Source organism: Culex quinquefasciatus, chromosome 3 (assembly GCF_015732765.1).
Source record: "Culex quinquefasciatus strain JHB chromosome 3, VPISU_Cqui_1.0_pri_paternal, whole genome shotgun sequence".
NCBI lineage: Eukaryota > Metazoa > Arthropoda > Insecta > Diptera > Culicidae > Culex > Culex quinquefasciatus.
Window position 1 is genome coordinate 31,337,554 of NC_051863.1, and position 122,221 is coordinate 31,459,774.

Genomic DNA, 122,221 nt, shown 5'->3' on the forward strand with positions numbered 1-122,221 from the left:
AATACTTCAAAAAATGGAAGCTCATTATTTTGATTCAGACTAGAAACATAAACAATTATCTTTGAAAAAAAAATCAAAGTCTCATCAATAAGTAGTTTCAGTGTTTATTTTTTTATATTCGCAGAAGTATGATTTTTGATACTTCGTTTCCACTGAAAATGCCAAAAAGCTTAAGAAAACTTATTCCAAATTTCATTCATGATTGCTTTTATAATTCCTTCAAAGAAATTAAGAAAAATATCTGAGATTTAAAAAAAAATGTTTTCCACAGTTTCCTTTTTAAATTTGTATCAATGTTGATTTATCTAGTTGCCAGTATTTAACTTATATATATATATATTTTTTTTTTTTTTCAATAAACAATTCTGTTTGATAAGGTCCCACATATTTTAATAGAATTGTTTGAAGTTACAAATTCTTTAAACAATTTTGCAGTAACCCAAAACTTCTTGTAATTATTCTATTGTGATTTAAATATTTTTTTTTTTAGTTTTCAAAACGTAAAAAAGTTTTTTTTCAATAAAATCGAACAGTGATTAGTTTTTATTCGATCTTTAGTTTTCCGATAACTGAAAATAATGTTTTATCAATAGTTAATTTATACATTCTCACAAAAAAAGTTCAAGGGCAACATTTTGATTTTGTGTTTGGAAATTACGTTATGAATTTACCTGAAAAATCAAAAATATTTGCAAAAAAAACCAGTGCCAATCTCAAGTTGGAATCATTTTCAAATATTAAATTATTGTGACAAAATGAAACAGTTTTCAATAATTTGATAAACAATGATAAACAAAAATTAAAAAAAGATCATTTGATTTATGGATAATTCTCCGCCAACTCACACAGCAGTTGCCCCGACCCCTCTTCGATTTGCGTGAAGCTTTGTCCTAAGGGGTAACTTTTGTCCCTGATCACGAATCCAAGGTCCGTTTTTTGATATCTTGAGACGGAGGGGTGGTACGACCCCTTCCATTTTTGAACATGCGAAAAAAGAGGTGTTTTTCAATAATTTGCAGCCTGAAACGGTGATGAGATAGAAATTTTGTATCAAAGGGACTTTTATGTAAAATTAGACGCCCGATTTTATGGCGTACTCAGAATTCCGAAAAAACGTATTTTTCATCGAAAAAACACTAAAAAAGTTTTAAAAATTCTCGATCATGGCCGTTCATGGTCACCCGCGACAGACACGGACGACGAAACATAGAGAAACGCAAAAAGTAACTTTTTCAAAACTTTTTTTCGTAAGATCGCGATAACTCGTGATGTTTATGAGCAAACCCCTTATGTCCATATTTCAAAATTGTTGTGATTGTCTGCTCTACAACTTTCTACAACATTGTTACACTCTAAAAAATAACCCTGCAAAATTAGAAAAAAAACACGAAATTTTAAAATGAAAAATTTTGTTCTAAATGAAAAAATGACCCTTCTGGGTCAATGTAGATGAGTCGAGTAACGGAAAATGGGAGAATTTTTAAAACTTTTTTAGTGTTTTTTTCGATGAAAAATACGTTTTTTTCGGAATTCTGAGTACGCCATAAAATCGGGCGTCTAATTTTACATAAAAGTCCCTTTGACACCAAATTTCTATCTCATCACCGTTTCAGGCTGCAAATTATTGAAAAACACCTCTTTTTTCGCATGTTCAAAAATGGAAGGGGTCGTACCGCCTCTCCGTCACGAGATATCAAAAAACGGACCTTGGATTCGTGATCAGGGACAAAAGTTACCCCTTAGGACAAAGTTTCACACAAATCTAAGAGGGGTCGGGGCAACTTTTCCCGATTTCGTGTGAGTTGGTAAAGAATTACCCTTATATCCAGGTTTTTAAGCGAAGATGGCGTTCGAATGGTGAGTTCAAAAATGCTTGAACATGTATGCTTGGAAATCCCGACTTTTTCCTGATTTTTGGCGGATTTTGCTGAAATCCCGACTTTTTCCCGACTTTCCTTATTTCCCGACTTGAGTGGCCACCCTGCGTTCCAGATATATGATTTTTTAGAATAAAGTGATTTTAGCGAAAATCGTAGAAACACACAATTTTTGGACCACCCTTTTTCGGTTAGAGCCACCCTAATCACCAAAACAAAAACAATTGGTGTTATAAAAAAACAGTAATGTTCGAAATAGATTTGTCTATAAAATCCGATTTCAAAACTGAATTTTGCAATGAAAGCATATTTGTTTAATTTTGCTAATAATGTAATATTTCTAGATTTTTTTAAAGGTCTAATAGAGTCCAAAAGCCCTACGTAAATTTTTATGTACAACGTTAAAGAAACACGATTAAGAACCATTTCTGATAACTTTATCCATTTAAATGCAAAAAAAATTGGGTCCTAAAAGTATGCAAAGATTGCTGATATTATTGTTTACAGCGATAAAGCTTATTTTTCTGAGTATAATACCCTTTGTACGACCACAACGAGTTTAAAATGGATTTTTAAATAAATTTTGAAAAATTAGAACCATAGTTGATCCATCGAAAAAATGTTGCCTTGTCTCTTTTTTTGCATTTAAATGAAAAAAAAGTGATCAGAAATGGTTTTTAAACGTGTTTTTACCGTTGTACATAAAAATTGACATAGGGCTTTAGTACCCAATTGACAAGTCAACATTTTTCCGATGGATCAACTACCCAGTCAAATCAATCCGAATTCTGAAACGGAATTTAATTAGAATCGTACACAAATTCCGTTTAAAACGCAACAACCGGTTGTTGCGTTTGAAACGGAATTTGTATACGATTCTAATTAGATTCCGTTTCAAAATTCGGATTGAGTTAACTGGGTAAGAGGTCCCCTTGGAACGAGCTGTCAAGTAAACCCTTTTCTGTCAAGAAGGGTAGCGGCGAGGGCAGCGGATTTTTTTTAAATTGATTTAGGGGAAAGTGGGGCAAGTGTAACAAGCTAAGGAAATGCTCGTTATAACCCATTAAAAAGTTAAAAAATCTGTCGGATTTTATTATAATCATCTTATTCTAGGTCTTGACTAAGACTTTGTTTAAACAAGTTTTTTAAAAATCCTGTTTTTTAATGTGAAAAATTGATTTTAAATTTTTTGATTTTCCGTACGTTCTACTCAACTAGTGGGGCAAGACGAGCAACCCGTTGGGGCAAGAGGAACAATGCATGAAAAAATATGGTAATTTGCTAACAATTGAACTGTTATCACTTAGATACATCAGATTAGAATGTATTTGAATGGTTTCTTCCATTTTTAGATTAAATAATAATATTTTACTAATAATTTTATCGTTTTTACGAAAAAAATACTACTTCGATGATAAATAGTAAATTTTCATAATATCACTATACTTTGTATGTACAATTTTTTTTAACGATTGTTTATCAGTTTTTAAGTACTTTCATGCATTTATTTCCCAATAAAATATGTTGTTGCAGCAATTCGTAATTTTGTCCATACTAAAAATCCATATGGTACACTTGCCCCACCTGAACAAGATTTTTTAAAAGCTCTCAACAAAAATAACCAAAAGTTAAATCATACTTTGTAATAGGTGCATGTCATTTGTAGGGACACTACTGATCTAGGAAAAATAGCATTTTGATAAAATGAGCCTTAAAACGAACCCTAAGCCTTATTTTGTACTTTCCAATTATTATAAGAAAACAAAGGTTTCGAAAAAAACTTCATTAAATCTTATGCCCCGTGGCGTTTACGTCATTTTGGCGGTTATGTGGTAGTAGAATCAGCTAATTGCATTGCTAGCAACAATTCCTCATACTGGAAATAATCAAAATTGTACAAATTACGGCCGTAGGAGCGATTGTTCCTCTTGCCCCATATGGTCGTCTTGCCCCACCTTCCCCTATAAATTCATTTTAAATCCTTTGCGGTCGTACAAAGGGTCATTGAAATAAAAAAAAAGCTTTATTGTTGTGTACAATAATATCACAAATTTAATCTTAATTTTAGAACCCAATTAACAAAATTTTATTTTTTTTTTGCGGTTTAGATGGTTTACCCCTGACTCAAGGTGGTTTCGGAAACATAAAAAAAATGTTAAATATTAGATCAGGGGCAAAAGTTACCCCTTAGGACAAAGTTTCATGCAAATCGAAGAAGGGTCGGAGCAGCTTTTCCCGATTGCATGTGAGTTGGTGGAGAATTACCCTTTTTATAGTTTCCTTCAAAGCCGGGAACCGTGGTGTAGGGGTAAGCGTGGTTGCCTCTCACCCAGTCGGCTTGGGTTCGATCCCCAGATGGTCTCGGTGGCATTTTTCGAGACGAGATTTGTCTGATCACGCCTTCCGTCTGACGGGGAAGTACATGTTGGCCCCTGTCTAGCCAAGAGGGTTAGGCCGTTAGCTCAATCCAGGTGTCGTCTCTCTGGGTCCTGCCTCGGTGGAGTCGCTGGTAGGCAGTTGGACTAACAATCCTTAGGTGTAAAAAGAAGTTTGCAATTGTCTCAACAATCAAGCCTTCGGACACCTAGTTTCGAGTAGAAATCTCGCAATCGAGAACGCCAAGGCAATGCTGTACTCACTCACAATCCAGAGGTAGCCGATTCGAATCTCGAGGCGGACGCAATGATTCTAAGTGTAAATATATTTATTCGGTGCCCTCTCCCTCTGCCATACCGTCACACTTAGGATATCCGGGAGGCATCTGTGGATTCGTTGACGGAAACCGCAAGGTTTAAGAGGACCATCGATTCCATTTATTTCTGATTTCGAGATATGATTTTTTGGAAATCAAAACTGGGGTTGTCGACGCGCCGGGAAAATTCCTCAGGAATTAAAAAAAATAGTTTCATTTTTGTAAAATACACCAGTTTATTGCGTTATTGTAATATAGAAAATTTCTATAAAAATATTAGTATGAAAACTACCGACTCGATATTAGATATCTCATATTCTATTACGTGCTTACTTCTAAATTTCCTTCTGGCTAAGCGATTCAAGTTCAATTATGGTAGTACCTATAGTTGAAGGTAAGGAATACATTTTCTTTTCGACACTCGACCTGTTTCAAAACCGCATCGATATATTGAGGTGTATCGACATTTTTAACAAACACAATTTTTTGAAAAACTGCAAACCGAAAGTAACGTATTAAAACAAAAACATTAAACCGAGAAAAGAATTTCACACCAACTGGGCTGGGCTATCGTTCAACAACTTTAACCGTTATTATTTCATAAATCATTTCGCTTGCATATCACATTAGGCTTTACTTGTTTTTTTTTTTTCTGCTGCCTTCTGCACTAGTCACTATTCTACTCTCTGATTCTCTCTCTGTCTTTGTGTTACATTCGTAAATTATTTACAGCTAAACGGCGTAAATGAGGCAAACTTTCCCGAGTTTGAGATCCGTAAGGTTATTTGATCTGCGATTTTTCTTCTTCTTCTTTATAATTGTTTGAGGTAAAAAGGAACAAAGCTGTGCGAGCGCGTTGCGCGCCACCACCGCCCCTTCGGGCTTAGTCCGAGTCGTCCGATTTGAAGAAAAGTTTCTTCTTCGTCAGGAACGAAGAATCGCCGGACAGGCCGGTGCCGCCGCCACCTCCAGGGCTCTGCAGCATCGAGCTCGAGTGCCGGGACAGATCGCCGTGAACCCGCCGGCTCGCGTTGTTCGCATCGAGCGGAAACATAAAGTCCTCCTCGCCGGAGTCGTAGCTGGAAGTTTTGGGGTTTCGATTAGCGGGTTTTGTGGGTTGAAGTTGTTGGTTTTTGGCTTACCTGATGTTTCGAGTGGGTGTTTCCACGCAGTTGTTGCGGAAGCTGAGTCGCAGTCCAATGTGGTTGTGATTCAGCGGCGTTGAGTTCATCATGCGGAGCGAGGGTGTGTGGGACGGAACGGTGTTGTTGAGCGTGGGTGTGATTTGGACGCTGCCGCTTTCTCGGCTTCCGCCCGACACATCTAGATCTCCGCTGCTACTGGACTGCTGCAGCATTTCTTCCTCGTCGTCTTCAAAGTCCTTCATCAGACAGGTTCGAACGCTGTTGTTTGGTGAAGTAGCACCGGATGTTCCATTGCAGTAACTGCGGTTGGTCGGTCGATGATTCTTTGTCTTGTGCCCAGCAGCTGGCACCGAAGGCTTGGCGTGGTTCAACCGCAGACTGCTGCCAATGGACAGCACCAGACTGGCGAGGAAGCATCTAAGATTGCACAATTTCCGGAACAGGTATGATTTCACACCGCGAACCAGTCGCCAGCGTCTCCGTTCGCGGTACAGGTCCGCTATTCGCGGGAATCGCAGCAGCGTGTCCACCGAGGGACGTGACTCCGGCACCGGGCTCATCATCCACCGGATCACGTCCTGAAGTTCTTGCGATAGCCGGCACAGCAGCTCCGGTGGAAGCGACCCGCTGCGCAACCGTTGCCAAAGTGGTCCATTGGAGGGAAGTTCCAAATTGCAGGACAGTTCCAGTACGGCGATTCCCAAACTAAAGATATCAACAGCCTTCGTGTAGCGACCTTCCATCAGTTCCGGAGCGATGTACCGCGAATCACCCTCGGTCGCCTGATGAAGGTTGCGATTCGTCAGATCAAACACCAACCCAAAATCCGCCAGCTTGCACACTTCATCGTCCGTAATCAGAATGTTGTCCAACTTTATATCCAGATGGATCAACTGGCGATCGTGCAGACTCTTCAAGCCCTGGAAAAGAAAAAAAGATACAAACATCAAGAAATTGCCCCAACTAACAAACATCTCCAGCTCAACTCACCAGCAGCAAATCCAGCAAAATCGACCAGATCCGGTCCTCCGGAATAAACCGCTGCTCGCGCACGTAATCCTCCAAACTGCCCTTGCACAGCTCCATCTGCATGTACAGCCGATCCTCCTGCTCCCACGCTTGTATCAACTTGACGCAGTTCTCGTGCTCGCTAAACTGCTCGTACCGCCGCACCTCCTCCAGCCGTTCCTGGCGGTAGTGCTCCCCGCGGAAAAACTCCTTCGATTTCTTGACCGCGTACAAACACCCGTCCACTTTGCTCTTTACCTTGAATACCTCCCCGAACGAACCTTCCCCCACTTTGGCGATCTGCTCGAAGCACTGCTCGTAGTACGACTCTCGCTTGTCCCGCTGGTACAGCGTACTCAGCTCGGCCCGCGCGCCCCCATTCCGGAACGAAATCGCACTGGCGCCGCACGACCCGTTCAAGCTCCGGCTAAAGCTGGCATCGAACTTGGGGTACAGCTTGGGCGGCTTCGGTGGCCGCTGGTTCACCTGGTTCCGCCGGTGGGGCTGCTTGAACGAAAGCGACAGGTTGTTCTCCTCCAAAAACTCCGGCACCGGCAGCGGAGACTTCATTGTGTGCGTCCTCGTCCTCCTCCTCCGCTGCAAACCATGAATGAACGTGACGATGAAAACAAAGCGCCGAGATTTTTACGCAAATTTCGAATTTGAGGTTATGTTTACACCTACCTGTTCGGTTGGCGAAAATTCGATTCTCGATTCAACGTCACTCCACGGTCACAAGTTCTCGTAAAGCCAACGCGCGATCCTGCCAAAGTGGCCCCCCAATCACCATCTACTGATGAAATTTTAAATTTCGCTGAATATCTGTACAATTTACGAAACTAACACTAGATCGAAACGACAGCGGTTCTGTTTTCACTTTTTAAACTTTTTTGAATGACACAACCAGAGAGTGCGTTACGTCGAGGCGTTACGATTTCTGGGTTGCGTCAAAAGCGAATAGGGGGTTTACCCTCCCGGGAAAATTCAGAAAATAAATGTTCGGGAAAATTTATGCACTAAAATCTCAACTTCGTAGCGGCGTATTCTAAGTATATCGCAAAACACGCCATGAACACGATTATCCTCGCCTATAAGTTATTGTCTTTAATATGTTTATAGGACTTTTAAGAAAACTCAAAAATTTAAGAATTTCTGCATATACTCTAAAATATTTAGTAATTTTTATTTTTTTTGTGGTTTTTAAATGTTTGAATACGAAAACTTTAATTTTAAAAGTCTGAATTTTGATTTATTTTTGATAATTTCCATTTTTGAATTTCTTAATTTAAGATTTTTTTAAATGTTTAAATATCTTAATTTTTAATTATTATCTAGTACAGGCCTGCCCAACGTCCGACCCGTAAAGCCATTTCATCCGGCCCGCGACGGCTTTTCAAAATAGTTCTATGGCCCTCAACTCAAGGCTGTTCATGAAATATTCAACTAATAAAATGAGTGTATAAATTAAAAAAAAAGTGTTTTAACTGAAATTAAATAAGAAACATTATGTTTGTTTTTTTTTGTTTATGCAATAAAATGTTGCTGTTCCAACATTTATTTGAATTTTGTTTTTTGTTTTTCAAAATCTAACATTCTTTATAATTGAAATTAATTCTTATCATTTTTATATTAAGTATTAAATTAATTCTTATCATTTTGCCTTCCTCACTGAGGTAAGGCTATAATCCTGCTCTAAAAATGAACTTTTTATTAAAAGCTCGAAGACCCACCTTCATATATACATATCGACTCAGAATCGAAAACTGAACAAATGTCTGTGTGTGTGTATGTGTGTGTGTGTGTGTATGTATGTATGTGTTCAAAAATCTTGCCAAGTTTTCTCAGCACTGGCTGAACCGATTTTGATCGAACCAGTTGCATTCGACTTGGTTTAGGGTCCCAAACATCGCTATTGAATTGTTTGAAGTTTCGATAAGTAGTTCAAAAGTTATGTATAAAAATGTGTTTTCACATATATCCGGATCTCAATTATATGCATGTAAACGATGTCCAGATCCATCATCCAACCCATCGTTGGTTAGGTAATCAAAAGACTTTTCCAACAAGTCCACAACATCGAAGATCTGGCAACCCTGTCTCGAGTTATGACCACTTAAGTGATATTTAAGTACTTTTTTGAAGCCGGATCTCACTTAAATGCATGTAAACGATGTCCGGATCAATCATCCGACCCATCGTTGGTTAGGTAATCGAGAGACCTTTTCAACGAGTCCACAACATCGAAGATCTGGCAACCCTGTCTCGAGTTATGACCACTTAAGTGATATGTATGTACTTTTTTGAAGCCGGATCTCACTTAAATGTATGTAAACGATGTCCGGAACCATCATCCGACTCATCGTTGGTTAGTTAATCAAAAGACCTTTCCAACGAGTCCACAACATCGAAGATCTGGCAACCATGTCTCGAGTTATGACCACTTAAGTGATATGTATGTACTTTTTTGAAGCCGGATCTCACTTAAATGCATGTAAACGATGTCCGGATCAATCATCCGACACATCATTGGTTAGGTAATCGAGAGACCTTTCCAACGAGTCCACATAATTGAAGATCTGGCAACCATGTCTCGAGTTATGACCACTTAAGTGATATTGATGTACTTTTTTGAAGCCGGATCTCACTTAAATGTATGTAAACGATATCCGGATCCATCATCCGACCCATCGTTGGTTAGGTAATCGAAAGAACTTTCCAACGAATCCACATAATTGAAGATCTGGCAACCCTGTCTCGAGTTATGACAACTTAAGTTATATCTGTGTACTTATTTTTCTGGACCTAAAAAAAATAGCTGAAATATGTGTCCAAACTGTTATCAAAAGACGTGGTTTGGTGTTAACTGTCTGAAGTGTACTGTTTATTGACATAAGGTATAGGGTGGTTCATATGTAACTGTTACGATAGAGTGGTTCAAATACAACATCTCCCCTCTTCCAAAAGCTATGCACTCCCTGTGCTCAAACTACAAAATCAGAAAACCTTGCTGGTTTTTTAATCTCCCTTTTTGGACGCCCTTCGTTCTGTTTAGAACGCTCCTGCCCACCCCTGCTCTGCTCTGCTCTGTTGGTTGTTTCCGTTGTCGATGTCTCGTTGTCTCGCTCCCTGCTCTCTGGTGTATTGTCGACGATACCGCTGTCCCCGCCTTTCTTGTTGTAGTCACGTCTCTCGAAGATCGTCTGCTTTGGTTCGTCCTGGTGCTGCTCGACTGGACTTGTTGGTGTCGGTGGTCGCATTATCCTTGGTTCTCGGATCTGGTTGGCAAACTGTTGACCTCCCGGTTTAATATGCACTGCGCTGCGTCGGTACACGCCACCATCTTCTAGCCGTACATCGCACGATTGGTCCGGAAATTGGTGCACAACTGTTGCTCGTTCCCACTGCTTGTCTAGGTCAGGTCGTCGTTGTACCATAACGTTTTCCCCGATCTTCAGCTCCGGAAGCTCCTTTGCATGTTTGTCATAACTCGCCTTGACCACTTTTCTCTTCTGCTCGATCCGGTCTTCCACGTGTGATGCTCGAGGCGGCTGCAACTTGTTTGTTATGACGGGAATCGTGCTTCGTGTGTTTCTCGAGAAGATTCTCTGGTTGGGGCTTGTTCCTACGGCGTTTGGCGTGTTCCGATGTTGTTGCAGTGCTTGCCAGAAATCAGTACCACTTTTGGCGCACTTCTTGAACAGCTGCTTCATTGACTTGACCGCTGATTCAGCTTTTCCGTTTCCTTGCGCGTGGTATGGAGCAGACGTCACGTGCTTGAAACTCCATTCGTTCGCAAATTTGGTCCACGCTTCGTTGCTGAACTGCGGTCCATTGTCTGTGACAACAACTTGTGGCGTTCCGTGACGGGCAAAATTGCGCTTGCACGCCGCAACAATAGTTTTGGTCTTCGTGTCGGCTAGCAGGTCAACCTCAACGAAGTCAGAAAAACTGTCCGCTGTGACCATCATGAGAATTCTCTTGCCCTCTTGCTTGATCTCTGCCAAATCAATGTTCACACGCTGGAAGGGATATTCCGGTATCTGGTGTGACGTCATGGGTGGCTTGCATTGACTGGCGCTGAACTCCATACACACCTCGCAGTTTCGTACGTAGTTGGTGATCTGGTCAGCCATCCCTGGCCAGAAGAACGACTCCTAGCTGCTCGTAACGTGTAGTCAATTCCCAGGTGCGCTACGTGCAACTTCTCGATCAGCTTCTTGCGGAGGCATTTCGGCACCAACACTCGGTCTCCTTTGAAGATCACTCCTCGGTGCGTTGTGAGCTCGTTTTGCAACGTCCTGTACACCAACAACTCATCGCTCACGTCTTCTTTCCGCTCAGGCCAGCCATCGATCAGCACACTCATCAGCTTGCACAGGGTTGTATCCTTCTTGGTCTCAGTTGCGATTTCACCGAACCGATCGTCCGACAAATTGATGAGTTCCACAACGTTAGTGGCCGCTATCTCGTCGAACGCAGCATCCACCTTCTCTATCAGCATCACTTCCGCGTCCAGGTTGTGGGCAGGTTTCTCTGTTGCAGTTCGTGACAGCAAGTCTGCTATGTACATCTCGCTTCCCTTCTTGTACCGAACGTGGATATTGTATCTTTGCAGCGTCATCCTCATTTTCTGCAGTCGGAGAGGTGCTTCCGTGATCGGCTTCCGGAAGATGTCTTCTAGCGGTTTGTGGTCGGTCTCTACAACCACTTGGTGCCGTCCTGCCACGTACTGGTCGTGGCGCTTGCACGCAAACACAATTGCTAAGCACTCACGTTCGATGGACGCGTAGTTCCTCTCGGTCTTCGTTAACGTCCTCGATGCGTAGGCTACTGGTCTTTCATCCTGCAACAGCACGCATCCCACGCCCTGTTGACTTGCGTCGCACTGAATCAGCAAAGGTTCTGTTGGATCGTAGTACCGGAGAATGGGGTTCTGTGTCACTAGCTGCTTGATCAGGTTGAACGCACCGGCAGCTTCCTGATCCCAAACGTACTCCACGGTGTCCCGGGTCAGCTTTCTTAGCGGCGCACTCACATCCGCTAATCTTGGCATAAATCTGCCCAGGTACGTTATCAATCCTAGGAACGTCATCAGCTGCTTCTTGTCCGAGGGTTCTGGAATGTTTAGGACTGCCGAAATCTTGCTTGGATCGGGTTTCACTCCTTTGTCTGTCAGAACATGACCAAAAAACGGAACCGATGACAGCGCCACTTTTGCTTTCGAGCGGTTCAGCTTCAGACCTCGCTCGCGGAATCTCTTCAAGGCAGCTTCCAAGTTCCGATTATGGTCCAACATCGCTTGTTCCATGGTATCGCCACATCCGTAGATCACGACGTCGTCTGCGATGCATCGCGTTCCGCGCAGGCCGACGATTACTTGCTGCTGCTCCTTCTGGTACATCTCGGACGCACACGCGACTCCAAATGGCATCCGCTTCCAGCGATACACACCCATGGGTGTCCAGAATGCAGTTAGATCGGCACTCTCCTCATCCAGCTCCATGTGCCAGAATCCGTTCTTGGCATCCAGAACTGTGAACACCTTCGCCTTCGCAAATTCCGGCAGCATCTCCTCAATTGTAGGGATTTGATGGTTCGCACGCCGCACCGCCTGATTCAGCTCCGCTGGATCCAAACAAAGCCTTAATTTGGTTCCCTTCTTCACCAGCACCAAGTTGCACAACCAGTCCATGTGCTTGTTTACCGGCTCCACTATTCCTTTCTTCTCCAAATCGCTGATTTTGGACTGTAGTTCCGGTAGATACGCGAGGGGAATGCGCCGGGGCTTCTGCTGGACAGCTGCAACGGAATTGTCGATTTCAATCTTGAACCTTCCGTCAAACTTGCCGTCTCCTTCGAATACGTCCTTGTACTTACTCAAGATGTGGTGGCACTCTTGCTGGAGCGTGTCGATACTGTACAAGTCGTGGACTTTGATAATTCCCAAATCCATTGCCGATTGCGACGACAACAGTGGTGGCCGTGTTTTCTTGACCACGATGAATGTCAACAGCTTGGTTCCGTTCTTGAGCTTAATCTCCAAGTCCACCTGGCCTTTGGGCGCAATCACCTTCCCGAATAGCACCTCAGCTTCACCTTCGTGGGGCTCAACTGTTGGTCCGGGAGTAGCTGCTTCAAGTCTTTGTAGCACATAACGTTAACCCGTGCGCCAGTGTCGACCTGGATCTCCAGCGGCGAAGTTTTTCCCGCGCCTACGGCCACCTTGAGTTCGACCATAATCTTCCCAGCCTCTTTCAGATTTTTCCCATCAACTTTGGCAATGTCGACAAACTCGCACTCTTCCTCGGTATCTGAACTCGCAGAGCTCTCGGAACTGTCCTCCACGCGCCGGACGTGCTTCTTGTGATGCTTCTTGTTCCGATTTTGGTTCCGTCCCTTCTTCCAGCAAACGTTCTTGAAATGGTTTCTTCCTCCACATCCGATGCACGTTTTCCCGTACGCTGGACATTTCGCTTTGTCTCGGTCGTGCTCGTTTCCACAGTAACGGCACGGCTTCTGCAGCTTCCGCGTGGCCGTCACCTTGAACGTTTCTCCTGCATCCCGGCTTGTGCTTTGTTTTGCTGCCATCTTCTCATACTTGCTGGCCAGGTCCTCGATGTCCTGGCTCTCCTTGACCTTCATCACCATCTGGTCAACCGTCAGATTTCCGGCTTTCAACAGCTTTTTCCGCATCTGGTGATCCGATATGCCAACAATCAAACGATCTTTGACCATCTCTTCTTGTTGTGCTGGGGTGTGGCCGCATTTCTTCACCTTCTTCCGCATCCGCTTCACGAAATCTTCGATTTTTCTCCGTCTTGCTGGACCATCGTGTTGAAATCCGCTCTTTCCAGTCGAACGTCCCTTGCCGGCACCAGGTGCTCTTCCACTGCCTGCAGAATGTCTGTTGGCGTTGCCTGCTGCGCTTCCGTCAAGGCCAAATCGTCGATCATCATAACCGCTTCCGCCCCGACGACGGCCATGAACGTCGCTATCTGCAGATCATTTCCCTTTTTCGACAGCTCTGTGGCCAGCGCGTAGTACTTCCACTGCAGCTTGAACTGTTTCACCGCCTCTTCTACATTTCCGCCCAGTTTCAGGGGCTCAGGAACCGGAATGTTCGACATTTTGAGGTTATGTAAACAACGCGACGTTTACGATCGAAAACTCGCGAAATCCCGTAGCCGACTACTTCCAACTTTTCGGCAAAACTTCAAAGAACAGTTTTTTTTTACGTTTTCATCGCTAAACAACGTTTAAATCGTGAGATTTTTCGCAAAATATCCCACTTCTGACACCATGTTATCAAAAGACGTGGTTTGGTGTTAACTGTCTGAAGTGTACTGTTTATTGACATAAGGTATAGGGTGGTTCATATGTAACTGTTACGATAGAGTGGTTCAAATACAACACAAACCACTCATATTACCCATTGTTGGTAACAAGTGAGGAAGGCATCAACCACATAGGTGGATCAAGTTAGTTTTTATATTAAATATTAAACTGAAAAATGGCACAGGAAAACTAAATTATCCAATTGGGTACTAAAGTCCTATGTCAATTTTTATGTACAACGGTAAAAAACACGATTAAAAACCATTTCTGATCACTTTTTTTCATTTTAATGCAATTTTTTTTTTTGACAAGACAACATTTTTTCGATGGATCAACTATGGTCCCCTTGGAACGAGCTGTCAAGTAGGAGCTTTTCTGTCAAGAAGGACCGCGAGGTTAATTTTTCAAAATTGATTTAAAAATCCATTTTAAACTCTTTGTGGTCGTACAAAGGGTAATTGTACTCAGAAAAATAAGCTTTATCGCTGTAAACAATAATATCAGCAATCCAAGCTTCATTTTAGGACCCAATTCGTTGAAATATAGATTTATTGTCAAAAAATGTATAAAAAGACACTAAATTAAAACTTCTTTCAGTTTTTACTCTCTTCACTAAAAATTGATGCTTTTCTGTTTTGAAGAACATGATTAAAATTTATTTTTTAATAAATGAGTAAGCAAAAATTATTGGAATTTTTGAGAACAACCGTTAAAAAGCAAATAATTCATACTGAAAAGAAAGATAACTGCAAATATTTTTTTCATTTATGAACAAAAACATATCAAAATGAGTCAATAAATCAGGGAACAAAACTTTATTTTTTTCATAAATTTCAATAGTTTACTGAAATTTGAGAAGTAACGAATTTTAAACTATTCAATATAAATTTTTCAACATTTTTAAAACCATTTTGAAATATTTTGTTATAAATGTGAACAACAACGTAAAAAGTGTTTTTGTTTGTAAGGTGATTAATCCAAATTTAGTTTTAATAAATTTTATCATGCCTCATTGATTTTTGAAATACACTCGACCCCCGGTGGTTGGTCACTTTTTCGTTTGACACTTTTTTAGTTTGCACCCCGTTGGTTGGTCAAAGTCAAACTAAAAAGTGACGAACTGTCACTTTTTACATGGCGCTCACGCACAGTATCAAAACAAACGTTTGGTAGTGTGAGTGAGCTCCGTGTAAAAGGGGTGTCAAACTAAAAAGTGACCCCGTTCGTTTGACATTAGTTGGTGTCAAACCATCGGGATTTGAGTGTATCATGTTGTGTTGGAGAAATTAAGCTTTTGAAAAATTTGCAACGACCAATGAATTTTTGATATTTTTTTATAATCAATGATGATAATACACATTTTTTACAGTTATTTTTTTCCCCTAAAACAAAGAATCTTATTTGCAATACTAGTTTATTGATTTGACTTTAAAAGAACCTTTTCAAAATTATATTATGAAAAAATATTGTCTTCTTTTTCAACTTTTGTCAAACATTAGTTCCGGCCCGCCATTTCATCAGAAAAATCAGATCTGGCCCGCAGGGCCAAAAGGTTGGGCACCCCTGATCTAGTATAATGTTATACATTTTCAGAAAGGTATTAAAAAGGCCTTTCTAATAAGCCCAAAACATTAAAGATCTGCCCATCCTGTCAAAAGTTATTAGCACTTATGTGTTATTTATACACTTTTTGGAGGCCGGATCTCAGATAATTCAATGAAAATGATGTCCGGGCACGGGGTTGGGCACAAGGTTGATCCGTAGCGCATTGGATTCACTACCGTAAATATTGGTAAATATTGGTAAATACAGGTAAATATGGTTGATCGAATACATGCACGACAACTGGAACGAAATTTTGTTCAGTGTGGATAATGACAGTTCAGAAATGTCACTTTTTGGTTCTCTTCATTTACAAACTGTCAGTGCTCCACATTTATTTTTCTGGCTCGAGGGAAATTTCCGGTGATCTTCGAAGATTGGACCAGAATCGACAGCACCTGAGGCAAGAATCAAACGCGGTTAGTGTCGTAATTGATACAACCGCCGAGTACGTCAAGGATTTTGGTGCCACCGAATCGAGTCTGAACTGCTAACTCCCGTGGCCCGGCCTCAGCTCGGCTTTCACGTTTGCCGGGATACGACCGCAGCGGGCGAAAGAATTTCAGTTACAAGAGTTCAGTGGAGCGTCACAGGAACATCAGAAAACCTAAAGGCTGTAACGGGCGGGGGTTGTCTAGTGGTTTTGCCAAGAACCAAGTCCACTTATATGCGCCAGGCCGATGACGGCCGCGGACCGGCAAGATCTAAATTCATTAAAGCCCGACCCGGCTGCTCAACTCAGGGCAGGTGGAAAAGGTAACGGTGCCACCGAGTCAACGTCAGCAACCAACACGTGGTATGAACCGAGATGGTAAAAGATTTCCCGACCCTTTCGATCACCAGTTAATGTTTCGGGAAATCTTTTACCATTTAGATCTTGCCGGTCCGCGGCCGTCATCGGCCTGGCGCATATAAGTGGACTTGGTTCTTGGCAAAACCTCTAGACAATCCCCACCAGTTACATTTGGCGCCCAACGCGGCTTCCGTTTTGGGCCCGATTAAGGGTGTTTACAACAATAAACTGCAGGAGAAACCCGTGCAATTTGTCGTTACCATTGCAACATTAACAAAAACTCGGCCTGCGACGTCCGATGCCCCGACGCAACTTCCCGTTGTTTTGAGCAAAAGGAGATTCTGGTACGACGGATCTCGGTTGAATGTTTGTATCAAAAAATATAAATTTAACAACCTTAATGTATACCCTTTTTTCAATGATTTCAACAATCTTCCTGCCCTGGCCATCGTAGCCGTATACACATTTCAAAACGCATGACCCCGTCAAAACTCACTAGTGCCGTTTGCGGTGGAACCGTACCTTACGTTTAAGGCGCAGCCGCAGGAGGGGGATGCTGAGGGGGGTTTTATTTTTTGTTTTTCATTAAAAATAACAATCCAAAAAAAACTGAAAATACAAATATTAAAAAAAAAAACTGCGTGACACGTCCTGTTACAGCTGACGAAGATCGCGTTCCGGTCGGTCGTGTTGCACGTGTGGCACCGGTAAAAGTCGTGCATCGGAAAGGACGTGTGCAAACTGATCTTGTACAGAAATAACCTCCCGGATACGGCCTTCTCCACCTCGTCCTGTAAAATCGAAACAATGATGAGTTGGGTTTCTCTGATCGGTTTTGCACTGAACTTACTTGGTTGTTGCCACGGGTGATCGGCTGGACACCACTGGCCAGACACAGGCCACCGAATTTGTTGTTAAAGATCTGGTTGAATTAGGTTTTGGTCACCCCAAATCTTGTTCCCGTGGATCACCGGTACGGATTTGAACGTCCGAGTACAGGTGACTGACGATTGTCACAAAAGTACGAGCCAACTTGTTTACCAGAGTTGATGAAGATTGGTTATGTTATGAACTTTGTTTGTAAACAAACCGCAGCGCGCGCTTCTGCATTGACAACCACGGCTCGTGACCACACTGAAATAAATTTTATGAAGGAATCGCGTATCGCCGTAAATATGGATGCACATACGGATTAACATATGCGATATAAGCAATATATGTAAAGTGACCACCTCGTGTGTCCGGGTCCCTTATGCAACCCGTCGTTAGTTAGATAATTGAAATACCTTTCAAATGAGTTTAAAACATCGAAGATCTGACAACCCTATCAAAAGTTATCAGCACTTAAGTGTTATTTATACACTTTTTGGAGGCCGGATTTCAGATATTGTGATAGAAATATTGTCTGAATCTTCCATGCGAACTATCGGTTGAATAGGTTTTTTATCATACCTTGCCGATGAGCCAGAAATATTGGAGGTCTGCGAACCCTATCAAAAGAAATGAGTAATAAAGTTGATTTGTTAAACATGTTACCCAGTCACGACGTTCTAGCAAGATTCTAGCATAATTCTTAGAGAGCTGGATATTCTTAGAGCATTCTAGCAGAAATGTTTCACCGTTCTAGCAGGATTCTGACAGAACCAGCTCTGCTAGAATATTTCGTGACTGGGTAAGGGGGAATGTTGCTATTTTTACTGAATGACATAGACGTATCCAGTTTGAAATGGCCGCTAGGTGGCCAATGGTGTTAAAAATGACAGCTTCCATGTATTTGAATATGGGAGCTCAGAAAAACTTAACTTTTTAGCAATAAAATGATTATATATGATAAAAGTATTGATTGATTAGGTGCACAAAATGTGTCTAGAATATTATTAAAATAAAAACTGTTCAAAAAATTTGCAATTGAGATAAGTACACCATTCGATTCAGCAGGAATTTTGAGCACCAAAAATATATAGTTTTCATATGTTAAATGTTTTATTTTAGAAGAAAATTAACAAAAAGTATGAAAATCGAGACATTTAGTATGAGAGCTGTCAAATCTCTCACCATCAAAAAGCAGCGTGGAGCTTTCGCTGGATTTGTCTATTGTATTGACTTTATGATTGTGAGGATGGCACCAACCACCTAAAGGTGGATTAAGTAACGTTTTTATATTTATTTTAGATGCAAGTAATAAGAGTTTTTAGAAAAAAATAAATCTGTTCAAAAAGAATTCACCGAAATCACAAAATCCCGGAGGCTAACCCCCTCTCAAAAAAAAAACGTAACGCCTCCGCCTGACAGCTGCTCGCCCGCACTGTCAAAAACCGTTATCAAAAAGCATCCCCCTCCGACGCAGCCCTTTAAAAATGCAAACGAAAAGTCATTCGAGTGGAGTTCGCCAGTGTTGAGTTTTTTTGTTGCTCCCCTCCCGAATTCCTTATCAATTTTTTCGCGTTCAAATTTCAATGCATGTTATGCCAGCTCGCAACTTCGCGAACTTACCTGTAATCATGTAATCGTGCTGCGTTTTTTGTTTTGTCTTTCGGCGAGTTTGAGGAATAATTCCAAGAAAGGATCCCCCTCATTCATAAGTGTGTGATTAAGGGAGGGTGGGGTGGTTCAGTTCCCTCATCACGATGATAATGGACGCACTCAAGCATTACGGGTTGAGCCAGCGCACGGATCTTAGTCAGGCCATCAACCTGCCGCTGCGGAACACAAGGAGGATTAAGGTGAGGACACTTTTATTCATTTTTGGGGGACGATTTGCATGGGGTGTTTTTCCCCACCGCCGCTGTCGCCGAGTGGATTAAATCGATATCAATGGCTTCCGCAATTATGGGTTCGCTTGAATGATTCATGAACTTCCCTCCCTTTTTTGTTGTTGTTGCAGTTTACTTGCTGCGATGCCTCGTCCAAGTACATCATCTTCGGGGCCAATTCGGGCAGTTTGTACGTGTACGACCGGTTGACGGTGAACTTCCTGAGCATAATCCCGAGCCAGCTGGGGGCCATCAGCCAGATCTGCATCGCGCGCAACGGGAAGCAGATTGCGGTGGCGAACCAGCGCGGTGCAATCGGAGTGGTGCTCGAGCTGGACGGTTCGGCCACGAAGGAGGTTCTGCTGACGGAGCTGGGCGATGGCAGCGGGAGCAAGGGCGCCGTTGTCACGTGCATCTGCTGGGGGGACGAGGACCGGGAGCTGTACGTGGGCGACTCGAAGGGGACCGTTTCGCTGCTGCAGCTGTCCATGTTTATGGTGGGTTTGGGAGTTGGTTGAGTTTGAGGGCGTTGATGGTAAATTTGGTGTTTGTTTTCAGGGACGCAACATTCTGAACATCACGCTGAATCCAGTGCTGCTGCTGGATCAACAAATCGTACAAATTGATCGCTTCATGCAGCTGCTGCTTGTTTCAACGCACTCGAAGTGCGTGCTGTGCAACACGGAACGGGAGGAATTCAAACAGGTAACATGTCGAAACTGCTCCACCTCACTTTAAATACAATCTCAACAACATTGTAGATCGGGAATCGCCCACGTGACGGTCCGTACGGTGCAGCATTCATTCTGGCCACCCCACCAACACCCTCCGAGGAAACAATCTCGAACGGCACCAGTGACGATGGGGGCGCCACCGCCACAACCGACGAAGACAACGACAATCGGAGCAGCGGCCAGTCGTCGCAGCCATCGCCGACGCACAGTCTCGGCGACGTGCGGATATTCTGCGCCCGGCCGGGCTCGCGTCTTTGGGAGGCGGACCTGGACGGGAACGTGCTGCGGACGCACCAGCTGAGGGCTGGGAATCCGAACGTGATTGGGTTCAAGCGGCTCCAGACGGTGTCGGGGCGGCGGTTGCTGTTGGTGCACGACGACCGGGAGGTGTTTTTGATTGATCCGATCGCATCGCGGATCGTGCTCGGGTTTGGCGATGTGGGGGAGATTGAGCGGGTGGCGGTTGTGGGCGAGGAGTTGTATGTGTTTGCTGGGGAGCAGAAGCTGTTTGCGGTGAAGCTGGAGATGGAGCAGAGGGAGGTGCGGACGACAGTGGCGGTGGAGAAGCAGGTCAACGGGAAGAAGAGCTCGCCGTTGAGGGAGAATGGGGTGTACATCTTGGATCATCTGTTCAACAACAATAATGGGGGGAAGGATGCCGCGGATGTAACGTTGAAGGAAGCGCTGGCGTCGGTTGTGCGGGGCAAGTACGGCCGCAACATTCGGCAGATGTTCCTCGGGTACGATCAGATCGGTCCCGAGCGACCCAAGACGTTGAACGTAAGCAAGATGTACAATAACGAGGAGAATTACAACAACATGGCGCGAGTGTTGCCCACCGATGAGGCAAGTCCTGCCGAGGAAGATGAAGACGGGGAGGAGGAAGTCGTTCCGAAGCGGAATCCACCGCCGCGGAAAATGTTCTCGATGTCACTGCTGAGTGACTACCAGGTCAGCGAAGACGACAAGACGGTTCGGAATCTGTACCTGGTGTACCGATCGTCGACGATTAGCAACTTGAACTTTGCCGATCGCTACGCCAAGATCTTCGACACGTACGACACGAACACTATCGTGGGATTGCTGCAAAAGTTGGAGGCCGTCATGGAGGAGAACAACGAAGATCAGTCCCGGTTGAAGGTCATTCGGATATACTTTGACTATCTGAAGGTGGAGCTCATCTGGGAAATCGACCACGACTCGCGGAGTTACATCAAGCAAAGCTTCATCGAGTACAACCAGACGCTGCTGGACGGGGAATTGAACGCCCTGAGCAAGTGCGAAGCCTGCGGTCACTATCTCAGGCCAAACGCGACCTGTCATTTCACGGAAATCGGCACCACCCTGGTTCAATACTTCTGGTCCCGCCAGGAGTACAGCCAGTGCTTCGAGCTCGTTCAGCAAATTCCCTACCTCTGGCTCACGATCGCCCGGTTCTACGTTCAAGATCGCCGCGAGGACAAGGCCATCCAGTGTCTGTGGAACGCCGGCGACTGCGAGCTGCTCGAGCGGGCCGCCACCGAAATGTTCACGCCCGCCCACTGGCGCCAGCTGCTCGATTTGATGCTGACCTGCTACAACAGCAACAGCCTGATGTGTTTGAACTGTGATAAACTGTGCACACTCGACGGTGGCAATCCCATGTGGCAACTACAGCCACGGTCAACCGACAATAATCCAAGCAAAAACAGCAACAATAACTGCGCGATGACGCAGCCTGGCAGCACCAAAGGTAGTGTTAGTGTTAGCAAAGTTGGCAACTTTTACAGCTGGAACTACGTGCTGAACGTGGCCGTCGAGAGCGGCACCATCAGCGGGAAGGCACTGCTGGCGTTGCTGCGCGGCTACGACGAGTACATCCCGAAAGGAGCCATCGAACCGGGCTTCTATCTCAAATGTCTGCTCGACGGGCAGGCGGTACAATCGATGTAAATAGAAATCTACTAATCATTTTCCGGTAGCAGAGGTTCAACTTTCTTCCGTTTAGAATTGCGTGTTTGGTGACGCAGGCGTTACCGTTCGCCGACGTAAAAATCATAACAAGAAACAACAAATCAATCGCATAATAATCGAGTTCATATTGAGTAGAAGAATGCTTTCAATGTTCGTACAACCACAAATCAAGAGGCTAGTAGCAATACATCGCGAAGCGCAATAGGCTTTCGTCGTTACACACAACATATTGGGCATAATCAAAGACAAAAACAAAACAATTTGTATTGTTCGCGAGCGCGCACTGCTAATATATACAACAAGTAGAGTAGAATTCACTTATTTTGCTGGAAAATAAATGAACGCATGCCTAAACCGCCAACACGCTTGAAACGTAAAAGAAACTCCCCCCCTCGCTAATGACCGGCCGGCTTCGCGCCCACCGGCGCCAGCGTTTCGTCCTCCCACGGGCGCGGTCCCCGCACCGGCTGCCAGTTGTCGATGTCGATGGTCTTGATTTTCTCGAACTCCGTCTCCAGCGTGACGTCCTCGGGCTTTTTCATGTCCAGCCCGAACCGTTGCGCCTCCTCCGGCGTGAGCGTGCCCTTTTTCGAGAAGGTGTACCTGCAAGCACGGTTATCTTTTACTCGGGGTGACAATTTGGATGTAAACAAAACATTGCCCGAACCACCCAACCTTATCGGTGGCGCATGATGTAACCGTGCTGAAAGCATTTCTTTTGGAACTTTTTGTCCTACCTGAGCTGGGCAAACTGCTTCAAACCGAAGGAACCGCCGACCATCAGCAGCAGGAAGGGCACTCCGTACCGGAAGAATTTCCTGTTTGTGTAACGTTGCAGTCTGCTTTGAAAGCTGTTCATTTTGTTGTTTTGTGAATAGTGATAGACTAGAAACCAAACTATCTAAAAATTAAGCAAATATTACAGGAAAACAGTTACAATTTCATGTATCTCACCTGCCCGATTGTTTAAAAACTTTACAAAAATCGTGGAAAATAATGCATGATTTTTTACGACACCGGACTTTTTATGCTGTTGTCATATCGCAAGGGGATAATGAAGTGACAAAAAAGGAGAAACAAAAAAAAATTTAGTGACAATTTAATTTCACGCGAACAAGGTTTATAAAAAGGTGGGACGATGCCAGCACACACTGAGAAATGCTGTCTCGCAAAAAAAAAAAGTTTTATTTCGCAAAAAATGTTTCTTCAAAATATTGTTCAAAAATTAAAACCGTTAAACCAGGTTCAGCCCTCTGTCACGACGGCCATGTTTATAAAACCTAAATGTTCGACGCGAACATGAAGACAACAAAGAAGATGAATAACGCATTTGCTGTCAAAATTTGAAAATAAACAAACCGCGTGGTAAACAAAGGTATAATTTCATAATGTTGAAATGATTTCCATGAAAAAATAACGACACGGGACGGATTTCCAAACACAAGTTCCCGAAGGACCCTATCCGCCTGAGACTATGGATAAATGCCCCGCGATGTGGCGATGAAGACGGTTTTGCAAGTTCAAAGTTCAGATTTATTCGAACCACTTCGCGATGAACTTCTTGTGAGTCCACAAAAGGTCGGATTCTACACAAGCACGCGATTCCTTCGATTCCCTGTGCGAGTCGACAGCGGGAGTGGGCACGTCCTCGGAGAAGGTTATCGAATGATGCTCGGAAAGACCAGCTCCGCCACAATCACCGGAATCACGGATGTTTCTGCACTTGGTCGGTTACTTCCTGCCGGAGATTGCAGCGAGTTGTTCGGAAGGATCAACAGCGGGACTTGGCCAGTCCCCGGTCCAGTACTACCCAGCAAATCTTACCGGTCAATCGGAAGCAACAGTTTTCATCTTTTTTCGTAACAGATTTGCACACACAAACAGTGATCTTTCTTGAAGATTTGGTGTAAACAAACAGACAACACCAATACTGCTACACTCACAGAGCCTACGCAGTAGTATTAGTGAAGAGCCCACGATAAACAACGTGGGCTCTTCACTAATACTACTACGTGGGCTCTTCGAGATTTTGGTGACTGTCAAACGTTCTAGCCATTTACAGTGGTGCCAGAGGGTTGACCAGGTTACATTGTCTTATTATTTTCATCAATTTTTTTTAAAACACTCAACCCCCAACCGCTGAGAACTTTAACGCCCCGATCAGACCTTGTAGGCATGATATTGTTCTACCATCAGACTGATCGGAGCTTGGATCGGAGCGTTACATTTCTCAGCACACACAAAAAATATTACTGTAATGACAAAAGTAACTTACTCTTGACTAAAATTTGCGAAAATTAAGTTTTTTTTCTTGTTCTGAAAACGAAAACTTTTACTGCTGAAGTTTTTGAAAATCTCACTACCAACTGGTTTAAAAGTGTTAATGTAAGGTATGCACTTCGGAAGAAACCGGTCAAGAAAAAAATCAAATGAGCAGCAGCGGTAGCGAAAGCAAGCCAGAGAGGGTGAAGAAAAGCCCCAAGAAAACGTTACCTCTCTTTTGTCCTACCGTTCGTAAAGCTGTTTCTTGACCCCTTTCCTTCCGATCTGCAGATTAGCCTTAACTTTTAACACGACTGGATAATTTCTTTCATTTCGACGTCGTCGTGCTATCTTGTCGCACCCACCGGTTTTTGTTGAATATCTCAGGATTGAAATCGAATTTTGGGGATCTGTGAAGGTCAAAAGGTGAGGCATTGTGAGCTGCACAAAATGGGCGTTCTTAACTCAATTTGGCCCAAAATGCACGTACGACAAGTTAGCACGATGGCGACGATTTGTGGTTCTCGCATAACCGTGTTCCTAGAGGGCGGTTGTTGATCACTTTTTCGTTTGACACTTTTTAGTTTGTAATTCGTTTAATCGAACTTTGGATAATCGAAACTCCGGATAATCGAGGCTTTGGATAATCGAGTGTGGACTACACCCTTTTCTTTTCAAAAAATCATAATTTACCAGATTTTTGTTTTTTTTTCATTTACCTGCTTTTTTTTTGTTTTTATTTCTAAAAAGTCCAAATCAACCTACAACTTTGTTGGAGGTATTAAATCAATCTTATTATAAATACAGATTTTCGAATATTCACTTCTAGAGTTTTTTTCTCGGTTTTTTTCTTTCTATAAACATATGAAAGATGAACCCCGAGTAGGTCGCGGCTAATTGGCACACAAGATCCTCTGTAATTACTCTTAGCTTTAAGAAAAATGTAATTACAAAAGCCGACTCGGTCCTAACCAGGTCCCAGTACCGAAAAGGACCTAAAAAAATAATTTTATGAAATAAAACATGTGAAAGACAATATCTTATAGGTCCTTTTCAAAAACAATCTCCAGACTTGTCCACACGTGCTTGTCCATTTTGCAATAGTGTATAAATGTAGAGTTTTTTTTTAAAAGGTCATATATGGAGTTTTTTTAGCAGGTCAAAAAAACCATTTTTTTAGTTTTGGCTTTTTGGGTGTTTTAAATACCCCTGACTCAAGGCGGATTCAAAAGCACCCAAAAAGCAAAAACTGGAAATTTGGTTTATTGGACCGTTAAAAAAAACTCCAGAGGTTTTTCTTATGTTTATATGACTCATTAAAAAACGTTACTTAATCCACCTTTAGGTGGTTGGTGCCTTCCTCTCATTTATAGAGTGATTCCAACCCCCTAAGGTGTCCACATGGTTTATGGATCTCCCCTATCGTGATCGCAGCACCTAAGAGGTCCTGATAAAAAAAAGTGATGAGTAAAAAAAAACAGACTACCTATATACTTTTGCCCAGATTAAACAGACACCGGCTTTGAGGAAAATAGCATCCCTCTACACGGAAATTTGTGGCGATCAGACCCGACCATTTGAGGTAATGTAAATTCAGACCAATTTTTAAACTGCTTGTAATTTTAGATAGATAAGTCAGATCTTGAAAATTCTTAATCCACAAGAAAGGTCATTTCATAACTTTTACAAAAATTAGAGGTGGGCAAAAAAAGAGCGAACCGCTCAAAGAGCCGATTCACTAAAAAGAGCGAACGAACCACGGCTCACAAAAAAAGAACCGCGGTTCTTTTTAAACTCCGGTCTTTTGAAAGAACCGTTTCAATATGACATGATTTTTGTTTTATATATAATTTATAGAATTAAAAAAAATAGTATTAAATTTGTTTTTGAGAATTGAAAATGCAATTTAAAAAATTTCAATGCTTATAAAAGTTAATCCCAAAAGTAAATGATTTTCTAAACAAAATGAAATAAATTTTTCATTGTACAAGTAATACCGGAAAACAAGTTTGAGCATTTCAAATTGCATAATTTGTCAAATATTACCAAAAATCTACTGAATATTAAAGAGATTTTGGAAAATAATAAATCATTTTGTCCGATTAAACATTAGCGTTTATAGACTTTATCGATTTAATCCGAATGTAGAGAAGAGTTCACGGAATATTTTCTCCAAATAAAATATCAGCATTACTTCAATTCTTGCAGAACTTTTTCTCGCAGGAAATTCACTAATGCTTTTACTGGCATCAACTTCAAAAATGTTTAATTCTTGCAAAAAAAAAACGCAATTTCAAAATTAATAGCAATTGTTCCAATTCCATTTTTTTTTTCAGCCTTAAAAAAGCTTATTAATACTTATTTTGAAAACTAATGATTGCAATACAACTGGAGATGTGTAAAATGCAAATTGTGAAATTTATATGCAGCAGTTTTTCAAGCATAACTTTCGATGTGCTTTACTAAATCTTATAAATTTCAATAGGAACTTATGGGACCCCAAGACGAATCGAATGAGGCCAATACGGTCAAAATCAACTCAACCAGTGACGAGATATTCCAGTGAGATTGATTCGGTACACATGTCTACATACAGCCAAACACACAGACATTTGCTCAGATATTCTTTTTTGTTTTGAAAATATTTTTAGATTCCAATTCCATTCAGTCACCCTACATTCCCACCATCGACTAACAACCTTGTCAACACCCTCTGTCGGTACGGCAACACTGCCACTGGGCCATCCAGAAAGGGAGGGGAAAAATGATCCCAAAATCCGCGTATCGGTTCGTGTCGTAAAAAATGTAGCTCCTCGATTCGCTTCCAGATTCGGTCAATGAAAAGTGGAAAATCTCACGAAAATCGCCCGCAAAGTGTCGTCGCGTGCTCGCCAAGTGTTATTCTGGTGGAATTCAGCGCCTACCGGTCGGATTTGTTACGGTAAATTGGGTGGAAAAGTCGCGAGACAGTTTTTCATTTTGCTCGACTCCTCTTTGGGCTGCTCTGCTCGCTGCTCACCTTCTTTTTTTGGGGAGAAGAGCACCACCGATTGCACCAATACACACGCAGCAGCGGGAACAGCGCAGTGTTGATAGGATTAGGTGGAGGAGGAGGGTGGGTGGTGTATGCGAATGAGAGAGTTTGTGGCGATGCGTTTGTTTTTCATTTTTTTTTGTGGTTTTCTCATCTCGAGTGGTTTTCGATAAGGTTTTGTTAATATTTTGAAAGATGACCATTGTACGCTAGTTTTATGTTTCATTCAGCAAAAGACTCGTTTTCATTGAGTGAAAGTAGAGCAGTATGCTGACTTTCCAATATCAATAAAGGTTATTTTGTTTAAAAAAGTTAACACGGTGTTTGCTAAAACAATTTAAAACTTTATTTTTATTAGAAATACATTCAGTAAACCATTCAACCTTCAAACTGTCAAGCTCATCGGCAGAGTCTAATAAAAATCTATTTAACGATAATGTACAGAACCGGATGGGTCCGGATCACTCTGGCTAGTTCCGGAGAGAATTGAAACCGCGGAGCGTAGAGTTGAAAACACAAACTTTTATTCGCCAACTCGAACACAACGAACTTCTCCAACGGACACTTTATTGGGATCTGACTCTAATTACTCTAAACTACATGGAACATACATGGAGCATCGGTGCATTTCGCGCCACCGATCGCAGTTAGCTGAGAGGGTTAATATTGATAGTGGGACCACAGAGAGACATAAATAATGCGAGAGAAAGAGCGGCTTCAGAACTGCCACCATAACAAATATGGTTTAGTACCGCGCGGGGTAGCACCAACCGCGCGTACCACAGTACATCATGAGCCTTCCTTACCCAATTCTTTACAGATAAAAAAAAGTGTATTAGCAACACCTAAGTGCCATCTGTTGATATTATCATCAGTACCGTACCATGTAAGTACCGTCATCAGGGGTGACATTAGGTCTGGGGGTGAGATTGAGTCATACAAAAATGCTGATTTTGTACGACCCAATCTCACCCCCCAGACCCAATGCCACCCCTGATGATGGTATGTAAAAACTGAAGCACGATTTTACGATAGAAAAACCTGTTTGTTTTTCGAAAATGTGAAAAAATATCATAAAAATTACAAAATAAATTCAAAATTCCCTGATTTGGCATAAAAAGAATAGAAAATCATGCATTTTTAAGCTGGCGTTGACATTGACATTCCAATACTGACAACGTGATAAATGAACATTGTTTTTTTTTTATTATTTGAACGTCAAAATTTACAACATTTAAGGCAAATTTTGATAAAAACATATTTTTACTCCAATTCCTAGATATTTGGTGTGTTTTACTTTTAATTGATATTTGTATTACTTTTTTCGCATTTTTTTTCGCCGCATTCGATTGTGATAACCCCCGAGTTTGCTTCACCAGCATGCCAAAGGCCGGCCGTGGTCGTGGCAGTTCGAGTGCGACCTCGAAAAACCCGCGAAGTTCGTCTACCTGCCGTGGCCAAAAAGGTAAACAAACCAACGCCGTGTCGACCGCCATCGCGCAGGGGAGCGGCATCGACAAAAAGTTACTACATCCCGGATATGTTCCAAGATCACCCGTGCGAACGCGTTCCGGTACTTCCGGTGCCACAACCAGTGGCACATCAACATCCCCACGACGACGAAGAAAACAACAACAACAACACCGACGGTAGCACTACCGACGACGACGATGATGGTCGTGCACGAAAAAAAGTGTCGACGTCAAAAAAGAACAATTCTCCTACGGAACGAAGACCACCTCCAATTTTTGTTTTGGACACGTTAGCGGACGATGTTGACGAGTTGCTGGAAGGCCTCGGATATTGTCTGAAAATCGGCAGGTCATCAGTGCAAGTGATCACACTAACAAAAAAGAATTTCGACCTAGTGCTTGCAGAATTGAAGCGTAGCAACTTCAACTTCTACACATTCAACCCTGAGAAGCCACCTGTCAAGGTCGTCTTGCAGGGCTACCAAGACCGTTCGGTTTCCGTCCTGAAGAAGCACCTTTCGGGCGCCGGAATAATACCGCGAGAGATAAAAGTGCTCTCGCGCAAAACAACGGTAACAGGCACACACACACACACACACACACATTGTACCTGTTGTACTTCGACTGCGGCACCGTCAAGATCCAAGACCTGCAACGGACGAGACGTTGGACGGTTTTTGGGTAAACTGGCGGTTTTACGCCAAGAACGACGGACGTAGTGCAATGGCCCCGCTGCGTGAAGTGCGGTGAGTCACACCTCTCGGAGACGTGCGCACTGCCACGAAATGCGGTCTTGGGGGACAAGGCAGAACAAACCAAGCCGCGCGTAACGTGCAGCTGGACAGCGTACGGTTCCAGCGGAAAACTCAGCGTTCCCTCCTGGTTGGGAGCGTTCGTTCGCTAGCGTGGTCGCTGCCGGTAACGGCAATGCGGCCCAGCAAGAAGTCACCGGGGAAGATCTCTTTACCCTGCCGGAGTTTTTTGCTCTCGCGGGGGAGATGATGACGCGGTTTCGGAGCTGCTGGAATAAGGCGGAACAATTCCTGGCCCTTGGGGAGCTGATGATCAAGCACATCTATAAAGGATAGAAAACTGTGATCAAGTGTTAAGCTTTCTCTTTATCTATCCTTTTCCCATTGCACTTTCTGTAAGTTTTTTGAAAACTTTTTCTTACTCTTGAGCAATTCTCTACTAAATCAGTCTTTATTGATGAATTTTATTTTTTGTATTTTATAATCCGACTGAAACTTTTTTGGTGCCTTCGGTCTGCCCAATGAAGCCATTTTGCATCATTAGTTTGTCCATATAATTTTCCATACAAATTTGGCAGCTGTCCATTAGCGTGGCTCACGGATATATGAAAAAGACAAAAGTGTTCAATTTCGAACGCCTCGCTCGGAATTTTGTAGCAATATGGCCCTAGAACATAGCCTGAAATTTTGAGCGCATTAGGTTAAGGTTTAGTACTTCCACCATTGGCCTGAAGTTAGTATGGAACTTCTAAAAATTTACTATAGGAAATTTTCACTTTTAACCTCATCTTAGAGAAAATTTCCCAAAACCCAATCAAATTTTCCTATTCTCAAGTTTCTTATAGGTTTTGATCCGGGGAACAACTTTGTAGAACATTGCAAAGCGCTAGGGATTGATCACGAAAAGATACAGGATATTTTTTGGAGTTTGGAAAACAAATTCAACGTGCTCTAAAAATTTGCCTGTATCTATCCAGGATTAATTCCTAGCGCTTTATGATGAGCATGAGCATGAGCATGAGAGATCACCCATGGTTGCCCCTCCGTTGCTGAACAGAACCGTAATATCCTTTCAGCACTACTGATCATAGGCTTCGACTATCAAGTGGTATTTCCCTTATCAACAGCATGTATGAATGCGCTGAAAAGATAAAACACCATGATTGCCAAAACTAGATCAGTTGCGAATAGGTAACAGTCATTGGCCACCAACGGCGCCCGCCATGTCAGTTTGTAGACCTCGAGTTTAAGGGACGGGAATGTTAGTTAGCGCAGGTTGCTACTAGGGCAGCTGATTTACTCTGTGCTTACACCCCACAAGCGCCAGAAACCTGAAAATTTGTTAGTAGGGTAGGGTATTTGGTCAGGATTCATCATAGAAGATGATGATGCGACCCAAAATCATAGTGTTTGTTGAAAGATATTATATCTTATTCTCAAGGCAAACAATCGGATGCTGCGGATGAGACATTTCCCGTTTATCGGTTGTTAAATTTTAAATTAAATGATTTAATCTTAGACAGCCGACTGTGGAAAGATAGAACCAAAATCATTTATAATTATAGAATTAAGGATTAAACAGTGTAACTTTTTAAATTGAGATTTTTTTACGAGTTTTAAATGATTGATGGTTAGCGAGGTACTGATTAACGAAGCGAACGACGAGTTACGATGTTTATCGAGCTGAAAAGGCATGATAAGTTTTTTTGTTGTTGCACACCGACGACGAACGCGAAAAATCCTGCGACCCGACGGAACGACATCGCAAATCGGATTCTGCTTCACTTTTCTAAGGGGATAAGGGAAAATCTCCACGGTGTCCTCAAGTTAGTTTCGCTTGGAGTTAGATGGTTTTTGGGAAGGTAAAAGGTCTAGAATACACTCCAAGCAAGAAAAGCAACTAGCGACGCGACGCGTTGTTACTACAATTCGATTTACCTAATAACATTAAAAAAATAACTATTTGCTAGCCTTATTAACTCCTCTTGGCCGTGTATGTTTGTAATGTAATTACTATATTATTAAAACACAAAAACCTCGACGAACTCAACCGGCGACGTGCTTTCCGATTCACGGTGATAAAGGAAAGACTGATTTCATCACTACTAGCAAAAAAAAAACGCTAAAATCACCATCATTCCGTCAGAGCAATCGCGTGGCCCCGCTGACCACATTCGACTCGATTGTTATGTTTTACGCCATATTTTTTTTACACACACATACACACACACACACACACACACACACACACACACACACATTTTCATACATAAAACAACATAGAACGTGCTCACCGGAGTCCACCAAAAAATGCTCATTGTTGTCCGGTGTCGCCAAGCCCAGCATCACTCTCAGCATGCTACGCAGTTGCCCGCCTTGCTAGGTTAATGTTGTATCCTACTCTCCGGGCAACAGAAGAGCGTTGAACGTTGTCCTCCTCTTATCACTTAACACTTTTAGCAATCACAGGGCTGCCACCGCTCCCGGTCTCGTTTCCGCACAAACAGATGCTTCTAACATAAGAACCTAGAAGGAAGCTGCCTCTCTTCATGCGGCAGTTGGCCGCATCCCTCCACAGTACTTAAAACCAGCACAATCCCCCCTCACTGCACACCTATTTTAGCACTCACAACCAACACGATTGAGTTGACGTTTTGTGTCATCGTCAAACCACTTCAATCGAACGCAAAGCCACATAAAGCAAATCAATTTGAAACGTAAACCTAAAATTCTTAAAACACCACTCAATTGGCAGAGTTCGTCGTGCACCAATGAGTATTTTAATTGAAATTTTCGAAACACGTTTTGTTTTTGTTTACATCGCATCACCTCGGAAGACGTCAAAACAACGGCGTGTTTCGCTTCCCCCCTTTGCCGAGCGCGAAGTCAGCCTCCTTTTCACGATGACAGCCGTCACACGCAAACCAAACCGATTCTGAAACGAACAATACAAAGAAGAAGCAGGCACTCAAACCACATTTTTCCTTGAAAAAACCCGAAAGTTTCGAAGAAAATCCGTAAATCTTCTTTTTCCTCGGCACACCAACAACCAACACTTTCAAAAAAAACACCACCTAGACACACGAAATGCGCAACTACACTTAATAAACCTGAATTATCCACCAGCAAAACAGCATCCAAACCGTACTGTAACGGGCTAACGTTGCCTCCTCATTAATTCCTAGCGCTTTATGATGTTCTACAAAGTTGTTCCCCGGATCAAAACCTATAAGAAACCTCTATTTTGAGAAAAAATCATAGGGCATAGGAAAACTTTCTCGAAGAAGAGTTAAAAAATTGAAAATAAATAAATTAAATTTATTGGAATTTCTTAATAACTTCAGGTCAAAAGTGGAACTACTTATCATTAACCAAATGCGCTCAAAATTTCAGGCTAGCTTCTGGGGCTATAATGCTACAAAATACCGGGCGAGGCGTTCGAAATTGAACACTTTTGTCTTTTTCATATATCCATACAATCCATACAATAAGGATATGAAAATTCAAAATTCTGCATCTTTTGAAGGAATTTTCTGATCAATTTGGTGTCTTCGGTAAAGTTGTAGGTATGGATATGGACTACACTGAAAAAAAATGATACAAGGTAAAAAAAATTGGTGATTTTTTATTTAACTTTTTATCACTAAAATTTGATTTGCAAAAAAACACTATTTTTAATTATTTTTATTTTTTGATATGTTTTAGAGGACATAAAATGCCAACTTTTCAGAAATTTCCAGGTTGTGCAAAAAATCATTGACCGAGTTATGAATTTTTTAATCAATACTTATTTTTTCAAAAAATCGAAATATTGGTCGCAAAATTTTTTCAACTTCAGTTTTCGATGTAAAATCAAATATGCAATCAAAAAGTACTTTAGTGAAATTTTGATAAAGTGCACCGTTTTCAAGTTAAGGCCATTTTTAGGTACCTTTTTTCAAAATAGTCGCAGTTTTTCATTTTTTAAAAATAAGTGCACATGTTTGCCCACTTTTAAAAAATATTTTTGAAAAGCTGAGAAAATTCTCTATGTTTTGCTTTTTTGAAATTTGTTAATACGACCCTCAGTTGCTGAGATATTGCCATGCAAAGGTTTAAAAACATGAGAATTGATGATTTCCAAGTCTCACCCAAACAACCCACCATTTTCTAACGTCGATATCTCGGCAACTAATGGTCCGATTTACAATGTTAAAATATGAAACATTCGTGAAATTTTCCGATCTCTTCGAAAACAACATTTTCAAAAAAATTAAATCAAGACTAACATTTCAAAATGGCCAAATATTCAATATTACGCCCTTTTAAAATGTTAGTCTTGGTTTAAAAATTTTGAAAATATTTTTTTTCGAAAAGATCGGAAAATTTCACGAATGTTTCATATTTTGACATTGAAAATCGGACCATTAGTTGCTGAGATATCAACATTAGAAAACGGTGGGTTGTTTGGGTGAGACTTGGAAATCATCAATTTTCATGTTTTTAAACCATTGCATGGCAATATCTCAGCAACTGAGGGTCGTATTAACAGAGTTCAAAAAAGCAAAATATAGAGAATTTTCTCAGCTTTTCAAAAATATTTTTTTCATAGTTGGGCAAACATGTGAACTAATTAAAAAAAATAAAAAACTGCGACTATTTTCAAAAAAGTTACCTAAAAATAGCCTTAACTTGAAAACGGTGCACTTTATCAAAAATTCACTGAAGTACTTTTTGATTGCACATTTGATTTTACATCGAAAAAGGAAGATGAAAAATTTTTGCGACCGATATTTCGATTTTTGAAAAAAATCAGTGTTGATTAAAAAATTCATAACTCGGTCAAAGATTTTTTGCACAACCTGGAAATTTCTGAAAAGTTGGCATTTGATATCCTCTAAAACATATCAAAAAAATAAAAATTAAAAATAGCGTTTTTTTGCAAATCAAGTTTTAGTGACAAATTTTTTTACCGTGTATCATTTTTTCCAGTCTAGTCCATATCCATACCTACAACTTTGCCGAAGACACCAAATCGATCAAAAAATTCCTTCAAAAGATACAGATTTTTGAATTTTCACATATCATTTTTGTATGGACAGCTGCCAAATTTGTATGGAAAATTATATGAACAAACTAATAATGCAAAATGGCTTCTTTGGGCATACCGAAGGCACCAAAAAAGTTTCAGTCGGATTAAAAAATACAAAAAAAAAATCGAATGACCGAAATCTGAGAGAAATCTATTTAATATTTATTAGTAATAATACTTTCGATTGAATTCCGATGTAACATACAGTTGGAAGGAACTCCAAAACTCTGTTATGTACCTTAATGAACTCATTGTATCTTGATTATTCACAAATAAACCGAATTTAAATTGACATTTGTATTATAAAACGAAAATAAAAATTTAGTTATTTAAGCCATCCCTTTTTCTTTTCAAATTAAGATGTTGTTGGGACCATAAAATGTTATGTAAATGAAATTTGTGATTTTAAAATAAGTTGAAATGGCAAAAACATGTTTATTTTTCGAAAAGATGACAAATCGTAAAAAAGACAAAATAAACTAAAAATATATAGTTATTTTAGGGTCCCGCAAGCTTTAATGTTTCATATGTTTCTAAACCTTAAAAAAAAACTCTGGATATAATTTTTTCAATGATTTGGCATAAAATGAGACAATGTGTTCCGAGGTTTTTGATGTTTCATTATCCGTGTAGACACCATGGCCGGGCGTCACGCACGCACACCCCCATCAGAACGCGAACTCTCGCGCTGAGCGCACACACAAAATAGGCTTACCCAACCAAAGTGCATCCAAAAACCTGTCGACCACAATAATAAATTGATTTTTGTTTACTGACCAGCCTGTGAATTAAACAAGAAACTATTCTTCCAACTCATAGGCTCGGAGATCATTTGCTCAAGTGAGGAGGAGGACCTGTTACGTGAGAAATTTGGACTGGTGCGTCGCGCTAGAAAGCTGCAAACATGCAGGCGACACACACATATTGGACGGTGCTGCGACAACAGCATCACCATCATCATCCCCAACATTAGAAGCAGCAGTGCATAGAAGTGGCCCCCTCTTAAGTGCATCGTTCCATACGCATGAAAACGGAAGGAACCACCTTCAAGAGTGGTGAAGCAAAGCAAAGCAAACAAAAAAAAAGTCCCGTGATCTGTGCAACTAACGTGAAGAAGCAAGAAAAAAAAAACTGTGTGCGTGTGTTGAGAGACACAGAAGCAAGAGAGAGTGAGGGACTGCCAATTGTGCGAGAAACGCGACTCGACATGAAAGAAGGCTGTTTGTTGTGAAGATGAGTCTGCAAATAAGACAGCAGCAGCAGCTTGTTGTACTATCTGACCGTACGCAACAGTGAACTAAAAACCTTCGGGAGTGTGGCGTTGTTTGTCTTTGGAGGTAAGCAATGTCTCTGACCAGGCAGCAGCAGCAGTGTCCACCCAGCAAGTGTCGCTCTCGCGAAAACCCAACAACATGCACCGGCCGCCTTATCGATTTATGTTAGACGTCCTCTTTTTTTTCTGCTGCTTACCCCTTTTCGCTCATCCCGTTTGGCCATATTTGTATGCCTGGAAGATGGCAACCTGCTCTCTGTCTTGTTTTTGGCTCGTTAGCTAGTTTAAACGTCTAAAACGGAAAGCGATTAAAACGAGGAAAAGAAAAGCTGCAATCGCGCATTAGTCGCTGAGTTAGTTTTTCAAGCTGTCTTCTTAGTTCTGCTTGTGAATCTGTGGAGTAGGGCGGAACCCAAAGTCGGTTCACAGCCTGTTGTTGTTGTTATTGTTGATTTCGAGTGAGTGCATCGGTTTTGCACCAGATTCTTAATTTAAGCCATGCGTTTTTTTTTTCGATTTCTGTTCTCAAATAGATCGAAGGATTCTGGTTCTGGAAGAATTCGACGAGGTTGGAACGTGCAAACCATGCTATTTTTGAAAGTGACGCTTCAACGCATTAAAGGATGATCGCACGTAATTCCTGAATTTGATTTTGTTGTTTCAATAGTCATTAGCTATGCACTGCGTATCAGCAATGTCAAGGATTAGTGTGGACTTGTTGGGCGTTGTTGAACGACTGGTTGTGTGACTTGTATTCTTGCCTTGAGTATAAATGTGTTTTTATCACAACCAACGGTTGTTGATCCAAACTAATAGAAATAATCGCAAAAGTAGTTAACCCTCTACCGCCCGAAATTTGTTTTTTCGAAGAAAATTTTTTTTCCTCGTTTCTTGAATAATTTTCTATCCTTTCGCAAAAATGTTTGCGTATTTTTTTGTTTTTGATGAAACTTTGTTCATCGATTCCTGATGTTCAAATAAGCCAGGTTTACCACCTCGGGAATGATCCGGGAAAAAAAGTCGAGAATTTTGTTCCACCAGAAGTATATCAGCTACACTGGAGCCTTTCGATCAATTAATAAAAAAAACTTAAAAGTAATATTCACAAAAAGCATGTATCGAAATTTAAACTAAATGAAGTTAAAGATAAAAAAAAATAATCCAAATTTCATTAAAATGTATTGTTTCAAGAAAATTCAATTCATCAAGAAAATTTCTGCGTTAAAAAAAATTAAATAAATCACCCGGAAAATTACTTTAGGTACATATTTCTCGAATATTATTTTTACAAGTTATAACGTTGTACTCTATACAATAAATTTATTTTTTGATTTTAGTTTTCTTAATTGAATTTATAAAATTTTCCTAAGTGATTCTCAGATTTATGATCACAAACGATGATTTTGGGGAGTTGATTTTGAACTTCTTTATTCGACTTCGTAGACCCACTTTCACGTATACATATCGACTCAGAATCAAATTCTGAACAAATTTTGCTTGCCATTTCATTAGGACACATAACTTTTTTAAACAAGAGTGTGTCCCTTTCACACCTTATTCCATTTGAGTAAAAGGGATACATTTTTTTATTAGAGATATACCATCCTGCATTTTTCGTCAGTCTTTTGGTTATATTTTAGGCTATTTCCTCAAAAATTTCGAACGAAAAAAAATCGTGACATCACCTTTAAATTTAAGTTTTAGACTTAAAAATCAAAAAATCGCATAGATGTGGCGTGTATTTTTGTTTCAGTGTATTTTTTTCAGAAACCCGTCCAATTTCCTACAAGTTTGTCTTTGACCACTTTTTGATACGACGCAACGGCTTCGAGATACAGTAATTTTTAAATTACAAAATACAAAAATATTTAAATAACTTACGCCCTTCTCAAATGTTATTTTCGAGTACTGTACTATTGGCTCCATATACACAAAAATGGCTTATATAGGCCTAGGATAACATGTCTACAAAGTTTCATTGAATTCGGAGAGGGTCGGGTACAAAAGTACCAGAAAAAATCCTGATTTGAGCTGGAATTGCTCTATATGAATGTGAGGAAGGCACCAACCACCTTAAGGTGGATTAAGCAATGTTTTTTCAATGTGTCTTGGACGAAATTGGGGGGGAGGGGTTTATGGCGATTGTCCACGATCCATACAAAAAAGATTTTTTTTATGGACAATTGTCCACGAGGGGGGGGGGGGGGGTAACTGATTCCCAAAAAAGTGTCCACGTGGTTTATGGATGGTCCCTAAGCAGAAACTTGCAACAGAGCCCACAAAAGACCCAGGGGTCATTAATGTGGATTGCTTTGCTTTTTTGACTTTTTAAGACTTTTTGCCTTCCTCACCTTACTGAGGAAAGGCTATAAAATCACTCGAAAAATGAACTTCTTAATTCGACCTCGTAGACCTACCTTCACGTATACCTATCGACTCAGAATCAAATTCTGAGCAAATGTCTGTGCGTGTGTATGTCTGTAAGTCCGTGTACCGAAAAAAATGCACTCGATTATCTCCGGACTGGCTGAACCGATTTGGGCCGTTCTGGTCTCATTCGATCCGTCTTAGGGCCCCACAAGACCTATATTAACTATTATGAAGTTTTGTTAAGTATTTCAAAAGTTATGCTAAAAAACGATTCTGGCTAAAGTTAGAAAGATTGTAAAAAGGGTGTTTTTTGTAAGAAAACCCGTCTGATCATACATTTTAAGAAAGGTATTTGAAAGACCTTTCTAATGAGCCCAAAACATTAAAGATCTGATAACCCTATCAAAAGTTTTGAGCACTTTAGTGTCATTTGTACACATTTTAGAGGCCGGATCTCAAATATGTTGATGAAAAAGTTGTCCGAATCTATCCGGAGATCTGGCTCCCGGGATTTTGTTGATTTGAAACTCCCGGGAAAAATGAACAGATATATTTTTTTACTGCCTTAAGGCTTAAAAAACTTTAAAGTAATATAACTATTGAAAGTGAACAATTTTCATGAAACAGTCCCGTAGGTGTTGTTCTAATATTACGTCCAATGATTTTTGGGATTCTAGACCCCATACTCCATATAGATATGTTTTAAGAAGTAAAATTTAGATAAATTTTGTAGGTTTGACATTCTTACTACAGAAACAAATAATCTCTGTACATAATTGTGAGGAAGGCACCAACCACCATCGGTGGATTAAGTAACGTTTTTTGATATTATAGTTATAATTTGATCATACATACATACAGTCCAGACTCGATTATCCGAAGGTTTGTATGGGACTTCGGATAATCGAATCACGAACAAAAAAAAATATTTTTTTTTGTTCCGTTTTTTTCTTTTTCTTTTTTTAAACATCAAACCCGAGTTCTGCGACCCCATTTTAGTCAAATTTGAAAAGTTGATTGCTTATCACATAATAAAATGCATTTTTTCAATATTTCGTCACCGCCATGTTGGCCGCCATCTTGGATTAAAAAAAAGTTAAATCACTTTAGCGTAGTTTAGGGGTCACAATCGACCGACAATCCGAAATGAAATTTTTTCGAGACCTTCAGATAATCGAGTCTGGACTGTATTTGTCTAAACCCTCTACCACCATTTTTTTTTTTTTTGAATTTTTTCCCCCGTGTTCAGGAGCGCATTTTGAGCAACTTTTGTTCTTCGGAAAATATTACTTCATTTGTTTTTGGTTTTTCTTGTTTTATTTTTAATATTTTTATTTGCATTTATCATGTTTAGTTAATGTTTGTTTATGATAGCATTAAACTTATTCTACCATCTATTCTTTTGTTTTTTTAGTTTTTTTTTCATGTTTTTACAGCTATTTTTTTATTTTTTGTTTGTTTTTCACATTTTCTGCTATAGCATAACATTGTCATTTAAATGATAGAAAAATTCATAGAGGCATGTTCTGTGAAATAACAAAAATTACTGAATACTTATTTTTATAAAACATACAAAAAATCAGAGTGAAAAACACAGCCAAAGTTGTACGAAATGGTTTGGAATCATACCACCTACAACGATACAGTATGATTCCATACCATTCCTATCATAGTCACACTATCAATGTCACTTCGGTTTACGGTATCTGAGACTTTTTGAAAGCTATCCTAAGAAATAAAAAACATCTGTTAAAAATCTATGCATTCTGACGCAAAAAAAAGAAAAACATTGTAAGTTCGCAAGCAAGCTTCTATCAAAAGTTTTGCAAAATTAGTTGTTTAAGCCAATTGATTGGGGTTAGAAGCGAGTGCTTAACCTGCCAGACAAACGAGAATTTCCCTTAGTACTAAACGAATACTGTATCTCAACTAATATCAAAATTTCGTTTCTGCTTCTTTCCAGCCTAAACAAGTCCATCACATAAATTATCCGTTTTGCTAATCGGCCAATCGGGCCTACCCCTCGAAATCGCCGACCATGTCGATCAAGGTGTGCCTCGAGATCGGGCACGTGGCCGCGCTCAAGGCGCGGGCCACCCCCGAGGGCTACACCCACGACTGGGAGCTGTTTGTGCGCGGCCCGGACGGCACCGACATCAGCCACTTTGTCGACAAGGTGGTGTTCAACCTGCATGATTCCTTTCCGAAGCCGAAGCGGGGTGAGATTTGAGGAGTTTTTTTTCTATGTTTTTTGGTTGGAATTTTATTGAATGAATGTGTTGTTCTTGTTTTAGTGGTGAAGGAGCCGCCGTACGCCGTGAAGGAGGCCGGTTACGCCGGGTTTATTTTGCCGGTGGAGGTGTACTTTAAAAACAAGGGTGACGAGCCAAAGAAGAGGGCTTTTACGTACGATTTGGATCTGCAGGAGCGCAAGGTGCAGCGGGAGGAGCTGGCGTTTCCTAATCCGTCGGATGATTTTAAGCGGAAGCTGTTGAAGGGAGGTGGGACGCTTTCGGGAAGTGGCGGGATGTCGTCCGACTATAAGGCGCGTCACAGTAGTGGTGGTGGAGGCGGAGTGAGTGGTGACAAGTCGCAAGATAAAAAGTATAAGAAGAGTTCGGGGGAAAGTGACTCGAAGGTGCAGAACACGTTTGCGAATTTGTTTGGGACGCCAATAACCAAAGGAGCTAGCAAGGTATCTCCGGATCCGAAGCAGAGCTCGTCGGGGTCCTCGAGTAAGACGTCGCCGAATACCGGAGCTGGGGTTGGTATTGGTGGGGGTAGTGTTGGTAGCAAGAGTCAACAAATGAACCCGAAAAGCGATCGCTCTAGCTCGAGTACATCCTCCAAGGATAAGAGCGAGAAGGAGAAATCTTCCAAGCATAAGCACTCGAGCCCAAATAAGGAAAAAGAATCTAAAAAGTCATCAACCGGTGAAGAGAAGCACAGTAAGGAGCGAAAGGACAAAACTCATTCTAAAGAGCGTGATAAAACTAAGGAAAAGAGTTCAAGCTCGTCATCTGCGTCTTTCTCGAAACGACCTGCTAGTCCAAAGCGAAACAGCACCACTATCCAGCCCCCTTCAGCAATGACCAACAGTCCGTCGACGAAACGTAATCCATCGCCGATGGCACCGGTAGCGGTTCCAGCTCCTCCTCCTGCCGCGAGTAGCAGCGTTTCCAAACCGGAAGAAGCCAAGTCTTCCACCAAACACGGTGGAGAAAAGGAAAAGAAGAAGGATAAAAAAGATAAGAAAAGCTACGACAAGGATCGTAGCGAAAAGAAGGACCGCGAGCTAAAAAAGGACAAGGAATCCCATGACAACAAGCCGGACCTGACTCCGGGCGACAAACCCAAATCGGATCTGATCAAACCGAGCCGGCTGGACGGGGTGAAGCTGGATTCGAAGCTGTACTCGAAGGAGAAGAAAATCTCGGACGAATCGAGCAAGGTTGAAGCGCCGGTGGTGCAGCCGTCGCCACCGGTGTCGGGGTCGGTGGAACCACCCAAGCGGATTGACAAACCGGACTCGAAGGAAAAAGATAAAGAAGAGCGCAAGCACAAGCACAAGAAAAAGGATAAATCCAAAGACAAGGAAAAGGACCGGTCTTCTGGTAGCAAAGATAAGAAAGAGAAAAAAGAAAAAGACAAATCTTCCAGTAGTAAGGCGAACTTTGCGCCTCCACCGGTTCGAGAACCGGAGGTCGTTTCGCCCGTCAAACCAGCCAAGTTGCCAGACCCGGTCAAGGTCCATCCTCCGGTGGAAGCGCTACCCGCAACGACGGCGCCACCTTTGCAAACCATGATCAAGCAGCTGAACGAAAACAACAGCAGTGACTCCGAAGCGGACAGTCCACCGTCGTTGATCAACGACAAGGACTCGGAAAATTCCAACAGCAGCATATCGGATCTGCTGTCGGGCAGGCCTCCCTCAGCCGCAAGGCAACCGGAGCGGCAAGCCGTCCCCACTCCTCCAACGGTGGTGGTCGAATCGCCCAAGCCGGAAAAAAGTCACCACAAGAGCAAGAAGGACAAGGTGAAAAGCAATTCCTCCGACAGCACCAAGGACGAAACCAAAAAGCGAAAGCGAAAGAACAAGGAAGCCGCCGACGCGGACAAGGAAAAGGACAAGAAAGCAGCCCCACCGGTGGTGAACCCGGCGACAGCCGATCGAAGTCCTTCCCCGCCGACGCCGCCTCCCCCCACGCTCATGGAACCACCCACCAAGATTCCCAAGCGTGAAGATCCGTTCACCAAACGCGAAGAGTCGCCCGCGCCACCCAACAACAACAACAACACCAGCACCACCACTTCCAAGCTGCTCTCGCCGGAAGACTCCGGTTCCTCGTCGGCGTACTACAACAACAACAACACCGCGTCCTCGATGGCCTCCCCCGCCCTTCCCCCACCACCGGCGCCAACGTCCGCGGTGCCCGGTTCGGCGGCCGCCACCATGACGAACCTGTCCGGTGATTACATGTCCGAGCTGAAGGACCTGCAGCACAAGATCATGACCCTGCAGGACAACAACGAGCTGCAGCGGGTGGTGGAGATGATCGCGGCGACCGGCTGTTACGAGATTACGAGCGCCACGTTCGACTTTGACCTGTGCGCCCTGGACCGACACACGGTCCAGCGGCTACAGGAGTTCTTCGCCACGTCCTGCTCGTCCTGACAGTAAGGCACGGGGGCGTCGCCGTCGTGGTCGCCGCACACAGCAACTGTGAGTTCCTTTTCGGTTCCCTCCTTCCTTTTTTTTATTATTGGTTTTGAACTTGTTTCGTGTATTTATAACGTTTTAATTTATCGCGAGGACGTCCTCGAATGATCATGATACAGGTGTGTAGCAGCGCGTTCAGCTGTGTGACGCGCGCGCGCTGCAATACGATGAATGTACAAAATAACGTAACCCCGCTCGGTAATTGTGGTCGCGGCGGGGGTTGGCAAAATTGTAAATAGTGTATAACTTTAGTGTTTGGGGTGCTCGCACCCGCCCTCCCTCCCCCTAAGATAGTCTATTGTGCGCAGACAAAACCACATTAATGGAAGAGAATGTGGACAGAAATGTAAAGAAACCAAGGCAAAGAAATTCGTAAACGGATGGCATTATTAGTTTAGTGAGATTGGTTAGTTCTGGAAGGTTTACTAACAATGCTTGCGCGGGGTAGAGGGAAAGCATTCTTGGTTTTAGTTGATAAATTTGCAGAAACAAAAGTTTACACCGTTATTACCCCGAATTATGGTTAAAAAAGTTTTAGACTCTCAATAAATTTAGTAATTTTTAAATGATTTTTTTGTTTGTATTTGTGCAACGAGATTAGTTTGTTTTAACCTGTGCAAAAACATATATTTCTTTCGTAATATCCTTCCGGACCAAGGTTGTTAACGTTAAATTATCGAGGTTCGATAACGACAATCTATCGTTATCTCTATTTCGTTAATTCTATAGGCGATAATTTTATCGACGATAACGGACGATAACTTTCCTTTTTTATATATATTTGTGAAATCAACATAATCCAATCTGTTAAAGTTTTAAAATGTTCACTTAGAATATACTGTCAAAAACCGTATTAAAAAAAATAATCAAACACTAATAAATTTAAAACGTTTTTAAAATTTCGAACGGTATATTTTTAAATTTTAGTATTTGAAAAAAAAAATAATGAAGCGAAATATCAAAGAAAATTTTGCATTGTTTAATACCAATATTGAAAATTTATAAAATTTGAGTATTTTCGCCAAAAAACCAAATATTTATTGAATGTTTGAGTTTTTTGCAAAAATAAAAATACTATAAAGTTTGATGAAATGATTGATGAAAATTTGACTATTTTCGAATAAAATACGGTCTTTTATGTAAATTTTAATTTTTACTAAAAAAAACTCTAGTCAAGTGAAAATGCATACCAAATTTTGCTTCGCATATTGCAAATTATGAAAATTTGAGCACTATCGAAAAATACGGTATTTTGTGAAAATTTTAGTATTTTACAGGAAAAAAACTCTAATAAAAGTGAAAAAGCATGCATAATTTTGCTTCGTTTGATACCCGTATTGCAAAATATTAAAATTGGAGTTCTTTCGAGAAAATACAGTATTTTGTAAAAATCAAAGTTTTTTACAAAATAACTAATAAAAGTGTAAAAGCATACGAAATTTCGCTTCCCATATTGAAAATTTATAAAATTTGAGTACTTTTAAAAAAGTATATTTTGTGAATATTTGAGTATTTTACCAAAAAAAATCTCTCGTAAAGTGAAAATGCATACAAAATTTCGCTTTGTTTGATACCCATATTGCAAATTATGAAAATTTGAGTACTTTTCGCAAAATACGGTATTTCGTGAAAATTTTAGTATTTTGCAAAAAAAAACTAATAAAAGTGAAAAAAGCATACACAATTTCGTTTGATTCCCATATGGTAATTTATTAAATTTCGAGTATTTTCAAATGCATCACGGCGTGTTTTCTAGAACAAACTTTTCAGGCAAAAATAGTCATCGCTACTTTCAAATGTGTCTTATAGGAAATTTTCTCAGCTTTCCAATGCTTCTAAGAGCGAAATGTTTCTACGGGAAATTTCTGAGATATCTCTATTTTAAGTTTTTTGGTTTTAAATTTCTATATTATTTATTAAAAACTTTATACTAACAGTTCAGAAAACTTATCAAATGATGTGTTTCATTTGTCATTTACTCATCAAAATGTGCAAAATAAGACAAGAAACAACTTTGTAGAAGGTTGCAAACCGCTAAACGTTTTGGATATTATGTTTTGTCTGAGTTTTTGAATATACGGGATTTATTCAGAAATTTAAATAATAAAACAGTGTAAAAATATATTTTTTTCCAAGAATTATTAGATTGTTACATATTTTTGGTGTACAAATATCACGTATCACGTGTCTGCTTTAATTTAGCTTGTTCAACCGAAACATTGGCAGGTTTGTGATTGTTAATGGTATTATTGAATTTTAATGAATAAATTTGATATTTTCTTAAACAAACATTAACCAGGAACATAAATACGAAAATCGAAAATGTACATATTACTGTTGCAAGCTTCAAAAGTCATATTTTCATGAGTTTAAAATAAATATAAAATTTTATATAATGTTTACTTTTGAAAATGCACTTAAAAAGAAGCAATAAAATTCGAGTCTTCCAATTAAGAATGCTGAAAACACCGTCACAAACTTTTTTTTTGTTCGAACAATATTTTTTATCATTTCAACAAAAAAAATTCAAACAGAAACTTCCTTTTCAAACTATTTGAACAAAAATCAGGAAATAAAACATTTTTTAAGAAGATGAGATTGAAGATGAGAGTCTCATAAACTTCTAAAATATGGCAAATTCCTTGATTATTTAATACAAAAAAACTTAAACAATCATTTAATAGAAATCCTAAAGCTTGCAAAAGTAGTTTGCAGTTCAATTTCGAGTATTAAACATTAACATGTGTTGTATCCATGCAACTGGTTGATGTTTGATTGAGGAAATATGATATTAATTCATAAAAATCTTGAAAAACCTCATCAATCTCAAACCTGAAAATGTCGGTTGTATCAGCTAATTCCAAGCTGGATCAGAGCAGACCGGTGTTATTTGTACACAACAATTATGTAATAATCTAGTTGTTCTTGTAAAAATAATATTTTAATGCGGTTTTATGATTTTAATTTCTGAATAAATCCCACATATTCATAAAATCGGTAAAAACTTCATTTTCAAAATGTTAAGCGGTTTGCAACCATCTACAAAGTTGTTTCTTGTCTTATTTTTTATGAATAAATGACACATGAAATACATCATTTGACAAGTTTCCTCGACTGTTATTTAAAAGTTTCCAATAAATGTTTAAGGATTTTAAAACAAAAAAACATAAAACATAGATATCTCAGAAATTTCCCGATGAAATATTTCGCTCTTAGAAGCATTGGAAAGCTGAGAAAATTTCCTATAAGACACATTTAAAAGTAGCGATGACTATTTTTTCTCCTTAAGGTTGCCCTGAAAACACGCCGTGCGCATGGTAATTTTTTATATTGGTTGAGTATTTATACCAACTTTGAAATTTATTATATTATCAAAAAAATATTCTCAGCGAAAGCATTGAAAATTTAACATGATATGGTTGTATCAAGTCAATTTTAGAAAGATTTTAAAAAATGGTTAACCGTCCGTTTTTGTCTATTAAATTATCGCCGATAGAATTATCGAAATAACGATAACGATAGATTAGCGTTATCGTTAGACGCTAATATTATCGACGATAATTTTATCGATTTAAACCTTGTTCCGGACAACGATTGTTCTAGAAAAAAGTCTTAGTTAGCAAGTCTCCACAATACCGTTTTGTTTGTCATTTTTATTTAATACTTTGTTTGGCTTTAACTTTTTTAGTCTTTTTCCATGCCAAAAATATCCTTTCCATATGAAAAAAATGTTATTGCACATTCTCAAAATAACGTGCACTTTAAAATTTTCCGAAAAATCTATTAAGGAAAAATGATTGTTTTTCTTTGGTCTGTATGTGAGCGTTCTTATATGACGTAACGCAATTTTCAACGGCCCCTTTGTTACTTACTACCTTTAAACATAAAAAATATTTATATGAAACGTAAAACAGTCTTCATAATCTCTTCTTCCTAATTACGTTACGTTATAAAATAACGCTCTTCATGGAAAATACATTAAAAATGCCCGTGATTTTGGCAACCTTCTTCCTTAAATCGAGAATGTGCAGAAATGTTGTTGGTTGGTGTGATTGGTTCGTCCATAAAAGGTCTCATATAAAGTTGACACCTGGCCATACAAAAAAAAAAAAACAAAAATGAGCAGGGCTGGGAAACTGTGCAAAATTTTACAGTGTCCATAATCGAAAACGATATTTAAACGCTCACACAGAGCACCTGTCAGCATAGTTGACCGTCAGAGAACGCACACGAAGTTGAGACGAACGAAATCGTGCTCTGCACTCACTCTTCCTTTCTTTTTCATCCTCTCTCGTTTTGGCTCGTGCAGTGCTGCGTAGTGACAGCAAACATTTGAATGCAGTCATAGGGAAAGTGTTCGGTGCGTCGGTAAAATGTCACTACGATTATTCTCCGAGCGAATTCGTTTGTGTCTAAACCGGCATTTAACTTTTAATAGGGACATGTATGGACGAACCAATGATGCAAAAAAACTCCTTTGGTCATATGGAAAGCCCCCACAAAGTTTGAGCAAAATTAAAAGAACTAACTGTGGTGAATTAATTTTTTTAATTATTCCACCTTCCAGCATCACGCCTAAGCGAACTGATTTGTAAATAGCACAAAAAAAAAAAAAAAAACAAAAATAATGAGGTCGCAACTAAATTGAAACTCGCACGGAGCAAAACTGTAAACCGTACCCAACCCAATCATCATCCCAAACCAGCAACTCTGTTTCTTTAGTCAGCCTTCGTTTGGCCCTTCCTCACAGATTGTAAACCAATCCAGTCGTCGTTATATTTCTAAGATTGTGCAAAACAAAAAAAAAAACAACAGAAACATTAATCAGCGCCACGCAATATTTGTATATTTGTTGGTTACTATATTATATATGGTATAAATATATATTTAATTTAACAGATAAAAAAAACACATACATAACAAACGACATTGTTATTTATAGAAGAAAAAATACACATACACATGCATACCTATCGCAACAACAAAAACCAATACAGAAAAAAACAGTTTAATCTTATTTCTTGCGTAAAAAAAATCATGAACCTCAAAAATCCGACAAAAATTTCCCCAAAATTCAAAATTTCACAAATTTTTCATTGGTTTCCCCCCCTCAAACTTTGAGAGAAAGCGAAAAAAAGCAAGCAAGATACCAACCTGTTGTGTGTGTGTATGTACCTTAAATTAGTGCGTGTGCGTGATGTGTATGTGTACCACAGCAACAGCAGCAAAACATTAAAAAAAAGTCATATTAATCAGGATAAACGGAGCGCAAACCCCAGTAACCGCGCAGTCACAGAATGGCCAAGTATTTACAGGACGCATCCGTCGCGTGTGGAAAATCGAATGAGCGAGATTTTTTATTGTTTGTTTAAATTTCATTTGATTTCGCCACTGTTCAGAAAAGATATTTCCTGTCGCTCCGAGAGAATTAAAGGAAAACAAACGCCGCGCAAATACTGAAATTATGGAAATGGAAATTGTACATTTTAAACTCCCCTTTTGTGGATTTATATAAATACTTGAGTTTTTGTCAGGAATTCGTTTAGGCATTTAGGCGAGTAATTCTTCGTTGTGAAGATCAAAACGTGCAGAGCTAATAAAATTCAGAAAATAATCACCTTAATTGAAATTTTAATTTTGTTAACCTTGAACATACCGAAACAATCCTTTATTTATTTAGTACACTTCGATTATATGCTGTACTTTTCTAAGCGCCATTGGTTCACCCATTCAAGTCTCCATACAATTTTGGCTGCTGTCCATACAAAAATGGTATGTAAATATTCAAACAGCTGTAACTTTTGAGTGAATTTTCTGATCAATTTGGTGTCTTCGGCAAAGTTGTAGGTATTGTTGAGGACTTTTGAGATAAAATAGGTACACGGAAAAAAAATTGCAGATTTTTTTTATCAACTTTTTTGTTCACTAAAACTCAATTTCCCAAAATACATATTTTTTGATTTTCGAGATTTTTTGATATGTTTTAGGGGACAAAAATTCGCAACTTTTGAGCCATAGAGAAACATGGTCAAAAAATCTGCCGTCGAGTTATGAATTTTTGAAAAAATAGTGATTTTTGGAAAAAATCGAAGTTTCATGCAAAAACAAGTTTGACATTATTTTTTAATGCAAAATTGAATTTGCAATCGAAAAGTTCTTTACAGATTTTTTGATAAAGGGCTCCGTTTTCAAGATATAGCCACCAAAAGTTTGATTTTAGCGAAATATTTGCAGTTTTTTAGTTTTTAAAAATAGTGACCATGAGTGACCGTTTCTAAAAATATTTTTTTTAGAAGTTCAGAAAATTTGCTATAAAATTGTCTAAGAGACATTGAAGATTGGACCTCGGGTTGCTGAGATAGACGCTTTAAGAAAAAGAAACACGAAAATTGAAGTTTTCGAAGTCTCACCAAAACAACCCACCATTTTCTAATGACCATATCTCAGCAATTAATGGTCCGATTTTCAATGTTAATACATGAAACATTCGTGAAATTTTCCGATCTTTTCGCGTATTTTGAAAATTTTTAAATCAAGACTAACATTTTAAAAGGGCCAAACATAGAATATTACGCCCATTTAAAATGCTAATCTTGATTTAAAAAATTTCAAAATATTTTTTTCGAAAAGATCAGAAAATTTCACGAATTTTTCATGCATTAAATTTGAAAATCCGACCATTATTTGCTGAGATATGGTCATTAGAAAATGGTGGGTTGTTTTGGTGAGATTAAGAAAACTTCAATTTTCGTGTTTCTTTTTCTTAAAGCGGCTCTATCTCAGCAACCCGAGGTCCAATCCTCAATGTCTCTTAGACAATTTCATAGCAAATTTTCTGAACTTCTCAAAAAAATATTTTTAGAAATGGTCACTTATGGTCACTATTTTTAAAAAATGAACAACTGTAAATATTTCGCTAAAATCAAACTTTCGGTGGCTATATCTTGAAAACGGTGCCCGATATCAAACAATCTGTAAAGTACTTTTCGATTGCAAATTCAATTTTGTATTAAAAAATAATGTCAAACTTGTTTTTGCATGAAACTTCGAATTTTTCCAAAAATCACTGTTTTTTCAAAAAATGATAACTCGGCGGCAGATTTTTTGACCATGTTTCTCTATGGCTCAAAAGTTGCGAATTTTTGTCCCCTAAAACATATCAAAAAATCTCGAAAATCAAAAAATATGTATTTTGGGAAATTGAGTTTTAGTGAACAAAAAAGTTGATAAAAAAATCTGCAAATTTTTTTTCCGTGTACCTATGTTTTTTTCTCAAAAGTCCTCAACAATACCTACAACTTTGCCGAAGACACCAAATTGATCAGAAAATTCACTCAAAAGTTACAGCTGTTTGAATATTTACATACCATTTTTGTATGGACAGCAGCCAAAATTGTATGGAGACTTGTATGGATGAACCAAAATAGTTTATTTGGTCATAGGGAAGGCCCCCACAAAGTTTGAGCCAAATAAAAAAATACAAAAAAAAATGGTCGAAATCGGCCGATTTCGTAGAGAGTTGCTCAAGTGTATCCTGCTAATGTCGGTGATGAAAAAAAAAAAACGGAAAAAATGTCGATGATGAAATATTGAAAAATTGCATTGATCAATTTAATACACAACCATCCATTCAAATTTGACAAAAATGGGACGAAGGACTCGAATTTCATGTTAAAAGCAAGAAAATAAAAAAAAATACAAAAAAAATTTTTTGCTCGTGATTCAATTATTCGAAGACAAATTATACAAACCTTCGGATAACCGAACTTCGGATATTCGAATCTACGGAAAATCGAGTTTAGACTGTATATATTCTACAGCCTTAAAATTTTCTCACATTGAATTTATAGTGTAAATACAAATTTTACAAAACAAATAAACCTCGGACGACCCCTAGGGGAGCGTCCATCCAAAAAGTTACTTTAAAGGTTTCTGGGTCCTTTTCGACCCCAAACTTAAAAAAAAAATCGCAAAAAATCCAGTTTTTGACCAATTGCGGTTCTCTTGATCTCAAATGAAAGTTCAGGATGTCTCCTTTCCGAAAACGGCTTTGGTCAGTGTGGCCACCGTGAATCTGCTACAACCGAAAAAAGACTTTTTTGAGACACCAGCTTTGACGACCTGTATCAACTTTCAACCAATTCAGCAAGCATTTACTTGTACTTTGACCAAAAATATTAATATCAGCACCAGGTGACCGGAACATCCGAAAAGTTCATGTTTTACTGATCCATTAAACTTGCTAAAAACACAATATATGATTTCCAGAACCACTCTGGTGTAATTCTGGTCACTTCCGAGTAACCTGGAACCGGTTCCCCACAGAACGGCTAACTTGACTTTTTTGATGAAAACCCATCATGTGGCACATCAAACTTAATGAAATTGAAAGATTTGTCAATCTTCGGTCATGTCGCTGTTCGCTGAACTATGTATCCTGGCCATTCTGAAACTGGTTACCGGTGGATCCTTAGGGACACTTCCGGAATATAAGAGATGCCCTATCATCCGACATATCAAACTTTATGAAATTAAAAGGTATGACAAAGTATGGCGTTCTTTGGCCCATATTGGCCTCTTCGGAATGCTAGCAAAGTCCATAAATTAACATCATATTTTTATTATTTTTTTCATTACCTGGGTCTTTTACCTAAAATATGATTTAAAAAGTTCTCCAAATTGTTTTTTGATTTTCTGTTATCTAACATGGCGGCCAAAATGGCGGCATTTCAAAAATTAAGAATGTGTTTATTACACGGAGAAAAAAGTGTTCCAAAAATCGTGAACAAGCGTTCATGAAAATGGGAACCACGATTTTGAAAAACGTACCATGGCATTTGAACACTTTGTTCGTGGTATCCATTTTCATGAACGCTTGTTCACGATTTTGGGAACTCTTTTTTCTCCGTGTAGAGTGGTCCAAATCCGGGCTTCATCGGGGCTACACCTTAACATCAAAGATTGACCCATCACTGTAGGGTGGCCACTCAAATCGGGAAATCGGGAATTAGCCAAAATCCACGAAAAATCTGGAATTTGTGACTTTTGTCTTCCTCACTTTACTGAGGAAAGGCTATAAAATCACTCGAAAAATGAACTTCTCAATTAGACCTCCTAGACCCACCTTCATGTATACCTATCGACTCAGAATCAAATTCTGAGCAAATGTCTGTGTGTGTGGTGGGATGTTGATCAAAAAATTGTCACTCGATTATCTCGACATTGGCTGAACCGATTTTGTCCGTTTTGGCGTAATTCGATCCGTCTTGGGGTCCCATAAGTCGCTATTAAGTACTTCAAAAGTTATGCTAAAAAAACGATTTTAACAAAAGTCCGGAAGATTGTAAAAAGGGTGGTTTTTGTAATAAAACCCGTCATGCTATACATTTTTAGAAAGGTATTTAAAAGACCTTTCCAACGCGTCCAAGACATTGAAGATCTGACAAATCTATCAAAAGTTACAAGCAGTTAAGTGTTATTTATACGCTTTTTGGAGGCCGGATCTCAGATATGTTGATGAAAACGTTGTCCGGATCTCTCATGCGACATATCGTTGGATAGGTATTCAAAAGAGCTTTCCAATGCGTCTAAAACATTGAAGATCTGACAACCCTATCAAAAGTTATAAGCACTTAAGTGTTATTTAAGCACCTTTTGCATTTTGAATAGCACCCTTTAAATTTGAGGAAGGCGCCAACCACCTAAGGGTGGATTAAGTAACGTTTTTTTTTAAGTCGGGAATCCCAAGCATACCTGTTTGAAATATATTTTTAAACTCTTGTATAATTTTAAAACATTTTGCACGCCTTTGAAATTAATTTCACTCATTTCGTCTTTAGCATCGAAATTTAAATTTAGGGTTCCTTTCCTTATTTTTAAGGCTTTTAAGACCTAAAATCCTTATAAATTTCAAATGATTATTGTGGCATGTATTTGATCCAATTTTTTATAATTTATTATGTAAAAAAGATTGTTATTTATTTTTGACAATGTTTATCGAACAAATGATAACATAACATACAGTAGTTTTTCGGTAACTGGGCGTTGTTAAACTGAGCTGCTTTTAAAATGGGCGCTCGATAACTGGGCCGTAGCCCATTGAAAAAGCAGACAAACGTCAAAAACCAAAACAAACCGAAAAGACCGAGGGGTTAATGGATGCAAAAATCATGTTCAAGAAGGAAAAACAAATTTTATTTTATTTTTATTTAACTTCAAGTCACAATTAAAGAAATATGAAAAATAAGCATTAGGTTTTACGCCGACTCGGTTTTGAGGTTAGAAATTTGACAGCTTGGCTGCACTGTTTACATTTTTTGCACGCGTGTCTCTGTGAAAATGTGTGTGCGTGTGCGCTCGTGACGTCACGCTGTAAAACCTAATTGCAAATAAATTTTATTAACTTTTATTGTTATATTTCATCAGGAAAATATTATGCATTGGTGGTCCCTTCGTTATTTTTCGATCAGCCCAGTCAGCGAGCAGAATTCGGTGACTGGGCTACGTTCTCAGCCCAGTTACCGAACAAGTACTGTATTGTTTTCAAATGTTTGATTCCCCTAAACTTTTGTGTGATAAACTATAGATAAAGCTTTGGTTTCAGTTTTCGGAAAACTTAAATATTGAAAATAATACAAACGTTTTTATTCTGAATGAAAAAAAGTTTTTTATTCTGAATGAAAAAATTTAAAAACTGCACGCAGAAAAAAAATATTTTGTAGAATCAGCCTGTACGAGGTTTCTTTCAACAAAAAATTTGTTGAATATAATCAACGCCGATTTTGCGTTGAAACAGACCTTGATTTTTCCAATTCCACAAAAATCTTTAGTTGTTTTTTAAAAAGTAGCTTTGACGTTTAGCGTTGATTCAACAAAAATCTTGATTTTCAAATCAACAAAACGTTTTGTTGATTCAAATATGCCTTATTTTTCTGCGTGTAAAATATTTAATAATATTACTTTAATCAAGTTAAAAGATATGTAATCATTTGATTACAAATATAAACGTAAGAATAAAATTAAAATGTTGTTATCATCAACTATTTGTCATCATCATTTTCATTGCCAGTTAAAAAGGAGTTTAAAAAAAATTTTTTTGGCTGTCTAAAAAAAATTATAGGTATTGTTACGCTTCGGTTATTTTTAAAATCTGATGGTTTGTGTTTTTACTCGGAATCAAAACAATTATTTTATTTTTATTGGAATTAAGGTTTTTTAAAACTTTTTTCACCGTTTGATTTTTTTTTAGAAATTTTGTCCAATGGTTTATATTGACTTTTTATAAAAAGTTTTTTAATTGAAATCATTCTTCAGATAAGAAATACCTATGTTTTGAGGTTCTGGAAAAGTCGGGAATTTAAAAATGGGATTTAAGTGGGATTTTAAGTTTTCCTTAAATTTGAAAAAAAAAAATTCCAATAACTTAACAAGATCAATGCAAATAAAAATACAAAAAAAAAGAAATTTGAAATGGAACAAAACTGCCGCTCTTTGCATAGGTATTATATTTGTTGGATTTCTTTCAACACAAAGATGCTAAATTTTATTTAGTTTCTTATCAATAGTGTATTATGTTATTTTTAAATCTATCTAAAATTAACCTTGTGTGCACTCAGACCAAAGCAACAATCAAACTCCACCAACTTCCTTCATCTGATACTGAACCCATTCCGGGGTGGGATCCTCCGGGGGCAGCACCCAACCTAGCGGAACTGCCGAAGCATCATCACCGTCGTCTCCTTTACCGACCAAGCACGCGTCCCATTCCCAGCGCGTTCGAACCAGCACGTCCCGATCCTCTACCTTTTTCGGAACCACATCGCCAAACAGCGCGCGGTTCCACTCGTTTTCGACGCGCCGCTGGTAGTTGACGGCCGACCTTCTGGCCAGCACGTCTTTCATCTTCTTCTCCTCGCGAACGCATTCCGTCAGTTTGGCGGTCCACTTTTTGGTGAGTTCCGTCAGGTCGGCGTTTGCATCGTCGTCGCCTTCGTCTTGGTGATGTCGCCGTCGGCTTTCGCGAACCTTTTCAAACTTGGCCAGGTATCGTTTGCAGGTTGCTTTCCGCCGGTGAACGTCCGCGAGGAAGTGGCTTGCGAGTTCCAGCTGATGCTGGACAAGTTGCTCCTCTTCGTGCAGCTTGTGTTGTTCGCGTTGCCACTGGTCGATGCGGTCGTGGAGTTGGTCGCGATTAGCTTGTTGGGCGGCCTTGAGATCTTTGAGTCGCGCGTTGCGTCGCTTTTGCCAGGATCGCTTCTTCTGTCGCGCACACAACCTGCGTTGCAAATGATCGGTTAACGCGGGATCGCTCAGCTGGGTTAGCTTCTCGCTGATGTTGTGTTGAAGTTGGGCTAGTTGTTTAATGTTGGACTGCCAGCTTGAGTCTGGTTGCAAATGCATTTCCTTTTCGAGCGTTGCCTTTTGTGTCTTGAGAAGCTCGATTTGGCCGATGAGGTCGGTTATTTTATATCGCAGATCGCTAATAGAAACGCGTACAGTTTTAGAAGCATGACTTCGTTCGGGTCTTGTGCTGAGAAAGTGCTGAACAAAGCTCTGGTCCAGCAAAGACAGGCTGGGAGGAGGTGCGACCGGAGGTGGCCTCGACGGATCGAAAAAGGGAAAGCTAAACATCTTTGTTTGATTAGTAGAGGCTCCTCAGGAACTTATAAATAATTTTATCGGAATAATTATCAAGTGGGTCAAATTAAAGTGAAATCTCGGTAGCTTTTTAGGGAAGATTGACTTTGGCGTCCTCCAGGGCGGCCTCTGCTGCAATATACTGGGTGGTCTCCTTCAGCTCTTCTTCAGATTTGATCATTTCACTGAGTTCCTCGAATGCCTTCGCCAATCTGTAAATAAAGTCAAATCAATTTTGACCATCAAACACATCCACCCTCTCCCACTGTCCCCATGTAAACAAACTTGCGGCTTGCAAACATGCGCAAGCCGCACCAAACGAGGTTATGTTCCACCTCGTCCTCCACCGGCCATCCCTCCCACGCAGTGGAGAAGCACGACCATCTGTCCCATTGAAACTCACCTCCGCTGGCAATCCGGAACCATCATCATGCACTCCTGCAGAACTTCCTGCTGCTTGCGCAGGACGTGGTCATCCGAGCCGGCCGCCTTCAGTTTGTCGATCCGGTTCCGCTGGGTGTCCACCTCCTTCTCGTACACGGTCTTCTCCTTGGACAGACGCTTCACGACGCCCGTTTTGATGGTGAGCTGGCGTAACCTTGGGTCGGACATTGTGGGTTGAGGGTTTATTGAAGGTTGGTTCTTGAATTGCAAGCACGAGAAGATGATGGTACAGAAATTATTCCGGAATTGAACCCGCGATTTACAGTTTCTCCAGTTCAGAGGTGAATGAAGGAACAAAAGTGACTCACCTGAAGCGAAAACGGACCTGGAGAGGATTGAACGGGCAAAGCAAAACTGCAAAACATTCCAAATTAGTCAGCTGTCAAACTTAGATGCCTCAACGACCAAAAAAGACATTTTCTGCAGATTTTTTTTCCGTTGCAGACTTGATTGGCTTTTACCTCTCAACTTTTTTTAATTTTAGGAAAAACCTTGGAAAACCCAAGGGAAAACCCCTTACATAAATGGTGCCTTCCTTACATTTCTGGAGTTTTTTTTTTTTTTTTTGAAAAATACCCCTGACTCAAGGCGGTTCTAAAAACACCCAAAAAGCAAAAACTGGAAATTTGGTTTATTGGACCTTTCCAAAAAAAAAAAAAAAATGCTATCCAAAATACACTCAAAATGACGGCTTTTTCAGTGTTCTATCATTTTGACAATTTATTCAATTTTTCATACCAGCGAATAATCATCATCAAAAGAAAATCATTGGATGTTAATCAAGAGAAAAAATCCGAAGGGAGCATGCTCTCCTCTCTCGCGCACGAAAGATCGGTAAAAGGAATCTAAAAAAATCATCATCTTGATTATTCGGTGTAATATCTTTTTCACTACTACACTTGCAAGTGTAACGTCACACGTCGAAAAATGACCTGTCACATTTTGTAGATGGACAATGTTTGAAAGAGATGCTGCCAAGGAAATTCACAAAAAATCACCAACAGATTGATTTTCTTGGGGAAATTCGGGAGCGATTTTCTTTTGCGGGATTTGCCTCCTCTCTCTTTTGCGGGTGAAGTAAACTCGCAAGCGAAAATGTTTTTTTTTTGCGATTATTCCATCCCTGATTCATACCATCAGATTGGGTAGTCAGATCTAGAATCCAGGGAGCTTATGTGCTTACAACTTTTGATAGGTGTCAGATCTTTAATATTTTGAACTCTAGGAAAGGTCTTCATAATACCTTTCTATAAATGTATGGCACGGGGGGTTTTCTTACAAAACCACCCCTTTTTAAAATCATCCGGACTTACAAATTTTTTGATCAACATCCCAGACATTTGCTTAGAATTCGAATCTGAGTCGATATATATAAGTCAATGTTTAAACCCCGATGGTTTGACACCAACTGTTTAAAACGAACGGGGTCACTTTTTAGTTTGACTTTGACCAACCAACGGGGTACAAACTAAAAAAGTGGCAAACGAAAAAGTCACCAACCACCGGGGGTTGAGTGTACTTAATCCACTTTTAGGTGGTTGGCGCCTTCCTCACATTTATAATTATAGTAAACAAGCTTTTCCCGTCAAACTTCGTCCTGCCCTTTTTGCTTTCTTGACGTTTTTAGCTTTTATTTATTGAGCCTCCTGTGATCAAAATTTGGTTTTACGCAACTTTTCCCATACAATCTGCAGATTCTCCGGAATCGGTTCCAGAGTGGCCAAAGTTTTCACTTTTTGGTATAAACCTTACTTGGACTTATACGAACCCAACGCAACAAAGAGCACCTCGATCCGACTTTCCGTTATCAACTGATTCGCGTTCGAACAAAACCGTCGAAATTTTATATATATATAGATTCATATTAAATCTTTCAATGTTCTGTCTAATTTACTTTACTACTAATAACTTATGAAAAGGTTCTAATTTTGATGACGCATTCAATGATGGGCAGTGTTGGTATTATCGCACTCTCGCGAGAAAAATTTCTCTCTCTTGAGTTCTCGCCGCGAGTCTCGAGCTGCCGAGAGAAACTCACCGATTGCCCGTGCTCTCCTCCACTCGCGAACGGGCTTTCTCGCGAGCCAGAATTGCCCGTTAGCGAGAAGTTGAACGAACAAAAAACAACACAGCGATTGAAGTTACACCTTTATACCATCGCCTGGTCCGTATTCATAAGCCTGATAAACAAATTGCTAGCTTGGGACGAACGGATAGCCAGAGGCGCTCGCGAGCGCTCGCGTCGAGAGCGAGAACGCGAACGAAAATGCGAGCGCGAGCGAGAAGAGAAAAGTACTACAAGTTCTCTCCCTCGTTCGCGAGCGAGAAATGCTTTCCTTCTTCTCGCTCGAATTCCAACACTGATGATGGGTCGCATGATTGATTCGAACATAATTTTTATCTAAATATTTAAGTATCAGCTAAGATCGGCTTCCAAAGTATAAGGAAGTGGCCGTGGCTGACTGGTTACGGCTTGGGTTACGGTGTTCGCTACATAGCAAATTCTGACGTTCGTTTTCAGTTAATATTTACTGTGCAGTTACTGAAATTTTTAGTTAGTTTTTCGCTGAACCTCAGTTAAAATTTTTATGGAGCTGTCAAAGTTTGCTGAAATTTCAGCAAGTTTTCTTTTACTGGAAATTCCAGAGGGCTTTTCTGTGGTAGAAAAGTATCCACCGGTAGATGCTTTGGTGGATTTTTGACAGTTCGAATTATTTCAAGAAAATCCACCGCGGTTAACCAGATTAAATTAACAAAAGCCCTCAGTAGAGCAGATTTTAGTAAATTTAACTGAATTCATTAATGAGAAATTGGTGTGTATGTAAGCGAATGGCCCTGGGGTTCGATTCCCATCTGCTCCTAACGAGAAAGTATTGGAAATATAAATCTTGAAACTCTGAACATGAACGAAAAATCAAAGTCGCTCGAGTCGGGGTTCGATGCCCCGTCCATTGGATTGGTAACCAAAAATGCTAACCACTTGGTGAACTTTCACTGGAATTAGGAATACTCTTACTACCAACTATAAACGCGCTGGGTCCTTGTCACGGGGTGGTCCACGGGGTTGGGCACTCTTTTGATCCGTAGCGAATACGGAGCGCATCACGTTTATATGGTAAATATTGGTAAATATGGATGCACGGAATGCGCTGAAGCCACTGTATGATTTATATCAGTGTTATGGCGAGACGTCACTTTTATAAAAGTGGCGTCTCGCAAGAAAAAAAATCAAGCACCTTTTTGACAGCTTCTTACATGTGGCTTGAATGAAAAACACGGGGTGGTCACATGCAATAAATTTTATATATGCCATATGTTGATCCGTAGCGCATCCACGGGGTGGTCACATGCAATAAATTTTATATATGCCATATGTTGATCCGTAGCGCATCCATATTTACGTACATTTAAGATTTCGTCATACGTTTCATTTCAGTGTATATCTTTCAGCTGTCAACGCAGCCCGCGTGCTGTTTATTTGTTTACAAACAAGTTGCATAACCAAAAAATTAACAAGCAACGGCTGCACACAAATTTGTTTATTTAAAATTTAAAGAAGTTGATTTAAATTAAATTTAATTTTAACGCACTGCACCGAAAGAACAAAGTGGAAGTCAGATGACATAAACAAAATCAACTCAATAAAGGAACGGGCAAATTTCTGGGCATCAATTTGATCGAATTCGATCATTTGATCTTCCAAACTTATCATTGTAGTTGAGTTCGACTCGTACATCTTCTTGCCTTTCGTGAAAGCCACGGCTGTCATGCATCGGTAGCAGTTGCCTTTCTTGTGCTGCAGCCACGTCCGAAGCAGATTCTTCACGCCCACGTCTCTTTAAGCTCCCCATAAAATAGATTCAACTCAATACGTGCCTCCTGCGAGTAATGTCTTCCACCCGGCATCGATCCTGAATCATACCGGTCCTTCTCCCGTTCATCCCTTCTGGATCAGATGCTACTCCCACCATCGCCTTTCGTCTGATAACGCTCCTGATGGCCACTGCGAGGATGAATCCGCTTGCTGTAGTAATCGGCCGACGACGCCTGATGAGCCTGCCACGCCTGTCCTGAACATCGGAAACACAATCGAGAATTTGACAAACAGCGACTTTTCTGAAGGAACCATATTTGAACCCAAGACCCAAGAGAAGAAGACCGCAATTACTTGTGCCCCGTTGTGATTAAGCTACTCGCTACTCGGAAGAGACAATATTACTTCCGGATTATCAGTTCTCGTCGTCAAAAGCCAAAGCCGGCTTGTGGAAATAAATAACGCAGAACTCATTGACTTTTTATTGTAAAATTATTCTTCTTCCTCGACTCTTCTCCTTTCCTTTATCAACAAGCAGCACCTCCAGCAGGTCAGATACACGTCTGTCACGAACATTGTCGCCCAAAGCAGTTTTGTCACAAAGTTCACTTGCTCGCGCCGGAAATGGAAACCGATCCGTTGTTCACAATAGCCTCTATTTGCTCAATCACGTTTGGTGGGCACGCTTCGATATACTTTCGGTTCCTCCTCCTCATTTCCACCGCTTCCGTTTCCTCCTTTATTACCACCAGCCGTCCGGATTCACACGCATTTTTCCTTGGTTTTTCTAACACTACGGAGAGGAGTTTCCGTTGTTGTTGATGGGTGAGTAGACCGATTCCAGGCTGGTGTTGCAGATCTGCTTCTACTGCTGCTGGTTTGCCTCGCAGCTGTTCCAACATTCTGGTGGGGGTAACGAAATTTAACTAAGGAATAGTTAGTATGTAATTAAAACGGCAAACCTTATGTAGACATCGCTGACCATATTCTAGTTCTATTCTAGCTGGCATGTCTTGTGGTCAATGAAATCCAGCTGCAACTACATAATCTCTCATCGCTCAGCCTCTTGGGCCTGGTCCACGATGGCATGCTTCGAGCCCAGACTCAACTGGTCCATCGTCGAGAAGTCTTCTTCGGAACATTCACTGCCGATTAGCCTTTTGATGGTCCGCTATTTCGACGATCCGTAAGCTGTGGTCAGGGGTGCGAGAAAACTTGCCACTGTTACTACACAAAAAAATCTTGATGAAAAACTCGAAGAAAACTGCTTTTTCATGTGGATGCGCTACGGATCAACATATGGCATATATAAAATTTATTGCATGTGACCACCCCGTGGCCCAACCCCGTGGTCCTTGTCCACTTTGACAAGGGTTCGGAAGTTCTAAATAACGTTTAAATCCGATTGATGCAAACGCACTTCAGTGCGGGGCTTGTCGATAAATGTATAAATGTAAGGTATGCACTTCGGAAGAAACCGGTCAAGAAAAATTTCAAATGAGCAGCAGCGGTAGAGAAAGTAAGCTAGAGAGGGTGAAGAAAAGCCCCAAGAAAACGTTCCGTCTCTTTTGTTCTGCCGTTCGTAAAGCTGTTTCTTGACCCCCATTCTTTTGATTAGCATACCAGCCCAAAAGCTGAAGTACCTACCTCGCGCTCGGCTAGCCAGCGTAGAAAAGGCTCACCGAAGCTCTCCAGAGCTAACACCTTCCAAATGCCCATGCGAGTTATAAGCATGTATAGAATGTTAATCTAAAAATACATGGAAACAACTCAATTTGTAAGAAGCGGCCGCGTGGTCCGATTTGGTTGGTTGCACACATACACAGCTGAGATCGGCTTTCAAAGTAAATATTTCTAGACATTGACATAAGGTGTGAAAGGGAGATTTCTTGAGTGGGGCCACTAAAAAAAACAAAAAAAAATAAACCTTATTTTCTTGAAAGAAAGTTTAACAATCTCTGCAGAAAAATACAGGGTGGTTAAATCTTCGCGATTTTCGCGGATTTCGCGGAAATCTAAATTGCTCTCACCTAGCAGGATTTAGATGAATTGGGTACTAAAGTCCTATGTCAATTATTATGTACAACGGTAAAAAACACGATTAAAAACCATTTCTGATCACTTTTTTTCATTTTAATGCAAATTTTTTTTTTTTGACAAGACAACATTTTTTCGATGGATCAACTATGGTCCCCTTGGAACGAGCTGTCAAGTAGGAGCTTTTCTGTCAAGAAGGACCGCGAGGTTAATTTTTCAAAATTGATTTAAAAATCCATTTTAAACTCTTTGTGCTCGTACAAAGGGTCATTGTACTCAGAAAAATAAGCTTTATCGCTGTAAACAATAATATCAGCAATCTATGCTTCATTTTAGGACCCAATTTGCGTTCTTTCTTCTGGAAATACTAGATTAAGACAAACATTTTCACTAGCCATCGAAATCTACGTTGTATTCTTGAAGATAGACCCACAGGAACATTCAACAGAAATCCGCGAAATCCGCGCCGCGAAAATCGCGAAATCCGCGAAGATTTTTAACCACCCTGAAAATATAATTTAACAATCTCTGCAGAAAAAAATAGCAAAGAAATTTCAATATCCCTTTGCCCAACATCCCCTAAAACCCTAAATCGAAGCATTCCACGACGACCGGCAACACTTCGCCAAACGTCAGCTCTTCAAGCAAGATCGCGAAATTCAACATCAAAACACGCGTGTGACCATCCGCGAGCGGCGCAGCAAAAATCTGAATCACCTCCGTCGAACTCGCGACACCATGGTCCAGATCGAAGAGTCCAAAATCGCCGACATCGGCCGCGTCCTCAACGACAAGGACCGCCCACTCAAGGAGCGCTTCCGGGCGCTCTTCACGCTGAAAAACATCGGCGGCCCGAAGGCACTGGCGAGCATCGAAAGCTGCTTCGACGATGAATCCGCACTGCTGAAGCACGAGCTGGCTTACTGTCTGGGGCAGATGCAGGACCGAGCGGCGATCCCGATACTGGCCAAGGTGCTCGAGGACGTTAAGCAGGAGCCGATGGTGCGACATGAGGCTGGTGAGTTGGTTTGGACTTTTTGAACGCGTGATAAAGGTTTTGGATTGTCGATTTTTTTTAGCGGAAGCTTTGGGGGCTATCGGAGCATCGGAGGTTGAGGACATTTTGGTCAAGTATTCAAAGGATCCTGTGGTGGAGGTGGCTGAAACGTGTGAAATTGCCTTGGGGCGCGTACGTTGGCTGCAGAACCAGGAGCAGGGCTTTGTCGATAACAATCCGTACGCGTCGGTTGATCCTACGCCACCGGCCGTTACGAACAGCGTGGAAGAGCTGCAGCGAACGCTGCTGGACGAGACAGACTCGCTGTTTAACCGGTATCGTGCCATGTTCAGTTTGAGAAATTTGCGAACGCAAGAATCGGTCCTGGCGCTGGCTTCCGGGCTGAAGGGCAAAAGTGCACTGTTCCGTCACGAGGTGGCCTTCGTGCTGGGCCAACTTCAGGAGGAGTGCAGCGTACCGTTTCTGGCGGAAAACCTGCGCGACGCGTCCGAGAACGAAATGGTCCGGCACGAGTGTGCCGAGGCGTTGGGAGCGATCGCCACCGAGGAGTGCACCAAGATTTTGAACGAGTATTTGGCCGACGAGAAGCGCGTCGTCAAGGAAAGCTGCGAGGTGGCGCTGGACATGTGTGAGTACGAGAACAGTCCCGAGTTTCAGTACGCGGACACGCTGACGAAGGTGTCGCACTGAAGTGCGCGGTTGTTATTCCTTTTTATTTACACAGAATGGATTGTGATACCGGAAAATACAGACACTGATGGAACGTTTAAGCCCGAAGAGTATATATTTTATCTTGTCCGTGGGTAAGCAAATATCACAATCACAATTTGAAAAGAAGAAACAGCGCTACACAGCTAGAAACATGGAGTTGATTCATCAAAAGCCATAAAACACGTAGATAAAGCTCTTCACTTCTTCTTGGAGCGCCTCTTGGAGGAACCCTTGGGCACTTCCAGCGAGGCGCCCTCGATTTCCTCCTTCAATTCGGAGGCTTCGATTTTGTTCTTGGCCTCCAGGTAGAACATGAGATCACGTACTTGCTCTTTCAGCTCGGTCACCTCCTGCTCCTTTTCGGTGCACTTTTTCTCCAGCGCCGAGAATTTGCTCTGCCACGAGGATTGGTTCGCCTGGAGCGTTTTGCCAAACTGCTGCTCCTCGGACAGCTCCTTCATAACGGTGGTCATTCTGTACGGGGGAGTGATTAGTTAGATCGAACGCCAAAATAAAGCCTTTTGATACTTACTTCGCCGATAGCTGGTTCACTTTCTTCTCCAGCGTCGTTTTCTCCTTGCCCAGTGCTTGAAGTTTCCCTTCCAAGGTGGCATTTTTCTTCTTGATTTGCTCCGCTTCCTGGGCTAGCTTTTGCTTTTCGCCCAAAATGCTCGACTCCATCCGGATCAGCTTGTCCTCGTAGTATTCACGCTGGGCGTCCAGCTGGGAGGTGAGCAGATAGGTGAACTCCAGCTGCATCGAGTCGATTTTCTCTTCTCCGTCGTTACCGGGAGATTGGGTCGCGACCAGTTTGCCGTCGGACTTGCTTTGTAGAAGCCGGTGCACGAAGTTATCTCCGGCGTAATCCCAAACTCGATTCGTTCCCAGTTGCAGGGCGTACGTGTGATTGGTTGAGCGGTAATGGGACGCCGCGTGACCTCCCTGATACCGACCACACCCGACGTGTCCGCAAATCAAGCAAATCCAGAGCGCTTCCGTGCCTTCACACTCCATACATACGGAAGTTTCCGCGAGTTCTGGCGTTTGGATGCAACGACACACCGGACAGGTCGAGTCGCCCCACTTTATGAGACACCCGGCGTGGAACGCGTGGTTGCACAGGATGGTCAACACGCCGTCGACGCTCTCGTCCATTCGCTCCAGGCAAACCGGACAGGTCGGCAGTTCGGTATGACCCTGCGGGGCCAGCCCATCATCGCCAAACTCCACACCGGACACCCAAACGGCGTGACACAGCGAGTCCGGCTCCAAACTGTTGTACGGCGCCCCGTTGAACGTCTGGTAGAACTCGACGGCCGCCTCAACGCAACGGAACTCCAACAGGACCATAAACTGGTTGGGGGAACCGTCCCGTAGAATGCGCACATGCTGGATGACCGAGTGGCACGGCGCAATGAAATTCAGAATGTCGTGACAGTTGAGCGACGACGGAACCGCAATCAGACAAATTGTCCGCGAAAGATCGTCCGTCCGATCGGCTCGTTCGCTGCAAAAAAGGTAGAAAGGCAGTTGTTAGCCAACAAAAAAACAAGACCACTGCGCAATGCCAAAAGAATTCGATGATGATCCTCGTTTACATAACACCGCACCACTCACTTCCGCTTGTACAGATGCAGGATGCCCTTGGTCACCTCGACGAACGGGTTGCCAGAGAAGAACGCAATCTCGCCCGGGAACTCCTGCGCGGACAGGGGCGGCGGCGGCGGCATTTCGTCCATCGGGGTCTGCTCGCGGGAACTCTTCGGCAGCACCCCGCGCGACTCGTCCGAGTCCAGCCGGTTCCGGTAGGACTCGATGGTGATCTTCTTGGGCTTGCGTTGGCCCCGCATGTCGCGCTGCAGTCGCGGGTTGGTCGGATGTTCCGTCGAGACGGCACCGGCCGAATCTAGCGAAAATAGTGGGGGAGATTCAACGTTGTACAACCAGACGACAGCTGGGCAATCGATCGAATTAAGTCCGCTTACCATTGTCCCCGTCGGTGGCACTCATTGCGCCGTTTTCGTCGTAAACGATTTCGATTTTAAGCAAGCACGGCGAAACCAGTACAGACATTTAGAATGCTCATGCGGAAGTTGATATTTTTAGCTAAAATTCTACAGTTCAAACACGCAATTTAGCTTCGCGAGTCACAACAATCTTAAAATTTTCTTCCTCAACACAAAAAACTATCAACAAAGAACAAAAATATCGTGAAAATTGCATTTGCCAAAACAACAAACGATGACGTTTGCGCTGCGCAGTGACAGCTGGGAAGCAAGGTGGTGAAACTGAAGGTGGCGTTTGGGAAAATGCTTCTCGTTTGTCGCGGATAGGCCCTTTCGAAAAGAGTTTTGTTGTTGTTTTAAAAACACGTCAGTGAAATTCAGAACTTTTCCTAAAAGTTAAGTTTAAACAAGTTTTAAAAGTTAATTTAAAATGCTTTTATACAGATTTTTGACAGTTCTTCTGACGAGTTTTGTTATCGAAACGGGTTCGGTTTCCGGAGATGAAGTAGCTTCCAAAAACGCCGAAAACAAGCTGATAATAACTGATAAAATTTGTATCCTTTTGTTTTATATTTAATAAAAAAAATGTGTTATGTGGATGAATAGGGATCCAAATCTTAAAAATACATAGAAATATACAAATCTAACTATGATAAATAAATAAAAAAATTAATGTCGGTTTAAGATCATTAAAACTTGTCCTTAACAGAAAACCCTAAGATTCCAACATATTTGTGCGTAAGCGCGAAGAACACAAATTGGTGGTGAAGCATCTTCTCTCAACAGAAGACTATGCCAAAAGATTCGATCTGCTGAAGCTTGCCTTGAAGGAAATTATCCGGGTAATGTTTCTCTAATTCCATTAAAAACTTATCTAATAAACTAATAATTTCCTTAAATTTCAGGTCATCCAAGAAGACGGAGAAAACTTACGCAACAACGAGTTAGCCGAGGGATCCGCGTTTCCAAAAAACCCCGAGTTGGTCGATTCGTTAGCGCGATATCTGGAAAACACGTGCTTCTTCGGCGAGCTCGTGCTACACATTCCGGACATGTCCTACCGGATACTGAAGGGCGTCGATGGATGGCGCGACCTCTTGATCCGGGCACTCGAGTACACGCGCAGTTTCGTTAACATCCTGGACCAGAAATCGCTGGAAATGTTGGGACTTTTGGAGCAGGAGATAGACGAGGGTAAACGGACGGACAGTTACGTGAATCCCTACCGGGAACGTGCCAACGAATCTTCCAAGAGCAAGGAGACCAAGAAGAAAAAGAAGGCCAACATCAAGAAGGGACCGCAGCTGTCGGGAGGAGCAAAGACTGAACTTTAAAGCAAGTAGGTGCCTCGTTTATTTCATTCAAAATCTTATATATTTTACATTTAATCGTAAGTCTATGATACCGTTATAAATTGAAAATAATCCGAACCTCCCTGACCACAACTACTGTGCCCGAATGCCCGTTTAGCTTTCGCGCATGTTCGGCGCCCCAAGCTGTCCCATCGCGACCATCTTTCCGTAGCCTCCGCGGCCCAGATCGTGATCCTGGCGGTACTCGTCGCGCACCTGTCCGCCCGTTTTTCCCCGTCCGTACTGCCGTCCCTCGACGAAGCCCGCGTCCCAGTCGACACGCACGATCCGATCGTCCAGCCGGGTTCCGTTGATGTACCGCATCGCGTACTCGGAATCTATCCGCGCGTAATATTCCACGAAGCAAAAGCCGCACGGGGTCTTCTTGAACTTGTCCAGTCCCATCACGATGCGCCGGATGTCGCCGCAGCGCGAAAACAGCTCGTGAATTTGCTCCTCCGTGGTGTAGAAGCTCAGGTTACCGATGTACAGCGTGGACGAGTTCCGCAGGAGGCGTTCCTGCTCGTGTCGGGAGCCCTGGAAGAGGTCGCTTTCTAGAAATTTCGCTCTCGTTGAAGAAAGTGGAAGCAACTTACCTTAAAATGTTGGTCCCGGTACTTGCTGAGCGCAACCGACGGAGTGTGCACGGATGTCATTTCCGCTGAGATCGGACAGCAAAACTCTGGCGAATTTGACCAAATTTACACGATTTTTTGGAAATTTTTATCGGACAAGCCGCGTTTGTTTACCGTTTCTGACTGAAGTTTTTTAGTGGCTTGTCTGAACTGTCAAAAATTGTGATGGCGATTACAGCGCCACTTGCTTGCGTTGGTGGTTGAAACCAAAATAATACATTAGGGCATCTCCAGCGCTGGGGTGCAAATCAAATTTGGCTCATGAATACCGAGATCAAATTTGCCACCTTGAAAAAACTCCGTCATCCCCACCGCTAGGGTAGCAAATTTTCCACCGAAACAATCCCACCGCGGGGGGCAAATATGGGTTTTTATCATTTTTTGCTCTCGTTTACCTTCAAAATCAATAATTATGTGTTGATTCATGCCTAGAAATGCTAAAAGTTCATTAAACTTTTTAATCCTATTGAAAATTTCAAAGAATTTCAATTTTCGAAAATGTCGAAAGTTAAACCATTTGCTACCCGATTTGATTCCAACCTAATTTGCTTTCGAGTTTGCCCCCGAGTCTCCCACCGCGCGTAGCAAAGCAAGTATCAAATTTGATCTCAAGTTCATCTGTAGAAGAAAAATATGTGTCGGTACCTGTCGGGTACTCATTTTCTGATACCCGACAAGTACCGGCAAGCCGAGTTTTGAATGCGTGTTTCGGAGATTTTCTATGCCTGCTCTTGTGGGTGACTCAAAAATTCAAAAAATTCAAAAATTCAAAGATTTAAAAATTCAAAATTCAAGAATTCAATTTTTTTTTAAATTCAAAATTTCAAAAATTCAAAATCTCAAAAATTCAAAAATTCAGAAATTCAAAAATTTAAAAATTCAAAAATTCGAAAATTTAAAAAAATAAAAATTTAAAAATTCAAAAATTCAAAAATTTAAAAATTTAGAAATTTAGAAATTCAAAAATTCAAAAATTCAAAACTTCAAAAATTTAAAAATTCAAAAATAAAAAATTCCAAAATTTATTTTTTTTTTACTTTTACAAAATTTTAATTTAAAAAAAATAATATAACCCCCCCCCCCCCCTCGACCTGGACCAGAGTCGAGGGACATAAACTTCAAAAAATATTTGCAACGGCCTAAATTATTTTTTTATTTTTCCTATTATTTTTTAAATTTTTTAAATTTTTAATTTTTTTTAAATTTTTTAAATTTTTTAAATTTATTAATTTTTTTAATTTTTTTAAATTTTTTAAACTTTTTTAAATTTTTTAAATTTTTTTTAAATTTTTTAAATTTTTTTTAGATTTTTTAAATTTTTTAATTTTTTTAAACTTTTTAAATTTTTTAAATTTTTTAAATTAAAAAAAATCCGTGATTGATTCGATTTTCCGTGCATAATTCCATTTAATTAATTTAATTTTTAATTTTTCAATTTTTTTGAATTTTTTTAATTTTTAAAAATTTTTAAATTTTTAAATTTCTTTAATTTTTTTAATTTTTTTAATTTTTTTAATTTTTTTAATTTTTTTAATTTTTTTAAATTTTTTTAATTTTTTAAATTTATTAAATTTTTTAAATTTTTAAATTTTTTTTAGCTTTTTTAACTTTTTAAATTTTTTAATTGTTTAATTTTTTTAAACTTTTTAAATTTTTTAAATTAAAAAAAATCCGTGCTTGATTCGATTTTCCGTGCATAATTCCATTTGATGCGGTAGCAAACAGGCAGAATACCGGGTAGCAAAGTGAAATTCCGAAGAACTGAGAGCAAATTTGCTACCGCGACAGGTACCGCGATGGGGTTGACGTCGGGTGCAAATTAGCTTTGCTTCGATGTTTGCACCCAGCGCTGGAGATGCACTTAGAGACACGGAAAGAAAGCCCACGGTAGGTCTTTTCAAAATTAGGCTCTATTCTTTTGAATTTTTAAATTAAATTCCTGAGAAAAAGTCTAGAGTTTTTTTTATTAGGTCCTATAAACATATGAAAGACAATAGTTTATTGGTCCTTTTAAAAAAAAAAAAACTCTGGAAGTGAAGATTTTTTTAAGGAGCTATTACACTATAGCATACGACAAGCAAACAAACAAACTTTTTGAGAGTTTGGCAGTTTGCCTGCTCTGTTTTTTGCTTGCATTTGCAGAAACGTCAGCCTGACTACATTGGGCTTTGTTTGCTAGTTTGGTAAACTGTAAAACAAAAAAAAAGTGCAAGTTTGTTTGTTTGTTTGCCATAGTGCAATAGCTTCTTGACGAAACGTGTAACATTTGCCCTATTTTGAACTTTTTTGGGGTAAACGATCAAAAAAGTGGATACCAGGATGGTTCCATAACAATAACGCTACATTTGTATTGGTTTGACAGTTCTTTGAAGCCTCCTGGTTTGTTTGCTTGCCATAGTCTTATAGCTTCTTTGGCCCATTTACATAGTTTTGCTTGAACTCAACTTGAAAAGGGCATCGCTACTACAGATTGTCTAGGGAAACAGATTGGGCAATGTTTCTGGACACCAAACGCGCTGGACACCAAACGCCCTTTACGCCCAGCAAAACTGGCAGTGTTGCAAGCGCAAAACGTACGTTGCCAGTGCCTGTTTATTTTTCATTAGCCAGTCTGTTTCCCTAGACAGTATGTAATCGCTACCGCAGGTAGCAATCGGGTTGCTATTTTCGTATTCTATGCATTTCTCAAATTAAAAAAAAACACAACATATTATTCTGAATTTTGGAAGAGGGTTTACAAAAAGTATTCAGTTTATTGCATTTCTTGATAACACGTCGTGACTTTCAATATGAAACTCGTTTCTATCACATCACCTTTCAACGTTGCTGCTGAGCGGACTTATTAAATGAGAAACCTTTTATCGATGAGCGTCTTTTTGGCGAGATTATTTTTAAGCACGTAGTTCATCACAATCTCGAATGCCTTGTAGACGACACCCACGACCACAGTTGCCCACAGGTAGTCGTTGGTGAGCAACACAACCAAGATGAACAGGGCAAGCTCGAGCTGGAAGAAAATGGACTCATTGCCGTAAAACAGAACCTGGTCGAACGAGTGACCGTTGTCGATGTAGAACACGCCCTTGTCTGAAATTTGGGGGTGGTATTAGAATAAAATACAGAAAGATTTGCAAAGATTTCACTAACTGTCGGTAACGTAGCTTTGGAATTCACAATCTAGCACGTTTTCCAGAATACTTCGTTCCTGAATGATGTAGTCCAAATCTTTTAGAGCCTGAAAGATGATATTTTTTTTAAATTTAGACTATTTTTCAGAATGGTTTAATCTCACGTGATCCACGAACGCAGCGAAGAATCTGTTCACATTGTAGTACGTCAGTATAGTCTTTTCAAAGTTGAACTCAAAGTGTCCTCCCGGGCCGCTTATCACACCCGAATTGCTCAGCTTGGCGCTGCCAACCAGGTGCGTTTGATTGAGGTGTTGATGCGGTCCAAAGTTGGAGTTCCGCAGTGGTGCGATCAGCTTGTCGTAGAAAGCGCGTAGATTTTTTGGCACTAAAATCGAGTAGGTTTGCTGCTCGGAACCGGGAAGCAGGCCGCGGTTTCCGCACAGGTTGTCCTCTTCCCGCTTGAACTGCAGAATCATCGAGCACATGTCGGTGTCGGAAAATCCGTGCGGTGATCTGCCGTGGATGTAAAAGCCGTACGACTCCATGCAGAGAATGAACACGGATATGTTGGCGAGCGACGCCACGTCGATAAACTGCTGCAGCGCGTTATCGATGAACCGCTCGTAGATGAGAAAGTTGTATACTCGTTGAGCGAAGTAAATCGCTCCGTAGATCAGAATCCCAACGGCAATTTTGAGCACTTTATCGTCATCACCGAGGTATTCTTCATTTTGGCTGATGTGAAGTCTGGAACTTCGCGACGACCAGTGCCCGAATCCGAACAGAAAGAAGACCGTGATGAGCAGGACCACGTGGGCAAACATGGAGATTTTGCGCTTCGTCGCAAGTTCCTGCCACTCGTTCGCGATGAAGTAATTCCTCCAGGCCGATACGCTGTCGCAGGTTGGACGTGTCTGCTAGAATTTGAACATTTAACATGCAGTCCAAATGAATTGAGGTTTTCGTACTGACCGTTGCACTGGAAGTTATCGAGGGAGTGTCCAGATGCGTCCGCTGCATCCCAATGTCCAAAATTTTAGGTCGTTCCCAGTCGATGAAGAATATGTCGATACCGGCCATTAGGGCGAAAGCGCGTAGCAACTTGAGCAGCTGGAATACAAATGGTCAATCTTTATTTATTTATTTTTTAAAATTAAGTCGAGAATTCTCAAAAAGGCTATTCTATTATCTGAAAATTACTACAATTATATTTTTAAATGGAGCATTTCCATTCGAGCAGTTTTTGCTTTTTTCTACAATGTATTCCTTATTGTAAGGTATGCACTTCGGAAGAAACCAGTCAAGAAAAAATTCAAATGGGCAGCAGCGGTAGCGAAAGCAAGCCAGAGAGGGTGAAGAAAAGCCCCAAGAAAACGTTTCCTCTCTTTTGTCCTGCCGTTCGTAAAGCTGTTTCTTGACCCCTTTCCTTCCGATCTGCAGACAAGCCTTAGGGCATCTCCACCGCAGAGATCTAATTGCGTGGCAAACCTATCGGTTGGATCCCCAGTTTTAGCTTTGCTCCGTAGCTAATACACGTTTTCGCACCGCTGGGAGCTAATTTGGCTACCGAATCAAGCCCACCGCGGGGATCTAATTTATTCATTTTCAAATTCTAGCCGTTTTGTTGATCGAAATCAATAAAAATACATTCTAGCATGATAGAACATGCTTCCAATTACATTATATGTCCTAATTGTTTGCTTACATCAATAAAATATCATTTTCAATTTTTTAAAAGTGTTCATCCGATTTGCTCCCGACATGTTTGCATCCCAACTTTCCCACCGCGGGTAGCAAAGCTAAAGCTGAATTAGCCTTCGAGTTCATTCAGCGAAGAAAAAGTTCATCGGGGATCCGTCGAGTAGCCAAGATAGGTGCTCGAGAAGTCCCCGAGCTGCCGGTGGCTAATTTTTTCAGCAATTTTTTGAATTATTTGTATTTGTTTTGGTTGAAGATGCATTTATTTTGAATATCAAATTTGATGGAATATTAAAGAAATCAATAATTCAGTTCAAAACGATTTTGTTAAATTGAAAAGTTGTGGAATTTATATATTTTTTTTATTTTTTAAATAAAAAAAAATCAACCACATATATTAATATAAGCAAATCATTACCGAAAATTTAAACATGAATGTCCAAAATTTAAAAATAACTAAACTGATTTGAACATTTTTGAATTATGTATAAAATTCAAATATATATATCAAGCGAAACAATGTAATTGGTCCAATGTGAGTTTGTAAACAAAGGGTGTATCTTGCTCACGTCAGTGAGGAGTAAGAAAAAATTACGAATACGTTTATTTTTATTATTTATTTTTTTCATTTCATTTAAAAATATTTTGAATGGTTGTACCGTAAAGGCTGATACGCAGATCCGAAGGAACGCAAAACTCCATATAAAAAAACCCAAGAAACGGTCAGGGAAAGGGTCACGAAAAGATTTTTCTTAAGCGGTACGCAGCATAAACGAAAAGTGGCGTTTAACGTTTCTTCGCGCGGTGCTTGTTTGCAATATGTTCTGATGAAAAAATCGCAGAATTGGAATTTTCTTTTTTAATAATCTTGTATTTGATATAATAATATTTAAAATCCCCGCCGAATCTCAAAATGAAGAATTTTGAAATTAAAAGGACAGATATAGTTTTTTGGTAGAAATGGATTAAAAAAAGAAGTTGTCTTTATAGCTGTCGGCCACTATTGCTAGTACCAATCAGCAACCTCTGGATTGTGAGTCCATTGCGCTGTACAATTTTTTCAATTTCGGGACGGGATCGAAATTAGGTAAAATTTACAAATTTACGAAAAACCCGAAATTCTAATATCAAAAACACAATTTTTATCAAAAATAAAAAAAAATGAATTCAAAATCAGGAATTTGAAAATTGAAGAATTTGAGAATTTAGGAATTTAAGAATTTAAGAATTTAAGAATTTAAGAATTTAAGAATTTAAGAATTTAAGAATTTAAGAATTTAAGAATTTAAGAATTTAAGAATTTAAGAATTTAAGAATTTAAGAATTTAAGAATTTAAGAATTTAAGAATTTAAGAATTTAAGAATTTAAGAATTTAAGAATTTAAGAATTTAAGAATTTAAGAATTTAAGAATTTAAGAATTTAAGAATTTAAGAATTTAAGAATTTAAGAATTTAAGAATTTAAGAATTTAAGAATTTAAGAATTTAAGAATTTAAGAATTTAAGAATTTAAGAATTTAAGAATTTAAGAATTTAAGAATTTAAGAATTTAAGAATTTAAGAATTTAAGAATTTAAGAATTTAAGAATTTAAGAATTTAAGAATTTAAGAATTTAAGAATTTAAGAATTTAAGAATTTAAGAATTTAAGAATTTAAGAATTTAAGAATTTAAGAATTTAAGAATTTAAGAATTTAAGAATTTAAGAATTTAAGAATTTAAGAATTTAAGAATTTAAGAATTTAAGAATTTAAGAATTTAAGAATTTAAGAATTTAAGAATTTAAGAATTTAAGAATTTAAGAATTTAAGAATTTAAGAATTTAAGAATTTAAGAATTTAAGATCAGAATTGAGTACTAAAGCCATATTTAAATTTTTATGTGCAACTGTAAAAAACACGATTAAAAACCATTTCTGATCACTCACGCAGAAAAATAAGGCATATTTGAATCAACAAAACGTTTTGTTGATTTGAAAATCATTATTTTTGTTGAATCAACGCTAAACGTCAAAGCAGCTTTTTCGAAACAACAAAAGACTTTTGTGGAATTGAGAAAATCAAGGTTTGTTTCAACGCAAAATCGGCGTTGATTATATTCAACAAAAATTTTGTTGATTCAAACCTCGTACAGGCTGATTCTACAAAACATTTTTCTGCGTGGTGTTTTTTTATTTTAATGCAAATTTTTTTTTGACAAGACAACATTTTTTCGATGGATCAATTATGGTCCCTTTGGAACGAGCTGTCAAGTAGGAGCTTTTCTGTCAAGAAGGACCGCGAGGTAAATTTTTCAAAATTGATTTAAAAATCCATTTTAAATTCATTGTGGTCGTACTCAGAAAAATAAGCTTTATCGCTGTAAACAATAATATCAGCAATCTATGCATCATTTTAGGACCCAATTGCTCGGATTGCTTGTTTTCAAATCCGTTTTGGCTTATTTAAAATGTTTTGCTTGAATTTTGCTTTTTACTCAATACAAATGACTTATCTCTTGCATGTCTGGCACTAGATCGACAATGCGTTGACCAAAATTAATCAAACACAGCCCCAATATAACCTAAAAAACAAAACTGCATCACCCCAGATTACCAAAAGTCATTTTTCATGCGTGAACTTGCAGCACGGGAGGGAAAATATCTCCAAACTCGAAGAATTGAAATCTAAAAATCAATCATCACTCCTAATGTAAACATTAGGATGTAACAAAAATAACTTTTTGGCGGGCATTCAGGGATTTGTTCCGGTGGGCATACTGAGCCTAAATCCCAAATATGAGCTTGATTGGACGTAACAGGAGCTGGCGCTCCGCCCTTCAATTTTAAATGGGATTTAACCCGTAAAATAAGATTTTTTCAAAAATGTCACTTTTTGAGGCATTTTGGTTTACCAATGTTTGGCGTATAGGCCAGATCCTTGCGCATCTTTTGGTATATATAACATCGAAGTTTGGAGCATCCTGGAGCTCGGTACAGACCTACAAAGTTTGGCATATTTTCGAAAAATCGGTCCCGGCAAAATCAAATGGCGTCTCGGGCGTCGCGAGGTGCGACGCATATCTTTTTTGCCGGGGCCGATTTTTCGAAAAAATGCCAAACTTTGAAGGTCTGTACCGAGCTCCAGGATGCTCCAAACTTCAATGTTATATATACCAAAAGATGCGCAAGGATCTGGCCTATACGCCAGTGATGTTTTTGGTAAACGCATTGGTGGCCAAAATGCCTCAAAAAGTGACATTTTTGAAAAAAATCTTATTTTACGGGTTAAATCCCATTTAAAATTGAAGGGCGGAGCGCCAGCTCCTGTTACGTCCAATCAAGCTCATATTTGGGATTTAGGCTCAGTATGCCCACCTGAACAAACCCCTGAATGCCCGCCAAAAAGTCATTTTTGTTACACTCTAGTAAACATTTACTGACGTGAGCAGGATAAACTCTTTGTTTACAAACTCACATTGACCCAATTACATTGTTTCGCTTGAAAAAAACATTCCGTCAGACGATTTGCTCCCGGTAGATCCCGGAGCTAACCTGAGTTTTGTTTAGATTCGGATGAACACGGATGAACTCGAACCTAAATTAGCTCTCGCATAAGTACCGCGGTGGGCTTGACGTGGGTGCCAAATTAGCTTTGCAACGCAATTAGGTCCCTGCGGTGGAGATGCCCTTATGGGAGAACTGTCAAAAACTGCTCGACTGCGGGTGCTCCATTGCATAAAAAGAAAAAAAATAGAAAATTTTCTCAACCTTTTGAAAATATTTTTTGCATGGGTGCTTTTCCTTCAAAAAAATAGCCAACAAACTAGCCAACAAATTACTATTATACTATATACAGAAAAATATAGAAATTTTTGATGGTAAATCAAATTTTTCATCCTGGAATGAATCGCTGATGAAATTAAATTCTTGGAGGCAGTGTGTTAGTCAGTGATTTAACTTTATGTGATAAAAAGTGAAATAAAAAATCCAGATTTTTTCCGTGTACAATCAACCCCCGGTCCCACTGAGAATTTTGGCTCGAGCTTCGATCTGACTCGGAATCGAGCCTGAATCGAGTCGAGGCTCGAGCCAAAATTGGGTACTAAAGCCATATGTCAGTTTATATTTACAACGATAAAAAAACACGATCAAAAACGATTTCTGATAACTTTTTTTTTTTTTTCATTTTAATGCAAAAAATAATTATGGCAAGACAACATTTTTTCGATGGACCAACTATGGTCCCCTTGGAATGAGCTGTCAAGTGAGAACTTTTCTGTCAAGAAGGACCGCGAGGTTAATTTTTCAAAATTGATTTAAACATCCATTTTAAACTCTTTGTGGTCGTACAAAGGGTCAATGTACTCAGAAAAATAAGCTTTATCGCTATAAAAATTAATATCAGCAATCCAAGCTTCATTTTAGGACCCAATTGTCAGTGGGTTGGTAGGTCATATTTTTGTTGACATTTTTTAGCTTGTTCGTTGGTTTGACAAAGTCAAATTAAAAAGTGACGAACTGTCACTTTTTAAACGGTGCTCACGCACACTATCAAAACAAACGTTTGAAAGTGTGTGTGAACTCCGTGTAAAAGGAGTGTCAAAATAAAAAGTGACCCCGTTCGTTTGACAATAGTTGGTGTCAAAACATCGGGGTTTGATTGTACAATGACCCTTTGTACGACCGCAAAGGATTTAGAATAGAGCATTCTACGTGCGTATGTATTGCGTGTACATACACGAAATTAAAGGCAAGTTAAATTTTGTCCGGCCAGCAAAATCAAATGGTGCACTAGTGTGCGTACGCGAAATGGCATAAAGCTCTATGTAGCACCCGCAGTCGAGCAGCTTTTGACAGTTCGCTCCATAAGAAATACATTGTGGAAAAAAAACAAAAACTGCTCGAATGGAAGTGCTCCATTGATTTTTAAATCAATGAACTTTTCCGAAGACACCAAATCAATCAGAAAATCCCTTCTCAAGATACAATTTTTCGAAAAACCCTCCTGGTTCCCGATGCCATGAACTTTGTTCACGCGAACTCAAGTTGAACGCCCGTTCAAAATGCTACCTTACCTTGAAACTAAACGCCAGATAGACGAAAATCTCCAGCGCGCTTCCCACCTCGACCGGAAGCAGCATTTTAACGTTCTGTTGCGTTTTGTACGTGACGAACACGTGCAGCGCCACGATTACCGTTACGGCGAGCAGCGCGGTGGCCACATTCGAACACAGGTACACGACAAAGTTGGCGAAGATCTCCATATCGTAGTACAGCTTATTCTGGCGGAGTTTGTGGCAGAACGTTTGAAACAGGGTCATCGTGAACGCCAGCAGGATGAAGATTGGCAGGAGGATCTGGAAAGGATGGAAGATTGTTGAGCTCTAGTTGAAAAAATGTAAAATTGAAGATGATTACCTCCAGTAACGAATCGAAGCTGTACTTTTTACTGAACGTTACGTGAAACTCGAACTCCACCAACCCGTCGAAGAACGTTTCCGGTTGGGACGTGTTCACCATTTGATACTCGATTTTCAGTAGCGGAACCGCTATTCGATTCGGGTTCTTCTCGTGATCCGGGTGCAGTCGAATATCCAGCTCAATCCGCTTGGCATACCGAACAAAGTGATACTTTTCACCCAAGGGGTCCTCGTCGTACAGCTTGCCCTTATAGTTCTCATTCAGTCCCGATAGGGCGTCCACCATTAGGAAGCGCCTCACTAGTTGCCACTTTTCCGGATCCGGATGGTCGTTGTGGGAAAAGGCCTTCCGCGCCAAAACTGGAACCGCCCGGAGCAGCCGAGCCTTCTGGTCGTAATAGTCCGCGTACAGGTTGAAAAATCTCGGTTCGCCGAAATCGGCCAACAGTTGACGCAAGCTGACCCGGCATCGCCGGTGGTAACTCTGGCCAAATCGAATCCGCTGCTCTTGGCTGCCCGAGTAACGTTCGCACAGGTTCAGGTCGGCCAGGTGCATCGGCTGGTAGCTCCTCAGGTGGCCATACAAATCATAGCCGATGAGGGTGAAGTTTATCGTGTTGTTTATCTGTGTACAGGACGGATACGGAAACCGCAGAAGGAAATTGGGTTAACAATTTGTCCGTGATACGCGGTATGGTGGGGTTACATTAAGTGGGGTTGAGAATAAGAACGTGGGGGCACTTTAACAGAAGTAGGCCTCCGTGATATGGTCGTCAGGCCGCCACGTGGATTGCCAGTGACATTAGCATTTTTATGGGCTTGACCGATTTACAATTGCGGTCCCCCCATTAGGGCTTTGTTTTGTGGTGCAGCGGTAAAGGTCGAGAAAGGAAGATTGTTTGGAAAAAGTGCACTTGCCCGCGTGTTATGAGTTGCGTTTTGCATAAGATTAAGATTAAATCTAAAATAATTATTTTTGATTTTCTGCTATAAATTGAAACAGCCAGTAATTAGATTTTTTTTTACTTTTTTTGTTGCATTTAAAAACATGTAATACTTATTTTACTTTTAAATGTCCTCACCTTTTCAAAGTATTTGTTTGCGTTTTTACAAAATTTAATTTTGCAACGTTTTTTTTTACAAAATACATAAACAATATTTATAAAAAAAGTATTTCCTATAAAAAAGAATATATAATTAGGTTTTACGCCGACCCGAGGATAAAAATTTGACAGCTTGGCTGCACTGTTTACTTTTTTTGCAGGTGTGTCTCAGTAAAAATGTGTGTGCGTGTGCGCTCTTGACGTCACGATGTAAAACCTAATATGGGTCAAATTTGAACTGTTTTTAGTTTCTACCCCGCCGGTTGGTCAAGGTCAAACTAAAGAGTGACGAACTGTCACTTTTTAAAAAGGACTCAAAAAAAAGTTAGATAGTATGTGTGAGCTCTGTATAAAAAGGGTATGTGTCAAACTAAAAAGTGATTCCGTTCATTTGACAACATTTGGTATCAAATCATCGGGGTTTCAGTGTAGTTGAATATTTGCTACCGAGAAATTAAAAAAAATAGATGTGAGCCGGTAACATGGAGTGAAACTTTCGCAGCTGTCGTGGAAAACTTCACAGCAGCTTGACAAAAAGTTTAACTCCATGTTGCACTTTTAATTTCTCGATAACCCGGTCATAGACATTTCTAGCAGTGATAGTTCTGCTGGAATCCTGCTAGAATGCCAGAATTCTGTTTGAATTTTACTTGAAAATTTTGTCAGAGCCGAGATTATAGCAAAATCTGTCAAAAATGACGTTATTTTCGCCAAACCGTTTTGAGGCGAGTGTGATTACCAAGGTTGTTGATCGATACAATTATTGTCGAAAATATTATCGTCTAACGATAACGACGGGACGATAACTATAATCTATCGTTATTTTGATAATTGTTTCGGCGATAATCTTATCGCCGATAATGGACGTCGTACGATAACTAGATTTAAAAATCTTTCTAAAATCTGGAGTTTTTTTTTTTAAAGGTCCTATAAACCAAATTTTAATTTTTTGCTTTTTGGGTGTTTTTAGAACCGCCTTGAGTCAAGGGTGTTCAAAAACACCCAAAAAGCAAAAAAATAAAATTTGGTTTATAGGACCTTTTCAACAAAACTCCAGAAATCGACTTTATTCAAACATATCATGTTAAATTTCAATATTTTCACTAAGAATATATTTTTTGAAATTGTAGTAAGTTTCAAAATATTATTACTCAAAATTGTTCATAAAATACCGTATTTTTTTGAAAGTACTTAAATTTTCAAAATTTGCTAACGGGTATCAAACGAAGTGAAATTGACAAAATATTTTTTCAAGAAAACCTGAAATTTTCAAAATTTGCAATATTGGAATAAAACAAAGCAAAATTTGTAATGCATTTTCACATTGATAGGGATTTTTTTTCGGAAAATACTAAAATTTTCACAGAATACCGTATTTTTTCGAAAGTACTCAAATTTACATTATCTGCAATATGGGTATCAAACGAAGCGAAATTTGGTTTGGTATCTTAGAATTTTCTTTTGTAAAAAAAACAAAATTTTTAACAAATTTTTACGTTTTTTTGAAAATACTCAAATTTTTTTTTCAACATGGGTATAAAACGATGCGAATTATGTTCCACATTATCAGACTTTTTCATAAAAAAAAACTTGAAATTTCACAAAATTCCGTATTTTTTCGAAAGTTTTCAGATTTTCATAATTGAAATATGGGTATCAAACGAAGCAAAATTTTAAATGCATTTTTTTTGTAAAACACCAAAAATTTTCCTAAAATACCACATCTAAAAAAATCTATTGAATAGGTCCTATAAACATATGAAAGACAATAGTTTATAGGACCATTCAAAAAAAACTCTAGATATTTTCTATAGAACATGGGTAAATTTTCACATTATGTGTCTTTTTTCATAACAAATCGATTTTTTTTTGAAAGTGCAAAAAAAAAAACATTTTTGCAATATTGGTATCGAATAAAGCGAAATTTTGTATCCTTTTCGCTTTATTATTTTTTAAATTACAGAAAAATCACAAAATACCGTATTTTTCGAAAATACTCCAAATTTCATTATATGCAATACGGGTATCTAATGAATCTAACAATCTTGTACACCCTAATAAAAAATCACGATTGGCTATGTCGTTATCCCACTTTTTCATACGATTTTTTGTGTTCAATCCATATAACTCTTTTTATGGTTCTAGTACCTGAACTCAAAAATTCGTATGAAAGAGTGGGATAACGAACTCAGCCAATCATGATTTTTATTTAAAGTTTTTATGGATCTAGTTTTAAAAATGCTGCAAACATGTTCTACGCATAAAAATATCACTTCAGGTAAATGAGATATCATCACCATCACGTGATCATTTCTCGAAGCTATAATTTCACCATGTCTTCTACTCGCAGTCCCAGTCGACTTTTTAGAAACTCATTGGCTCTGCAGATTGAACCATCCATCATCTAATTTATTAAAAATTACCGGCAAAATCTCTTAGTGCTATAAATGAAAACTGTACTAAAGTTTGGAAATGGACTTTTCATAATATTGCATATTTGATGTTGATTTTAAATCGAATAGTTTGAAATAAAAATAAGAATTCAAAGGTTTTCAAAGTTAAGAATATCTACGCGTCCACAACCTTTCCAAACTTCCGGTGGGTCACCACCGTACCGATTTTTTACTTCATTCATAAGAAGTTGCGTGTTTGCTTGAGTTGGTCATTCTGGCCACGTGACCACACGATTGTTGGGGCCGGGCTATTCTAGAACATGGGGCTTCCACTTCATGTCAAGCGGTGCTAATTCGAGTGTTTTAATGATTTACCTTTATGCGGCGGCGGTGGGAAAATGTATTCGTTAAAAAAAGGAAAGACGGACGGTCCTTTCCAGCGGGGGAAATCTCTAATTAGCACCAGAGTGACTTCATCGGTTGTATTTTTTGTTGTTGTTGTGGTGATATTTACAGGAAAAATAAAAACAGGCACTTGCATCCAAGCGCAATTATCAAGCTCACAGGATGGGGCACTCATGGCTGAATTATTCAGAGATACTCATCGCGTCAGGTTAATAGCAGCACTATTGAGGGGTTTGAACCTCGAATGCAGTCAGACTATAAGACATGACCACATATCAGGGGTGGTGGGTGTTGGGTCAGTGCATGCCCAGCATTGACCTTCGTAATCAATCCATTTGAAGAGTTATTGTTGTTTACAAGTTGAATGCGTTTCTATATGCAATCATTGTGTTATTATTTTATTACAATTACACGGAGAAAAAAGAGTTCCCAAAATCGTGAACAAGCGTTCATGAAAATGAGAACCTCGAACAAAGTGTTCAAATCCCATGGTACGATTTCGAAAAACGTACCATGAAATTTGAACACTTTGTTCGTGGTTCTCATTTTCATGAACGCTTGTTCACGATTTTGGGAACTCTTTTTTCTCCGTGTAGCGAGTTTTGCTTTTAATGTTTAAAATCGATTATCCTGGAGGACATCTTCAACATAAAAGTTCTACTTTTCAGCACTGAAATGGGTGCTTAAAAGTTTAACTTTTTAGTACTTGTGTTGAAATGTTATACTTTTCGATATTGTTTTGGTTGTATCAGTGAATTGACTAAACACATAGACAATTGACTTAAAATTCCATTCAAAGGGTGTTTTCGGAATTGCAAAAAATGTTGTTTGGAGCTTGTTGCAAAACTTGATTTACTCAACACTCGTCGTATTTATCCAACTCGGTAAACCTCGTTAGATAAATGTACGACTCGCGCTGAAAATAGTAGTTTATGCAACAAGTTGCAAAAAGAAGATTTTTTCAGCACGAGTTGTACATTTATCCAACGAGGTTTACCGAGTTGGATAAATACGACGAGTGCTGAAAAAATCAAGTTTTGCAACGAGTTGCTTACAACATTTTTTGCAATTCCGAAAAACGCTTATTTCATGGAATTTCATGTCAAACATTCATGTGTTTAGTAAATTCATCGTTCAAAACAAAACAATATTGAAAAATGTTACTTTTCGATACTAGTGCTGAAAAGTTCAACTTTTCAGCACCCATTTCAGTGCTGAAAAGTAGAACTTTTCAGCACTGTTTTTGAAATGTATTAATTTTCCATTCTGTTATTTTTGGTAGGGAAAAGTAGGCCGTTTCGTTTCTCCAGAAGGGCAGGAAAAGTTGACAGTTTCACAGTGGAATTGCAAAAAAACAATTTTTGCAACTTGTCACTTTTTACACGGGACTCACACATACTATCAAACAAAACGTTTGGTAGTAAGTGTTAGCTCTGTGTAATGAGGGTGTCAAACTAAAAAGTGACTCCGTCCGTTTGACAACAATTGGTGTCAAGCCAACGGGGTTTCAGTGTAAAGCTTTATTTTCAATTATCGGAAAACTTAAATTTCAAATAAAATCCAATCGTTGTTCGTTCTGAATAAATAATTTGATTTTTTCAAGAATTTTTTATTTAAATGTGCAAAGAATTTCTCTCTTCAAACATTTGAAAAAATAGGCGTAAAAAAATGTAATCTTATCAAAAAGAATTTTTCAATAAAAAAAAAATAATGATTTTTCTTTGCCTTATTTTTTTATTGGTGAGCTTCAGTATGACCCCTAAACTAAGCTTAAGTGCATTTTATTTTAAATTTGACTTTAATGGGGTCGCGTATCTGTGATTTGATGTTTAAAAGAAGAAAAAGAAAAAAAACGAAAAAATATTTTTTTGTTCGTCATTCGATTATCCAAAGTCCCATAATCTGGACTGTATCGTAAAGCTTTCGGTTTCTTTTCAAAGAAAAATTGTTTTTGTTTCTACTCTTAACGTGAAGACTTCCATCATTGCCACGGTTTTTCGTTCAAAGATATAAATTTTGGATCGCTGTCAATATTTTGACAAGAGAAGAAGAAGGAATACAAATTGTTTAGAATAGTGCGCTACATCTGCTGATACTTTTTGATAATGATTATCACTTTCCTTGTAATGTTATGGAAATCATCATTAATCAATGATTGCCAACTAGGAAGTATTGTATTACTAAATTATGCAAATTTTTAATCACAATTTATTTAAACCAAAAATTGATTCAGTGGCTTCAAGAAGGCAACAACCGGCACATGATGATTCATTTTGGTGCAGAATTTCGTTAAATTGAATTTAATACAGAGCATTTTAGAGTGATGATCAATTTTCTTAAAATATGATCAACGGCTTCACCTTAATAAATACGAATCTGAACATACGAATGTTTTTAGGAAAATTGTTAATAGTTTGATTTTTTTAAACTCATTTAGATTTTTTTCAATGGCTGGTATAGAATTTTTTGTGAAGAGTTTTTTATTTGAAATCTTTCTTTAGATAAGAAAAGCCTATTATTTGAATTTCTGAAAAAGTCGGGAATTTGAACAAATGATTTAAATTGTCACCCACACAAAGAAAAAATACTCTAAATTTAAAAAGATCGTTCGTTGGATTAATAGTTTGCGTTGGTGAATATTCGTAGAAAGTTGAAAATTTTTAATTAAAAAGTTGGAAAATTTTCTGATACTACCATGCATTTATAGAACAAAATCATTGTATCAGTAAGAGTTTTTTACTTGTAATATAAAAATAAAACTTTTATGGCAAAAATATATAACATTCAATACTACAGTATCATTTTTAGAAAAAAATGATGGATTTTATTTCAAAGTTTTCGTTTATAAAACAAGAAAAAAACGTTCAGTAAAGCAAATTTTCAGCACTTTTTAATTCAAAAGTGAGTTACTTTTGTCATTACAGTAATATTTTTTTGTGTGCCTGTTCAATTATTGGAATTCGGATGATTTTTGTCAATTTTACAAAGTGATTTTTTTCCAAGGACTTTGTAGGGGAACAGCATCTAATTCCAGCGTGCCTCTAATGTTGGCAGGTCAGAACTTTGACATTCAATTTAAGCTAATTAAAAGCGTTTTCAACTGGAATCGAGTGGTAAATAGCTCAATAAGAAGTGAGCAAGCAAGTTTCTATGAAAAGTTTGGCAAAATTGGTTGTTTAAATAGTGAAAATCAGCAAATTGGATGGAGTGTGGAGCGAGTGCTTAACCTGCCAAACATACGAGAATTTAACCTATAATTGATTTTGAACTGTTTTTTTCATAAAATTATTTTTATTAGGTCCTTTACGGTGCTGGGACCTGGTTAGAACCGAGTCGGCTTTTGTAATTACATTTTTCTTAAAGCTAAGAGTAATTACAGAGGATCTTGTGTGATTTTGAGCTGAATATGGAAAAGAATAACTGAATAAACAAAGTCACCCACAACACAACTTCTTACCGTATTGCTCACGTTGGCGTCGTAGCTAAAGTCCAGATACTTGTCCAGGACCTCGTTGACGTACTTTCCCCGGCGGTAAAACAACGGCGGCTTGACCGTGTCCCCCACCGTCCACAGGCTGGCCATCATCTTGCCCGCGCTATCCTTGGTCGCTCCCAACCCGGCCCCTCCCTGGGACAGATCGTACGTCTGATAGGTGTAGAAGATTTCACACGGCGAATACTTGTCCAGACTGTAGAACGCGAGCACACACAGGTTGGCCAACTGGTGACAGTGTCGCGTGCTGCGCATCACGTGGCAAAACACAATCAGATATTTAATTTGCCGAAACACGTTCCCGTTGTGACGATTGACGGCGGCCGGTCGGAACGGTTGGTAGCTTTGAACGTCCCGCAGCAGTACCGCCGGAAGGCAGTAGGTTCGCGCGCCGTCCACAAACGACACCATGCCCTGCTGTTTGCACCCACAAACGGTACTCTCGTTGCCGGGGGGATAGGTTTTGCGGTAAATTTGAATGTTTCGACCCTCGCCGCTGGCCGCCGATTTCGTCGTCGAGTTGAGCAACGCCACGTGGTACGCTTTGCAGAACTTGACCATTTCAAGCCGGGGTCCGGCGGAGAAGAATTCGGTCACGTTTCGACAGATTGGACCCTGCTGGGAGGAGTCGTAGTCGCGCCATGGGACCGAACGTTCGTCGCAGGTGCACGAAAGGCCTGTGGGGGTGGGGATGGAAATTTAAAGGAATTGGAAAGAAATTTAAGCATTAATTATCTAATTTCTTCACATAATGAACGGACAGAGAATCATAGAATTATATTGTACGATCAGTTCCTAGCTGGACTCGGTCACTGGAAACAACCGGCGACTCAGTGACCGACGAAATAGGCGGCGGGTCAGATGCGGGCATAAAAATCTAGCAAAACAATGCCAAAGGACCGTAGTGGGTTTGTAAACATAGAGTGTATCATTTAATGTCAAAATCTCTTCCCCCCTCACTTCGTCTCACCATCCAGCTGCAGCTTTGTTGACAAACAAACGGAGCACGCGGTCTGGCATCGAGCCAGAATTACCCAGACACGAGATTTTCTTACAGAATTGGTTCTGTGAGAATGCAGGCCAAGGGTGCATGACGCTGATGATACTCGTCGGTTGACAACACCCAGGCGAGGAACATCCCGGAAGGAGCCCAACTACATCCGTAGTGCTGTTTGGACAAAACAGCATGGCTCTGGTTCCTTGCAAGTGTCCTATTTTCTTACCTCCACGTTGGCTAGGTTTAGTCATCATGATGACAAGATGTAACCTAGCTGGTGGCCTGTGGAAACGACTCGTAAACCTTTGACCAGCGAGGGTCAGAGTAGAGGCGGCTAAAAGAAAGGGGCGCGTCAATGTGGGAAAGGGAAGTAATTTGTGATTGTAGACGGTATTGTTTTGATTCGCAGTATGTTGAGTCAACTGCTGTGGATGTACCTGAAACATCGCACAACGGGGTTTCTCTTCTCTTCATTCTCAGCTACCACCTATCTTCTGTTTATTTTGTTTCACTGATTTGCTAACGCGGCTTCTGTTTACTATCCTCCATTTGATTTCGATTTTACTTATTTGATTCTCTTATTTCTCAACGCTTTTTCACTCTATTTTATCAATTGATGCTGCTGTAACAAACTGTCTTCTTTCTCTTAATTTGGCAGCGATGTCAATTTTGTGCCTTTCTTTATTTATCTATTTGAATAGTTTCTCATCTTCCCTGTAAGTTGCCCTCAATAAATCTAAGCTTGTTTGTTACCTCTATTTATTAACTATTGTTAATTACTTTATCTACTTCATAAATTACTATCTTTCTTTTATTATTGATTCTTTACATAGTATATTTCCTTCACTGTCCATTGTTTTGAAACTTCACCTTTTTCTTAAGCAAGTGAGGTTCGAGCCCTTACTCAATTCATGGAATGATTAAAGGATTAACACAAATATTACTATTGTACTTTTGAAAAACTTTTTTAAAATGCTTCGGACCAAAATATTGTAACAAAACACCGCGACAGAAGAAATAGCAACAGATTAACACGACTCAACAATAGGGAAGATTTCAGGAGAAAACAATACACAGTAAATAACAATTAGTTTTTTAATTCAATCTAAAAATATAACAGTTTTTGCTTTAATGAAAGTTGTTAGGCACACTTTAAACGGTTAGGCGCTTATACTTACATCAAACCCTACGTAATGTACCACCCCCGGCCGAGTTAAAATGCGTAACCGGAAAAGAAGGTGTGCATGCCTGGCACGAACACTCAAAGCGTGTTCTAGCGTGCTGCTCGTACTGACTCAGAGCAAGGGTGAGATGTAGGTGTAAGGGCAGTGCGTGTTCGTCGGGAACCTAGTGCATAAGATCGGTCAAGGCCCGTTCTTACACTGAAAATTGCGAATTGCGAATTGCGAGAATTGGTTCTGTGAGAATCCTGCTAGAATCATTCTAGCAGCTCTGTCAGAATTCTGTTAAAATTTTGTAAGAATTTTCTTACAGGAAATACTGCTCGCTGATTGGCTGGCCTTGTACCGGTTCAGTTCGTGTTTCAACAAGTTCAATTTTCACTCGTTTTATTCTACCTCGACCGTTTGAACACGTTTTTTTCGGGAGCAACATCATCGTCAAAAACCCATCGGAACCAAGGTCGGAATCAAATGATTTGCTGGCAAATTACAACATCCCTTCACAGGTAAGCATCCACTCCGAAAATTGCGACACCTGTTACGAATGTCAAGCATTATGACAATGACCTCAACTTACTTCTCCGCTTGTTTAACCGACTTCTCTGGTTCTCTTTGTAGATATGGCCCTGCGGTACTGGCGACAACCCGGCCTGGAACTGGGAGTTCCGATTCCTCATCATCGGCATCAAGGAAAAACCTTCTCAACTCGTGCAGATGGGATAATGGAACAAAAAAGTTGTCTCAGAGGAACAACAGTTGCCGCCTCTATGTTGGTATTGCCGGCAATCTGAGTGCAGTGAAATAATTTTGTAATATAAATAGAAATAAATTTCGTGTGAAACAAAACACAGCTTTTATTTTGCTAAAATATTTTCAGCAATAACATTCTGACAAAATTCTAGCAGGATTCTCACAAAAATTTTAACCGAACATTTCTAGTAAAATTCTAGCAGCATTCTAGCAGAATAGCCTGTCAGTTGGATCTAGCACAATTCTAGCAGGATTCTAGCAAAACCGGTTAATTTCACCGGTTTCTGCAAGAACCGGTTATTGCATTTGAGCCAGAATTCTGTGAGAATGATGGCAGAAAACTTACAGAATGATGGCAAAAATCTAGTAAACTCTGCTAGAATTCTGTAAGAATCCTGCTAGAATGCCGTGACTGGGTAGGGGTGATCATGTGATTTAAAATGAAAGTTTTTTCAAGAAAAATAATATTTTTCCGACCGAATAAAAAAATTGCGAGCATGTTCAAACAATTATTCCTGATGTCGGAGAAGTGATAAAAAAGCAAAATTTTAATCCATAATTTTTCTATAAATTGAATTTTTTCACTCCAACTGGGGACCCCTAGGTCTATCCACGACCGTTTTCAATGACCGTGAGAAGATGCCAGAAAATCCAGCTACGAGCTAAATCCACAATATCATAATAATATTTATTCATACACGGAAAAAAAAGTGTGCGAGAAATCGTGAATTTCGATTCATGAATTCGTGAATAAATTTGTGCATGATTTCGTGATACCTTTCATGATTTCATGAATTTTATTCATGAAATCGTGCATAAAAATGCACGAATTTATGAATTTTATTCATGGTTAAAATATTTTTACGAATATTCATGAATTTTCCTTCATGAAATCATGCATATCACTATTCATGATTTCATGACTGATTTTCATGAAGTCATGATTAAACTGCATGAATTCATGAAAAATATTCATGATTTTACGATTATTTATGCATGCGTAAATTTTACGTCGTAAAATTTTATTCGCGAATTTATGAATCATGTTTTTCATGATTTCATGAAAGTTTACATGATTTCATGAATAAAATGCATGAATTCGTGCATAGCATTCATGGGTTTATGAATTTTTATCCATGTTTATGACGAGTGATCTTGATCAATCAAGAACAGTTTCGTTCGAACTGTCAAGTTTGTTTTTCGCTTGCCAGTTCAGCCACGTGTTTATTTGCCACGAAGTCAAACGCGTTGTGACTTGTCGCGTCCTGTTGTGTTTGCCGGTGAAAGTGGCCGTGATTTGTGGACCCGGGATTTGAGGTGCTGTCCACCGGAACCGGGAAAAGATCTGCGGCCGTTCCGTTGGAAATGGCAACGGAGCCAAGGGCTAGCAGGAAGAGGACCGAGCGGCAGGAAGAGGACCGAGCGCGGGAGGAGGACCGGGCGGCAGGAGGAGGACCAAGCGGCAAGAGGAGGACCGAGCGGCAGGAGGGGTAACAAGGTAAGATATCTGCAAAAGACGGAACAGTTCCCGGTTTGTTCGCGTGTTTGTTTTGAAGTAGAATCAAGGGGGACCTGGTCCATCAGACAGTTCCCGAGTTTTATCTCCGCGTGTGGCAGTTTCTTGGTCGCGGACTCGTAGGGATTTCGGTTTTCTGTCAAATGCCGGAGCATTCTACGCGTGTGACAGACAGTGAGGTTTGTTTTGGTTTTGGAAACGAAAAAATCCCGTTTTTGATCGGTTCCCTTGGATGCGCTGAGTGACATTTCGGTGCTTAGTTTTGAGCTCGAAAAGGGGACATAGTTAAAGTATGTTAATTATTTTAATATTGTAAGTATAAGCATTTTTTAAGTATTTAACCTATTTAAAGTTTTCGAAATTTATAACGTATTAAAATAATTTTAAGCTATTAAATTTTCTTGGATACTTTTGTAAAGCATAATAAGTTTTGTGAATTATCATTATTTTTAGGTATGGTAAATATGCTAATGAGGTATTTTTATTTTTCCAGGTATGTAAATATTGTGACTTTTAAATGTTTTTAAGTATTTCAAGTATTCAAAGTCTTTAAAGTTTGTTGAGTATTTAAATAATTTTAAGCATTTATTTTTTTCTAGGTATTTTAATATTGTGAGCATTAAAAATATGTTAAGTATTTGAAATATTTATTTTTTAAGTATGCTAAATATGCTAATGATTTAAGTATATTCATTTGTTCAGGTATTTTAATATTATATGTTTTTAAAGTTTTTAATTATTTCAAGTATTTGAAACAATTGAAGTGTTTAAAGTTTGTTAAGTATTTAAATAATTTTAAGCATTTTATTTTTTCTAGGTAGTTTATTATTTCAAGTACTTAACATATTTTAATTATTTGAAATATTTATTTTTAAAGGTGTGATTTTAAGTATTTTTATTTTCAGATATTTTAAAATTCTATGTTTTTTAAGTTTTTTTAAGAATTTCAAGTATTTTAAGAATTTTAAGTATTTTAAGTATTTTAAGTTTTTTAAGTTTTTTAAGTTTTTTAAGTATTTTAAGTATTTTAAGTTTTTAAAGTATTTTAAGTTTTTTAAGTACACGGAAAAAAAAGGTTTCCGAAAATCATGCAAATCGTACCATGAAATCGTGAATATCGCGATTTTTGCTTTACGAATTTTTGAACTATGCATAATGGGCACGAATTATCCAGGAATCGTGAATAAATATGCATGACTTTCCATGACCGATTTCACTCGTAAACGTGAATAATATTCATGATTTCATGAAATGGATGCATGAAGTCGTGAAAATATTCACGATTTTATGAATAAAAATTCATGATTACGATCAAAAAATATACCTCGTGAATTAAAATTCATGATTTCATGCATAAAATTCATGAAATCATGAATTTTTATGCATGACTTCGTGCACAAAATTCATGAAATCTCGAATTATTTTTACGATTTGTAAATGAAGGCGTAAAAATATTCGCGATTTCATGCTCACAATTCATGAAAAAATGTAAATAAATCATGAATTCGTGAATTTTATTCATGAATTCGTGCACAAAATTCATCAGTTCTGGAATATTTTTTATGATTTATTTTTGAGGGCGTAAAAAAAATCATGAAATCATGTATAAACTTCATGAAATCATGCATAAATTTCATGAATTCGTGATTTTTTTTTATGAAATCATGAATTTAATTCACGTTTACGAGTGTATTCGGGCATGTCTAATCATGCATATTTATTCACGGCTCCTGGCTTATTCGTGCCCAATATGCATAGTTCAAAAATTCGTAAAGTAAAACTCGTAATATTCACGATTTCATGGTACGATTTTCACAATTTCCGGATTACTTTTTCTGTACATTTACCATATCGTGCCACTAGGGGCACATACCGGAATTGACAAGGAATCCTGTTTTGTGAAAAAAAAAAACGGAGCACATTTTATGTGATTCCAATGCACTCTGGCCCCACCTGGCCACTTTGGAACCGGTCACCGGTTACCGGTGGTCACTGGGGACATTTCGGAATGTGCAAGGAACCCTGTCATGTGACATATCAATATTCATGAAATTCAAATCTTTGGCCATTTAATGTGATGCCAATGAAATCTGGCCCCACCTGGCCACTTTGGAACCGGTCACCGGTTACCGGTGGTCACTGGGGACATTTCGGAATGTGCAAGGAACCCTGTCATGTGACATATCAAAATTCGTGAAATTTAAAACTGTAGCCATTGTATGTGATGCCAATGTATTCAGGCTCCATCTGGCCACCTTGGAACCGATTACCGGTCAGTGCGGAAGAATTCTGAATTTACAAAGGTCCCAGTTATGTGATGTTCAAAAATGCTTTAAATAAATTAAAAATACAATCATAAATTTAGTAAAACCAACATTCAAAAACTTGACATGAGCATTTCGGAAACGTTAATTGGGTACCGATCGTTACTATACAAAAATACAACGAAAACTTAAATTAAATACAAAAAGACCTAAGGGATTTCTTGTACAGTCCAGACTCGATTGTCTGATGAACTAATAATAGAATAATCGATAATTCGTATAATAAAGCCATAATTTTTTTGTCTCATTAATAACTCCAATTACAATAAAGTGATTAATTACAATAAAAGGATTTATTTTTGTAAATGCAGATGATCAAACACTTTAATTTGACGCAAATAGAGTCATAGAGAGTTGAATTGAAAATTAAAAAAAACACCGAAATTCTAAAAATACGCAACAAAATAAAAATCTATAAAAACTTCAAAAACTCAAACTATTTAAAATACGCAAAAAAATTAAATACTTCACAAACTCAAAATTGTTAAAATACGCAAAATACATAAAATAAATAAAATGCTCATAAAACTTAAAATACTTGAAATACCTAAAATACTTTTTTTGAATACTTTATTATAGAGTTTTAAACTGTTTACTTAAAGCAATTAAAATTCTTAGAATACTTAAAATACTTCAAATACTTCAAATACTTCAAATACTTCAAATACTTCAAATACTTCAAATACTTCAAATACTTCAAATACTTCAAATACTTCAAATACTTCAAATACTTCAAATACTTCAAATACTTCAAATACTTCAAATACTTAAAATACTTCAAATAATTTAAATACTTTAAATACTTTAAATACTTTATATACTTTGAATACTTTAAATTCTTTAAATACTTAAAATACTTTAAATACTTTAAATAATTTAAATACTTTAAATACTTTAAAAACTTTAAATACTTTAAATACTTTAAATACTTTAAATACTTTAAATACTTTAAATACTTTAAATACTTTAAATACTTTAAATACTTTAAGTACTTTAAATACTTTAAATACTTTAAATACTTTAAATACTTTAAATACTTTAAATACTTTAAATACTTTAAATACTTTAAATACTTTAAATACTTTAAATACTTTAAATACTTTAAATACTTTAAATACTTTAAATACTTTAAATACTTTAAATACTTTAAATACTTTAAATACTTTAAATACTTTAAATACTTTAAATACTTTAAATACTTTAAATACTTTAAATGCTTTAAATACTTTAAATACTTTAAATACTTTAAATACTTTAAATACTTTAAATACTTTAAATACTTTAAATACTTTAAATACTTTAAATACTTTAAATACTTTAAATACTTTAAATACTTTAAATACTTTAAATACTTTAAATACTTTAAATACTTTAAATACTTTAAATACTTTAAATACTTTAAATACTTTAAATACTTTAAATACTTTAAATACTTTAAATACTTTAAATACTTTAAATACTTTAAATACTTTAAATACTTTAAATACTTTAAATACTTTAAATACTTCAAATACTTTAAATACTTTAAATACTTTAAATACTTTAAATACTTTAAATACTTTAAATACTTAAAATACTTCAAATACTTTAAATACTTTAAATACTTTAAATACTTTAAATACTTTAAATACTTTAAATACCTTAAATACTTTAAATACTTTAAATACTTTAAATACTTTAAATACTTTAAATACTTTAAATACTTTAAATACTTTAAATACTTTAAATACTTTAAATACTTTAAATACTTTAAATACTTTAAATACTTTAAATACTTTAAATACTTTAAATACTTTAAATACTTTAAATACTTTAAATACTTTAAATACTTAAAATACTTCAAATACTTTAAATACTTTAAATACTTTAAATTCTTTATATACTTTAAATACTTTAAATACCTTAAATACTTTAAATACTTTAAATACTTTAAATACTTTAATTACTTTAAATACTTTAAATACTTTAAATACTTTAAATACTTTAAATACTTTAAATACTTTAAATACTTTAAATACTTTAAATACTTTAAATACTTTAAATACTTTAAATACTTTAAATACTTTAAATACTTTAAATACTTTAAATACTTTAAATACTTTAAATACTTTAAATACTTTAAATACTTTAAATTCTTTAAACACTTGAAATACTTTAAATACTTTAAATACTTTAAATACTTTAAATACTTTAAATACTTTAAATACTTTAAATACTTTAAATACTTTAAATACTTTAAATACTTTAAATACTTTAAATACTTTAAATACTTTAAATACTTTAAATACTTTAAATACTTTAAATACTTTAAATACTTTAAATACTTTAAATACTTTAAATACTTTAAATACTTTAAATACTTTAAATACTTTAAATACTTTAAATACTTTAAATACTTTAAATACTTTAAATACTTTAAATACTTTAAATACTTTAAATACTTTAAATACTTTAAATACTTTAAATACTTTAAATACTTTAAATACTTTAAATACTTTAAATACTTTAAATACTTTAAATACTTTAAATACTTTAAATACTTTAAATACTTTAAATACTTTAAATACTTTAAATACTTTAAATACTTTAAATACTTTAAATACTTTAAATACTTTAAATACTTTAAATACTTTAAATACTTTAAATACTTTAAATACTTTAAATACTTTAAATACTTTAAATACTTTAAATACTTTAAATACTTTAAATACTTTAAATACTTTAAATACTTTAAATACTTTAAATACTTTAAATACTTAAAATACTTAAAATACTTAAAATACTTAAAAACTTAAAATACTTAAAATACTCAAAATACTTAAAATACTTAAAATACTTAAAATACTTACAATACTTAAAATACTTAAAATACTTTAAATACTTTAAATACTTTAAAAACTTTGAATACTTAAAATACTTAAAATACTTAGAATACTTAAAATACTTAAAATACTTTAAATACTTTAAATACTTAAAATACTGAAAATACTTGAAATACTTTAAATACTTAAAATACTTAAAATACTTAAAATACTTAAAATATTTAAAATACTTAAAATACTTAAAATACTTTAAATACTTAAAATACTTAAAATACTTAAAATAATTAAAATACTTTAAATACTTAAAATACTTAAAATACTTCAAACACTTAAATACTTTAAATACTTTAAATACTTTAAATACTTTAAATACTTTAAATACTTTAAATACTTTAAATACTTTAAATACTTTAAATACTTTAAATACTTTAAATACTTTAAATACTTTAAATACTTTAAATACTTTAAATACTTTAAATACTTTAAATACTTTAAATACTTTAAATACTTTAAATACTTTAAATACTTTAAATACTTTCAATACTTTAAATACTTTAAATACTTAAAATACTTAAAATACTCAAAATTCTTAAAATACTTGAAATACTTGAAATACTTGAAATACTTTAAATACTTAAAATACTTAAAATACCTAAAATACTTAAAATACTTAAAATACTGAGAATACTTAAAATTATTTAAATTCTTTAAATACTTAAAATATGTTAAAAACTTAAAAATACTTAAAATATTTCATGTTCTTGAAATATTAAAATACCTATAAAAAATTAATTGCTTAAAATTATTTAAAAGCTTAACAAACTTTAAACACTTCAATAATTTCAAATACTTGAAATACTTGAAAACTTTAAAAACATTCAATATTATAATACCTGAACAAATGAATATACTTAAAAAATAAATATTATGCTTAAAATTATTTCAACACTCAACAAACTCTAAACACTTGAAATATTTAAAATACTTGAAATACTTAGATACTTTTAAAGTCACAATATTAAAATTATTAAAATACGTTATTAACTTCAAATACTTTAAATATGTTAAATCCACTGTACTTTAAAATAATATGCTTACAATATTAAAATCATTAAAATTATTAACATACTTTACCTATGTCCCCATTTCTAGCTCAAAACAAAGCACCGAAATGTCTTTCAGCGCATCCACGAGAACCGATAAAAAAACGGGATTTTTTCGTTTCCAAAACCAAAACAAACCTCACTGTCTGTCACACGCGTAGAATGCTCCGGCAATTGAGAAAAAACCGAGATCCCTACGAGTCCACGACCAAGAAACTGTCACACGCGGAGATAAAACACGGGAACAGTCTTATGGACCATGTTCCCCTTGATTCGACAATCGAAACAAACTGGGAACTGTTCTGTCTCTTACCTTGTTACTCCTCCTGCCGCTCGGCCCTCCTCCTGCCGCCTGGTCCTCCTCCCGCGCTCGTTCCTCCTCCTGCCACTCGGTCCTACTCTTGCTGCTCGGTCCTCCTCCTGCCATTCGGCCCTCCTCTTGCCACTCGGTCCTACTCTAGCCGCTCGGTCCTCCTCCTGCCGCCCGGTCCTCCTCCCGCGCTCGGTTCTCCTACTGCCACTCGGTCCTCCTCCTGCAGCTCGGTCCTCTTCCTGCTAGCCCTTGGCTCCGTTGCCATTTCCAACGGAACGGCCGCAGATCTTTTCCCGGTTCCGGTGGACAGCACCTCCAAATCCCGGGTCCGCAAATCACGGTCACTTTTACTGGCAAACACAACAGGACGCGACAAGTCACAACGCGATTGACTTCGTGGCTAATAAACACGCGGCTGAACTGGCAAGCGAAAAACAAACTTGACAGTTCGAACGAAACTGTTCTTGATTGATCAAGATCACTCGTCATAAACATGGATACAAATTCATAAACCCATGAATGTTATGCACGAATTCATGCATTTTATTCATGAAAACATGTAAACTTTCATGAAATCATGAAAAACATGATTCATAAATCCGCGAATAAAATTTTACGACGTAAAATTTACGCATGCATAAATAATCGTAAAATCATGAATATTTTTCATGAATTCATGAAGTTTAGTCATGACTTCATGAAAATCAGTCATGAAATCATGAATAGTGATATGCATGATTTCATGAAGGAAAATTCATGAATATTCGTAAAAATATTTTTGCCATGAATTAAATTCATAAATTCGTGCATTTTTATGCACGATTTCATGAATAAAATTCATGAAATCATGAAAGGTATCACGAAATCATGCACAAAATTATTCACGAATTCATGAATCGAAATTCACGATTTCTCGCACACTTTTTTTTCCGTGTATTTAAAGTATTTTATGTTTTTTTAAAGTATTTTAAGATTTTTAAGTATTTTAAGTATTTTAAGTATTTTGAGTATTTTGAGTATTTTAAGTATTTTAAGTATTTTAAGTATTTTAAGTATTTTAAGTATTTTAAGTATTTTAAGTATTTCAAGTATTTTAATCATTTTAAGTTTTTTAAGTATTTTAAGTTTTTTAAGTTTTTTAAGTTTTTTGAGTTTTTTAAGTTTTTTTAGTTTTTTTAGTTTTTTAAGTTTTTTAAGTATTTTAAGTATTTTAAGTATTTTAATTATTTTAAGTTTTTTAAGTTTTTTAAGTTTTTTAAGTATTTTAAGTATTTTAAGTATTTTAAGTATTTTAAGTATTTTTAGTATTTTTAGTATTTTAAGTATTTTAAGTATTTTAAGTATTTTAAGTATTTTAAGTATTTTAAGTATTTTAAGTATTTTAAGTATTTTATGTATTTTAAGTATTTTAAGTATTTTAAGTATTTTAAGTATTTTAAGTATTTTAAGTATTTTAAGTATTTTAAGTATTTTAAGTATTTTAAGTATTTTAAGTATTTTAAGTATTTTAAGTATTTTAAGTATTTTAAGTTTTTTAAGAATTTGAAGTATTTAAAGTATTTTAATTATTTTAAGTAAAAAGTTGAACTAGTTTTCGGCTTTAAAACTCTGTAATGAAGTATACAAAAAAGTATTTTAAGTATTTTGAGCATTTTATTTATTTTATGTATTTTGCGTATTTCAAATATTTTGAGTTTTTGAAGTATTTAATTTATTTTGCGTATTTTAAATAGTTTTTAAAGAGTTTTTGAAGTATTTTAAGATTTTTAATTTGTCGAGTATTTTGAGTATTTTATTTCGGTGTTTTTTTATTTTTCAAATTTTCAATTCAACTCTCTATGACTCTATTTTCGTCAAATTAAAGTGTTTGATCATCTGCAATGACAAAAATAAATCCCATAATTGTAATAGATCACTTTATTGTAATTGGAGTTATTAATGAGACAAAAAATTAATGGCTAAATTATACGAATTATCGATTATTCTATTATCAGTACATCAGACAATCGAGTCTGGACTGCACTTGTAATCCCTTAGGTCTTTTTGTATTTAATTAAAGTTTTTGTTGTATTTTTGTAAAGTAACGATCGGTACCCAATTAACTAAAGTTACTATTGTATTTTTCATTCATTTAAAGCATTTTTGAACATCACATAACTGGGACCTTTGTAAATTTAGAATGTCCCCAGTGACCACCGGTAACCGGTGACCGAATCCAAAGAGGCCAAGTGGGGCCAGAGTACATTGGCATCACATACAATGGCCACAGTTTTAAATTTCATGAATTTTGATATGTCACAAGACAGAGTTCCTTGCACATTCCAAAATGTCCCCAGTGACCACCGGTAACCGGTGACCGGTTCCAAAGTGGCCAAGTGTGGCCAGAGTACATTGGCATCACATACAATGGCCACAGTTTAAAATTTCATGAATTTTGACATGTCACAAGACAGGGTTCCTTGCACATTCCAAAATGTCCCCAGTGACCACCGGTAACCGGTGACCGGTTCCAAAGTGGCCAAGTGTGGCCAGAGTACATTGGCATCACATACAATGGCCACAGTTTAAAATTTCATGAATTTTGATATGTCACAAGACAGGGTTCCTTGCACATTCCAAAATGTCCCCAGTGACCACCGGTAACCGGTGACCGGTTCCAAAGTGGCCAAGTGTGGCCAGAGTACATTGGCATCACATACAATGGCCACAGTTTAAAATTTCATGAATTTTGACATGTCACAAGACAGGGTTCCTTGCACATTCCAAAATGTCCCCAGTGACCACCGGTAACCGGTGACCGGTTCCAAAGTGGCCAAGTGTGGCCAGAGTACATTGGCATCACATACAATGGCCACAGTTTAAAATTTCATGAATTTTGATATGTCACAAGACAGGGTTCCTTGCACATTCCAAAATGTCCCCAGTGACCACCGGTAACCGGTGACCGGTTCCAAAGTGGCCAAGTGTGGCCAGAGTACATTGGCATCACATACAATGGCCACAGTTTTAAATTTCATGAATTTTGATATGTCACAAGACAGAGTTCCTTGCACATTCCAAAATGTCCCCAGTGACCACCGGTAACCGGTGACCGGTTCCAAAGTGGCCAAGTGTGGCCAGAGTACATTGGCATCACATACAATGGCCACAGTTTAAAATTTCATGAATTTTGATATGTCACAAGACAGGGTTCCTTGCACATTCCAAAATGTCCCCAGTGACCACCGGTAACCGGTGACCGGTTCCAAAGTGGCCAAGTGTGGCCAGAGTACATTGGCATCACATACAATGGCCACAGTTTAAAATTTCATGAATTTTGACATGTCACAAGACAGGGTTCCTTGCACATTCCAAAATGTCCCCAGTGACCACCGGTAACCGGTGACCGGTTCCAAAGTGGCCAAGTGTGGCCAGAGTACATTGGCATCACATACAATGGCCACAGTTTAAAATTTCATGAATTTTGATATGTCACAAGACAGGGTTCCTTGCACATTCCAAAATGTCCCCAGTGACCACCGGTAACCGGTGACCGGTTCCAAAGTGGCCAAGTGTGGCCAGAGTACATTGGCATCACATACAATGGCCACAGTTTAAAATTTCATGAATTTTGACATGTCACAAGACAGGGTTCCTTGCACATTCCAAAATGTCCCCAGTGACCACCGGTAACCGGTGACCGGTTCCAAAGTGGCCAAGTGTGGCCAGAGTACATTAGCATCACATACAATGGCCACAGTTTTAAATTTCATGAATTTTGATATGTCACAAGACAGAGTTCCTTGCACATTCCAAAATGTCCCCAGTGACCACCGGTAACCGGTGACCGGTTCCAAAGTGGCCAAGTGTGGCCAGAGTACATTAGCATCACATACAATGGCCACAGTTTTAAATTTCATGATTTTTGATATGTCACAAGACAGAGTTCCTTGCACATTCCAAAATGTCCCCAGTGACCACCGGTAACCGGTGACCGGTTCCAAAGTGGCCAAGTGTGGCCAGAGTACATTGGCATCACATACAATGGCCACAGTTTTAAATTTCATGAATTTTGATATGTCACAAGACAGAGTTCCTTGCACATTCCAAAATGTCCCCAGTGACCACCGGTAACCGGTGACCGGTTCCAAAGTGGCCAAGTGTGGCCAGAGTACATTGGCATCACATACAATGGCCACAGTTTTAAATTTCATGAATTTTGATATGTCACAAGACAGAGTTCCTTGCACATTCCAAAATGTCCCCAGTGACAACCGGTAACCGGTGACCGGTTCCAAAGTGGCCAAGTGTGGCCAGAGTACATTAGCATCACATACAATGGCCACAGTTTTAAATTTCATGAATTTTGATATGTCACAAGACAGAGTTCCTTGCACATTCCAAAATGTCCCCAGTGACAACCGGTAACCGGTGACCGGTTCCAAAGTGGCCAAGTGTGGCCAGAGTACATTAGCATCACATACAATGGCCACAGTTTTAAATTTCATGAATTTTGATATGTCACAAGACAGAGTTCCTTGCACATTCCAAAATGTCCCCAGTGACCACCGGTAACCGGTGACCGGTTCCAAAGTGGCCAAGTGTGGCCAGAGTACATTGGCATCACATACAATGGCCACAGTTTTAAATTTCATGAATTTTGATATGTCACAAGACAGAGTTCCTTGCACATTCCAAAATGTCCCCAGTGACAACCGGTAACCGGTGACCGGTTCCAAAGTGGCCAAGTGTGGCCAGAGTACATTAGCATCACATACAATGGCCACAGTTTTAAATTTCATGAATTTTGATGTGTCACAAGACAGAGTTCCTTGCACATTCCAAAATGTCCCCAGTGACCACCGGTAACCGGTGACCGGTTCCAAAGTGGCCAAGTGTGGCCAGAGTACATTGGCATCACATACAATGGCCACAGTTTTAAATTTCATGAATTTTGATATGTCACAAGACAGAGTTCCTTGCACATTCCAAAATGTCCCCAGTGACCACCGGTAACCGGTTACCGGTTCCATAGTGGCCAGGTGGGGCCAGAGTACATTGGCATTACATAAAATGTCCTCCGTTTTTTCACAAAACAGGGTTCCTTGTCAATTCCGACATTTGCACCCAGTTGAACGATATGGTAAATGTACAGAAAAAGTAATCCGGAAATTGTGAAAATCGTACCATGAAATCGTGAATATTACGAGTTTTACTTTACGAATTTTTGAACTATGCATATTAGGCACGAATAAGCCAGGAGCCGTGAATAAATATGCATGATTAGACATGCCCGAATATACTCGTAAACGTGAATTAAATTCATGATTTCATAAAAAAAAAATCACGAATTCATGAAATTTATGCATGATTTCATGAAGTTTATACATGATATCTCGAATTTTTTTACGCCTTCAAAAATAAATCATAAAAAATATTCCAGAACTCATGAATTTTGTGCACGAATTCATGCATAAAAGTCACGATTTCATGAATTTTATGCATGAAATCATGAATTTTATTCACGATGTATATTTTTTCGACCGTAATCATGAATTTTTATTCATAAAATCGTGAATATTTTTCACGACTGCATGCATCTATTTCATGAAATCATGAACATTATTCACGTTTACGAGTGAAATCGGCCATGGAAAGTCATGCATATTTATTCACGATTCCTGGATAATTCGTGCCCAATATGCATAGTTCAAAAATTCGTAAAGCAAAAATCGCGTTATTCACGATTTCATGGTACGATTTGCATGATTTCCGGAACACTTTTTTTTCCGTGTAGGAGCAATTCTCTACGAAATCGGTCATACAAGTCCCCATTTAAAATTAAGCTCACATTGCTGATATTATTGTTCACAACGATTTAGCTTATTTTTCTGAGTAAAATGACCCTTTGTACGACCACAAAGAGTTTAAAATGGATTTTTAAATCAATTTTGAAAAATCAACCTCGCGACCCTTCTTGACAGAAAAGTTTCTACTTGACAGTTCTTTCCAAGGGGACCATAGTTGATCTATCGAAAAAAGGTTCTTGTTAACTTTTTTTTTGCTTAAAAAAAACAAAAAGGTATCAAACATGGTTTTTAAGCGTGTTTTATACGTTTTATACCGTGGTACATAAAAATTTACATAGGGCTTTAGGACCCTATTAACTTTTTTTCACAAAAATTGAATTTCCAAAATTGTTTTTTTTTATGATTTATTTACATGTTTTTAGAGACCAAGATCCGCTAATTTTTAGTCAGTGTGGTCAAAAAAATTGCCGCCAAGTTATGATTCATGTAAATTTGAATTTTCAATCAAAAAATATTTTTCAGATTTTTTGATAAAGTGTCTTGTTTTCAAGATATAGCCCCCGAAAGTTTGATTTCAGTGAAATAATTGCAGGTTTTCGATTGTTTTAAATAGTGACCATAAGTGAGACAATTTCTGAAAATATTACTGAAATACTATATGTTTTAAATCAAAAACGGCATATATGCCGTATATATATTTCATTGACATAAAACTTTCGATGGCTATATCTTGACAATGAGACAATTTATCAAAAAACCTGAAAAGTAATTTTTGATTGCAAATTCAAATTTACATAAAAAAATAGGTCATCAAAATTGTATGTACAAAATTTCAATTCTTTCCAAGAATGTTTTGACCTTGCTTCTCTATGGCTCAAAAGTTGCGAGTTTTGGTCCCCTGAAACATATTAAGTTTTTGTGACAAAAATAATAATAAAAAATCTGGGAAGATTTATTTCCGTATACCTACCTATTTTTTCTGAACAATCAATACCTAAAACTTTGCTAAAAACATCAAATTGGACCCCATAGGGTTAAAGTTCCCTTAATAAAATCATCAACAACAACAACAACCAATTGGGTCCTAAAATGAAGCATAGATTGCTGATATTATTGTTTACAGCGATAAAGCTTATTTTTCTGAGTACAATGACCCTTTGTACGACCACAAAGAGTTTAAAATGGATTTTTAAATCAATTTTGAAAAATTAGCCTCGCGGTCCTTCTTGACAGAAAAAGCTCCTACTTGACAGCTCGTTCCAAGGGAACCATAGTTGATCCATAGAAAAAATGTTGTCCTGTCAAAAAAAAATTTGCATTAAAATGAAAAAAAAAGTGATCAGAAATGGTTTTTAATCGTGTTTTTTACCGTTGTACATAAAAATTTACATAGGGCTTTAGTACCCAATTCAGAATTTCGAATATTTACGAACCATTTTTGTATGGACAGCTGCCAAAATTTTATGGAGGCTTGTATGGGCGAACCAATGGCACAAAATGGCTTCTTTGGTCAGAGGGAAGGCCTCCGCATAGTTTGAGCCAAATAAAAAAATACAAATAAAATCCATTTCCGGTTTTGGTAGAGTATTGCTCATAGTATTTTGAGGTCATATTCTACCAGCAAAGTAAGTTAAGTAAGTTTTTTTCACTAAACGTTAATTTTTTTTTTTTTGCGGTTTGGAAAACTAGCCCTTTCATTGTGAACAATAAAATCCTTAAATTAAAATAAATTTTATTGTCCAATTACGCCTAATATATTATAGGTAGGTATTTTTTTTTAAATTACCTTGAATAAATTTTTGTTTCGACTAAATCTCTATACAAGTGTTTTTGAAGATATTGTAACATGATTTGAAATCATAAATTGGAATTTTTTAAACTGTTTTTTTCTACTTTACTGTTGGTTCTATAAGTGTCATTAACAATTTAAAATAAAATTAAACTTATGATTGAGGCGATTTAGTGTATTAGTGTTGAATCTTTTTCTCTTTTACCAGACATTTAAATTTTCACTTTCCTCAAGAACAATCCGAAATCGATCAAACAGTTCACACTTTCGCACGTAACCTTTTCACCCAGTTACCTAATTAGTCTGTCTCAAAATATTAAAATATGAAAGTAGGCCTTGCCCAATTCTAAAACTACAGGTTCACTTACGCCTATCGTCCACCCGCAGATGTAGTCCCTCGTCGCAGGGTTTGCACTTGAACGTGAAAGTATCAAAGTACTCCCCGGTCCGGCAACCATCCGGTGTGGCAAAGAGGACAACTTCGTTGACATTGTAAAAGTCGGATTCGGCACTCGAAAAGCTTAACACTGAAAACACACTTAAAATGAGCACACTTTGGCGACACCATGTGCCACTGTTCACGCCCGTTGAAAACATCGTTGGAGTTGTGTACGTTTGATTAATTATTAATTAAGGCATCGGCTTTCACAACACTTTCGCCACATACAATTTTCCCACTTTGGTCATACTCTAAGGAGGGATCGCGTTCGACTGTGGAATCGGAACTTCCGACGAACAGCAAAACTGTGAGGTTGGGGTGGCCGGATTTGTTTTGCTGATGTTGCCATGGATATCCGCCGTTTTTGGTCATGCGGACATGCAGTCATCGAATCGGTCCCTCGGCGTGGTCGCCACTATAGCCGGGGAGTAAACAAGTTTCGTCGTATTTATTGTTATTTTGCCCAAAATCATATGATAGCATTTACGAGGGTGGTGGTAATGTTTGCAACCCATCCCACAGCCTTGCATTTCATACCGGCTTTTGCAAACACGTGGCTGATTGAGAAAAAAAATCAGTTCTTTTACCTTTTTCTTATGATTATTCAGAATAATGTCATTATTTAAGAATGAAAAACATAAAAAAATATGATCTTAAAACATTTGCACGCGATCCTAAAATTTAAATTACAAAAAATTCTGTGTAAATGTTCATACAATCCAGACTCACTAATCAGAAGCCTCGATTACACTGACCAAAGGTATGTAGATTAGTAAGGTAAAGCGGGTATTCTAGCTGTCAAAATAGTTAGCACGAAACCCGGATTTTATATGGATATTTTCAGTAAAGTGAAAATTTTACCATTTTCCGGACAAATTTCTCCGGATTTTTTTTGTGGGGTTGTTAAGCATGCCAAATCGAACCGATACACGCTTTTAAAACACAAATATTTATTCAAAAAAATAAATTCAATTCAATTTTATGGTTTTATGTTCATTGCATTAATAAAATAAAATGGCAATAAAAAGTAAAATAAATCAGTTGAGTTTTGATTTGAAGCAGCACAGCAGTTACGTTACGGAGTTACCGAGTTTCCAAGTTATCCATTAGCCACCTAGCATTATTTGTTCGGCAAATGTTGTTAACAATTTGCACAATTGCTTTTGAGGAAAGATGACAGAAATGTAAACCATTCGGAAGTGGTATCGAATGATACCAATTTCATATCAATTCAAATACGGACAGCTAACGAAGGCGTTTTATCTTAGTCTAGCTGTCCACACGGTCTCGTGGTGTGCCTGAGAGTTCGCCTGGAAGCAGCAGAAGCAGGTCATCACACGTGATCTCGAATTGACCGGCAGCATAATCTGCGTAGGCGTCCCTCCGCTGATAAACAGCAGCAGCATAGCATCGTGTCCGTAAAGCTGCTCCGGTAAAACACGAACTAAATCGTTCCTGCCATCCCAGCTGGAAAGCTGACATGCGTGCCAGTCCGTATCCAGGTTTTTAAGCGAAGATGGCGTTTGAATGGTGAACGTCCGAAATTTCAAAATCACGCAGTGGTACCAATATTCCGAAAAAAAGTGTGCCATGGCATGACAGTCACATTTGTTTTCTAATGTTGGTGCTACTGCAAGATTTTGACATTTCGGATGTTCGCCGTCCGAACGCCATCTTCGCTTAAAAACCTGGATAGGATACGCCCAATCTCCAAGCAAGTGGACCACGCCGACGACAGAGATTGTTGCAACAATTACACCCCCACACGCTGCTGCTATCGCATTGAATGTTTTGACATTTTTAATTCTTTGAAAAAAAAATAATGACAGCGAGAAATGTCAGTTAAAATGTAACGCCTCAACTCGCCACTGAACGAAAATTGAGCACCCAGATTTTTTTCTAGACTGCTGAGACGTGTACCGCGTGTACCGCGTTACGGGGTCAAACATAAATTCCCAGTGTACCCTCTCATTTCCCTTCTCTCTGGATGAACCGTTCTTTTTTGCTTCCATTTTAGTTTGTTGACGTTAAGACTACAGATTGTCGAGGGAGACAGATTGGCCGATGCAAAATAAATCAGCACAGCACAACAGTTTTGCTGGGCGTAAAGGGCGGTTGGTGTCCAGAAACATTGGCCAATCTGTTTGCCTTGACAATCTGTAGTTAAGACGTGTTGTTTGTTAATTGAAAAATATCTGTGTTTTTATTATAAAAAAAAGTCCCCGATCACGACAATGGCACAGTCCGGTAAGTCGAACCTTTTGATTCATGAAAGATCATTTGTTTTGCTTGAATTGTTGTGTTGTGAAATCCAACAGTTTTGTTTACCTGCCAGGATGCCGGTCCAAAATTTTGCATTGTTGTTTTGCCTGTGTTTTGAAACAGGTAGATTTTTGCTTGAACTTTTTATTTAAAATTGATGCAGGCCAAGGATTGATACCTAAGAGCATGCAATGGCACTGACCTTGTTGCGTGCTCTTCGGTTGACGTCCACGTAAGGAACATCCTGGAAGGAGCGCAACTAACTACATCCGTAGTTCTGTTAGATCATCCGAATTATCTTGATCAGAACAGTATAGCTCTGGTTCCTTGCGAGTGTCCTATTTTCTTACCTCCACGTTGGCTTGGTTTTCATGATGACCTAGCTGGTGGCCTGTGGAAACGGATCGTAAACCTTTGACCACCGCGGGTCAGAGTCGATACGGCTAAAAGAAAGGGGCGCAACAATGTGGGAAAGGGAAGTAATTTGTGATTGTAGACGGTATTGTTTTGATTCGCAGTATGTTGAGTCAACTGCTGTGGATGTACCTGAAACATCGCACAACGGGGTTTCTCTTCTCTTCATTCTCAGCTACCACCTATCTCCTCTTTTTATTTTGCTCTTCTGATTCCCAATTCTTCACTGATTCTTCTATTTAATATCCAACATTTGATTTTAATTTTACTAACTTTTGATTCTCTTATCTCTCAAAGCTTTTCCACTCTTTTCTATCAATTGACAACAAACTTTTTTTTTTTCCTTAAAAATATACTTTTCTTGAATGTACTGTATATCAGGTCTATTTATCATTTGTCTAATCATTTTTGATTTCATTGCGAATTTATTTAATAATTCTTTATCTGTCCTATAAATTATCATAACTATAATCTAAGCTTGTTTTGTATCTCTATTTATTAACTATTGTCTAATTTTACATCTAATACATCTAGCTTCTCATTTTTATTCTTCAAAATACGCTCATCATTCTCTTACTATTGATACTTGATTTTAATAAAATAAATTCTCTTTTACTGTCAATTGTTTTCAATCTTCACCCTTTTTTTTCAACAAGTGAGGTTTGAGCCCTTACTCAATTTATGGAATGGTTAAAGGATTAACACAAATATTATTATTTTTGTATTTTTGGTAAACTTTTATAACATGCTTAGGACCAAAAATTGTAATAAAACACCGCGACTAGAGGGTGACGAGCGGGAATTCCCGGGAAAAATTTCCCGGGAATTCGGCAATTTTTGGACCTCTCGATTCCCGGGAAATTTGGTCGAGACTCCCGGGAAATTTTTAACTTATAAATATCGAAGCAAAATTATATTAACTAATCAGAATTTAAAAAAAAATCTGAATTGTTTAGAACATTGGATGTTCAATATTCTTTCGAATAAACCAATGCTTCCCAAATATTCTTATAAAGAACGTGTAAATTTTAACTTATCAAAAAAGAAAAGTTTAGAAGTTTCTGGAAGCGAAAATTGCAGAACTTCTTCAATTTTCGCTTCCAGAAACTTCTAAACTTTTCTTCCCACTTCTGGGCCCATAACCTAATGGGAGTGGTTACGCTGAGTGAAAACACGTCTTCGTGGGGAAAAGGTTTAATTGCTAATGAACATAAAAACTGATTAGTGGTCGCAGATTGCTCCGATCTTCAGTAAAAAATTCTACTATAATTGAGAGAACCCAAAATAATGTGGTCTCAAAAATTTACTTAAAAGCATACTTAGCAGTTACACCCAAGAAATGAAATCATTTTTTATTCAAATTATCATTTTCATTTATTTTTATATATTCTTAGATGGAAAACCCTTTTGAACTTTAAATTGTTGATTTGGGTCGATTTTTTGATCATATTGCAAGATTCCCGATACTGGAAAATTATATATAAGCCATGTTTTTTGCTTCACAAAAACCTAGCAACAAGTTCATGCAACAAGTTTGTGCTTCTTTTGAAAAATGACTCAGTGTGAATTAAGATTCGTAAACATTTTAACCTACCGTTTTGAGTTCTAAAAAGCTCAAGAAACGTTCTTGTATTTGCAGATTCAGAAGAAAATTCAAAGGTAGACATAGTTCCCGAAAATAATGAGGCTACTAATTATCGTTTTATCGAAAAAGTATGAATTAATTGCAACTGACTTCATTGAAAGAAACACATTTATTACTTTTTTTTTTATAAATTATTGACACTATTGGCATGGTTAAAAAAACTCCCGGGTCCCGGGAATTCCCGGGAAATTGCTAAATTCAACTCTCGATTCCCGGGAAATTGAAAATCTCGAGAATCGTCACCCTCTAACCGCGACAAAAGAAATAGCAACAGATAAACAGACTCAACAATAGGGAAGATTTCAGGAGAAAACAAAACACAGTAAATAACAATAAGTTTTGAATTCAAACTAAAAATAAAACAGTTTTTGCTTTAATGAAAGTTGATAGGCACACTATAAATGGTTAGGCGCTTATACTTACATCAAACCCTACGTAATGTACCACCCCCGGCCGAGTTAAAATGCGTAACCGGAAAAGAAGGTGTGCATGCCTGGCACGAACACTCAAAGCGTGTTCTAGCGTGCTGCTCGTACTGACTCAGAGCAAGGGTGAGATGTAGGTGTAAGGGCAGTGCGTGTTCGTCGGGAACCAAGTGCATAAGATCGGTCAAGGCCCGTTCTTACACTGAAAATTGCGAATTGCGAAAAATTTCTTCATGAAACTTTTGCGAGTGATTGAAAATCATCTTTTAATTTGATTTAAAAAATTTCCGGTAATATGATTTTTTTATTTTCTACATGTGTGTAACCCCTTAAGATACAGTTTTTTAAACTATTCACATGCAATTAATGTATGGCCAACCTGCAAAATTATGTAGAGCCTTATATGGATAAAAAATTTTAAATTTAAAATCTATATATATAAAAAATGTCGATGGGTTTGTTCAAACGCGAATCAGTTTAACACGGAGCGTCGGATCGTGGTGTTCTTTGTTGCGTTGGGTTCGTATAAGTACAAGAAAGGTTCTTACGCCAAAAAGTTACAACTTTGGCCACTCTGGTACCGATTCCGGAAAATCTGCCGACGGTATGGGAAAAGCTACGTATAATCAAATTTTGATCAAAGAAGGTGAAAAATCAATAGAGCTAAAAACGAAAAGATGGCAGAACGAAGTTTGTCGGGTGAGGCTTGTCTTTTATTCTATATAATTTGTACCAGCCTAAGTTATTGTAGATAGGTTATTGGTGTTATTAGCCGAACAGTGATTGTTTGCTTAATAACCAAACCTCGTTGGATAAATGTACGACTCGTGCTTAAAAATCTTGTTTTTGCGATTCCCTTGTGGAACACCAATCAGTGAGGTACTCCTGGATATTAGCTCCTGAAAAGTGCTTAAAAAGTGCAAAAATGCCTCACGGCAAGAAAAAGAGGCGGTCCTCACCAGCAGGATCGGCAGATTTGAAGAAGCTAAAGAATGCCGAAGCGCTACCTGCAAAGCCAGGCAGTTTGAGCAAGGACGCTCAAAAGTTGTCTGGAAACCAGTTCGCTACCCTCCTGTGGACGTGAGCGAGAAGGAAGAATTTGAACGACGGGAAAAGTTGCCACCCATTTTTGTGAAAACATCGTCATCGGATTCGGTGCGAAAGTGGCTGACCGGGTTTATCAAATCTGGTGCTTTACGAGCTTCCATTCGCTTGTGTGCTGATGGACTCAAAATTCTGCTACCTACCAGAAAGGATTACAACTACGTTCGGGATTTCCTGAACAACACAAAGATTGAATACTACAGCCATGACGATCCAGGTAAACGCCCCATGAAACAGGTCCTCCGAGGCCTGTACGACATGGATGTGAGTGTGCTGAAAGAAGAGCTCAAAACTCTGAAGTTGAACGTGATCGAAGTCTTCAAGATGACGAGACACAACAAGGACATCAAGTATCGTGATCAACTGTACCTGGTTCATCTCGAGAGAGGATCGACAACGCCGTCAGAGCTGAAAGCAGTTCGGGCAATTTTCAACATCATCGTGACTTGGGAACGTTATCGTCCAGTGCACCGTGACGTGACACAGTGTTCGAACTGTTTGCAGTTTGGGCATGGTGGAAGGAACTGTTTCATCAAGAGTCGTTGTGCAACCTGCGGAGGTGAGCACAAAACTCAAGCTTGCGAAACAATCAACGAGAACATCGAAGCGAAATGCTTCAATTGCGGCGGCGACCATTCTACCAAGAATCGAAGCTGCCCAAAACGAGCTGAATTTGTAAAAATTCGGCAGCAAGCGACGACGAGGCACCAACCAAATCGTCGCAAAACACCACCAGCATACACGGACGTGGATTTTCCTGCTTTGGCGTCACCAGGAGCAGGATCTGTTCGAGTGGTTCCAAATCTGCAGCCATTGCCGTTGAATCAGCGGCAAAGAGTTGCAGAGAATACAACACCTCCTGGCTTCAGTCAGCAACCGAGGGAAAACCAACCAACATCAACGGGTGAAGGCAGTAGTGACCTGTTTTCACCACAAGAACTTTTGAACATTTTCATCGAGATGACAACAACACTGCGTGGTTGCAAAACTCGCCAGGAACAAGTAAGAACGCTTGGAGCATTCATCTTAAAATACAGTTCGTAGTTTACTCGTTCTAGTGATTTTGAATATTTCAATGAATTTATTTTTTTTTAGTTTTAAGTTAGGATTAGTTGTTAAAGTGTTTTTTTTTCTTTTTTACCCAAATGTATTTAATTCAATGCAATAATGTAAAGCAATTTGAAGCAAATAAATAAATGTGATCAGTTAATAATAAAACAAAAAATACAACAAAGATGAAGAGCATTAGGCCATACCACTTATCATGTAAAAGAAATGTAATTATTAGAAGAATGTTCAATAAAGACATATTTAATTTAAAAAAAAAAAAAAATCTTGTTTTTGCAACCTTGCTGCATAACCTTTTTGTTTTGTCCTGACGCTTTGCACTGTCGCTCCCACTGTGCAGCGAAACGAAATGTCATCGTCCCACTTTTCTTTCCACCCTCGATGCGGCCCTGTACTTTCCTATCAAATCACCGTTCGTGTCCAACTTTCGTAACCCCTCTGATGACAGTCGTCCCGTCGTCCCCTAATTAAGTGCTGGTGGCTGTGCGGTTCTTTTCGGGTTGTGAAAAGTGAAGAAAAAAAAAATATCACCACTCAAAGCTCGCACCGTGAAGTGAAAACACGTCCACCCGTGTCCGCAGCCCCGGAGTGACCGCAGGGAACAACACCACCAGAGTGCCAAAATGTTCGAGGACGCGGACAATTTCGCCGACTTCTTCCGTGGGGGCTTGCCCTACTATCTGCTGATCACATTACCGATTCTGATTCTTTGCTCCTCGAATCCGGTGCTCGCGGCCAGCGAGTTCGGTGTCCAGCGGATGGCCCAGTTTGACGTGCACGGTACTCCGTACGGTGAGTTGCTTAGATTTGTGTTCTGTGTGGAATCGGAACCGTTCCGAAACGAAAGTGGCCTTTCCCGTCCCCCCGCGTTGAGGTTATAATTTTTTTCACCCACTTTGTAGGGTGAATTGGGGGAAAGTTGCCCCCTTAATTAGGTTGTTAATTGAATTAAAGTAATATTTTCCTCTGTGTTATTATAGGTTGTCGCGCCTCGGCACTGAATCTGGAAGCAAAGTCCCTGTACACCTGGCAAACCTCGAGGCACTGCATCGTGGCCCGCTTCCAGGACATGACCATCGACCAGTTCCGGGAGATCCGTGCCAAGGCAGGCGGTCTGGTCATTCGGCTGCCGGAGGATACCGCCCAGCTAAGTCTGGAGGAGAAACAGGTAGGGAAGTTAATGTCAAATTCCAAGGATGAGGGACTAAGAAATTGAAAATTTCTAAAATCTAAAATTGTAGAATTCCGACTTTGAAATGTAAAAAAAAAACTGTATAATTGATCAAAATAATTGAAAATTTCAGCTTCCCAGATTAATACAGTGGCATCTCTGGCTGTCGATCTTCTCGATATCAATATTGCTCCAGCTGTCAATAAAATTTTCAGTCCCTTCATTCAGGAAGACAGCTTTTATATTTGTTCTATAATTTGATAACTCCCTCTCTCGACGGTCCTTTCAATACCGACAACGAGAGAGTCCACTGTAATTCCGTTTTTGGAAATTTTGTGATTTCTTATTTACAAAAAAAATGCCTTCAAGCACTGGAACCAATGAAAGTTAGACTTAGTTATGCTTTTATGAATTGTAAGATATTTTTTTGTGGAATTATCAATTATTATCAGGTGTTTCACAATAATGGACAAAAGACTACGATTGAACGTTCTGTATCTTTTGTTGAAAGCATTCCAGTACCATATTGTTGGAACATCCTAGGCTATACTTCCTTGCTGTTAGTTCCATAAAAAAATATGAAAATGTTAAAATGAAGGTTTTTTTTTCTCACAGATAAAAACTTTGGATACCGCCATGTGGGCCGAATTGGGACAGCTGAGCAATTCTCTACGAAATCGGTCTTTTTCATAAGAATATTAATTTTTGTATTTTTTAATCCGACGTGAAAACTGTGCACTTTATCAAAATTTCACTAAGGTACTTTTTGATTGCAAATTTGATTTTACATCGAAAAATGAAGTTGAAATTTTTTTGCGACCAATATTTCGATTTTTTTGAATAAATCAGTATTTTAAAAAAAAATAACTCGGTCAAAGATTTTTTGCACAACCTGTAAATTTCTGAAAGCAGGCCAAGGGTGCATGATACTGACGATACTCGTCGGTTGACACCCAGGCGAGGAACATCCCGGAAGGAGCCCAACTACATCCGTAGTGCTGTTTGGACAAAACAGCATGGCTCTGGTTCCTTGCAAGTGTCCTATTTTCTTACCTCCACGTTGGCTTGGTTTAGTCATCATGATGACAAGGTGTAACCTAGCTGGTGGCCTGTGGCAACGACTCGCAAACCTTTGACCACCGCGGGTCAGAGTCGAGACGGTTAAAAGAAAGAGGCGCGACAATGTGGGAAAGGGAAGTAATTTGTGATTGTAGACGGTATTGTTTTGATTCGCAGTATGTTGAGTCAACTGCTGTGGATGTACCTGAAACATCGCACAACGGGGTTTCTCTTCTCTTCTTTCTCAGGTACCGCTTATCTCCTATTTTTATTTTGCTCTACTGATTGTCACTTCTTCACTGATTCTTCTATTTAATATCCATCATTCGATTTTGATTTTACTAACTTTTCATTTCTTATCTCTCAAAGCTTTTACACTCCAATTACAAACCAATTGATAACAAACTTTGTGTTTTTTTTTTTATTTAAAATATACTTTTCTTTAATGTACTAGTAATATCAAGTCTATTTATCATTTGTCTAATCTTTTTGATTTTATTGTGAATTTATTTATTAAATAATCCTTTATCTGTCCTATAAATTGTGTCGCATATGTTGACCTTTCCTTACTAGTGTCCTTACAAAGTGTAACAAAGTTAATTCATGTGACAACTGAAAGGTTAAATCGTTTAGTGCAAATCGAAAAATATCTATTATTTTTCCTCAGAGCAATTCCAGCTCAAATCAGGTTTTTTTCTGGTACTTTTGTACCCGACCCTCTCCGATTTCAATGAAACTTCATAGACATGTTATCCTAGGCCTATATAAGCCATTGTTGTGTATATGGAGCCAATAGTAATCGAAAATAACATTTGAGAAGGGCGTAAGGTATTTAAATATTTTTGTATTTTGTAATTTAAAAATTACTGTATCTCGAAGCCGTTGCGTTGTATCAAAAAGTGGTCAAAGACAAACTTGTAGGAAATTGGACGGGCTTTCTGAAAAAATACACTGAAACTCATTTACTAAAACTGTTTTTTTGAAAAGTGGTCTAAACGTCAAAATTTTTGAAAACCGGTAGTGGGAATCGATTCTCCAGACAATTTTACATAAAAGTCTCCATATCTGGAGTTTTTTTGAAAAGGACCAATAAACCAAATTTTCAATTTTTGCTTTTTGGGTGTTTTTTTAATACCCCTGACTCAAGGCGGTTTTAAAAACACCCAAAAAGCAAAAACTGAAAATTTGGTTTATTGGACCTTTTCAAAAAAAAAATTCAGATATTGACTATTGTCCTATGTCCAATCCTTGGGAAGATACAGCGGTTTTAAAAAAGAAAATGTTGAAAAAACGGGGTTTTTGGTGGTTTTTGGCAATTTCTATATGACAGACTTGGTTTTTCAGTCTCGTAAATATTTTTACCGGAAGCTCGTCCAATTTCCCATAAGTTTGCCTTTGACAGCTTTTTGATTTATGTCGTTTTTATATTTACGTTAATTTACTATCCTGTTTTCTACCACACTGAAAAAAATATTCTATTTTCAGTTGCAAGCAATGTAATTAAGCTTATATCTGTAAGCCCTTACATTCAATTGAAATGCTGTCAAAGGCAAACATATGGGAAATTGGACGAGCTTTCCGGCAAAATATTTACGAGACTGAAAAACCAAGTCTGTCATATAGAAAATGCCAAAAACCACAAAAAAACCCCGTTTTTTCAACATTTTCTTTTTTAAAACCGCTGTATCTTCCCAAGGATTGGACATAGGACAATAGTCAATATGGAGACTTTTATGTAAAATTGTCTGGAGAATCGATTCCCACTACCGGTTTTCAAAAATGTTGACGTTTAGACTACTTTTCAAAAATACAGTTTTAGTAAATGATTTTTGTATTTTTTTAGGAGAGACATACCATCCTGCATTTTTCGTCAGTCTTTTTGTAACATCTTAGGCTATTTCCCCAAAAATTTTGAACGAAAAAAAATCGTGACATCACCTTAAATTTAAGTTTTAGACTTAAAAATCAAAAAATCTCATAGATGTGGCGTTATTTTTGTTTCAGTGTATTTTTTTTCAGAAACCCGTCCAATTTCCTACAAGTTTGTCTTTGACCACTTTTTGATACAGCACAACGGCTTCGAGATACAGTAATTTTTAAATTACAAAATACAAAAATATTTAAATACCTTACGCCCTTCTCAAATGTTATTTTCGAGTACTATTGGCTCCATACACACAAAAATGGCTTATATACAGCCGTTCTACGCATAATTGTCCCATGTTCAAAAAAGTGCAACTGAGAAAAACGCGATTGATATTTTTCGACCGATTTCTGTGTTTCTACGCATAATTGTCCCGTGGGTTCCTATTTGTGATTCTCTTGCTATACAACAGGTAAACAAGATATGATGCTCAGTAAAACTAATGATTCCGCGTAAGAAAATACTTGGTCGGACAATTATGCGTAGAACGGCAGTATAGGCCTAGGATAACATTCTATAAAGTTTCATTGAAATCGGAGAGGGTCGGAAAAAATCCTGATTTGAGCTGGAATTGCTCCTCAATTAAAAAAAATACCAACCTTTGAAACATAAACCATACTCGGAACCCTTATGGATGCGCCAAACATGTTCACCTCCCCATTATTACGTCAGTGGAAACATAAATGCGATTAGAATGCCGCATGCAAACTTACCCACCCCCTAAATGGATTTACCTATTTGTGGCTGATTTGGCTTCTTTTTCTCCCTCCCTCTTCCCAACAAAATAGCACATCCACCTGCTGGAGCAGGCGATGATGGCGCAGGAGATTTCGATTCCGGTCTACTTTAGCAGAAATCCCAAGCTGGACGAGATCATCAACGACATCACCAAGACCACGACGGTGTCGGCCCAGCAAAAGTCTTCCCAGCAGCGCGAGTCCGCCATCAGCGAGATTCTCGGTTCGATTTCCGCCAACGGGTACCAGATTGTGGTGTCCGGCACGAGCCACAACCCGAACAAGCAGTCCAAGATTCCGATCATCCAGGGTGAGCTGACGCCGAGCGGGGCGGGCAAGCTGAAGACGGACGGCGACAGTAAGCTTCCGTTGATTATATTGACGGCCCATTTGGACACGTTCGGGTTGGTCAACGGGCCGCTGCCGAATGGGGATGTGGCCGCGTTGCTCACGCTGGTCGAGCTGTTCAGCAAGCTGCACGCCAGCATTCCCAAGTATCGGCTGATGTTCTTGATTTCGGAGTCGGGCAGTTTGCTCAACTTCCAGGGCATGAAGAAGTGGCTCGACACCAACCTGGACGAGAACGTGCAGATTCAGCAGGCCGAGTTTGTGGTGTGTTTGGACTCGATCGCAAAGATGAGCGACAGCATCTTCATGCACGTGTCGAAACCGCCCAAGGAGGGCACGGCGATGAACGGGTTCTACCGGACGCTGAAGACGGTCGCCCAACGCTACGGAAACTACACCGTCGAGGGAGTCCACAAGAAGATTAACCTGGCCGATACGCTGCTCGCGTGGGAACACGAACGGTTCAGCATGAAGCGAATGCCCGCGTTCACGCTGTCCAATTTGAAGGTAACTGTTGTATGCTTAAAACTGCCTTGAGATACTAATTCCTATTTCTTGCTGCAGTCCCACAAGGATCCGGTGCGCAACACCATCTTCGCGGACGAGGACCCCGAGGAGCAGCTGGACCGGCTGGAGACGAACGTCAAGATTCTGGCCGAGTCGCTCGCCGCCTACATCTACCAGCTTCCGGCCGAAGGCGGCGAGATCTTCACCGGCACCATGGCCATCACCAAAGACACCATCCGGCCGTGGCTGCAGGTGCGCTCGACCCAGCAAAACAACGATCTCAAGGGCGCCTTCGAAAAGTACCTCAAAAACGTCAAGCAGATCCACGAAAAGCCGGACGCCCGCGAGCCCGACTTTATGCTGTACGACGAGCGGGACGCGCTGCTCAACATCTACAACGTCAAGCCGGCCGTTTTCGATCTCTTCCTCACCTTCATGATCGTCGCGTACCTGGCCGTCATCTACTTTGCCATCTTCTACTTCCCAAAGCTGTACACCTTCGTGTGTCGACTGACCGTTAGCAAGACCAAGGTCAACTAGAAAAAAATAACCACCAAACATCCTTCTCATCGCACTTTTCTCTCAAAACTATTTAAAAACTCAAATTGTGCAAACAAAAAAAAAGGTCCGCCGCCAGCTGGCGATCAAACTCAGAAAATCCCCTCACCACTAGGATTAAGTGAAACCGAAGCTAGAGACATTCATTCATATTTGCATGCAATCAGTAGACGATCCCACCCCCACTCCTTGCACACACACACATGCAACCACAAGCGGGTTGGCTAGTCGCTGCATTTAGAAGTCGTGTTTTTTTTTTCGTTTTCATTCGCATGACGACATACATCGTGTTGAATTTAGGTTTTCTTCGTTAGATTGTTTTGTTTTGCGATTGTTTAGGTGTAGAGTTTTGAGTGGGAAAAAGCGGCACCCGGTGAGGATCTGAAATACCTGCGGCGTGATTAGGTGAAGGAATAAAGTGAACCTTGAGAGTGAAGTTATTCTGTTTTTTTTTCTTGAATCAATCCGAAATTCGAATTTTTTTCAAGATTTTTATTTTTTTTTATTTGAATGAAACTTTGTTTATGTCCAATTCCTATGCCAAAGAAGCTATTTTGTATTATTATTTTTGTCATACGAATACGACGCTCCATACAACCAACTACAAGAGATTTTCTGATCGAATTGGTGTCTTCGGCAAATTTGTAGGTTATCGTGGTGATTATTGCATTCGATCGTAATAGTTTGATCGTAATTTCTCGACTCACGATCGATATTACTCGATCGTATTTTTTAAAAAAATCGTAAATTTAAAAAAAATTCAATTCCTAAGTTTTCAATTATTACAAATTAAAAAAAATGTTTTTTTTATTATTGAAATTTTTGAAACCTTTTAATTTTTTTTAAATTAAAAAAAACTAACTTAATCCACCTATGTGGTTGGGGCCTTCCTCACTCATTACCAGCAATGGTTGTACACAAATTTCATCTATTTTTTAGATCCAGAATAAAAAAGTACATGAATATTCCTTAAGTGGCCATATCTCACGGCAGTCGTCATCGGCAGATCGTCAATGTTTTGGGCTCGTTGGAAAGGTCTTTTGATAACCTAACCAACGATGGGTCGGATGGTGGATCCGGACATAGCTTACATACATTTAAGTGAGATCCGGATATAAGTGAAAACACATTTTTATACATAACTTTTGAACTACTTATCGAAACTTCAATTTGTATAAAACTCGATCTATGGGACCCTAAACCAAGTCGAATGCAACAGGTTTGGGTCAAATCGGTTCAGCCAGTGCCGAGAAACATGAGCTAGTTTGTTGGTCACACACACACATACACACAGACATTTGTTCAGATTTCGATTCTGAGTCGATATGTATACATGAAGGTGGGTCTACGACGTTTTTATACAAAGTTCATTTTTAGAGCAGGATTATAGCTTTACCTCAGTGAGGAAGGCAAAATCAAGAATTTTAAAAATTTCAAAACCTTTAAAAAAATTAAAATTTAAAAAAATTTGAAAAAATTCTAAAATTTAAAAATTACATTTTTTTAAATTTAAACAATAATCATGAAATTGAAAAATTTCTATTTTTTAAAATTCTAAATTATTGAATATTTTTAAATTTTTATTTTATTTTTTTTTTGATTTTTTTTAATTATTGAAATTTCCTAAATTTTTCAAAATTGTTAAATTTTTTATGTTTTTGAAATTTTTGATTTTTTTAATGTTTGAAATTAAAAAGAAATTAATTAAGATTTTTGATTTTGTTATTTTTAAACATAAAAAAAATTGAAGTTAGATTTAGAAATTACCACCGTAATTTCTCGATCCGCGCTCTAGATTTCTCAACAGAAAAATTACGATCGTAATTTCTCGATGGAAAGTCGTATTTTGTCGATGGTAGATCGAGAGTAAAAAAAAAAGAAAATAAAAAAAATACCTATTCTAAGGATATTTGGGGGGATTCTACTAGCCTTTGGGATGACTAAAGGAGCTATTAGACTTTGACAAACAAACAAGCTCAAACAAAAACGCACATTTTTGTGTTTGACAGTTTGCCAAACTTGTTAGCAATAAAATCAAAAATTGTCAAACAGTTTGTTTGTTTGCCATAGTCTAATAGCTTCTTAAGTGGGGCAACAAACAATTTACGGTATGTTTCAAAATCATGCAAAATGAAAACTCTTAAAATTTATAAATAGTTTGTAGTTCAGTTTTGTATGTTATTTAAATACTGAACTCGGATTTTTTTATTCATTAAATTAATTAAAAATATATTTTTTTAAAATTAAACCTATGAAATTTCTTTTTTTTACTTTTACATTTTTACTTTGGCTTTCAAGTTAAAATAAGGTTTTATTTATCTAGATATTTTTTTTTAAATAGGTCCTATAAACATATCTGGAGTTTTTTTTTGAAAAAGTCCAATAAACCAAATTTTCAGTTTTTGCTTTTTGGGTGTTTTTAAAACCGCCTTGAGTCAGAGGTATTAAAAAACACCCAAAAAGCAAAAATTGAAAATTTGGTTTATAGGACCTTTTCAAAAAAAAAAAAAACTCTAGATATGTTTTTGTTTTAAATAAATTTATATTTTACATATGTTTTGCTCTGAATGCTTTGTATTTTTAAACCAATTTGACGAAAATTGAAAATAGAATAATCCTGAATTTCAAATATTCAGATCTTTAAAAATAAAAAAAAGCTCTTAAATTTCAACATGTTAAGAGTTTCCAGTTATTTTTGTATGTTTTTAAAATCCAGAATTAGGATTTGTTTTATTCTTTAAACCTTTTTGCCTTGTAAGTTTTTGGTGCCACTGCTTTGGTGGCTTTTCCTGTTTTAAAAGAGTGAAATAAATTCCATTCAATTCCTCACCTCAATGAGGAAAGGCTATAAAATCACTCGAAAAATGAACTTTTTTATTCGACCTCGTAGACCCACCTCCACGTATACCTATCGACTCAGAATCAAATTCGCAATTCGCAATTTTCAGTGTAAGAACGGGCCTTGACCGATCTTATGCACTAGGTTCCCGACGAACACGCACTGCCCTTACACCTACATCTCACCCTTGCTCTGAGTCAGTACGAGCAGCACGCTAGAACACGCTTTGAGTGTTCGTGCCAGGCATGCACACCTTCTTTTCCGGTTACGCAATTTAACTCGGCCGGGGGTGGTACATTACGTAGGGTTTGATGTAAGTATAAGCGCCTAACCGTTTAAAGTGTGCCTATCAACTTTCATTAAAGCAAAAACTGTTTTATTTTTAGTTTGAATTCAAAAACTAGTTGTTATTTTACTGTGTATTTTTTTCTCCTGAAATAATTCCTAATGTTAAGTCGTGTTTATCTGTTGCTATTTCTTTTGTCGCGGTGTTTTGTTACAATTTTTGGTCCTAAGCATTTTATAAAAGTTTTTCAAAAGTACAATAGTAATATTTGTGTTAATTCTTTGATCATTCCAAAAATTGAGTAAGGGCTCGAACCTCATTTGTTTGAAGAAAAGGGTGAAGATTAAAAAACAATGGACAGTGAAAGAAATATACTATTTTAAGAATCAATAGTAAAAGAAAGATAGTAATTTAATAAGTAGATAATGAAATTAACAATAGTTAATAAAAAGAGGTAACAAACAAGCTTAGATTGTGTTAAATGCAATTTATAGGGCAGATGAAAAATTATTCAAATAGATAAATAAAGATAAACAAAATTGACATCGCTGCCAAATTAAGGAAAAACAGACAGTTTGTTACAGCAGCATCAATTGGTAAAATAGAGTGGAAAAGCGTTGAGAAATAAGAGATTCAAATGAGTAAAATCGAAATCAAATGGAGTAAACAGAAGTAAACAGAAGCCGCGTTAGAAAATCAGTGAAACAAAATAAACAGAAGATAGGTGGTAGATGAAAGGAATGAAGAGAAACCCCGTTGTGCGATGTTTCAGGTACATCCACAGCAGTTGACTCAACATACTGCGAATCAAAACAATACCGTCTACAATCACAAATTACATCCCTTTCCCACATTGTCGCGCCCCTTTCTTTTAGCCGTCTCGACTTTGACCCGCGGTGGTCAAAGGTTTACGATCCGTTTCCACAGGCCACCAGCTAGGTCATCATGAAAACCAAGCCAACGTGGAGGTAAGAAAATAGGACACTTGCAAGGAACCAGAGCTATACTGTCTTGATCAAGAAATGATCTAACAGGACTACGGACGTAGTCAGTGACGCTCCTTCCAGGATGTTCCTCGCCTGAGCGTCAACTGAAGAGGTATCATCAGAATCATTCGCACTTGGCCTGCTATACCTATCGACTCAGAATCAAATTCTGAACAAATGTATGTGCGTGTGTATGTCTGTAAGTCCGTGCACCGAAAAATATGCACACGATTATCTCCGGGCTGGCTGAACCGAATTGGACCGTTTTTTGTCTCATTCGGTCCGCCTTGGGGTCCCACGAGACCCTAATTAATATTATGAAGTTTAGACAAGCACTTCAAAAGTTATGAAAAAACAAACGATTTTAGCTAAACTTCGGAATATTGTAAAAAGGGTGGTTTTGTCACAAAACCAGTCATGCTTTGTATTGTTAGAAAGGTATTTGAAAGACCTTTCCAACACGTTCAAAAGATTGAAGGTCTGACAACCCCATCAAAAGTTACGAGCACTTAAGTGTTATTTATACACTTTTTTGAGGCCGGATCTCAAATATTTTGGTTAAAAATATCTGTCGGATCTGTCGACCCATCGTTGGATAGGTAATCAAAAGACCTTTCCAACAAGCCCAAAAGATTGAAGATCTGACAACCCTATCAATAGTTATAAGTACCTAAGTTTTTTTTATAAGCTTTTTTTGAGGCCGGATCTCAGATATTTTGATAAAATATGCGAGGAAGGCACCAA

General features: G+C 38.4%; 13 protein-coding genes and 1 long non-coding RNA gene across 21 annotated transcripts; 6 read left to right on the forward strand and 8 right to left on the reverse strand.

The window, feature by feature from the left end:
* Positions 1–4,780: 4,780 nt before the first annotated feature.
* On the reverse strand, positions 4,781–7,629 carry LOC6034986 (membrane-associated tyrosine- and threonine-specific cdc2-inhibitory kinase). Its single transcript, XM_001845184.2, has 4 exons — positions 7,407–7,629; positions 6,705–7,319; positions 5,712–6,634; positions 4,781–5,648 (listed from the first exon to the last, which is right to left on the reverse strand). Exons 2-4 carry the CDS (start codon positions 7,290–7,292, stop codon positions 5,453–5,455), a joined length of 1,707 nt encoding a protein of 568 aa, XP_001845236.2. The 5' UTR covers positions 7,293–7,319; positions 7,407–7,629; the 3' UTR covers positions 4,781–5,452.
* Positions 7,630–18,778: 11,149 nt separating this feature from the next.
* Positions 18,779–22,243, forward strand: LOC6034985 (Hermansky-Pudlak syndrome 5 protein homolog). The gene is made up of 4 exons (XM_001845183.2): positions 18,779–19,175; positions 19,337–19,702; positions 19,764–19,910; positions 19,967–22,243. Exons 1-4 carry the CDS (start codon positions 19,080–19,082, stop codon positions 21,869–21,871), a joined length of 2,514 nt encoding a protein of 837 aa, XP_001845235.2. The 5' UTR covers positions 18,779–19,079; the 3' UTR covers positions 21,872–22,243.
* LOC6034984 (cytochrome c oxidase assembly protein COX16 homolog, mitochondrial) lies at positions 22,132–22,957 on the reverse strand. 3 transcript variants are annotated; one of them, XM_038262645.1, is made up of 3 exons: positions 22,847–22,957; positions 22,630–22,777; positions 22,132–22,495 (listed from the first exon to the last, which is right to left on the reverse strand). In XM_038262645.1, the coding sequence occupies exons 2-3, from the start codon at positions 22,749–22,751 to the stop codon at positions 22,288–22,290; spliced, it is 330 nt and encodes a 109-aa protein (XP_038118573.1). In that variant the 5' UTR covers positions 22,752–22,777; positions 22,847–22,957; the 3' UTR covers positions 22,132–22,287. The 3 variants fall into 3 exon arrangements, with proteins under 3 accessions (XP_038118573.1, XP_001845234.2, XP_038118572.1); XM_001845182.2 differs by having other exon boundaries at positions 22,630–22,789; XM_038262644.1 differs by having other exon boundaries at positions 22,630–22,793.
* A 3,949-nt stretch (positions 22,958–26,906) lies between these two features.
* Positions 26,907–48,475, forward strand: LOC6034974 (protein AF-9). 3 transcript variants are annotated; one of them, XM_038260468.1, is made up of 5 exons: positions 26,907–27,095; positions 35,303–35,820; positions 40,090–40,345; positions 40,421–42,849; positions 47,414–48,475. In XM_038260468.1, exons 3-4 carry the CDS (start codon positions 40,165–40,167, stop codon positions 42,799–42,801), a joined length of 2,562 nt encoding a protein of 853 aa, XP_038116396.1. In that variant the 5' UTR covers positions 26,907–27,095; positions 35,303–35,820; positions 40,090–40,164; the 3' UTR covers positions 42,802–42,849; positions 47,414–48,475. The 3 variants fall into 3 exon arrangements, with proteins under 3 accessions (XP_038116396.1, XP_038116395.1, XP_038116397.1); XM_038260467.1 differs by lacking the exon at positions 47,414–48,475 and having other exon boundaries at positions 40,421–43,412; XM_038260469.1 differs by lacking the exons at positions 35,303–35,820; positions 47,414–48,475 and having other exon boundaries at positions 40,421–43,412.
* A 5,916-nt stretch (positions 48,476–54,391) lies between these two features.
* On the reverse strand, positions 54,392–55,509 carry LOC6034972. Its single transcript, XM_001845176.2, has one exon. It carries the CDS (start codon positions 55,474–55,476, stop codon positions 54,475–54,477), a length of 1,002 nt encoding a protein of 333 aa, XP_001845228.2. The 5' UTR covers positions 55,477–55,509; the 3' UTR covers positions 54,392–54,474.
* On the reverse strand, positions 55,482–56,317 carry LOC6034971 (tubulin-specific chaperone A). 2 transcript variants are annotated; one of them, XM_038264528.1, is made up of 3 exons: positions 56,235–56,317; positions 55,886–56,124; positions 55,482–55,694 (listed from the first exon to the last, which is right to left on the reverse strand). In XM_038264528.1, the coding sequence occupies exons 1-3, from the start codon at positions 56,289–56,291 to the stop codon at positions 55,574–55,576; spliced, it is 417 nt and encodes a 138-aa protein (XP_038120456.1). In that variant the 5' UTR covers positions 56,292–56,317; the 3' UTR covers positions 55,482–55,573. The 2 variants fall into 2 exon arrangements, with proteins under 2 accessions (XP_038120456.1, XP_001845227.2); XM_001845175.2 differs by lacking the exon at positions 56,235–56,317 and having other exon boundaries at positions 55,886–56,228.
* A 3,869-nt stretch (positions 56,318–60,186) lies between these two features.
* LOC119769971 lies at positions 60,187–60,886 on the reverse strand. The gene is made up of 2 exons (XM_038263919.1): positions 60,703–60,886; positions 60,187–60,643 (listed from the first exon to the last, which is right to left on the reverse strand). The coding sequence occupies exons 1-2, from the start codon at positions 60,723–60,725 to the stop codon at positions 60,346–60,348; spliced, it is 321 nt and encodes a 106-aa protein (XP_038119847.1). The 5' UTR covers positions 60,726–60,886; the 3' UTR covers positions 60,187–60,345.
* A 1,505-nt stretch (positions 60,887–62,391) lies between these two features.
* On the forward strand, positions 62,392–63,572 carry LOC6034970 (deoxyhypusine hydroxylase). The gene is made up of 2 exons (XM_001845174.2): positions 62,392–62,795; positions 62,857–63,572. Exons 1-2 carry the CDS (start codon positions 62,516–62,518, stop codon positions 63,483–63,485), a joined length of 909 nt encoding a protein of 302 aa, XP_001845226.2. The 5' UTR covers positions 62,392–62,515; the 3' UTR covers positions 63,486–63,572.
* LOC6034969 (BRCA1-associated protein) lies at positions 63,556–65,734 on the reverse strand. The gene is made up of 4 exons (XM_001845173.2): positions 65,492–65,734; positions 65,124–65,412; positions 64,039–65,013; positions 63,556–63,980 (listed from the first exon to the last, which is right to left on the reverse strand). The coding sequence occupies exons 1-4, from the start codon at positions 65,577–65,579 to the stop codon at positions 63,704–63,706; spliced, it is 1,629 nt and encodes a 542-aa protein (XP_001845225.2). The 5' UTR covers positions 65,580–65,734; the 3' UTR covers positions 63,556–63,703.
* Positions 65,735–65,846: 112 nt separating this feature from the next.
* Positions 65,847–66,903, forward strand: LOC6034968 (coiled-coil domain-containing protein 134). Its single transcript, XM_038262164.1, has 3 exons — positions 65,847–66,066; positions 66,233–66,354; positions 66,418–66,903. Exons 1-3 carry the CDS (start codon positions 65,943–65,945, stop codon positions 66,844–66,846), a joined length of 675 nt encoding a protein of 224 aa, XP_038118092.1. The 5' UTR covers positions 65,847–65,942; the 3' UTR covers positions 66,847–66,903.
* On the reverse strand, positions 66,842–67,655 carry LOC6034967 (nuclear cap-binding protein subunit 2). The gene is made up of 2 exons (XM_001845171.2): positions 67,461–67,655; positions 66,842–67,401 (listed from the first exon to the last, which is right to left on the reverse strand). Exons 1-2 carry the CDS (start codon positions 67,518–67,520, stop codon positions 66,979–66,981), a joined length of 483 nt encoding a protein of 160 aa, XP_001845223.1. The 5' UTR covers positions 67,521–67,655; the 3' UTR covers positions 66,842–66,978.
* A 2,554-nt stretch (positions 67,656–70,209) lies between these two features.
* On the reverse strand, positions 70,210–104,429 carry LOC6034965 (meckelin). Of its 3 annotated transcripts, none has more exons than XM_038264080.1 (8): positions 104,074–104,429; positions 85,086–85,798; positions 77,726–78,352; positions 77,383–77,664; positions 71,603–71,740; positions 70,792–71,547; positions 70,647–70,734; positions 70,210–70,586 (listed from the first exon to the last, which is right to left on the reverse strand). In XM_038264080.1, exons 1-8 carry the CDS (start codon positions 104,300–104,302, stop codon positions 70,342–70,344), a joined length of 3,078 nt encoding a protein of 1,025 aa, XP_038120008.1. In that variant the 5' UTR covers positions 104,303–104,429; the 3' UTR covers positions 70,210–70,341. The 3 variants fall into 3 exon arrangements, with proteins under 3 accessions (XP_038120008.1, XP_038120009.1, XP_038120011.1); XM_038264081.1 differs by having other exon boundaries at positions 70,792–71,544; positions 104,074–104,428; XM_038264083.1 differs by lacking the exon at positions 104,074–104,429 and adding an exon at positions 89,122–89,185.
* Positions 87,545–88,145, forward strand: LOC119770025. The gene is made up of 2 exons (XR_005278624.1): positions 87,545–87,805; positions 87,918–88,145. It is a non-coding gene; the product is annotated as an uncharacterized LOC119770025 (long non-coding RNA).
* Positions 104,430–111,481: 7,052 nt separating the features above from the next.
* On the forward strand, positions 111,482–117,802 carry LOC6034963 (nicalin-1). Its single transcript, XM_001845168.2, has 4 exons — positions 111,482–111,854; positions 112,043–112,230; positions 116,005–116,808; positions 116,866–117,802. The coding sequence occupies exons 1-4, from the start codon at positions 111,686–111,688 to the stop codon at positions 117,346–117,348; spliced, it is 1,644 nt and encodes a 547-aa protein (XP_001845220.1). The 5' UTR covers positions 111,482–111,685; the 3' UTR covers positions 117,349–117,802.
* The last annotated feature ends 4,419 nt before the right edge of the window (positions 117,803–122,221 follow it).

Bases quoted from the DNA above. Each gene is read 5' to 3' on its own strand.
- LOC6034986 (XM_001845184.2), bottom strand. From the start codon at position 7,292: ATGAAGTCTCCGCTGCCGGTGCCGGAGTTTTTGGAGGAGAACAACCTG. The intron at 6,635-6,704 runs GTGAGTTGAGCT...TTTCTTTTCCAG, and splicing joins TTTTGCTGGATTTGCTGCTG to GGCTTGAAGAGTCTGCACGA. The intron at 5,649-5,711 runs GTAAGCCAAAAA...CAAAACTTCCAG, and splicing joins ACACCCACTCGAAACATCAG to CTACGACTCCGGCGAGGAGG.
- LOC6034984 (XM_038262645.1), bottom strand. From the start codon at position 22,751: ATGAACAGCTTTCAAAGCAGACTGCAACGTTACACAAACAGGAAATTC. The intron at 22,496-22,629 runs GTAGGACAAAAA...CCGTGCTTGCAG, and splicing joins AAGCAGTTTGCCCAGCTCAG to GTACACCTTCTCGAAAAAGG.
- LOC6034972 (XM_001845176.2), bottom strand. From the start codon at position 55,476: ATGTTTAGCTTTCCCTTTTTCGATCCGTCGAGGCCACCTCCGGTCGCA.
- LOC119769971 (XM_038263919.1), bottom strand. From the start codon at position 60,725: ATGGTCAGCGATGTCTACATAAG. The intron at 60,644-60,702 runs GTTTGCCGTTTT...TACCCCCACCAG, and splicing joins GTCAGCGATGTCTACATAAG to AATGTTGGAACAGCTGCGAG.
- LOC6034970 (XM_001845174.2), top strand. From the start codon at position 62,516: ATGGTCCAGATCGAAGAGTCCAAAATCGCCGACATCGGCCGCGTCCTC. The intron at 62,796-62,856 runs GTGAGTTGGTTT...GATTTTTTTTAG, and splicing joins GATGGTGCGACATGAGGCTG to CGGAAGCTTTGGGGGCTATC.
- LOC6034985 (XM_001845183.2), top strand. From the start codon at position 19,080: ATGATAATGGACGCACTCAAGCATTACGGGTTGAGCCAGCGCACGGAT. The intron at 19,176-19,336 runs GTGAGGACACTT...TTGTTGTTGCAG, and splicing joins GGAACACAAGGAGGATTAAG to TTTACTTGCTGCGATGCCTC. The intron at 19,911-19,966 runs GTAACATGTCGA...ACAACATTGTAG, and splicing joins AACGGGAGGAATTCAAACAG to ATCGGGAATCGCCCACGTGA.
- LOC6034965 (XM_038264080.1), bottom strand. From the start codon at position 104,302: ATGTTTTCAACGGGCGTGAACAGTGGCACATGGTGTCGCCAAAGTGTG. The intron at 78,353-85,085 runs GTAAGAAGTTGT...TCCTGTACACAG, and splicing joins ACGCCAACGTGAGCAATACG to ATAAACAACACGATAAACTT. The intron at 71,548-71,602 runs GTCAGTACGAAA...TTCAAATTCTAG, and splicing joins CGATAACTTCCAGTGCAACG to CAGACACGTCCAACCTGCGA.
- LOC6034967 (XM_001845171.2), bottom strand. From the start codon at position 67,520: ATGACATCCGTGCACACTCCGTCGGTTGCGCTCAGCAAGTACCGGGAC. The intron at 67,402-67,460 runs GTAAGTTGCTTC...GACCTCTTCCAG, and splicing joins ACCGGGACCAACATTTTAAG to GGCTCCCGACACGAGCAGGA.
- LOC6034968 (XM_038262164.1), top strand. From the start codon at position 65,943: ATGCTTTTATACAGATTTTTGACAGTTCTTCTGACGAGTTTTGTTATC. The intron at 66,067-66,232 runs GTATCCTTTTGT...GAAAACCCTAAG, and splicing joins GATAATAACTGATAAAATTT to ATTCCAACATATTTGTGCGT. The intron at 66,355-66,417 runs GTAATGTTTCTC...CTTAAATTTCAG, and splicing joins CCTTGAAGGAAATTATCCGG to GTCATCCAAGAAGACGGAGA.
- LOC6034971 (XM_038264528.1), bottom strand. From the start codon at position 56,291: ATGTTTTGCAGTTTTGCTTTGCCCGTTCAATCCTCTCCAGGTCCGTTT. The intron at 56,125-56,234 runs GTGAGTCACTTT...TTGCAATTCAAG, and splicing joins CAGGTCCGTTTTCGCTTCAG to AACCAACCTTCAATAAACCC. The intron at 55,695-55,885 runs GTGAGTTTCAAT...CTTTATTTACAG, and splicing joins GTTCCGGATTGCCAGCGGAG to ATTGGCGAAGGCATTCGAGG.
- LOC6034969 (XM_001845173.2), bottom strand. From the start codon at position 65,579: ATGTCTGTACTGGTTTCGCCGTGCTTGCTTAAAATCGAAATCGTTTAC. The intron at 65,413-65,491 runs GTAAGCGGACTT...TATTTTCGCTAG, and splicing joins TGCCACCGACGGGGACAATG to ATTCGGCCGGTGCCGTCTCG. The intron at 65,014-65,123 runs GTGAGTGGTGCG...CCTTTTTTGCAG, and splicing joins CTGCATCTGTACAAGCGGAA to CGAACGAGCCGATCGGACGG.
- LOC6034963 (XM_001845168.2), top strand. From the start codon at position 111,686: ATGTTCGAGGACGCGGACAATTTCGCCGACTTCTTCCGTGGGGGCTTG. The intron at 111,855-112,042 runs GTGAGTTGCTTA...GTGTTATTATAG, and splicing joins CGTGCACGGTACTCCGTACG to GTTGTCGCGCCTCGGCACTG. The intron at 116,809-116,865 runs GTAACTGTTGTA...TTCTTGCTGCAG, and splicing joins TCACGCTGTCCAATTTGAAG to TCCCACAAGGATCCGGTGCG.
- LOC6034974 (XM_038260468.1), top strand. From the start codon at position 40,165: ATGTCGATCAAGGTGTGCCTCGAGATCGGGCACGTGGCCGCGCTCAAG. The intron at 40,346-40,420 runs GTGAGATTTGAG...TTCTTGTTTTAG, and splicing joins CTTTCCGAAGCCGAAGCGGG to TGGTGAAGGAGCCGCCGTAC.